Here is a 144,179-nt window from a genome sequence, read left to right on the forward strand (position 1 = left end):
GAGTGAAGTGTATTTGATAAATACACTTCAATAAATGTGATTGGGATGAATAGAAAGTGGGTTATTTTGCGATGAACTCTAATCTTACATTTTGCTAAATCTGCCCCTTAGTGTTAAAAAAAATAATTTCACTGGGATCCTTCCAGAATTGCCACTTCAGATTTCAGTGAATGTGACCCTTTGTGGCATATCTGGATAGATTTTTATACGTTTTCAAACCATGAAACGAACAGCTTGGCAAAAACAAATCATTAAAATTAGTAACATTTTACATTTACTGAAATGTTTCAGTCAGACAGAGATATGTAAATCATACAGCCTATTGCAGTATTCATACTTCATCTCTATTACCCCTTATACATTTATCATGTATTTTATCATTCCAAAAGCACCTTGCTAAAGGTATCAGTCATAAGTGGGTAAGTCTGGAAACTAGATATGGCATCAAGGCATTGCCATCATCACTGATTGTTATCTATTACCTTAAATGTAGATCTACATCTCTTTTTTCAGAAATAAAGTAGGTATCCTCAGAGAATGAGCTCCATGATCAATCTTCCAGAGAACTATTGGGGTTATGGTTCGGGCAGACAATTTCATGACGTTCTAAAAGTTTTGCATAATATTTTCATTTGACATGAAAGGTGTGTTTGAAAGTATATAACATTTTTTATTAAATTTGTATTCTTATTTATAGTGTCTTGAACACAACAACTACAAAAAAAGTCAATGTTGCTGTTATATCATAGAGTAAACAATCCAAGCCAAGTGTCGAGATAAATATAGTTTAGTCTGTGTTAAGGAATGTGTCACTAAAATCCCAAACCCCATCGTCTGAACAAAAAAAAACAAAACAAAAAGCGCCAAGCTAAAGTGAGATTTTGGATATTCTCTGTCACCTTTTTTACATATGTAGGGGTTTGCTAAAATAGGCCCCACAGGATGGATTCCCCTAGGATAGGCGGGAGGGTAATGGTTAAGGTACAATGGGTATAGCCTGGTATATCTATAGTTAATGGGGAGGACCCCTGTAGTTCGGGTTATGGCCACAGGGTGGTGCATAGGCCCATATAAGGGAAACAGCCATGTGCTGTGAGCCATCTTAGTTTGGGAGTCTCTAGAGAGAGGAGCTCCCCTGTTAGTTGAGATAGTAGCTTCTCTATGTTAGATCACTCTAGGAGTGAGATGGAGGGAGTGGTAGGTAAGAATGGGCCGCCATTGCCCCTCCAGGAGTGTAGAGGGATTAAGATCCCACCAGCATTACATCAGCTGGGAGTTTAGGGCACACAGTGTGTAGGTAAGGGAGAGATAGTCTCCAAGAGAAAGGAGGACCCTGCTAAAGAGTTCCTGGGTGTAGTACCGGGGGTGAGTCTTTGTGGAGGGTCTGCCTGGTGTGTAGTACCGGGGAGAGCCCTAAGAGAGGGTCTCCTGGCGTGTAGTACCGGGGGGACCTCCTAGATTAGATCATTCTGGCGTGAGTACCCTGGGTACCTTTGAGAGAGGTTCTTTGTGTTATGATGTAACCTGTGGATGTGCCCTGACTGTCTGATAGGGATGTAGTGAACCTAAAAAAAAAGTTTGCGAACGCGTTCGCGAACTTACGCAAAAAAACGTGAATATTCGCGAACTTTGCGAACCCCATAGACTTCCATGGGAAGGCAAACTTTAAAACCTAGAAAAGCCATTTCTGGCCAGAAAACTGATTTTAAATTTGTTTAAAGGGTGCCACGACCTGGACAGGGGCATGCAGGAGGGGGATCAAGGGCAAAAATTTCTCTAAAAAATACTTTGTTGAAAAAGCGTTGCGTAAAAACAGGCAGACCTAGCGGAAATACGCAGCGGTTTTTGCTATTTCGCGCTATTGGCACCGCAAAAAAACACGGCGAACCCAAATTGCGAACATACGTGGAAAGTTTGCAAACTTGCGCGTTCGCAAACACCCGATGTTCACGCGGATTAGTTCGCCGGTGAACAGTTCGCTACATCTCTACTGTCTGATGATACACTCCTGGAGAGGTCTGCCCAATAAAGATCAATCTGTTCATTGCAATCTGCTGTATTCCGTGTGTGTGTACCCAGGACCACTACAAGCTGGTAAGGAGTTACCCCAGGGAGGGGCAAATCAGCCTGAAGCCAGTGGATCCCATTGAGGGGTAAATACACTACATCAAGTCCCAGGGTTAGAGTTGTAGTTCTCCCATAGCAGAGCCCTGGGTGGAGGCACGCCATTTATCAGGGAAATCCCTGCCCCCCATAGTAAGCGGGGCTCAGGACTCCTGGAAGCGCCAACCAGTGAAATATCAGCAGGTAGTGCCACAACCGTCTATAAAGTGGGCTACACATAATTCCTTCCTTCAATTGGGTAGAGGACTGATTTTTCAAAATAGAAGAAGAATCAAAATTCTTCAGCTGTAACTCCAAGCAGAATCAACATAGCATCTTACCCTTTGTAAGCACTGCAGATCTTCCTTAGGTTCAATACATATACCTCCTTTTCTGTAAACCTCATATATTACTATCACTATCTGTCTCCTCAGCGCCTAATGGCCTTGCTTTTGCCCTGAGGAAAGAATAATAAATCATTTAAAATTTATGGCACAACATACAGAAATACTTTCATGAATATTTATAATTAAAAAATACATTGTTGCTGTTTTTTTTTTTTTTACTGTTCAGCAGCCAGGGTGGAGGCATAAATGATCCATGAAGTTACTCATTTGACATTACCTACTCAATTGAATAGAAAAATTAATGAATCAGAAGCATGGAGACTATCCACCATGCTACATACAGTATATATTTTAACTGCCCCTATGTATGCTACATGCATTTTTGAATGCCCCTAACTTAAATCACTAGAAATAGTAAGAAGGGGAGGCTCAGTAGCTACCTTAATGCTCCTTAGCTAATCATTTATTCTTTTATATACCTTTATGAAAATATATTTAAAAGTTAATTATGTGCATATACTCTGTTTGATTTGTAAAAACTAGGGCCACACTAAATAGGGGGAAGTAAGTTGGAAATCCATTAGTGTAAGCCTGCTAAATCCTATTCCCTATATGGGGTATGTATAGCAGAGATCACCAACAGCTACAGTGGCTTGCAAAAGTATTCGGCCCCCTTGAACTTTTCCACATTTTGTCACATTACAGCCACAAACATGAATCAATTTTATTGGAATTCCACGTGAAAGACCAATACAAAGTGGTGTACATGTGAGAAGTGGAATGAAAATCATACATGATTCCAAACATTTTTTACAAATAAATAACTGCAAAGTGGGGTGTGCGTAATTATTCAGCCCCCTTTGGTCTGAGTGTAGTCAGTTGCCCATAGACATTGCCTGATGAGTGCTAATGACTAAATAGAGTGCACCCGTGTGTAATCTAATGTCAGTACAAATACAGCTGCTCTGTGACGGCCTCAGAGGTTGTCTAAGAGAATATTGGGAGCAACAACACCATGAAGTCCAAAGAACACACCAGACAGGTCAGGGTCAGGTCTCAAGTTATTGAGAAATTTAAAGCAGGCTTAGGCTACAAAAAGATTTCCAAAGCCTTGAACATCCCACGGAGCACTGTTCAAGTGATCATTCAGAAATGGAAGGAGTATGGCACAACTGTTAACCTACCAAGACAAGGTTGTCCACCTAAACTCACAGGCCGAACAAGGAGAGCGCTGATCAGAAATGCAGCCAAGAGGCCCATGGTGACTCTGGACAAGCTGCAGAGATCTACAGCTCAGGTGGGGGAATCTGTCCATAGGACAACTATTAGTCGTGCACTGCACAAAGTTGGCCTTTATGGAAGAGTGACAAGAAGAAAGCCATTGTTAACAGAAAACCATAAGAAGTCCCGTTTGCAGTTTGCCACAAGCCATGTGGGGGATACAGCAAACATGTGGAAGAAGGTGCTCTGGTCACATGAAACCAAAATGGAACTTTTTGGCCAAAATGCAAAACGCTATCTGTGTCACCCGAGCACTGACTCTTATCAACTGCATGCAGGCAGGTTTCGCCAGCGGCATCCCCCCCATCTCCTACTGACTACATGCGTGTCACCCGAGCGCTGTCTCTTGTGGACTTCATGCAGGCAGGTCGCGCCGCCGGCATCAACCTCCCTCCCCCGTGTCTCTCCTACCAATGTGCACGTCGCCTGCATGTCACTCTCTGTCCTATGTCGCGCCTCCGGACGCTGTCCCGAGCTCTCACAATCCTACCGAATTTACTAGTACCAGCGCATCAGTTGCAGGCACGTCACGCGCACGCAGAGGGAGGGGGGTAATCAGGCGTGACGTGCCTGCAACTGATGCGCCGGTACTAGTAAGTTCGGTAGGACTGTGAGAGCTCGGGACAGCATCTGGAGGCGCGACAGAGAGTGACATGCAGGCGACGTGCACATTGGTAGGAGAGACACGGGGGAGGGAGGTTGATGCCTGTGTGCAGTTGTTTGATTTCGAGTGCTTGGGCGACGCAGGGGGGGCTCTGGGGGGTTGCCGGCGGCTCAACGTGTCTGCATCCCGCCTGTAACTGATGCGCTGGTACTAGTTGACTCGAGTATAAGCCGAGGATTCCTTTTTTAGCACATTTTGAGTGCTGGAAAACTCGGCTTATACTCGAGTATATACGGTATGTCAGTTTAAACAGTCTTTTTTTTAACATAAGCCTAGCTGAATAGTTAGGAATAGCTGAAAAGAAGGGTATATTTTCCCTTCTTTTTACGGTATCAGGTCTAGTCTATTAGTGCCAATAGAGGTCTTGCTGTATTTGATGTAAATGTTTTTATATATTTGTATTTTTAATAAAGTGCACATATAATTAGCGGTACACTCCCCCTTTATAGTTAGCAGAACCACCTGTGTTGTCAATGCAAATAAATAATTCTGCATCCATTTGTGCCATCCTTAGTTGATGTTCCCCGCTATCTGATTCCAATAGTGCAACCCATTTGTTTCTCATAATGATATTCCATTTAAAATCACGTGCCCCATAGCTAATATATATACAATAATAATAATGACAGTATTTGAAACATCAGTTCTCTCCATTTCAGTTGCTGCTTCCTTACAGTACTACAGTAGTAGTGAAACTGGCACAGAAGGTTTGGGCACTGGTCCGTGAGCATACTTAATGCAGAAAAACAGAAACGTATAATTAGTTTACAATACTTTAGTAGGTGAATACTTTAATTGGTAAATTCTTTTATCTGAGCCTACAATTACTAGTATCCCCCAGCATCAAATACTTTCCAAGGTACATTACATTCTAGCATTTGGACCATGACTTATCTTGTTAAACCTTCACTGATCATATGCATGTAAGTGAGAAATACAACATACAACAACTGAAGATTAGGCAATTTAGGAGGTGGATCTGCTTACAAACCATAATGATAAAAAAAACAGAGCCAGAAATGAAAATATTAGTGAAACCAGTGTGCTCTCCCCCAAAACATATGATCCATTCAATCTGGCCCAGCACACTCATGTACTCATGTAACCAAGCCATTTAAAGACTTTTATCTATCTACAACATACCCACATATAAAAAATATCCAGTCTGATACACACCAATAGAAACACTATGAGAAAAAAGTGATAACCTATTGTATTATTACATCTCCAGTAAAAAGGCCATGACTACATTAACTTAGAGATGAGCACAGGAGACCACAGCAACCCCACCATAAGGGCAAGTTTGGAGTGTGGCACACAATAGGGCATATGCACCAGAAAGAACTCTGTTTGCCAATACACTAACCCAAAAATGAAATGGCCCACATATATTATTATACATTAGGAATTTTAAAAGTTTACTGGTTTTTGATCTGCACGTAGGAATGGAGGCAGTCATGCAGAGATGTAGGCTCACTTTGCATAGCAGAAAACAGATAAACAATTTAGAATGCCTGTCTGGTATCCATTAAAGCCTGTGAGATTTCCTAGAATACTTTCACCCAAACAGTGGCCACATATTCCAGCTCAGATCATTTAGTTCTCTCTTGTTCATTACTGAAATCATCTAAGGAAATTTTAGTACATTTATAGATCCCTCTGGGATGCATCCAGCTGTTAGGTATGTCTCATAGGAAATATGGCTTGATGCTGCCCTGTCTGTTTTAATTCTCTTAATTCAAGGATGACAAAGAAGAAGGTAAAAAGGAACTGAAAAGGCACATATGTAAAATTTATGCATTAAGTGCAGTTCTAAGTGCACTTTCCTTATCCCACAGTTGTTTGGCCACTACTGTACCTGTATCATTTTAATCAGCCAAAAGAAAATAGAATTGAAGGGTTCTATATGTCCAGCTCAGTGACATAGTTTATGTAGACTGTAAGCAAAGGTAAAATGTTAAATTGTGCATTGCATATTTGTTCAGTAGCAATGTAACAACAATAGTTGGCTTTTGAAGTTAATAAATTGAGAGGTTAATACATTGAGAAAAAAAATTATACATATATATCTTGTTAGAAGCATAATGTTCTGTATATTAAAACTGGGTATGTCTACTATTTTATTACTAACGCTAGGGGAACATTTGTTTTTTTTCTGGTCTTTTGTTTTTTTTCCCAGGCATCGGATTGAGAGTATTACTTTTCCTATTGATAATGCTAAAAGCTTCTTTGATCTCGACTGACTGGAAGACATTTGACTGGAACACTGTTACATTACTTAGTCAGTATTCACAGCAGTAGAAATCCTATAGTCTAAATCTTCTTTGTGCATTTCTGTACCTGCCTTTAATTGTCTGACATCTAACTATATGGAATGCAATGTCTTTAAAGCAAGAAAAAAATGAAATACAAATACATATAGTATGCTCATGGCCTTGACAATGCGATCCTTATCATCCTATATCGTCTGTACAAATCATCAGTTAATCTTTAAAAATATTTGCTTAGTTAAGTACTGGCTTTAAGTTTGAGCATAATCATAACAACATTGACCCTCATTGATCATCATAACATTAATACAAGAACATTAGACAAGCCTTATTGCAGGAAATTCTACTGTTTTAAAAATATAGAGACCAATATACTTATCTTGCTCTGTCCCATGACAATGTTGGCCAAAGAGCCAGAGTGGCTTCTGATATAGTTAAAGTGTTTGACACAGTAGAGCGGCCATATCTCTGGAAAGTTTTAGAGTGTGAAATTAGAACTTTGGTTAGTTCATTTTGTATTTATCTCTTTGTCACATTATTTACAAATACAGACAAATCCACTACCTATTTTGCAAAAATTCTGTTTCTTTGAAACAGATGCCAACCCCCCCCCCCAAAGAAGTCTATCATTTAAAGAATAAAACATATACCCATAAACATTGCAGGTTTCTATAAATATATTGCATATTTAGAGGACTGATATAAAATAGTTACCCCTTTTCCCAGGCAGTCCCCAAAAGTTTAGACAGCTAAGGGGGTCCTTAGTGATGAGGCTAATAAGTTCTTGTTCCTGTGTTAACATATTCTCTTGGCAGTCCAAAAACTGGCCAGCAGATGTCCCTGTATAAAAACTAAAGCACACGTGCTCCACTTCACCCCCAGCCTTTCCCACTTTGCTGCTTACTAGCTGTGAAAAATGTCCTTGCGTTTCATAGTGATATGCACGACCATTTATTTTTTCACAGTAAGTAAGCAGAGTGGGAGCAGTGGTGGCTGGGAAAGTGGAGCGGCGGTGGTTCCTTGAGTCGGGTACCTGGTGGGCCTTGGCTCACATGGGCACAGGCAGTCTGACTTTGTCCACAACACCCTGCCTCCAATATATGCAAGGGCCAGCTCCTGATGATAGTCACATGTATAATTTACTGGTAAAGTAAATAGTCTCTGGAGCAGTAAGTACCTTACACCTCAAACTGTCATAAACCCAGTTTAGCTAAATAAACCATTGTCAGAAAAATATTTTTTAGCAGCATGTGCTATTGGTTACTCTTAAATAGAAAATTGCCATTTTTTGTACTAACGGCCACCCCCTGGGATCATACGATTCACTGGGCACACACAAACCAAGGACGCACATACATGTTAGGTCACATCAGCCAATTAAAAGGAAAAAATCTGTCTATTACTCCCACACTTTTTCCAGTTACTTCCTGTCATATGTAGCACACAGACCATCACTAAATGGTGACTCAAGGACAACAATGTAAAAGGGCAATATTTACCAATATGTGGTTAAATTCTTTAATAGGTCACTTATAAGGGTATAAATTATTTTGGTTATAGGGGCAGGAAGATCACCATGGTCTCCTCAGCTCAGAGAAAATGATAATGAGATTGCGTTGTGTTTCATACAGTTGTTATCATGATGCTCAGTTTTGGTTTATCTGTTGCTTTTTTTGGGAAGGGGCCGCACCAAATCTGACATAAATCTGGTGTTTATGTGAGACCTGTTTCATTTCTATACCTTTATATTGGGATTCTTCACCTTGATTCTATACCTGCCTTAATTTAACTCATGTATGTTTATATTTCATTAGCCCTAGAATGCTTATCAGTTTGTATAAGGTATTTAATCTGATTTATTGTATTCCAATTGAGGATTTTTTGGGTCCTTTCACAAAGGGTATAAAGTCATTAAGTGTAGAAAGGCATTTTTTATTACATATGGGTGTTAGTATTCTGGGGTTTTTTGTTTTTTGCCTTGCAATAGATTTGCAATTATATAATCATTATAAAAATAGCATTTAAATGAATAAATGAATTTAGGTAACAGATATGTAATTGATGCTGATGCAATATTTAAAAAAACGTAAAAGTTCTTCATTATAGTTCATAATAACTTATGGGAGCAAGGAAAAGCAAAAAGATTTCTTTTCTGAAAATGTAAATGAATATTTGGTGACATCTTGTGGTAGTTATGTAGCATTGCACCTTTTAGCATTTTAAAACAAATTACATGCTCATATAAAAATAAAGAGAATTTCTGCATACATTCAAAACAAGGAGTCTAATCTACAGCAATTAATTGTAAATGTAGTTATAGGGTTATTTATCAACACACAATATGCACTTGGGCATTAACCCATAGCAGCTAGCTTAACTTAGCACTCAGCATAGAGACATTCATGTTTGAGTTACGTACCATGTGTATTTTGTGTATCAGTTCATTCTGCACAATGTGCTCCATGCAGATAGATACTTGCTTGTTTGAAAATCCGTGTTTCTGTTGAGCTAGGTTGATGTGTGTCACTTCCAGCTTCATAACATATAAAATAACCAAGCATATTGACTCTAGTGGCTTTAAAGTTTTTTGAAACCACAAAAAAACTCTACTTATATATTAAAAAAAATGAATGAATAATTTAAAATGCAGAACGAAAAAGAAAAGAACAGGAAAACCTTGAATTTTGTGTTTTCAAAAAATTGAATCAGCATCTTGCTGTAATACGCAACCTCTTTTAGCTACCATGTTCTACTAATAGCACAGAAACATGTGTCTGGACAGGCAACATTATTAAACAGGAACAAAAACTAGGTGCTGACAATTAAGATAATTATATAGATAATGTCACTGAGCTAGTGGTGGCCTAATATAGATATAGACCACAAAGGAGAAGGTTTAAAATGATATGTAAGATAATAAGATCTGTAGCATAATCAACAAAATGGAGTTTATGCTCCTAGAAAGCACTGCACTATGTCATACATCAAAAGTAAGGTGCCTGGAGAGGGCCAAATAATGGTGATGCCTGAATGTACCGGTTTACCAGCATTTAGCATTTGCTAATTGCTAGCCATTAGCAAATTTTGCATATTATTTCTTTAATAATCCCTCTCCAATTTTTTTCTTGGTGCAGTTCATACCCTCAACTGTCCCGCTTTTCGCGGGACAGTCCCAGTTTTTATAGCGCATCCCGCTGTGTTGGATAGTTCAATGAATGTCCCGCATTTCCAACACGGCGGGATGTGCTGGCTGGAGCTGGGCGCTCCGGCTTCGTCTGCTGCTTTACTTCTTATGCCACGTCATTACGCACGGGGGGCAACCTTATAAAAGGGCTTGTCACCGCCACATAAAAAGCGAAGCAGCAGAAGAAGCCGGAGCGCTATGGGGGGTACCTGTGTATGGGGGCATTATGCATGGGGGTATGGTCTATGGGGGCATTGTGTATGGGGGTACTTTCTATGGGGGCACTGTGTATGTGGGCTACTGTCTATGGGGTCGATTGGGGGCACTGTCTATGGGGGGTACTGCCTATGGGGGCACTGTGTATGGGGAATACAGTTTATGGGGGCACTGTGTATGGGGGGTACTGTCTATTGGGCCATTGGGAGCACTGTGTATGGGGGTACTGTGTATGGGGACACTGTGTATGGGGGCACTGTGTATGGGGGGTACTGTGTATGGGGAGAGCAAAACTGGTACATAGTTATAACTCACTTATAACTGACTGCCTTCTCTCTATATTTGTATTTTATATGTAGGAGTTGCTATATTGTTTTCCTTAGGTAGTACAGTATGAGGGTATAGCACATTTGCATCTGATCCCGCGATTTCAACTATATAAAAGGAATATTTTTTAAATGGGGTGTGGTAATTGGGGCCTGGCCACAAAAGTGGGCGTGGCCAAAATTGCCGCGCTGCACACGCCAAATCTTTTTGTCCCTCTTTTCATTTTTTAAATGTTGGGAGGTATGATATGTAGACATTGAAATGCTGCTGTTAAGGGTATTAGATATGCCATTATTACTATGAAAGATTTTGGTACAAAGAAAGAAACTGACTCTGGGGCCGATTTATCAAAATTAAATTTTGCGGTTTTTTTCCACAATTAGAAAAAAAGGTGAAGAAAGGCAAACTAAAATATACTAGAGAATATTCTTAACAACTACAAATAGCTGGTATTTATTAAAGAAAAAATCCTTAAAAGTTGCCAGTAAAAGTTAGGCATGTAAAAGCTGGTGAGGTTCAATAGAAGTAAATGAGAATTGTTTAAAAAAATGTAATTGTAATTATTTATTTTCTCAGTTTATTTAAACATTCAAGTTTTTTAGCCTTATTGAAAATGAATGGAACAATGAGATTCTTTCAGCATGTGCAGAAATGCATGCAGCAATATTCTATCACATTTGTTTCTTAAATAAGATAGTATTCAAGAAGAAAAGTAGCACAAATGTTGTTGCAGTTATTTTCTTATGTGCTCATTTTTTTTTCACTAACTTGAATTTTGATAAATCTGCCCCTATATACAGTGGCTTGCAAAAGTATTCGGCCCCCTTGAACTTTTCCACATTTTGTCACATTACAGCCACAAACATGAATCAATTTTATTGGAATTCCACGTGAAAGACCAATACAAAGTGGTGTACATGTGAGAAGTGGAACGAAAATCATACATGATTCCAAACATTTTTTACAATTAACTAACTGCAAAGTGGGGTGTGCGTAATTATTCAGCCCCCTTTGGTCTGAGTGCAGTCAGTTGCCCATAGACATTGCCTGATGAGTGCTAATGACTAAATAGAGTGCACCTGTGTGTAATCTAATGTCAGTACAAATACAGCTGCTCTGTGACGGCCTCAGAGGTTGTCTAAGAGAATATTGGGAGCAACAACACCATGAAGTCCAAAGAACACACCAGACAGGTCAGGGATAAAGTTATTGAGAAATTTAAAGCAGGCTTAGGCTACAAAAAGATTTCCAAAGCCTTGAACATCCCACGGAGCACTGTTCAAGCGATCATTCAGAAATGGAAGGAGTATGGCACAACTGTAAACATATCAAGACAAGGCCGTCCACCTAAACTCACAGGCCGAACAAGGAGAGCGCTGATCAGAAATGCAGCCAAGAGGACCATGGTGACTCTGGACAAGCTGCTTTTTGGCCAAAATGCAAAACGCTATGTGTGGCAGAAAACTAACACTGCAAATCACTCTGAACACACCATCCCCACTGTCAAATATGGTGGTGGCAGCATCATGCTCTGGGGGGGCTTCTCTTCAGCAGGGACAGGGAAGCTGGTCAGAGTTGATGGTAAGATGGATGGAGCCAAATGCAGGGCAATCTTGGAAGAAAACCTCTTGGAGTCTGCAAAAGACTTGAGACTGGGGCGGAGGTTCACCTTCCAGCAGGACAACGACCCTAAACATAAAGCCAGGGCAACAATGGAATGGTTTAAAACAAAACATATCCATGTGTTAGAATGGCCCAGTCAAAGTCCAGATCTAAATCCAATGGAGAATCTGTGGCAAGATCTGAAAACTGCTGTTCACAAACGCTGTCCATCTAATCTGACTGAGCTGGAGCTGTTTTGCAAAGAAGAATGGGCAAGGATTTCAGTCTCTAGATGTGCAAAGCTGGTAGAGACATAACCTAAAAGCCTGGCAGCTGTAATTGCAGCAAAAGGTGGTTCTACAAAGTATTGACTCAGGGGGCTAAATAATTACGCACACCCCACTTTGCAGTTATTTATTTGTAAAAAATGTTTGGAATCATGTATGATTTTCGTTCCACTTCTCACGTGTACACCACTTTGTATTGGTCTTTCACGTGGAATTCCAATAAAATTGATTCATGTTTGTGGCTGTAATGTGACAAAATGTGGAAAAGTTCAAGGGGGCCAAATACTTTTGCAAGCCACTGTATATCACAAAGACATGGGGTGGGAGGTTGCATGCCTTCCTAGTGAATTGTTTAGTCAGTTTTACTGTAAGATTGTACAAAGCTATTAAATTGTATTGAGCATATTCTTACTTAAGGTGGCCATACACAGTAAGATTTGCTCGTTTGGCGAGGTCGCTAAATGATTATGCCAATCAAGATCTGGCCAATTTTAGGCCAGATATCAGTCAGGTAGGACCGCTGGGTCATGTAGTAGTGATGTGTGGGTCAAAAAAATTTGACCTGCACCCAACCCGTACCCTCTCTGTAGCTGCCCGCACCCGGTCTGCTATTTATAGACCCATGCCCGACCCGTCTCTGATGATGGAGGGGTGGGGCAGGCACATGTCTATAAACAGACGCTGTTGGAGGCAGAAGAGGGACACAGGTAGGTCGCAGACAGGGAGGGCAGCAGGAAGAGCTCAGCCCACATCGTATCGGGCTAAACCATTCCCGTGGGTTTCAGCCAGTCTGCACATTTTGGGGGGAAAATCTTTTATCAAAACATTAAAATGAGTTTTTCATGGTTTCAGAAACCAATAGAAACACTAAAATCAGAATGTTGAGAAATGGGTCTCTAAGGGCCAGATTTACTAACGTTTATATATAATATTTTTTTTGCAAATTATACTTTTCAGCGCTAAAAATTATATATTTTACTAATTACTAAAAACACATTTTTTGTAAAAAGCATGAAAAACGCTAATACAAAAGTAAGCCTTGTAAAAGCTGGGGAGGTCATGTAAAAGGCAATGGAATCTGTCCTAGGGAAATTGTGACAATGTGGTTTTAGAAGTATTTATGATTTTTTTTTGTTTGTAAGTGCATGAAAATTCTTACAAAAAGGATTTTGAGTTTTTCATATTCTTTTTGCGTTGTTTGGTTCATGCTTTTTATATGCATAATTTACACAAAGTGTACTTGTACATATGTGGTCTTAGGATGTGGGAAGTAGTGATGAGTGACATTTTTTTCGCCAGGTTTTGCTCAAGTCAAAAGGATTGAGCAATCATAAATCTGCCCCTAACTCTCACATCATACCTAAAACCATAACACACCCCACAATATCATATTGTGGTGGAATTTATACCCATAAATTCCATAGTATTTTGCACTGAAAAAAAGTTGCTGCGTATTGGAAAAAGTCGCTCAGAAAACCCACAAAAGTGCACGCATGGATGACAGTGAACACTGGAACTATCACCAGCCTTGATGTTGCGGTAATTCCGAGATTCCCTAAGTGGTCTGTGTCTAAAGCCGCAACTGATTCGTACCATGTGAATTGGATGCTAACTTTATTATAAATGCTGTGTGCTGGAATTGAACAAATTCATTATGCATGCAATCCTTTGCTTCTGTATTGTTGTATCTTGTACATGTTGTGGAATAGAGATGTAGCGAACTGTTCGCCGGAGAACTAATTCGCACGAAAATCGGGTGTTCGCAAGTTCGCGAACTTTTAGCGAAGTTCGCAATTTTGGGTTCGCCTTAGCTGGAGCCAAATTTTGACCTCTCACCCCAGAGCCAGCAGATACATGGCAGCCAATCAGGCAGCTCTCCCTCCTGGACCACCCCCGGACCACTCCCTTCCATATATAAACCGAAGCCCAGCAGCCATTTTACATTCTGCCTGTGTGTGCTTGATGAGTTAGCATAGGGAGAGAGCTGTGCAGGGATTTGAGGGACAGTTTAGGTAGCTTTGCTGACTAGTAATCTACTTTCTACTGCTCTGTATGTAGCTGCTGTGGGCAGCTGTCCTGCTGATCTCATCTGCTGTAACCCAATAGTCCTTGTAAGGACTGCTTTTATTTTCTGATTACTGTTACTCTAGTCTTCTTTTCATTGTGTACTGCAGCTCCGTCTGTGTGTGTTGGAGACAGGTGTGCTGCTCATAGTAGTGCACTAAGCACCAACCACACATTCACATCATTTTTTTTATTTGTGTTTTTTTACTTTGCTACTGTAATTTATAGAGCCCAGTGCTATTAGTCTAGCTGTGTTGGGGACTGGTGTGCTGCTCCTAGTAGTTCACCCCCAGCACCAACCAGAGATCACTTTTTTTTATTATTATTTTTTTTTTTTAATTTAAGTTACTGTTCTTTAACGTGTCCAGTGCTGTTTGCTGTTATTCATAGTAGTGCACCAAACACGTTACACATAGTAGTGACATTGCATTGCAATAAAATCACCTGAGCGATGTTTTTCCACCAGCAATAATATATTCCGTATCCACTACTGCGGCGTTTTGTCTTTGCGTGTGAACCGGCTGTAACCTTTACACGACTTGATTGGCATTTAGACGCCGGAAGTTTTAAAGCAGTTTATTACACAAGTTTAGAAATGTAGTGTGATTTCTGCCCTTTACAGCACAAAACGCAACGCTGTGTTAACAATGTATTTTTCAGAGAAATTTTTGCCCTTGATCCCCCTCCTGCATGCCCCTGTCCAGGTCGTGGCACCCTTTAAACAACTTTAAAATCAGTTTTCTGGCCAGAAATGGCTTTTCTAGGTTTTAAAGTTCGCCTTCCCATTGAAGTCTATGGGGTTCGCAAAGTTCGCAAAAGTTCGCACTTTTTGGCAGAAGTTCGCGAACGGGTTCGCGAACTTTTTTTGTGAGGTTCGCTACATCTCTATTGTGGAAGCCACAAACTAGCAGGCACATACAATGATGCTGGAATCCTGCACTTTGCACTCGCTCCATAAACGAGGCCCCAGTTACGGTTGTCATTTTTCTAAACAGCCTGTGCTAACTTTTGTCTTCATTTGTTAGAATGAGCACATTGATGTTTTGCCACCAGGAAGCTAGCTTTGCCTTTTACTGTTTGTATAAGGGAGACCAGTTTGTTTTTCTAGCTCTGTTGAGGCTCTGGGTGACTTACTGTATACGTGTTATTTAGATTGGTTCTGAAACCATCAATCCTTTTAACTGAGATACAAAGTGCATCAGCAAGCCTTTTAAGTTAAATTTATATTCTTCTTACTGCTGTGCAACATCAGCTACTAAATGCAAAAAAATGAAAAATAAAAATATATTCAATTCTGCTGTGAGTGTTATGACTGTGTGAATAATGCGTGTAATCCATTACTGATGGAGAAGCCTTCATCAGTTTCAAAGAAAGCAACTGTTTTGATTTTACTGATGGTTTTGTATGGGTGAGAGAGAAGAATTTCCCTACAATCATTTGCCATAATCACTGCCCATTATTATTGTTCCTTCTGTGAAAAATAGATAGTGAGGTTTTACCATTAATAAAGTATGTCTATGAAGATTCTCATTCATCCAGGTCATGATATACAGTATCTAGTAGAATTAAGTCTAAAACAACTGGACTTTTTCTGAGTTTTTCTTGAAAACCACCCACCCACACAGACCAGTACTTGCTGTTTGATTCCCACCACCCTTTGGAACATAAACTGGGTGTAATTAGGACTCTACATCATCGGGCTGAAACTGTGGCATCCAATGCAGAGGCCAAGGAGAAAGAATATAAACATCTAAAAGGAGCTCTGAAAACTTGTGGGTACCCAGACTGGGCCTTCATCAAAACCAAATCAAAGACCAACAGAAAGACCAGACCTACAAACAGAAGGGAGGAACACAGCAGGCGAAACAACATAGTCATTCCATATGTTGCTGGAACATCAGAAAAACTTAGGAGAATTTTCAACAAACATCGCATTCCTGTGTTTTTCAAACCCAGCAACACCCTGAGACAGAAGCTGGTGCACCCGAAAGACCCAACACCCAAGCACATGAAAAGTAATGTGGTCTATGCTGTCCAGTGTAGTGAAGAGTGCTCAGACTTATACATTGGGGAGACAAAACAACCTCTCTGTAAGAGAATGGCCCAACATAGGCGGGCAAACTCCTCAGGACAAGACTCAGCGGTCTATCTACACCTCAAAGAAAAAGGTCACTCTTTTGAGGACAGTAACGTGCATATTTTGGACCGAGAGGACAGATGGTTTGAAAGAGGTGTGAAAGAGGCCATTTATGCCAACCTGGAAAAACCATCCCTGAACAGAGGAGGGGGCCTGAGACACCGCTTGTCACCAACATACAATGGCGCGTTGACATCCTTACCCCGGCAGTTTCACAACAGTTCACACTTCCAGTCATGTACTTTGAAGGATTAACACCTTCATCAATGAGAATCTTGGTACCATTGTGATTGGATCATACCTTCTTACACCTGTCAGTTTCAGCTAACACCTAACTGAACAAGTTCAATGGAACCATTGTGATTGGATGTCTGTGACTCTACTACCATCAAGAGTTTAAATACCGGGGAATTCCCTACCAGTCATTTGAACTGAAGAAGCCACTCGGATGAGTGGTGAAACGTTTTCAAGAAAAACTCAGAAAAAAGTCCAGTTGTTTTAGACTTAATTCTACTAGATACCATTAATAAAGCTTTTTGAAAATTTTAATCCGCTGTCCCGGAGTCCGATGAGTGCATGCTGGTGTTGTTCCATTTTTGGATTTTGAGATCTTGTCTCTCTTTGCTGCTGGTCTGGGGCATCGTACCGAAGAGGAAGCGGTGAGTGAATATTTCAACCTTTCATAACTGTGTGTGGTATATTAACTGTAACAAAACGGAGAGTGAAAACTAACTGAGCGAGATACAACATTGTTTGGTGAGCGTACAATCTGTTATAAGTAATTGTTAGTTCATCACTGTGTTTTTTTAGTAAGAATGACTGTGAACCTCCAGATTAGAGATGTAGCGAACCTCGCAAAAAAAGTGCGAACGTTCGCGAACTTTGCGAACCCCATAGACTTCAATGGGAAGGCGAACTTTAAAACCTAGAAAAGCCATTTCTGGCCAGAAAACTGATTTTAAAGTTGTTTAAAGGGTGCCACGACCTGGACAGTGACATGCTGGAGGGGGATCAAGGGCAAAAATGTCTCTGAAAAATACGTTTTTGACACAGCGTTGCGTTTTGTGCTGTAAAGGGCACAAATCACACTACATTCCTAAACTTGTGTAATAAACTGCTTTAAAACGTCCGGCGTCTACATGCCAATCAAGTCGTGTAAAGGTTAGGGCCGGTTCACACGCAAAGACAAAACGCCGCGTTTACTGCAACAAAAAAAACGCAAAAAGCTTTAATGATACCGTCAAGTGAGCGAATAATAGTTTTTACTAGTTGCTTGTCACCTCCAGGATGTTCGTCCTGTCGGTGGGAATATTTCTGTAGTGGTGTGTTTAGCAGTCACCGTGCTTGTGCGCACGTGCACGGTCAGGCAGAGGCAATTCAATGTCAGTGAAGTGAACCAAAAAACACTGATTCTGCAGTGCGGGCCCAGTTTTGGACTACTTTATTGATCACCTGCGGTGACCATAAAAGATACAATTTTGCCGCTGTTGCAGAACCCTGAAAAATCAGGCATGTGTACATTCCTGAAAAATTATGTTTTTTTTGGCGCAGCCACTGAAGCACAGAGGCCAGAAAAACTCAGGATTTACCTGTTCAAAAAGGAGGACGCTAAAGGACAGCTGTGTGTGGAGTCATGCGGCGTGCAGAGAAGGTCAGCTGCATGGGGAGTCAGAACAAGTCTTCCGGCGTGCAGTAACCCTCTGAGATCCATGCCTCAAACCAGTAGGATTTGCACCCTAGTTTGTACGGTGGTGGAAGAGGACGCTAAAGGACAGCTGTGAGTGGTGTCAAGCGACTTGCAGAGAAGGACAGCTGCATGGGCAGTCAGAACAAGTCTTCCAGCGTGCAGTAACCCTCTGAGATCCATGCCTCAAACCAGTAGGATTTGCACCCTAGTTTGCACGGTGGAGGGGGAGGACGCTAAAGGACAGCTGTAAGTGGTGTCAAGCGACTTGCAGAGAAGGACAGCTGCATGGGCAGTCAGAACAAAGTCTTCCGGTGTGCAGTAACCCTCCGAGATCCATGCCTCATTCATTTTAATAAAGGTCAGGTAATCCACACTTTTGGGACCTAGGCGAGTTCTCTTCTCAGTTACAATCCCTCCTGCTGCACTGAAGGTCTTTTCTGAGAGGACACTTGAGGCGGGGCAAGACAAGAGGTTTATGGCAAATTGTGACAGCTCTGGCCACAGATCAAGCCTGCGCACCCAGTAGTCCAGGGGTTCATCGCTCCTCAGAGTGTCGATATCTGCAGTTAATGCCAGGTAGTCCGCTACCTGCCGGTCGAGGCGTTCTCTGAGGGTGGATCCAGAAGGGTTCTGGCGCTGCCTTGGACTGAAAAAACTTTGCATGTCTGATGTTACAGAGTGGCCAAAGTGCATTGTCCTTGCAGGTGTGCTCGTGGGAGGATTACCGGCCGCCCTGCCCCTGGAATGTGGAGTGACATCACCCTTAAAAGCATTGTACAACATGTTTTGCAGGCTGGTTTGGAAATGCAGCATCCTTTCGGACTTGTGGTACGTTGGTAACATTTCTGCCACTTTATGCTTGTAACGAGGGTCTAGTAGCGTTGCCACCCAGTACAGGTCCTTCTCCTTAAGCCTCTTGATACGGGGTCCTTCAACAGGCATGACAGCATGAAAGACCCCATTCTCACAAGGTTGGATGCAGAGGTATCCATCTCCCCTTCCTCGTTATCAAGGACTACGTCCTCATCCACCACCGTCTCCTCCCCCCAGCCACGTACAAGACCAGGGCTCCCCAAAAGGTGACCACAAGCCCCCCGGGAAGCCTGCTCCTGTTGGTCTTCCGCCTCCACAAAGCCACCTTCCTCCTCTGACTCCACTTCTGACAGCTCTCCCTGCGTTGCAGCAGGTGCCTGGGAACGTTCTGGTGATTCCGCCCAGAAATCATGCTCTTCCTGCTCCTGGTCACGCTGGTCTACGGCCTCATCTGTCACTTGTCGCACGGCACGCTCCAGGAAGAACACAAAGGGTACTAGGTCGCTGATGGTGCCTTCAGTGCGACTAACCATATTTGTGACCTCGTCAAAAGGGCGCATGAGCCTGCAGACATCACGCATAAGCACCCAGTAATGGGGGAAAAAAATCCCCAGCTCTGCCGATCCAGTCCTACCACCCAGTTCAAATAGATATTCGTTAATGGCTCTTTGTTGTTGCAGCAGACGTTCAAACATGAGGAGCGTTGAATTCCAGCGAGTCTGGCTGTCACAAATTAAACGCCTGACTGGCAAGTTGTGCCGTTGCTGAATGTCAGCAAGGCGTGCCATGGCTGTGTAGGAACGTCTGAAATGGCCAGACACCTTCCTGGACTGCCTGAGAATGTCCTGCAATCCTGGGTACTTTGAGACAAACCGTTGGACTATTAAATTTAGAACATGTGCCATGCAGGGCACATGTGTTAAATTGCCCAGTCTAAGTGCTGCCAACAGATTGCTTCCGTTGTCACACACCACTTTTCCAATTTTCAGTTGGTGTGAGGTCAGCCACCGATCGGCCTGTGAGTGCAGAGATGACAGGAGTGCAGATCCAGTATGGTTTTTGCTTTCCAGGCACGTCATGCCCAAGACAGCATGACAACGGCGTACCTGGCACGTCGATTAGCCTATGGGAAGCTGGGGGTGCACAGGTGTGGAGGAGGACACAGCAGCAGAGGAGGAAGAAGCCGAGGAAGAAGCCAAGTTAGAAGACGAGTTAGAAGACGACTTAGAAGACGAGTTAGAGAGCAAAGGAGGAGTAGAGGTGGTGGCAGATCCGCATGCAACCCGTGGCGGTGACACCAACTCCACTGTTGTTGAACCACGCATTCCCTGCTTCCCAGCCATAACCAGATTCACCCAGTGGGCAGTGTAGGTGTCATACCTGCCCTGACCATGCTTGGAGGACCATGTGTCAGTAGTCATATGGACCTTTGCCCCAACACTAAATGACAGAGATTCGGTGACTTGGCTCTGCACATGCTGGTACAGGTGTGGTATTCCCTTCTGGGAAAAAAAATTGCGGCTGGGTACCTTCCACTGCGGTGTCCCAATTGCTACAAATTTGTGGAAGGCCTCAGAGTCCACCAGCTGGTATGGTAAAAGCTGGCGGGCTAAGAGCGCAGACAAGCCAGCTGTCAGACGCCGGGCAAGGGGGTGACTTGGAGGCATTGGCTTTTTACGCTCAAACATGGCCCTCAAAGAAACTTGGCTGGGGGCAGATGAGCAAGAACTTGTGGTCAAGGTGGAAGGCGGAGTGGAGGGTGGTTGAGACGGGTCAAGGACAGCAGAGGTAGAGCAGTAAGATGCTGGACCAGAAGGAGGGTGGCTTTGAGTTTGGCTGCTGCCTTTGAGGTGTTGCTCCCATATTGCTTTGTGTTTGGCGTTCATGTGCCTTCGCATAGCAGTTGTACCTATGTGGGTGTTGGGCTTCCCAAGACTCAGTTTCTGACTGCACTCATTGCAAATTACAGCGCTTTTGTCAGAGGCACAAACATTAAAAAAATGCCACACTGCTGAGCCTTTTGATGCGGGCTTTCTAGCGGTAACAGTAGAAGCTGGCGGGTGCGTTGGCTGGCTGACCACAGGTGCCGATTCATGTTGTTGCCCTACTGTTCCCCGCGAGCTGTCCCTGCTTCTTCTAAGTCTTATTCTCCTCCTGCCTCTCTGACTCTCCGTCTCTCCATCTGAACTATTCTCCTCTTGCTCTCTTCTTGTGGGCACCCACAAAACATCAATCTCCTCATCTTCATTCTCCTCAGATGCATCAATTTCTTCTGACAGCTCACAGAAGGCAGCAGCAGCGGGGACCTCATCACACCTTATGTCCATCTCTGTTGTGTTGCCTGCCTGAGTTATATCTGGTGTAACATCCTCATCTCCTATATATATTATTGCTGGTGGAAAACCGTCACTCAGGTGATGTTTCTGGACACGGAATTATTATTGTTATTTAGACAAATTGTTATTTAGACAAAAAATACAGAGCAGTAGAAAGTAGATTACTAGCCAGAAATCCTACTTAAACTCTGCCTCACATCAATGCACAGCTCCTATCCCCACACAAATACAGAGCAGTAGAAAGTAGATTACTATCCAGAAATCCTACTTAAACTCTGCCTCACATTAATGCACAGCTCCTATCCCCACACAAATACAGAGCAGTAGAAAGTAGATTACTAGCCAGAAAACCTACTTAAACTCTGCCTCACATCAATGCACAGCTCCTATCCCCACACAAATACAGAGCAGTAGAAAGAAGATTACTAGCCAGAAATCCTACTTAAACTCTGCCTCACATCAATGCACAGCTCCTATCCCCACACAAATACAGAGCAATAGAAAGTAGATTACTATCCAGAAATCCTACTTAAACTCTGCCTCACATCAATGCACAGCTCCTATCCCCACACAAATACAGAGCAGTAGAAAGTAGATTACTATCCAGAAATCCTACGTAAACTCTGCCTCACATCAATGCACAGCTCCTATCCCCACACAAATACAGAGCAATAGAAAGTAGATTACTATCCAGAAATCCTACTTAAACTCTGCCTCACATCAATGCACAGCTCCTATCCCCACACAAATACAGAGCAGTAGAAAGTAGATTACTATCCAGAAATCCTACGTAAACTCTGCCTCACATCAATGCACAGCTCCTATCCCCACACAAATACAGAGCAATAGAAAGTAGATTACTATCCAGAAATCCTACTTAAACTCTGCCTCACATCAATGCACAGCTCCTATCCCCACACAAATACAGAGCAGTAGAAAGTAGATTACTATCCAGAAATCCTACGTAAACTCTGCCTCACATCAATGCACAGCTCCTATCCCCACACAAATACAGAGCAATAGAAAGTAGATTACTATCCAGAAATCCTACTTAAACTCTGCCTCACATCAATGCACAGCTCCTATCCCCACACAAATACAGAGCAGTAGAAAGTAGATTACTAGCCAGAAATCCTACTTAAACTCTCCCTCAAATCAATACACAGCTCCTCTCCCTACACTATCTCTTCAAGCACACACAGGCAGAATGTAAAATGGCTGCTGGGCTTCGGTTTATATATGGAAGGGAGTGGTCCAAGGGGGGGGGGGGGGTGGCCCAGGAGGGAGAGCTGCCTGATTGGCTGACATGTATCTGCTGGTCTGGGGTGAGAGGTCAAAATTTGGCGCCAGCTAAGGCGAACCCAAATGGCGAACATCGGCAAAAGTTCGCGAATTTGCGGACTTGCGAACACCCGATGTTCGCGCGAATTAGTTCGCCAGCGAACAGTTCGCTACATCCCTACTCCAGATAACTAGAGTAATGTGAAAAAAAGATAGTCCAAAATATATTTTATTCATGATTGACAGCTGTATCTTTCCTGTTTCATATTAAGCTTACCCAAGTTGTGTTGATTACATTTGAGATATTTCCATTGTATGGTAAATGAGTTCTGTCTATGTACTGTAAGTTGGGTTAAGAGTTAGGAAAGGTATGAATGTAAATTTAACAAAGGTTTTAAAAGAAACCACCACAATATGATATTGTGGGGTGTGTTATGGTTTTAGGTATGATGTGAGAGTTAGGGGCAGATTTATGATTGCTTAATCCTTTTGACTTGAGCAGTCATAAAGGAAACCCTGCATTAGTCAAAGATACAAAGCCATCCAACCCCTTCTTGAAGCTATATAATGTATCAGCCAGCATAACCGATTCAAGGAGAGAATTCCACAACTTCACAGCTCTCACTGTAAAAAACCCTTTCTGAATATTTAGATGGAACCTCTTTTCTTCTAATCAGAATGGGTGACCTTGTGTTAGTTTGAAGGACCTACTGGTAAATAAAGCAACTTGGCCAGTCTTTCTTCATAACTGAGACTTTCCATAACCTTTTACCAGCTTACTTTTCACAAAATCTGAAGTTATATCTAGAATGGTTGAACATTCAAAAAGAAATAACTTTAATAATTATGCCTGGAGCTCTATACTTAAAGGGATTCTGTCATGGGAAAACATGTTTTAAAATCATAGGTTAATAGTGCTCCAACAAAAGAATCCAGCATTGAAATCCTTTTTTCAAAAGAGCAGATATTAATATAATATTTTATATTTCATTTTGAAATTTGAGAATAGCATTTAATAGTAAAAAGCCAAATCCATTTCATGACTCCTCCAGTTACATGGGAGTAGAAGAAACAATAGGTTACCTGAAAGCAGTTCTAATGTGTATCTCTGGCTCCTTCTGAAAGCTCAGAATCAGGCACAATACACTTCGCCTAGATGGCGCCTACACTCCAATGTTACAACTTAAATAAAATATTTATTGATTCAAAAATAACATTTTAAATGAATTATTTGCAATGTGAACATTGTAGAAAGCTTCCCAACTGTATGAAGCCAAGGATCATAGAAATAGAGATATGGTAGAATTCTCATTGGAATGGAAGGTCCTCTTGCATCAATTGGACCACTGGTCCTGGGGGACTTGGGAAAATGTTATTGTGCAGTGTTTCTTAAATAAGTTAGGTCCCAACAACCTTTCATAATATGCTGGAGAAATTTTTTTTATTTTAATTCTTTATTAAAAAACATTGTGCTAAAATTCTGCTACCAGTTGTGCAGTATTTTCTCAAATATGGTGACATGGCAGCGTGGACTATAGTACTACTAGTGCAATATCCTATGTGCGTGCTCCAGACCTCCTAGCCCCTTGTATTTTAAAACCAAAAGTTAGTTCCTGCGGCACTAGAAAGGATTTTTCAGCCTGCCTGTATTATGCCTCAGCACGATTTGTTCCTGTAAGTGCTGCGAGGCAACATCCAAGTCAGCCATAGATTTTTTAAGAACCATAGATAACTGACTTCAAGTTTTAGGAGATCTCGGGCTAGGAGATGTGGAGCACTCATGTAGCATCTTGCAGAGGACATCTCTATATTGCCCTATTTGAGAAGTAGCATTTTATCCCAGTATTTTTGAATAAAACATTAGAAATAGTTAACTTTGTGCAACATAGAAGTAAAGTTTAGGGAACTACAATGCATCTATATACTTAAAATTATTGAGTGTTACTGTTCCTTTAATACTCTGTATAAGCAACAGCACTGACTGTGTTTGTAATATTGTTCAATTTAAGTAAATAAATTAAGATCTATATGTTGTCAAAAATATTATGAAGTACAAAATAGTTAGAAGCAAATGAAAAAGATATCGAAGTTATTGCACATCTACTCACAGATCAAATATGAAAACTATTGGCTTTATTTTTTAATTCCTTACATAAATTTCAGTTTTCAAAATATTCTTAATGAATATTGAAAGGGAAAATAATTTAAAAAGCATCATCACATATTTCACAACAAAACAATCACAATTCAAGCACATATATTAAATATTATCATTTCTTTTTGTTGTTTTTTAAAAATATACCCAAGCTATTTTCATAATAACATAACATTTCTGAAGTGGAAAATAAATGACTGAACCTATCCTCCAATACAGTTATGCGCATATGAATAATACTCTTCAGATATAGTTGTGCCAAAGGTTGGATAATAGAAAATAGTTACCCATTCTGCTGCTTTAAAACATATTATTGTGCTTTATGTAAAAGCATAAGTCAGTAAAATAATATTGGTATGGGATTTCTTATCTGGAAACCCGTTATCCAGAAAGCTTTTTTTCTTATATTACACTTATTAACTAAGTTTTTTTTCCCCCAAAACCCTGAGTGAGTTCCTTAACCCACATGGGCTTTCCTTTATGATCAATCAAAAATCTGTCCCCCATGTACATTTATTAGTGATGAGCAATTCTGTCCCATTTTGCTACACTGAAAAATTCACAAAGCTGCTAAAAAATTCATGAAACGGCAACCAATACACCATAAAATGTTATCGGACGGTGTCTTTTGTTTATTCCTCTACATCTGGCAGTCAATATATTTCAATGAGAAGAAAAAGTCTTTCAGAACCCCATCAGATTTTATCTTGCCGGATGCATACACAGCATGAAGCATTCCCTTCCGACAGGAGTGTCACATCAGATGGCAAATATTCCATGTAGTTTGAACATAAGGTTTTTTTATCAGTCTCATTAGATTCTGACCCAACTACATACAACTAGAAGGATGTGTAGGAATGTGTTCTGTCAGTCCAGTACCATCTTACAAAATCTCCTGTGTAGTTAGGCTCTAACATTAACTGACTACGCCAGCATAAATATGTCAGCCCTCTCATAGAGGAACATGGGGATCTCATAGGTAAAATAAAGAATTGTACATTCTTTTCATTGTGGCAAAATTATAAAGTGTATGCAAAGATATATAGATTTAAAGATAAAAAGTTTTAATTCCAAGTGCCAGGATCTGTCTTAACAGACAAAAATGAGTTGCAAGAGTCTATAGATGTAGAATATATTATTTTAAACTAGGTTGTCTAAGGCTTGCAGTTTTCTGCCAGAAACTCAATTCATTTCAAAGAAGCAACTAAACGATATTTGTTTTATTACTGCACGCTCCATCTGAATCAAAGTTAATGATTTCAATTACATGCCATTAATTGTGCACTATTATTACATGAATAATCCACTATAAGATTTAAACAGTTTGACTCCTAGAATACATCTTTCATTTTGTTTCTCAGTTAACTTGAGCTTGGTGCAAGAGATCATTATTATCCCTATTTTATTCTACAATCAATTGTAATTCATTTTGGTGGACTTGTCACAATTATTACATTGCTTAACTTTTCACATTTGGTGATCAAAAGTACACACTATATACTGGGTCATTAGGAATATACAGTCACATATATATCAAAGACAAAATATACAAATTAAATAATACTGCACAAGCAGGACACGTTTTTTGAAAAAAAAAACAAAACTTTAAGTAAACAATTCTTAAACACTAACAAAACCTTTCATTTGAAAATACTTTTCACATGTTGTACATTATTAACTGTTTCATGCCTTAGGTAAAGGCACATTAAAATGGTACACCTATTCTAAAGGAAAGATAAGAGTTAGGAAAAGTCAGTAAAGCATTTGAAGCTGATGGATACCTCTTGGCAACATTTTTATAGGATTTTTTTTAAATTAGAGCAATTAAGAGACTGATTTACCAATTTTTGAGTTCACATCTTAAAATTGCAAGGACAAGTAACACGCTAATGTAGACTGCCTTTCATTTTCAATGCAGCTGTAAAATTACTCTTTTAATAAGCTAAAAAAAAAAAAATATCCACTTTCTTGAAACTTAACATACAATTCTTTAAAGACTTGGCAAAAAAAGCTAACTTTTGAATTTAAATTTTTTAATTTCCTCATATCTTGGAAAATTCTTGAATATTGCTAAATCTGCCCTTAAGTGTTTGTTGACATTTTAGTAATATTCTTTGATTATTTTTTTCAAATAAAATGTCAACCATACTAAAGTGAGCCTAGTGATTTTCATTAAACCACTTGTGCACTGTTCTGAACATGGTGCTTTTTCCAAATTACACATTGGCCACAGGCTTTCAGCATTACTACTATGTAACTATATTTTACTAAATGCTAGATATACTATAGATTTATATTTTTTATATGACAATTTGAAGCACTTCGTTCCTCGCAGAGCAACCGCTTGTTTGCGCCCCCCCCAAAACGACTGCTGTTTCCAGCCTTAAACCTTTCTGCCTTGCTGCCCCTTACATTTGGAATGCCCTCCCTGATTTCCTCCGGAGAGAATCCTCCCTCAGTCTTTTTAAAACTAAACTTAAAGACTACCTTTTGGAGCACTTGCCCAGCACCTGACCAGGGAACTAGCACTTATATTATATTGTCACCCACTGTGACCTACAGCACTTATATTTGCCTGCTTGTGTCTGTAAGTTACCCTCCCATATAGATTGTAAGCTCTATGGGGCAGGGACCTCCATCCTCTTGTGTCTTTGACTCTTACTTATTGCAACTGTTTCTTGTATTTATTGTTATACTTTGTTTTTATTTATTATTATCTTAATAACCCCCTGTTTGTATTAATGTATTATACTGTACAGCACTGCGTACATAAGTAGCGCTTTATAAATAAAGATATACATACATACATACATACACTTATAGGATTATGCAATAAAAGGTACTGAGTTTGCCAAATAGCAGCAACCTATAGCAACCAATCAGAAGGCAGAATTTATTGTTCATCTTTTTTAAAGCAAACATCTTATTGGTTGCTATGGGTTACTGCTCCTGGGCAAAAGAAATAGCTTTTATTATATAAGAGGGTTACAGTTTTAAGCATTTAAATCTGTGTCATAATTTAGAAAAATTAACTTCACATTTAGAACTGTTGTTTTCTTTCCAAATCGAGCCACTAGTTCCAACAGTTAAGTAACTGAGAGATTAAAAGGATATTTTAAAAATTTAACTATATTCTTTGCAAATGGAAGTGTTTATGGGAAAAATTTCAGATTTTTTGCCTTAAAAAACTTGAATTGTGGTTAAAATTAGAATTTTGGCACCATTGCTGGAAAGCGTTTTATTAACAAAAAATACCTGCAGCTATATTTATTTTTTATGTTAGAAAGCAAAACTTTACCACAATAACCCCAATGGGTGTAGAGTCTAGAGATGAGTGAATTTTTTCAACAGGCTTGGATTGGGCATGAGAAAAAAATGTCCATTGACATTGCATTTGGGGTGAGCACAAAACTCCCTTGACTTCAATGCATTTGGAGCGAGAAAAAACTCCTGCTGACTTTAATCCTTTTGGCATGAATTTGATGCATTTTGCATAGAAAAAAAAATGTTGCTTTTTTTTAATTTCCTGGTTAAGCAAAATGGAACAGATTCGATCATCACTAGTATATACAACATGTCTAGAACATGCTAGACATCATAACAAGTACTTTAAAACAAGGGAGACCTCGCCTTCAAATAAAATGTTTTTACATGTACTGGATAGAAATAAACATAATGTCAAATTCATTCTTTTTATTTTTGATATTACTGGTCTTTTTTCCTAATCCCTCATTCCCTTATTGGTTTGTACAAACAAAGAAACTCATACATATCGTGCTTAGCAAGCACATTCAATTTTGCATCTTCAATTATCTATTTTCCTGAATGCATTTTATATATAACACTTCACTGAAGGCTGTTTTAATTGTGGAGACAACAGAAAAATCTTCAGGCACATTGTACGCTTTGATGTGCATTTCTGCTTCGTATGATACAGCAAGCATCCTTGGGAAGGCATTCTTATTGCCCAACATATGGTTTGAAAAGCAATACATTTCCTCAAGGTAACAGATTCAGTGAATAACCACATAGCACCAATTTCAGTTTTCAATATTCAGAACACATTTTATGACAATATTCATAATATTTAAAAACAAAAATGGCAAAATTCAACTCTATACACACTATTATCCATTAAAATTACAAATTCTTAATCCAATATTTTACATGAAATTAACAGGTAGATTAGGTTAAAAACAAAACTCCTTATCCACAGTGTTTTTTTTCACAGTGTTGTATTTTAACTTTTAGTGGATATAGAAATGGGTAATGGGTAAAGTGTTAAAAGGTAATAAGAGGTAGAATGAACCTGAAACATATTAATGAATACTATCAGAAAATAATACAGTTTAAAAAGTGAAGATGTCTTGTGGCCTATACATATGGCATACACTAAGGTGCACATTTACTACGCAATTTTGAGATAAAGTTGGATATTTTTCTCACTTCTAGATAATTTAAGATTTATGAACGGGTTGAACTTGAACTTGATTTTTTTGTTATCGTGTTATCGGGTACCATTGAGTCTTATAGAATAGTAAAGGAATAGAACACTTCAGACTTTTCAGTTTCACCCAGTTACAAGGTGAAGTTAATCTCCTCATTGTTTTCTATTTCATCCAGTTTCATGTGAAACTTAAACACATTATTGTTTTCCAAGAATGAGTGCAAATGCTCCTAAAATGGCTGCTGGAGCAATTCCTGTTTGGAAATTCCTGTTCATGGAAATGAACATCTGTTTAAACTTGAATTTTAACAAGTCTTTTACATTTACAATACATTTACGAATGTAAACTCTAAATTTTGTATGAACAATTCAAGCATTATCGTGACATTTTATAAATACAAAAATGATGGATTTAAATTTGAATTTATACCATGTCGAGTTTATGCCCCTAAATATGTCTCTGTACCATTAAACATTTTTCTGTTGGGACTTAAAGCTAAATAAAATTTGATATAATTGATATACCTGTATACATACTCAGAGTCATCCTCAGTATGTTTATATCAATTTACAACAAACTTCTGTTTTTAGTGGTTTTTGAGATATTAGCTGTTTTAAGCTTCCATTACCAACATATCTCTTTGAAGATCAGATTGACAGTGATCCTATGGGGCTCATTTATTTATTTTAGGGATTATGTTTTGCCATGATTGTATGAATTCTGTTTTTTGCATCAGAAAAAATAATAGTATCAACACTTGATGAAACACTCAAACTGATGAAATGTAAATTTTAGAAATCATAGTGAAAAAAAAATGGACCAAAAATACAAATAATTCACAATTGAGAAAATTAATAAATCAGCCCTTAACAGTCTATACACTTTCTGTAGTGGGCTAGTGGCAAACCCTGCAATTGCTGATTCTGCGTCTTCTTAGAGAGAGCTATGGAACTAAAAGCCTGGCATTTGAAATCTAAAACTGTTAATATTTTAGAAGGTGCTGAAATTAGGAAATCAACTTAAAATGCAAAAGTGCTCAGAGAAGCACTTCAAATAAGTTCACATCAATCAATATTTGGGGTTTACATCCCTTTAAAACAGCATATTCAAGACATTTGAACCAAATTTTGCTTTTGTTTTATATAAAAACTAGCACATTCAGAAACACAAATATTGTTAAATATTGCATGACAGAAATAGTAAAATATAAACAGAATTGTCCCCACACCATCTGCCATTGGCATTTTAGCTTTTATTAAAAGGTTTGTCCATCAGGGAAATATACCAGTTGACATTCAACTGATAATATCTTTCATTCTTCCAAAAGGAAGGAATATTGATTTACTGGTTCATTGGCTCAGTAGTCCAAATGCTAATACTTTTAATAATTAGCCATTCAATTTGATTTTTAGTTACAAGAATCCGAATACAGTCAATATTAAATAGGACTTTTCGATCTATGTTTTCCATTTCAAAGTTCCCATTTTTAAAGTCTCCTAATCTGAGATAAGTTGTGCATTTTTTTCCTTTTTTATTTCCAACTAATCTTTCTCCAACCTCTAATGTACCATGATGCAAAATATCATTTTGACGATCTTCTGTTCCAGTGCAGACTTTTATTTTATTTATTTTGATAGGTTTTTCAAATACAATATGATAAAAGTCACCACTTGAAGGTGATTTGGCCCAGAAATATTCTTCCGTGCTACTATATGCCTTAATAGGTTCATAGTTTTCAAATACATTCATATTTGTGTTTAGGTTTGCTGATGGATTATCTGGTATTTCAAATGCATCTTCTTCAAAATCGTCATCTTTCAGTTTATTTTCTGCCCCCTTGTATGATGAGTAGTATCCCATATGCTGGAAGAGAGATGGCTTAAAACGGATTGCGTCCTTTTGAGCCAGAAGGCCTCTAAAATGGATTAATAACCAATCGCAAGGCATTTCCTGGTAAAACATGAGCAAAAAATGGGCTAGCCGTGGTAAGTCATGAGAGTGATATAGCTTTCCAATGTATCCAAGTTTGGAAAATTCCAAAGTAACCCAATTGGATCCTTTTCGTGAAGTAATAACCTTCTTAATTGTTGTCAAAAAGTTTCTGGAACATCTTACATCATCTTCAAGCATCACATAATAGTCTGAAAGATTAGCGCAAAAGTTCAAAAGAAATGCATAGTCCACATTTTGTTTAGATCTGAATTTGACACGGTCATCAGGATCATTGTAATTTCTTTTTAAACCCTCTAACATGGGGTAAAATTCCACAGGGGTGTGGATAATAGTCAGTTTACCAGCAATAATGTGATGGGAAAATTTTCGAGATATATCTTGAACAATATTTTCACACCAAGTGGAATCAAACTCTGCAAGGTGAACAACTACCATGATCTCTTTTAGTTCTTCATAGCTTGACTGCTCAAATATGGATTTAATTGTTTCAAGTAAATAATTTCCCTTTTTCCTTTTAACTGAAGACAGTCCAATTGTAAGATATCCTATAAAAATACATTAGATATTGAAAAGTTAAAGAGCATTCTAGCATTATCACAAATGTATCAAATTTATCTTTTTGTTATTATTTTCCTAAGGGAAAAGACACACAAAGCTACTAGTAGAAGCATTGTCACGGTTACAAAAATAGACAACGCTGATAATGCTGATAATTTACTGATAAGTGTCTCTATGTGTGTTTTAGCAGAGGCAATTCTCAGTATTGTCTATGGCAGGGCATTTAGTTGCCATGACAAGTAGCTGCTACTAAGTAGCTCCGTGCGTCTTCTCCCTAAGATGGGTAAGAACAAAAAACATATCTGTGCACAGGTAATCTAATTATCTGACTTGCAAAAAACAAACATTGAGTAGCTTCTAATTCACATTCTGCCCTGATTAACTCAAGAAAAAAACTCAGAGAACTTTGCCCTCATGACTTTAAATAAAGTTAAAAACACGACAATATTCAAATCAGCAGGTAGCATTTACAGTTTAAAATCTTTTTGGTCTTACTGGTCACTATGGGTTACTACCTCTGGGCAAAGTTTGTGACTTAATTTAAAATTTGTGTGAAAACTATATAACCCTGTTAAATGTATATAATACAGGTAAAATTACTTATTAAAAGACATACTTTTTCTGGATAATGGCATCCCAGCTAAAATACGATATGTTACATTTATGGAAGATGACAAATTAGATAAGTTCTTAATTGAATGACTATATCGGTCTGAACCCAACTGATGAGTAGATGTGTCTCTAAGATGCTTATCTTCTTCCTAGAAAATAAATGAAAAAAATACAAACTTAGTAGATTGCATGTAAAAATTATAAACATTCGGAAAGGATTTTTTACAGTGAGAGCTGTGAAGTTCTGGAATTCCCTCCCCGAATCAGTCGTGCTGGCTGATACATTATATAACTTTAAGAAGGGGCTGGATGGATTCTTAGCAAGTGAGGGAATACAGGGTTATGGGAGATAGCTCTTAGTACTAGTTGATCCAGGGACTGGTCCGATTGCCATCTTGGAGTCAGGAAGGAATTTTTTCCTCTCTGTGGCAAATTAGAGAGGCTTCAGATGGGGTTTTTTGCCTTAGGCAGGTTAAATATAGGCATTATGGTTGAATATGATGAACATACGTCTTTTTTCAACCTAACTTACTATGTTATGTTAAACGAATAAACACATACTTTCACACCTCCCAACTGTCTCACGTTTTGCAGAACGGTCCTGATTTTCAGTTGCCTGGTCACAGTCCCATATCTCTTGTCAAATGTCTCGCAGCATTGCCAAATTCACAGTTATTAGCTTGTAAGAGATGAGACTATTACTACTTTCTAAGTGCTAACAATAATCTAACCTTTTCAGAACTATGGCGACCTTGAGACTTTGCAGAGAGTAACCTATGCGCTTCATCAAATATGATGTGGAAAGGGGGTGTGTTTTAACAAATAGACATGAGAATAAAGGAGGCATTATTGGGCATGGTTTTCAGTGGTGCATGAATGTCCTACTTTACATTTTTTAAATGTTCAGGGGTATGTACTATACATTACTCTGGTCTTCTCGCTCATCAGGGAGGTATAAGGGTCTGAACTAGCAACCACCAGGTTTTTGGCTGCTGGAAAATTCTCTCATTACCTTTTACCAGACTTTTCCATCTCATCTTAGCAGCCTTCCTGGTCAGAAACAGTTTTATCCTATCCAATACCTCCCACATCTCTTCTTGGCCTGAGCATTAGCTTCTATAGCACTGTAACTTGCCCCTAGCTCTTCCTTCTCTCTTGCTCTCCACCCTCTTGCCTGTTCTTGTTCCAGTTCCAGTCCTTTACCAATTCTGCTTGGTCCTATTCTTGTCCTGAGTCTGTCCTGTCTTGCTCCTGCCTGTTTCTGTCTCTATGCCTGCTCTGTCCTGGCTCTGCCTATTTCTGTCTCTATGCCCACTCCTGTGTATTCTTTTCCTGACTGTTAGCTGCCCCTTAACTGTTCATTGCCCTTACAGGAGAAAATAAATACAGTTTATCTTCTACCTCCAGCACCTCCCTAGCATTAGTTATATTCTTAAAAACATTTTTAGAAAAAGACCATAAAGTTTCACCTTTTGACCAAACAATTACTACCAAACACATTGTGGTTTGTCGAAATTTTTAGCACTGTGGAACCTGCCATTCCAACATCACCCAGCAAGGAATTCCACAACCTCACTGTAAAAAATGATTTGTGCTGTTTCAAGCCAATATTCTGTTCCTCAAGTCTATAGGAGGGGACTCTTGTCCTTTTTATGTGAAGAAAGATCCCTTGCTATTTGTCTATAATGTCCTCTAATGTACTTGTAAAGGGTAATCATATCCCCTCACAAGTGCCTGTTCTCCAGAGAAAACATCTCCAAACTTGATAGTCTTTCCTCATAGTTTAACTCTTCCACCCCCTTCACCAGTTTAATTGCAAATCTTTGCGCTCTCTCCAGCTCATTAATATCCCTCTTAAGGACTGGAGCCCAAAACTGCACTGTATACTCATGGTGAGGCCTTACCATGTCTTTGTTACTTTTCAGTGACTTACCAGAACATATTCATCTTCAATGTACAGATTCATAAACAGCAGGCATATGATTAAAACTCCCAGGACTGGTATTGCCGAACGTTTTCGAAAACATCTCATTTTATTAAGGTGTCTGAATATAGTAGTTCTAAGCAGAGATGCATATAGTTTGTGAAGACTTTCACTGGTAATAACTATTTTTTTCACAAGACTTGTTTCATTCTGCAAAATAAAAGCAAAAACAAAGGTAAAACAACAATAGCTAAAATATATCACTTTTTGGTATATGTCAAAAACAAACTAAAGTTGTAATTTAAATAAGTAAATTCATTTGTATATGTGATTTCACATTTAGCTTTTTAAAGGGGGCAATTTAAAAAAATCTTGTATTGTTGACCTTTGTACAGTAAAAAAAAAGTTGCCAAATAAATTACAGGTATGGAATGCCTTATCCAGAGGTCATCTGACTTAATTATAATTTAAAAAAAAACAATTATAATGTCTAGAAATGTTTTTTTCCCTGTAATAATAGAACAGTACCTTGTACTTGTTGTATTTGGTGGAATATAAGCTGTAAAAATCAATCTTGGTGGCAAAACAATCCTAATTGGTTTATTTAAGGTTTAAATGTTTTTTAGGTTAAGGTATGGTGATCCAAATAACATAATAATGCCTCACCTGGTAAACCCCTGGTCCAAAGAATTACAGATTTTATATCCCATACTTTCATTGAACAGTGAATATATGTTTAGTAGTGCTTAAAGACACAAGGTGGCAGTATATGAATTAAAAAAAAAAACATAATATTGCATCCTCAGTCAAAATGGTTTTATTTTTTTTCTTAATTTTTGCTACTGTTGGTGAGACATTTATTAACTAAACACTCACCATGACACTAGCATATTAACGCTGAACAAATGAATTATAAATAACATGTAAATGGCATAATTCCAAGGGACATTTGTGCCAAAATAAAAGATTTGTATGCTTTATATAAAGGAACTTAATACATTTACGGACACTTGAATAATCATGTAAAACATTCCTCATTTTTGGACCATTAAGTTAATACTGAAATAAAAAATGTAGATCTCTAATTTTGCCTTCCATCAGACCCAGTTTGTGGTAGTTCCAGGATCGAAGGAGCCAACATGAAAAAAATTGAAAGCCCTGAACAAAATGTAAAAATGGGTTAATGCACCCAACTTACTCTGTCCTATTTTTGCAGTGGGGTAGGGGATACATGTACTTTAATTCATAAAGTGCCCACATTTACACCCTATGCAAAGAGGTTAGAGATCAGTCAGACGCCTACTTCGCTGTACTCTTGACAGGCCCCGTGTGTGAGAGAAAAGGTAAAGAATTTTTTTTATTGACCCTACACTGAGCAATGGTGGGTTAAGTACTCTAAGCAGGAGTCATACGTTTACCTCACAATCCCCATTGCTTTAGTGCAGTGCCCTCAAACAAATCACCTATGGCCCTGTCTAAGATAGTCAATAAAGACATTTTATCAGGGGTGAGTGAGTTAAATGCCCTGAGAGGTATTGATAAAACAACTATACCATCATAAAAAGGGGGTCAATTCAGTGCATACCAATGTGTATATATATATATATATATATATATATATATTCTGTTACTATATATATATATATACTGTTTTTATCTTAACATCTTAACAACCATGCCCTGTAAACCTTTTGTAGTTCATTAAACAATAAGTAGTAGCATTAAATCCTTTTAAAATATATCAAAGTCTGAAAAGAAAAAAAAAAGGTAAATTATTAAGGCACAGAGACCACTTAACTTTTTATAGAAACATTGCTCAAATACTACCCTACACAACAAGAACATAAAACTAATACATTTAGCACATTTCTGAAGGTAATGGAGGGGCTGCCAACACTTTTATTAAGCCATTTTACATTTCTGACAAAAGATTAATCATATAATTTGTCTACTTCCACTTACAAGCCACATGGAGTTTAAAAGATGTGTACATAAAAACAGTGGGCAATTCACCAGATTTCTACTCTGGGTCTTTTTCTGTATTTTAATAGCTTTTTTTAAAATTAATTCCTTTATTGATCAAGACAGTGTAGCTGAGTACTCAAAGGCAAACTTTGATGAAAAACTCATTTTAGAAATAGATTAATAATGTGGCCAGTAAAAACCAATTTTCTCACATTTAATCTCCTAATCTATTTTACATTATTTCCCTGGGGTATGCTGGACTTCACAGATACACGACTCTGTGCAAATAATCAATTATGCTGGAAGAAGCTTGTGAAGGTGTTGCTTGATATATGGAAAACTTCAAGCTTTTCAGAAAAAAGACAGTGATTTTTTTTTAATACAAGGGAAACTTGCCCTATGCATTTGAATATTTTTCCAAAGCATAAAAATGATATTACCATGACTTGGACAGCACATTCTTGCTAAGTTTAAAGTATTATGTAAGGCCTTCTATAGAATCTGAGTAATCAGATTCAATATTTCTAATTAATTTCTGAATTCTACTAAAGTACACACTACATAGGAAAAGGGTCCTATTTGCAGTAATAAGTACAGCAATGATTTACAGTATCTTTTAATTCTTGACACATATTGTAGAATTTGATGTACTGATGTAGATTTTCCTCCACAATTACATGTCAAATTCTAGCAGTGTTAGGAAGTTTTAAGACATGACTTAATTGGCTAATCACAACAGTTCAGGGTGATGGGATATATGTAGCCTGTAATGGCTTCTCTAAAATATGTGAAACAGTAGAGATTGTTCTAAGTAAAGTTATATATTATTATAGTCTATATAACTCGATATTAGTGAACCATAGTTAAAGAAGGATATTTTAGGTGAGTTGTTTGCTTTGTATCCTGATATATGAACATAGAGTTGTTGCTTCCCCTTACAAGTATCTTTTCCATCTAATATCCTTTTCTTAATAAAAAAAAATGCCTGAGTAAAATGTACAAAATTATCATGTTTGGAACAAAGTTAAAATGATAAGAAGGCCGGTATTTTTTTCTCCAGAAAACGTGGCAACCATATATTCCATAGGCGTAAGTTAAAACAACTAAAAACCAAAATTTTGTTTTACATTAACTGATAGTATCACCTTATAACAGGGGTCCCAACCTTTCTTACTCGTGAGCCACAGTCAAATGTAAAAAGACTTGGAGAGCAACACAGGCATCATAAAAGTTCGTGGAGGTGCCAAATAAGGGCTACAGTTGGCTATTAGGAGCCTCTATGCACAATTTCAGCTTACTGAGGCTTTATTTGGTAGTAAATCATGTTTTTATTCGACCATAACTTGCCACCAAGTCAAAAATAACTACCTTGTTTGGGGGCACTGAGAGCAACATCCAAGGGGTTTAGTGAGCAACATGTTGCCCCTGAGCCACTGGTTGGGGATCACTGCTTTATAACATATATAATGTATGTGAGTGTATAAGTGAATGTGTGCTCCCCGTCTACACTAGCTTTTAACTGTTTGGCACCCATAAATGTAGTGATATAATTATCACTACATTTATGGGTGCCAAACAGTTAAAAGCTAGTGTAGATGGGGCATTGGGATTAGCAAAGGGTTGTGGGGGAGGAGTGAAGGGGACATATAGTTTATCAGATAACGAGCTTCCGTTGTTCCATGGGAAACTAATATTTGCCTTAGCTCTAACTCTCCGTTAGCTAATGTAAACATCAGAGGGAGAAGTAGTAACCTCCGCTGCATGCTGGCTAATGTGTGAAGCTTGTAGGGTAAATTAGGGGAGCTGCAAGCTATTGCATGTATTGAAAATTATGATTTAATTGGCATCACTGAGTCCTGGTGAGATGAAAAATGCAACTGGGCCATGAATTTAAATGGTTACACACTTTTTAGGAGGGACAGAGCGATTTGACAAAATTGGAAAGCTGGGCAGCAAACTGGAAAATGAGATTCAATGTGGACAAGTGCAAAGTTATGCATTTTGGTAGAAATAACATAAACGCGAACTATCTACTGAATGGTAGTGTGTTGGGGGGGAACAAGCATAGTATCCAAGGCTATTGTGATACTAATATCTACAGTCAGTATTAATGTTTGTATATATAGTTGATGTATGTGAGTGTATAGCTAGGTCAGTATAGGATGTGTGTGCTGGGTTTACTTGGAAGGGTTAAACTTGATGGACTCTTTTTTCAACCCTATGTAACTATGTAAAAGGACTTCAACCTCCACCCCTGAAAGCAGCATTTACTGAACTCCTGGTTATTACTTTTTAGACAATGTTGCAAATGCAAATATCCTCCAGCAAAACAGGTCTGTCAGTCTGCTGCCTTGTGTTACATTGTTTCAAATGTCAGAGCCACCAGGGCAGAGAATAGGAAAGGACAGACAAACACTACTTCTAATAGCAATTGTATATTCAAATAAGTAAAAAAAACATTTTGTAATTTTGCAAATTTGTAATTAATGTATATTGCATAGTTGCTTAGAATTATGTTTTCTTTTATTAGTCAAAAAGGTATATTTTGGGTTGACTTGTCCTTTAACTACATATACTACTACTGTCTGTAACTAATCATAAGTTACTTATGATTAGAATAATCTTTAACTGATAAGAACAATTTCACTTGTGTCTGTCAGCTTAAAGGTTATTAAAATTTCAGGTTATCCTCCTCCAACATCTTGACTTAAATACATTATACATGTTTGCTAAGAGCCTAGTGCTTTTCTTGCCTGAAAATTGAAGCTGTAAGTCTTATCAACAGCTTTGCATGCTTGTGTCCTAGAGTCCTCACAGGTTGCATGTGCAGTAGCTCTCAACAAGTTCAAACCTCATCACCTTTAGATGTTCATATTCCTAAGGGAATGTTCCTGCTGTCTTACAGTCCCTGCAATAAATGGAATTACTTCTCTTTTACCCTCCCCTCACATTCTGAATTCATTTTTCATATGTGCAACATATATTTAGATTGTAAGCTCTATGCGGCAGGGATCTCCATCCTCTTGTCTCTTTGATTCTTGATAACTTATTGCAACTGTACCTTGTATTTATTTGTATTTATTGTTATAGCTTGTGTTTATCTATTATTTTAATAACCCCCTGTTGTATTCATCTATTATTGTATTGTACAGCACTGCATACATAAGCAGCACTTTATAAATAAAGATATACTGTATATACTCGGGTATAAGCCTAGTTTTTCAGCACCCAAAATGTGCTAAAAAAGTCACCCTCGGCTTATACTCAAGTCTGGTGCCATGGGTCCCTCCAGACTAGCCTACAACAAAGACCTTCCTCGCACACCCTTAACTCTCCAAGATGAATTGAACGCCCGGTGCTCACTGCTAGAGGGATCGGCACCCTCCCAAAGTCCAGAATTGTCAAGTAATGCAATGGCACTCAGGGCTACAAACGGGACAAGCCCTTAAATTCAAGCTTTATTGCGGTAGTTCAAAATAACCCCTTTATCAAGCTTGATAAAGGGGTTATTTTGCCCCGAAATGTTGCACTGCAGCAATAAAGCTTGAATTTAAGGGCTTCTCCCGTTTGTAGCCCTGAGTGCCATTGCATTACTTGACAATTCCCTCCAGACTAGCACCTTCTGTCATTTGTGTGCAAATTAGGCCAACCACAACCATACCCTCCAGTGCCCTGGCCCACTCCCAAATTCATCTACCATCCTCACCTGTCCCATTCTGCACTATACATTACATACATTACATATATATTCTATATAAAGCTTAGTTTTGAAGGATTTTAACTCTTTGTGTTATAGCGTGGTTGCTGATTGAGCTAAGGGGGGTAGTACTCTTAAGGCATCCTTGTTGATACCATATTGTTTTTGTTGACCTTCTTCTCCACTTACAGAGCTAGTTTACTGTTTTTCTTTGTAAAAAATATTTAGAAACATTTGCCCCACTGATGCCTCATTTAATGTACTTTTATTGGTATTTATTTTGATTATTGAAATTTAGCAGTAGCTGCTGCATTTCCCACTCTAGGCTTATACTCGAGTCAATAAGTTTTTCCAGTTTTCTTAGGTAAAATTAGGTACCTCGGCTTATATTCAGGTTGGCTTATACTCGAGTATATAGGGTACATACATACATACAATTGCAGTAGGATGTATGTTAAAAAACACATATGAATACTGCAATATATGCTCTTATACATAAAGAACTTGGATAGTATTGTGAGTTTTTTTTAAGGTGTTTAGCAGCAGGTAAATTATTGTGTTTGATCCCTGAGTGAACTAGTTTTTCAGCATTAGGCTTTTTACAATCTCCTTCTGCCTCGGGTGCCCATAGCAAAAACCTAGACTGTACATTCTATGGGTTGGGGTTTGCTGTGCCTGAAACATTCTGTGTCTAGGCTGTTTCTAAGTACTAAAGTATGATACAAAGAAAGCAAAAGTACAATTGTCAATCTCATTCATGTGCTTAGAAAGAAAATACAAAGGTATATTAATGCCTCTTTTTCATGACTTATTATATGCTCAATCCATGCAAAAGCCTTTTGGTTCCAGCAAGCTGAAACATTATTTTGTACGGAGATTAATATTATGCTGCATGTACTTATGTTTCCTGTTGATGCTATTGCATACATTCTCACAGCAGTAGATGTAATAAAGAAAACGTTTTGACAATAATAATGTTACTAAGCTGAGATTGGAAATTGCTCTTCATTATTTTTTATGGCAGTGAGAAACATTATTCCTCAAAATCATACTATGCATTACATTGTTTTTAAACATACTGCAGTTCATAGATTAATCCACTAACAGCGGTTAAAGTACGTGCTGCACTGATGTACACTGGAAGCAAAACAAATCATCCTACATTTCCATATTAAGATAATACTAAGAACGAACATACAAATCAGGAAACAGCAGCAATATTTTCTGGAAGCAAGTAGTTTTTTTAGCAAGGTTTTCATCTTATTATTGTCAACAATTTTTTTAAATTGCCAACATTTTGTACAGCACTATTTAAACTGGTACAAAAGCCTACGAGCTGACTGGGCTAAAATTTCTACACTTTCTGCAAAGAACCAGCTATAGCAGCCATAATTAGAGCAACTCTGACATTGTACAGATCTGTATTCCATAGCTATCCCTTGTGGCTCCGTAGCTTTGTGATTCTGGTTGGCCTTCCCTATGGTACAATTGGGACAGTGAATGCTGAATGTGTCTTGGGCTGCTCAAGGTGCTCAAACAGCATGAATGTGTAACTGTAATGCAATAAGCAGCTTTATGGACATGGACCTTCAATACCAGTGGGAAATTTAAAGCATGCATATCCCTGTTACTGCTTAAAAACTCCAAAAAAATTACCATAGTGTGTGTGAATGTAATAGGGATGTTAGATTGTAAGCAAATATGTATATGTATAATCTCTGTAAAGTGCTAAATAGATAAAATAAACATCATGATCCCAGGGTCATTATGGTGGAACTCCCACTGGGATTTATAGGCAAAGACAGTCTTTATAGGCATATAGGGTATTATCACTATTTAGGAAAAATACCTATAGATCATAATAAGTATGAATGTGCATAGCGTAAAAATCTGTGGTACCATGAAATTACAAAGAGGTTTTCTGAGATGTTGACAACACAACTCCTGCTAAACCAGCATTATTGAACAATATAATAATATAATTACTGGTGACAGCTGAATGTAGAAAGATGTTAATGCGGCAGAATTGTATGTGTAAAAAGTTATCACAGGGCAGTACTGATGAGTGTGTCCTTGCACATACAGTACATTGCTCTCTGTCTAGTCAAAAATATATATATAGATTGTATGGTGGAATTTAAAGTTATTAGACCTCAGCAAAATCTTTGGAGCTCTCATTCATTACACTGGAAGATGATTTGTTTTGAAAGGACACCTATATTTCCTGTTTCCACTGTAACTGCTAAGTCTTCTTACCCAGTTTGTATGTGCCTGCTGGGATTGGAACTCCGTGTTGGTTCATGGATGTGCTAAATTAATAAACACTAAATTTAAACATATTTTGACATGTGTATGTCAAGAAAAAAGATATTGGTGTTTTTAAAGATTGTCTGCAAAGCTCAAAAGAAAAGTAGGTTACAGCTAGCCAAATCATTAATGTACAACACTCTGCCTTTATCAAACACAGTTTAAATTGTATCCATGGCCAACGTTTGAGCTCTGTTGTGCAACTTAATGCTTCCTGTTATTTTTGGCCATGAAATATTTTACAAAAACATAGGCGGAAAGCATCTCCTTGGTTGTCTTCTTACTCCTAAACAGCAACGATAGTGTATTGTGTTATAGAAGCACATGTTCATTAACTGAGTTAATTATCAATAACTGGTATACAAACTGAAAATATTCACATTGATTCTACATAGAAAGAAAGATTGCTTTTGTTGAAATAGATATTTGTGACACAGATTTATACATTTCAAGTCAATGTACAACATTTCCCACTTGTCTCCTATATCTTATTTTTAGCCGCAATCTATGTTCATATCTGATCTCATGTTTGAAATTCCCTGTGATGTTTTTTACTGGCTTCCCTTGTGCTGCTCGCTTGCCCTCTAAGAATAAATCTTTCCATTCCCTTACCATCGCAGTCTTTTAAATTATACAGTAGGGAGTTTTGCTGAACAGGAAGTGATGAATGGGAATAAAGTTTATGTTCTCCCAAGAAACAGCAGATGTAATGTAGGAATATCTTAATGTGCTTTAAACTTTTGCTCCTGTATCTGAGAGTGAGAAAGCTAGAAAGCAATGTGTCTAATAAAAGGTCATGCAGGCAATCCAGATAAAAAGCATTTAATTATAGAGGTCGACTTAATTACTACAGAGATTTTTTATTTGCTTAGAAATCTATTGGACACATTTATAGCATATGGAAGATATGGCATATGGTAAAAATAAATATGGCCTTGATAGTATAGGCTGAAAAATTTTAGTTGTTTAGCCAAACCAGTCTCTTGTCATGTTCATAAAGGTGTCACTACAATTACTGCTACTACTAGTTAACAATTTCAAACTTAATTGTTGTGTATTTCTAAACTTTTGGGAGTGGGAGTAGCCTAGAAGGGGGCCCTTTGGAAAGTGTAGCTTAGGGGCCTCACATCTCATTAATCTGCCACTACACTGCCATTTGTGATTTCTTTTCCAGGATTCAGTCTGACTACTGCCAGTCTAAACCTCGGTCTACATATGTTTTCCTGCGAGCAAGACATTTTCTTATAAATAGCACATATATAAGGTTGACTCATTAAAATAAACTACAAAAGGTAAGCATCAATCCAGCAATGTAAAGGCTCATTCATATTGCCACTCACCACCTGCGTTTGAATTCTAAATCTCTCAGTAAGACGAAGACATCCATACTTAAGAAAACCGTTCCTTAACTGGATTAATTCTGTGACCAGGGGTGTCCCTGCCCCAGGTCTGTAGCTAAGGGAGACACAGACATGTTTTTTAAGCTGCACATGAAAGGACCACCATGATTAGCAATTAAAATTGATCAATCTTTATTAACACATCTGCTAAAACACAGTCGGAGGTCTGACGCGTTTTGTGACTGTAAAGTTAGGAAATACGCCGGACCTCAGACTGTGTTTTAGCAGCTGTGTTTATAAAGATTGATCGATTTTAAATGCTAATCCTTGCAGTCCTTGCCAGTGTTGTTTCACTTAGACACTCACCTGCTCCACGCTAACATCTTCAGCATCGGAGTGGGTCCAGAGCGGCCTACATCACTAGTACAGAGAGTGCTTTTGCTCCCTCTGCACTTGCAAAGTTGAATTTCTGTTTGAATAAAATGGAAATTTAGCTCTTAAAGTTACCAGAGGCAGCTGGTAACTGGTTGCTCACTGCTGCCTAAGTTGCAGGAGCGGCCCTAGTCCTTGCATCTACTTGGAGTGTGCTGCTGCAGCTTGAAAGGGTTGTTTTCCTGCCCAGGGACAACTACTGTGTATCTCACCTTCCTCTCAAGAATTTTCTCTTGCACACATTCCTGTAGCAACTTAGGATCGCAATCTTATCTTTCCCTTAATAAATCTGGCAATGGTTTTACGCGATAGGTGTGTTTTTTATATTTATTTTTGGGCATGTCAAGGGACATTGGAATTGGGCATCAATGTTAGCAATGTAAAGTGGTCCCTTAAAACAAATGAGTAACTTTATTTGGGTCAATATTTATCTGGTATGAATCAAAGCAAAACACTTTATAAACATTCATGCACCAAAAAATCCAGTTAATTCTTATTTTATAAGATGCTAATCACACAGTTGGATTGATTTGAAATATGATGTAATCCTAATCAACACTAATTCATTCTATTTCCTAACTTTCCTAAGCATTCACACTCAGAATGCTTCAAGTGGCAGCTTGCAAATGTAGTTCATTACATGCTTTCAACCTGCTCACTCTTGTAATATTGGCCAGGAATGTGAAAAAGAAGAAAACAAGGCTCTTTTTCTTTCGTATGGGAACAATGTTTCTATTCCATTTAACAATCACATAAAACAGCTTTATCGTTATTTTTACAGACAGTCCCTGTTTGAATTTGATTGCAAAAAAAGCTTTTTAAACAAATGCAACATGAAAAAGTATTATTTATATAGAGTCATTTGCAATGAGAGCTTTGGGTTGGAAGTCTATGTTCCAACTGTCTTGTTTCACATTAAGGGTGTTCATAGACTCCATTCTAGACAGCAATTAATTTAAATCTCTGATTAATAACCTTTTGCAACAAAATAATTCATGGTGTAATTGGTGAAATGATATACAACACATTTCAACCACTACTGAGCTTGTTCTAATTTTCATTCATATAAAAAACACTTTTTTAAACATATAGAAGAATAGTTGAAGGCAAGGTATGCTTTATGAGGAGTAATTTCAACTGGAAGTTATAAAGAAATGCAGGCCAACACTTTCCATGAAGTTTGCTTATTAATCTGTAATATGAAGCCCACAGGTAGACTTGGGGGCTGATTTACTAACCCACGAATCCGACCCGAATTGGAAAAGTTCCGACTTGAAAACGAACATTTTGCGACTTTTTCGTATTTTTTGCGATTTTTTCGGCGTCTTTACGAATTTTTCGTTACCAATACGATTTTTGCGTAAAAACACGAGTTTTTCATAGCCATTACAAAAGTTGCGTAAAATCGCCCGATTTTTCCGTAGCGTTAAAACTTACGCGAAAAGTTGCGCCTTTTTCGTAGCATTAAAACTTAAAAGGTGCGAAGTTTCGCGTAAGTTTTAACGCTACGAAAAAAGCGCAACTTTTTGCGCAAGTTTTAACGCTACGAAAAATCGCCAGATTTTACGCAACTTTCGTAATGGCTACGAAAAACACGCGTTTTTACGCAAAAATCGTATTGGTAACGAAAAATTCGTAAAGACGCCAAAAAAATCGCAAAAAAATACGAAAAAATCGCAAAATACCGATCATTACGAAAAAAAACGCAATCGGACTCATTTCGACCCGTTCGTGGGTTAGTAAATGTGCCCCTTGGAGTCATAAGAATCATGTGGACAAAGCAAGTTGATCTTTACATAAATTTATGTAAGTGATCTTTCCAAGAGCTAGACAACACTGATTTTTTTGCAGCATTCTATTGCTTTTCCCTTCAGTAGCCTAATTTCAAATGTAAATGACTGATAAAAGATATTCATAAAGGTAGCAATTTTCCACTTGACATTTGACTGCTTCTTTATAGACATCCTTAGTCAGTAGATATAATTTAATCTGTCATCAGATAAGATGACATGCAACAAGGTCAATAACATTATATGAAGTGAAGTAGCAATCAAATAAGAGTAATTTTAAAATGAAAGGGTGAATAGATTTCATTACATTAGCGCTTCATAGAAAATTTCCAAGACAAACTGCAGTAATCACTATTTAGTCTTTTAACAGTAGTTGTTTAATTCAAGATTGTCAAAAGATCTAAGTTCTTTTCAAATGAAAAAAGCAATGTTTGTGTCAAAACTGCACCTAAACACAGGCAAACATTTAGGGGCACATTTACTTACCCACGAACGGGCCGAATGTGTCCGAATGCGTTTTTTTAGTAATGATTGGTATTTTGCGATTTTTCGGAAAATTGTCGCGACTTTTTCGTTGCCATTCCGAATGTTGCACAAAATCTGGGGATTTTTTCGTAGCGTTAAAACTTGTGCGAAAAGTCGCGCCTTTTTCGTAGCCATTCCGAAAGTTGCCCAAAATGTTGCGATTTTTTCGTAGCCTTAAAACTTGCACGAAAAGGCGCGCCTTTTTCGCAGCTTTCGCGCCGAGTACGAAACATTCGGATTCATTCAAGCTTCAGTATTGTGACTTTTCTTGGGCCAGGTTGGAGCTGCAGGGTGCCATTGAGTCCTATGGGAGGCTTCCAAAATCATGCTAAGTCTGAAAGTTTCACCCGCCACTTACGAGCGCTCAATACGAAAAAGTCGCGACAAGATACGAGCGAATCGTAATGGCTACGGAAAACTCGCTTTTTTCGCGCAAGTCGTAATGGCTACGAAAAACTCGCGTTTTTTCGTGCAAATCGTATTGGTAACGAAAAAGTCGCGACAATTTCCGAAAAGTCGTAAAAAGGCGCCGAAAAAATCGCAAAAAATATGAAAAAGTCGCAAAATGTTAGTTTTCCAATCGGAATTTTTCCAATTCGGATTCAAATTCGTGTCTTAGTAAATCAGCCCCTTACAGTAGATCTGTCCTGTTTTTTAATCTAGATAGGTGAGGTGGTATATGGCAGAATAGGCAATATCTGTCAGGAGCGCTATGGTTAGGAGTTAAAGGGAAACGAAAGTCAAAGTCACTTGGGGGTGCCAAAATGTTAGGCACCCCCAAGTGACTTTAACCGCTTACCTCGTACCCCGGGCTGGTGCCCCTGTTAGGAGAAAACAGCACCAGCCCGGGGCACCTGGAGCGCAGCGCTTCCGTCTTCCTGGCTTCCTTTTCCTGAGTGCCAGCGGTGGGCGCATGCGCAGTAGAGTGAAAAGCCGACTTTAACATTTAAGTTCGGCTTTTCACTCTACTGCGCATGCGCGCGCAGCGAATCAGGAAAAGGAAGCGCCGGCAGCTACCCCGGGCTGGTGCTGTTCCTTCCTCACAGGGGCACCAGCCCGGGGTAAAAGGTAGGCGGTCAAAGTCACTTGGGGGTGCCTAACATTTTGGCACCCCCAAGTGACTTTGACTTTATTTTTCCTTTAAAGATGGTGGCACTCATGGCTGCAATGTCACGCTGCATAGTACAAGCCACTGCCACGTTGTGCTTGGCTTGAAAATTCTAAATAAATGGATGCTGAGGACCGGGGCTTAATGCTCGAATATAGGACTTTGCTTGTCATTTCTTGGGTGTGCTCTATGACCTTCTTGGACTGTTATTGCGGTTTCTGACCCTTTTGCCTGATTCTGACTTTGCTGTTTCCTGCCTTACCAACCAGTTCCTGGAAATCAACTTTGAGAATCAAAGTAGGAGTCAAATTAAATGCATCAGTATAACTAATCCAGTTTTGCCCTATTTGTATATCTCAAAAATATAAATGTTGTTTCTAACTTACATTAAGGAGACAACAACATTTTTTTAAAGTTATGAATAAGTGATGAGAGAATCTGTCCCGTTTCGAAACTGCTGAAAATTACTTTTTTGACGCAACTGCAACTTTTTGTCACTCAACTAATTTTTGTTGCAGTGAACTTTTGCTCCAGCTTTATGTAAAAAATCAGCCAAGGCAAAGTGCAGAGTTTCACTGCGAATCCACGCCTGCCGAAAAAAGTCACTCATCACTAGTATCAACAACATTTTAAATATTAATTTTATATTTCCACATGGTGTTACTTTTAGTGATGGGTGAAATGTTTATCCAGGCATGGATTCCCGGCGAATTTCCGCGTTTGTTTCGCGAAACGGATGAAAAAATTTGCCGCAGAAAAATTTGGTGCACGTCCAAATAGTTGTGCGTCAAAAATAGTTCAAAAGAATAGCCACGCGACAAAACAATAGCTGCAGGTGACAAAAGAATAGCCGCGCGACAAAAGAATAGCCGGGGTCCACAAAAGAATAGCCGTGCGTCATAAGAATAGTCGCGGGCGGCAAAATCATTTTTTGATGTGCGACATTTTCGCGGTTTCGCAAATATTTTGAAAGATACGAGAATTTTACGGCGAAGCAGAACGGGACAGATTCGCTCATCACTATTTAGGGCTTATCTTGATAAAGGGTAGCTTGTATCTGAAGCAGTGCTGCTATAAGGAGTAGTGTTATTTGTGTCTTGGAGAAATAATGTCCCGAAGGTGGTCAGATATTTTGCCCATTATTTCATGAAAATGCTTTTTTTTTTAGTTTTTTCATCTCTTTTCTTATATATATATATATATATATATATATATATATATATATATATATATATACAGTATATATATATATATATATATATATAAATAAAACTACATTATAATCCATACTGTACATGCACATTTTAATTCATAGTAATGCCATAAATATTAATGACTGATCAAACCACAAGTTGCCTGTTTTAAGCCATAAAATATTAATTTGATTGCTTCGGTACAGTATAGACATGAAGGCAAAAATCTTTCATTTAGTAAGCAGGTTAAAGGTACATTAGTATTCATGCCTTTAAGGGAAAAAGCATCAAGTAAAAAGATCAGAACCTCTTTCTTTTGCAGGAAGGAGATTGATCGATTTGAATCCCGGGGCACTGAGCTATTCTGATTAACGATCATTCCCTTTACTTCACAAATGTAAAATTATTTCTAAAATTGATTCTCTTCCAGAAAAGTGTTGGGCACTTGAACTTTCATTTTACTTGACAGAATGGTTCTTGTTTATGTTATTTAGCACTTTTAAAAATCACCTAACACTATTAGATTTGTATTGTTTTCCTGCCTATAAATATACTAGTAATTCTTTTTAACATTAGCAGGATTTAGGGAATTTCTGAAACTGTAATTCACCTTCCTTATAGAGAACATCCTACTGTATAAATATATTTAAATGAAGGTTTCCCATTTACTTCACATTTTAAAAAATAAAACATATTGACATAAAGTAATCCACATAATACTACATAAATCTATGTGTTTATTCACACGGTGATGCCATAGTAGTTACACTAATAAATATTTATTGTGTATAAAATCCTGTTCATGAATGTGAAATAAATAGCATACTTCATGGCCATTCTGTGAAGAAAAGGAGAACATCCATTGTTCTGTTTATGTGTTTAAAGAGAAGAGAACTTTTATTATGTAGCAGGATGCAATATTAGAAAACTGAATAAAGCAATGACAGAAAATAAATGCTGTTTTAACCCTTGTAAAACATGAAATAAAATTCCAATTGCAAAATATGATGGTAATTTGAATATGTGTCATTTATGGTCCCTATATTAAAATGGAAGGGGGTTGGCAAATAAATCAAATGATATAGGGTTTCATGGGACCAACACACTTACTGACAGCAAATCATAGATTCTCTTGGCCCTATATATATATAATGGCAGCATTTAAGCAATTGCATGGTTTAAAGGGGATGTTCACCATTATATTATATACATTTTATTACTTCATTGCAGGTGGAAAAGCACTTTGGGGAGATTTGTCGTCCGCTGAAGCGCAAAATTTAACCGCGGGAGACAAATCTCCCCATGTGCCATTAGCCTTATATAGATTGGCCTACTTTAGCAACTCTTCAGTTGCTCTTCATTAGTTATTTTATATGTACTCTGGCAGTCAAAAAGACAGATTATAAGGGTACAGTTTTCTTATTACTCTTTTTAATTGCTTATCTGTTATTTCTCTCGCAGTCCTAATGATCTTCCATTATGACATCTAAATTATTAGCTAGGTGCTTGGGTAATTAAGCCTTAGCAACCAGATAGCAGCTACAATTCCAAGCCTGAATTGTCTAAATTGAAATATTTCAAATGTCAATTAATTGTAAATGGAATACTGCTGTTTACATACCAAAAGTTCACTCTAAGGTGTACTAACCCTTTAAGCAAAGATAGCATAGAACTAAATCAGTAAATGTAACCTTCAGATTTTTTTGCTATGTGTTGCTGTGCACATATTAATACATGCAACCCCTACTGTTCTACAAAGAAGCTGATTCACTTATAAAAAGCAGCCCCCCACACAGGATGTATTTACTAAATATATAAAAAAACATTTATGTCATATACTATTTAAAACTAAACAATCACTGAAGGTCAGTGAGGTAAGATTTATTGTATGAAGAAAATATTGAAGGGACAGTTGACTGTAGGATAGTCTTGAATTATGCTGTTGTATTACTGTTAAAAGGCAAGTACTATAAGTTAACCATTATGTTCTAGATTCTAGAGTGCAGTAAGTGCAGATAAATAGAAAAATATACAGCATTGCGTAAGAGTTGTAAGTAATACAGGTATTGGACCCCTTATCCGGAAACCCGTTATCCAGAAAGCTCCGAATAACGGAAAGCCCATCACTCATAGACTCCATTATAAGCAAATAATTCAGAATTTTAAAACTGATTTCCTTTTTTTATGTAGAAATAAAACAGAACCTTGTAATTGATCCGAACTAAGATATAAATAATCCTTATGGGATGCAAAACAATCCTATTGGGTTTAATTAATGTTTTATTAATTTTTTAGTAGACTTAAGGTATGGAGATCCAAGTTATGGAAAGACCATAATGGGTCCTATACCTGTACTATTAATACTACATTTTGTGCCTAGAACCAATGAAGCAGACATCATTAAAGCAGCTTTGTTATGTAGTTGCGCCAGAGACCTGAAGGTGAGTAAGAAGAGTCCAAATATTAAAAAATGTTTTGCTACCGGCAAATCAGCTTTTCTTTCCCTCCTTTCTAAATGGATGATCTATGATTCCCAATTCATTCGTTTAGTAACAGTATCACCACCAAGGGAGTGTAATGATAAAAAGAGCAATTAAACCTAGCCCTTTAGTCTTGCTAAAGCAAGGATACTAGCACCATATTCACCTTCTTACCTAATAACTTATGGCTAAAATGTAAAGATGTGTAAAGATTTAATTACCTGTAACATGATGTTGTGATATTTTAATGTGAACAATGTATCCAATGTAATTATCTAATATTTGTCAAAGGTGATTGCGATGAATAATACCATCTGAAAGGAATATGGCATACATCTGACAAGGGAGACAGTAATACAATTATAGTATCTAAAACAGTACAGTTGGCATTTAGACAATTGGGAATAATTTAAAGTGGTAGCTGTATATGAAAATGTAGAAAGATGAATTGTAAAACTTGATTAAGGAGACACAATATATTCTCATTCTTCCCCTCCACCATTCGTATTTTTGCAAATTGCCCTTCAAATTTTTGTAGTAAAGAACAGTCTCAGACAATATCCAGTTTTAACAGCTTGAAAAAAAAATGAAAAAGTCTGATTAGTATAACAATGAGGTTTGAAATGGACCTTACTCTTTTTTTTTAACCTTATGGAATAGCTTGCAACTGTTTTTGCACATCTATTGTCATGAAAGGCACCCCTCTAGTTGATTATGGGAGCCATTGTACAGTGTGGTGCATTGTCTCTAACAAAGAATAATGCTGCCATCTATCTTGGCACAAATTGCATGTCACAATTTGAAACAAAATATTCATTATGTTGGTGCCAATAATGCTGAAACAATACAAATAGTTTCTTGTAAATTAAGGAAAGAGCTTGGAATGTAATATCATTTTATCAGTTGTTTAGAGGAAAAGTGCAAAGTTTAAATTTTATATTAATAACAGAAGAATATCTCAATACAATTCAACATGTTAGTGTAGAAAGTCTTTTCATGGAGAGAATACTGAAGCTGTACAATTCTCCCTCTGATGCATTTATTGTAACTTAAGGTAACTTAAATAGGGGCTGCATTCCTTTTAAGCAAGTAAAGATAATTACAAAGTTCCTGGTGTTGGCACATACGATAAAATTTTGATTGCTTTTAGGAATGTTGAAGTCAGGAAGGAAATGTTTCCACCTTTTACAAAGTGTTTTTGAAGGTATACTGCAACAGCCCATCACAAACTACACATGCTATAGTGAGTTCATTAAGGATTGGTTTAACTGCTATACAAATACATGACTTAATTAATATATACTGCATATACTGTAGGTATACCTTATCTAGAAATTTATTATCTACAAAGCTCCATATTATGCAAAGGCAAGTCCATTTTATGCAAAAAAAAGTATTTGCCTTTTTCTTGTAATAGTAAACCAGAACCCAGACAAAGTATGATGATCCAAATTTAGCCAGGATCCCTTATCTAGAAAACCCCAGGTCACAAGCATTCCAGATATTAGATCCTTAACTTGTACATCAATATTTATATTTGTTTCCCTTATGAGACACTCCTAAGTGAGAGATGCAGAACTGAATTATAGTAGTGTGTGTAGTGTAGTGTAGTATATATAAAAAATGTAACCCATTCTAAACAATGTATTAATTTTTATCGGTTTTAGGCAGTGATATACTGTAAAGTGTGTCTGGTTAGTTGATTGCTTGTGTGTTCTATTTTGTTCTGACACAGTATGATCAAACAACATTTCTCAGGGACCATCCTCTACAAGGATGTAATGGCTCTGCATATCTCAAGGCTCCTTATCATGTGCTATTTAATGTTCAACCCCTTAAGGACCTATCTATACACTCACAGATATAAACTACATATAAAATATAATAATATAATAAACTAATTGTACATCCTAAGATCACTATAGCCTTGGATACTATGCTTGTTTAATAACTCATCCAAGTCCCTCTTAAAGGCATTAACAGATTCTGCCATCATAACATCACTAGGAAGGGCATTCACCAACCTAACTGCCCGGCCGTGACAAACCACCTACACTGCTTCAAATAAAAGTTAATTTCCTCAAGTCTAAGGTCTAAGGGGCCCATTTATCAAAGTCCGGATTTCGGACATTTAAAAGTACGATAGAAAAAATTCGGATTAAATCCGTTTCTGATGTGTGGTCCTTGAAGTAATTTTCGTATCTGAATGATCGTAAATGGCACTAAAAACTTTCTGATTTTGATCCTTTAGTGCATGATTTTGGAAGACTCCCATAGGACTCAATGGCACTCAATGCAGCTTCAACATGGCCAAAGAAAAGTCACAATACCGAAGCTTGAATGAATTCCTAAACTTTCATACTCGTTGCGACAAATACGATTTTGTCGCACAAATTGTCGCAAAGTATGAAAAAGTAGCGGAAATTAAGGGAAAAAACACAGAAAATGTGCACTATTCTAAAACTTAGAAAAAATACAAATATTTCCCATTCGGACCCAATCGTACTTTGATAAATGTGCCCCTTAGTCTTTTATCTTTTCAAAGGGAAAAAAGATCCCTGCTATAGGTTTATAATGTCTTCAAATGTATGTATTTGTAAAGAGTAATTATGTCTCCTGACAAGCACCTTTTCTCCTCAAACATGTTCTCATATTTTTATTCTTGCATTCTTTTTATCAGTCTAGCTGCATATCTCTGCACTCTCTCCAGCTCATTTAAATCCTTTGTAAGGAATGGAGCCAAAACTGCACTGCATATTTAAGGTGAGGCCTTATCAGAGGTCTATAAAGAGACAAAATCATGACTTCATCCCTTAAAATGAATGCCACTTTTTATGCAAGACAGTACTTAATTTGCTTTAGTAGCCACTACCTAGAGTTACACAGCTTGTTATCCACAAAAATCCACAAATTCTTCTAAATTAAGTCCTAACACCTAACACCATTAAGGGGCTGATTTACTAATCCCCGAATCCGAATGGGAAAAATTTGGATTGGAAAACGAACTTTTTGCGTTTTTTACGTATTTCTTGTGACGTTTTCGTAGCCGTTACGACTTGCGCGAATTGTCGCGACTTTTTCATAGCCAGTACGACTTTCGCGAATTGTCGCGACTTTTTCATCGCAAAATACCGATCATTACGAAAAAACGCATTCGGACGCTTTTCGGATGTTCGTGAATTAGTAAATGTGCCCCTTAGTGTATAACTAGCATTTATGTAATTTCAAATAAAGCGCATAACAGTAAACCTCATTTGCCAGCCTGTCTCTTGTTTTTTTTCATATTACCAAAAATCATTAATTTGGACATGGAATGAAGTTAATTTTTTCAGAGACCATCAACATCAATGTGGGAGAAGGGCATACACTTTTTTTGGTTTATATAACATAGGTCCCTCTTAATCACAATGGCCCATCAATCTGCCTGTTTAGATTTCAGCATTACATAGGGTAGAAGTAAATGCAAAATAACATGTTTTCCCCAAAATGAAATGCCTTCTCTGGTAAATAAATATATTGTTTCATAGTATAGTAGGAGTAAACAGAACATTGTGGCAAAGGACAAAATAGCTGCTTTTTCCTTTCTGTCTTCAAAATTGTAATTCTCCATGATCACTGTATCCTTTCCCAGTAAAGGGTTCTACAGATTGCAGTTATTTCAGTTGCTTCTTTCTAATATCAAAAAGTAAATTGCTCAACTTATACCAACCACCTCATGAAGCATCAGGGGCAAGCTGCTTACCCCACTGCCAGGGGTACGTTATACTTCAAAAAGGATTATGCTGCAGCATTCTGAAGTGGTGAAAACAAGTGTTATTTGTGACAAAAACTAAGCAACATTTCGGGCACCTGTCCTTTATTAAGATTCTTTCTAATATGTTTCTGACATGCTGCTTGCACCACAGTACAGTTCTTGCTCTCTATTGTATTATTTTTACTCTATGATGAAGTGAACCAATCAAGAAGCTTGTCAGAGGAGTTAAAATCCAGGGGCTTTGGAGTGCATTAAACTTTTAATTTCCATTCATACTAGAAAAGGCACTTAACGCAAATAGCCACACATCTAAAGTGAATTAAAGGGGACTCTCACATGAAATTAAGTTAAATAGCAATCCACTATGAGCATGCAATCAACTTTTTTCTTCTAAGAAAGGAAAGGGATCAGACAGGTTATAAGAGCAATATTATTATGCTCCAGTAGGTGTAATTCAACTGTAGAGTCAATTAGCAACATAGCAAAATAATGTATACCTTGGGTGAGAAATCGATACTCCCTATTACCGACTGCCTTTGTTTTAACTGTTAAAACACTATGTTGCCCCCTTTTTACAGATAACTCTAAAAACACAAGGCAAAATCAATTTATCTTGGTCTGTAAACTGTATTATTATAGCATTATACATCTCATTTGCAGTTTTACTCTCAAGTATTTTTTTGGCAATACATTTTATTTTCACAAGTTGCATATTATCTGTTGCATTAGTTAACATTTTTCTCTTACAGGAAGTTACGTGCAATATTACATTTCTGGCACTCACAGTTGAAAGAACATTTATGTTTGACACAATACACTGTGGGAACCCTGGAATTACTGTCATGTTCAAGGAAGTGGTAGCTCCAGAGTTAACTTGAACCAATAGGCACACATATGTGTGATTCATCAGAAGAGACAATGACACTTGGTTCAAATAAACAGGAGTGCAAGGAGCATGGCTAGACACTAGTAACTAATGAAAAAAGTCAATACCTGCAACAAATGCATCTATTTTAGCACAGCCGCACTTTGTGGCTATGTTTGCAATTCACACATCCAATTCTAAAAAGGAAAAAAAAATTGTTCTTAACATACTATATAATGTACTACAAAATTAGTATTTACAGTAGTTTGAAAAGTGTTGCTGCTTCTTAACCAATATTTAGTGGAACTAATACCCGTGCCAGCATTTATTCATATGTGTCAAAAATTGATGTTGCCATACTGTATTCAGTTCTACTATCATTTTTGTTTAATCTTCACTATGTTTATCAGTTCCTAAGTTATTTACATAATAGGTTTTATCTATGCAAACAACATCCAGGACCCCTACCTGGAAACTAATAGTAGCAGCATAATTAATATTAATTGTATCAGAGCACAGGCAGAACTTTACATTACAGTTAAATGTCTTGGGCAATTTATATTTTAAGTAAGTTTCACTGTGCGTATTACCTCAACAGTGGTATGTTTGGCAATAACAGCTCAATGAACTAGCACCAAGTTGAAGGCCATGTAATGGAAAATGGATATGGCTGTTGTACCTGTGTATTATAGTTAAGGTATAAGCTACAGACGGGAGTATTTACCATGCATGCCAAGTCCAGTGCCTAGGGCCGCAGCTTCAGGGGATGGTCGTTGGGTGCCTATAGGGTAAATAACACTTGAACAAATAACAACATATTTCAGTGAAATAAACAAACCATATATTGGCTCAAAATTAAACAAACAATTCAAAAATAAGCAGTAAACATACTATACCAAACAATGGATAGGTGCATCCCAGTGCCTCATGGTACCCACTCTCATAATGCGTTTCGCACCATTGGATGCTTTACCAGAGGAGGACACATTAGGAGAGTGGGTACCATGAGGCACTGGGATGCACCTATCCATTGTTTGGTATAGTATGTTTACTGCTTATTTTTGAATTGTTTGTTTAATTTTGAGCCAATAAATGGTTTGTTTATTTCACTGAAATATGCTGTTATTTGTTCATATATTGATTCAGGACCTATCAGTGGGATATAACTTATAGATTCTCTTTCTTAATCTAATCTACTATTATAATAAATAACACTTGACATCAATTTCATCAATGCCATTGTGCATGTGCCCATGAGCACGCAGAGGTATGGTGCCTAGGGTGGCACCAAATAAAATACAGTCCTGGCTAAACATGAAACCAACCTCAGTGCAGTGTCTAACATCAGAAGAAAAATTATAGTAGTTTGAGCAAAAGGTTCTACAGGTTGGCATAAATCTGTCTCTAACATAGAAAAAAGGTATAACCATATGAAACCGAATAGGATAAATTGTAAGGTCATTATACTATCATTTAAAGATATATATGAAATACCTATAAAAACTTTTTAAATATTTTTTGTAAAATTTTCAACAATAGGACCACTGGGAGAGAATCCAATATCTAGGTCATATGAAAAAAGTTTAGCATAAAAAAACAATAAAAACTAATAAATATCAATCTTATGAACAAAACAAAATAAATCCCGTTTGACAAGTTTTACAAAAGCTGCTTGGTAGAGAGCTTCTGTCTCCCTTTTTTGTTCATAGACGTGTCCCCTCTAGCATGAATCTCCAGATAATTACATTTGCAAAATAATAAAACCCATAGCCCTTTTTTAAATTATTTCTAAACATTGCACGTTTTAGGAAGAACCCGTCTCATGCAGTTGCTAAGTTCTATTTATTGGAGTGAAAATAAAAAGAAATACCTTTGGGCAGTCTTTGTGATGAACAAAACAGATGTGCCACAGGCACCATCCATCTGAATTAAATCTGTCAGGCACTCTGCTTCAAAGTACTGGATATTGCAGAATTCACTTCCACTGCTCTCACTGCTGTTTAAATTGCCCCAAATCTGTTTTGGTTCTGAACCATACAGCTTATTATTTTTACCAGTTAAAAAATACAATTTAAAAAAAAAGACAAATTCTTATGTATAAGTTCTACAAATGTCTTACCAAAACCAAAGTAATATTATAACACCTGATGTTGTGCTTGGGATTTTAGTCATACAGAAAAGCATGGTTAGAAGTTTGTAGGTGATGAACAAATTTTAGGGACCTGTGTCTGGAATCTGATAGCCAGAGGAAAGTAATAGAAAAAGAATTTAGACATGTATGTATGTATAACTTTATATATAAAGTGCCACAAGGGTACACAGCGCTGTACAGTCTTACAATATTCAAAATTACACACAGGGAGGACAAGTGTTATAAAAATTCAATAAATAAGTATAACTATACAGGGACTAAATGCCATGTGGTATGAGACACAGTAGGAAGGAGGTCCCTGCCCCGTAGAGCTTACAATCTAAGTAAGTAAGACATAAATTTAACACACTGATTAATCATTATCAAAGGCCAAAAATCCAGAACTATGAACATAACAAAATATAGAAAAAAATGTACATCATTACTGGACCATAAATTATTAGCCTTGGAGGCCCATTTATCAACATTTCAATATCTAATTTTCATGGTGTTAGAGGTTTTTGAAACCACAAATAAACTCATTTCTCTAAAACCACAAATGCCTAGTGATTTATTAAAACAGTCTTTTTAAAAAAGCACGAATGAAAAAAAAAATGTAGAAAAACGCAAATGTTTTTGTTTTGTTGCTCAAATCAAAGAACAGTAAAAAAACTGAAAACCTCTAAAACAATGAAGGTAAGGAAAAATAGCCAAGTGAAGAACAGCTGGCATTGACGTCTACATGATCTTGACAAAAAAACTTGAATTGTGGAAAAAAATATGACCATATAATTGTTATACTCATCCTTCACTGTTCTATTGAAAAACTATTTTAACATTTCTTAAAGGAAAAGTAACACTAAAAAATTTTAACTAAAAAATCTATTCTACCCTCCCCCAATAATTGCCCTATCCTGAAAACCATTTGTTATTTTGAATGCTTTAGAAGAAAATACCTGTTAAACTCGGCTTCCTGTCATTTGAACAAAGGCGATACGGCGATGCTGGGGAAAGTATCAGGAGATGCATGAACGGCGATCGATTGATCCAGCCTAGCCTGACTCCTTCCTATACAGAAGTCAGACTAGGCTCGATCAATCGATCACCACATAGTTCATGCATCTCCTGATACTTTCCCCGGCATCGCCGTATCCCCTTTGTTCAAATGACAGGAAGCCAAGTTTTTTACAGGTATGTTCTACTAAAGCATTCAAAATAACAAATGGTTTTCAGGATAGGGCAATTATTGGGGGAGGGTAGAATAGATTTTTTAGTTAAAATTTTTAGTGTTACTTTTCCTTTAAGATTTTGTGTCTCTGTGTAATGTGTAGGCTTTTACTGTCTTTGTATTACTTAGCAGGGTCGATGTTGATGGCAGACTTTGATACTACATATGTATGTTCATAATAGAAAAGAATAGAATCTTGTTTAAAACATCTTTAAGTATATATGTATATGTAATAAATGCAACTGTAGCAATGTGCTTAGCTTCTAATGTTTTTACACTACGTGAATAAGAAAGAAACTGTTTCCACTTATCCTTACATAGAAATAAGCCACATTCTTGAACAGTGGTAATGTGAAGGCAAAATATAGATAATGGTACAGCACCATGGAACGTGCATTGAAACACTCTGTAAATTTATTGCAGCATTTCCCAAGCGCAGACTAAAAATGTTAATCTACATTGTCTTCTTACTGGAGAAAATCTAGAGTGTCCAACTGCAAATGTTTCCATATAAGAAATAGAATAAATGAAGACTTATAGCTGAAATCAATATACCACTTAGCCCACTAAACCCTTTTCAGATTAAACCAGTTGATATTATTCCCCAAGGAATGCAGACAAACTAATTATACATATCAAAATATAACAAGATACCACTTAATGGAGAAATGAAAAGAAAACCTTTCTACTTTACCATAGGCTGATCATCATCATGTCTGGCATATAATCAACATGGAGAATAGCACAGTTCTCTTGAATAGTTTTACAAACTGTGCAAGAAAACCCAGTTACCTTTCATCAGGCTAAATTGGTGCACTCTCCAGGGAACATTTATCTTTGATAACTGAATACTGAGAACCAACAAGCCATTCTTTCAAATCCATTCATACAATGAAAATGATTAAGACTCCTCATACTAATAACTAACTTCTCTATCTTGAAATTACCCAGAATACCTTAGCTTGTAAAGAGTTCCATTGAGTGCCCTTTGTGTCTTTTTTCATCTCTCACGTAACATAAGCATCTCACTGCATTTTTTTTAAACATTTTCCATCATAAGCAGGGAATGGAGAAGATGTCATTTTGTTTGGCATCTGATACAATCCCCCATTTTAGTAACAAATGTATATCATAAGGAGTTTCAAATTATTATTTTCTTCTTTTTATACATTAGTTAAATAGAATTGGAAGAAATAATATATGTGTGACATTTACATTCTAAAAAGTTTTTTCTTTTTGCTTTTACCGTACCGATAAAAAATATATATCAGCAGAAATCGTTTACAAAAGAAAAGCTATGTGACTGTTATACTTGGAAATATTCTATACAAAGAAGCCAATTTTTTTCTTATGCTTTAATTGCTTTTTTTAATTCTCTGAAACATTAGCTCATATGTCCTAATAAAGAGAATGCAAGGGGAAATTCAGGTAATAGTTAATTAGAAGTAAAAAATTTTTATAAAATCAAACTCGACCATTAAAAAATTACCCCCTTAATTTATGGTAGAGAAGTAAAACAAAAAACAACTAATATATATATGTTATCTTTGTTTTACATACCTCATGGCTATGTAATTCTCTCTTTATATAGTACTAAAGAGCACTCAATTAATCTTCATCTAAGTAATACATTTTTTATTAATGCATATAAAGGTGTTGTTTGCCTTTGAATTAACTTGTAGTATGTCTCAGATAGGCATATTTTTTAAATGAGCGCATGAAAAATAAATAGGAGAGAGCCTGTATAGAAAGATGAGTAATTAAAAATAACTGTAACAATAAGATTTTGAGCAATAGGGGATAGGTTGCTGGGGGAACTGACTCAATTGACTTAATGATTCATATTTTTTTAAGCAAAAAAGTTGTGATATTTGTTTTTAGCCATTTATGCATCAACAAATCTGAAAGTAAAAATAGGCCATCTAAAAGCTGTTACATAGGGCTGAAAAAAGACCATCAAGTTCAACCCTTCCAAGTAAACCCAGCACACACAACCTATACTTACCTATCTATACACTCACATACATAAACTATACATACAAACATTAATACTAACTGTAGATTATTGTATCACAATAGCCTTGGATATTCTGCCTGTTCAAGAACTCATCCAGGCCCCTCTTAAAGGCATTAACAGAATCTGCCATTACAACATCACTAGGAAGGACATTCCACAGCCTCACTGCCCTCACCATGAAAAACCACCTACGCTGCTTCAAATGGAAGCTCCATACTTTTATCTAAATGGGGTGGTCTTTGGTGCACTGATTGTTTTACTGTCCCTCTTCAGTTGGCTAATCTTTCTTTGCTTCGTGGTTTTAGAGGTTTTCTGATTTTTTTTATCTTAAAGGTTAACCTACCACTGTAAGGTGCAATAAAATTGAACCTATACTGCAAAGCCCAATTCTACATTTTTGGCTCTTGATACATATGTTTGCCAATGACATTGCCTTTATGGTATTATACAGTACCTGTCTTTTCCCATCTAGTTCTTCTTCCTCCTAGTTCTTTTCTCTGTACCCCTTTTTTTTCTTAGCCCCTCTTTTGTTTCTTTTCTAGGGCCAAAAGGAGTTCTAATTACGTTTAAAAAATCAGTAGTCTTCAAGAACATGCTTGCTGAAGTTAATTTTTTTTTTTTTTTAAAAAGTAAACAGCAACATATTCTATTCTTTTACTGTAAAGGGTATATTTTATGTGTTAATTAACAGGCTTCTACTCCTACATATGGAACCAATTCTAACAGAAAAGGTTTTCACAATCCAACAGCTGGTTGATCAAAAATATTGTAATGAATTTTGTCAGGTATATATTTATAAACATAAGGTTTAGAGCTGGAAACACAAAGAAATTATTGAGGAGATAATATCTGCAAGGATAAACTACCTTGAAAATTGCATGCACCAGGTTTACACTTCTAAAGATCATAGCTTTAATATATAAATCTAAGTCCATAATTTCCCATCTTATTACTTCCCTGATACATTCTAATCAGCCTCCAAGAACGTGATCTGTAATCTGTATTCAAGGATAGAAGTTCATGGAAGAAGATACACTTATCTCCTTTATTAAATTCTTCATATATGCTAATCATTGAGAGTGTTTGTCCCTTTGAAAAAGCCCAAGGGTGTAGCATTATATCTACCTAATTTAAATACCAATAAAATAGATGAGTTATATACTTGGAATAATTATAAGCATGGGGTAAGATTATTAAACTGGAAAGCATTTACCTATAATGATACATACATAATATGTGGAAAATGGGCACATTAACATTCAATTATTTTCAAGATTGTCAGTGAAACTCTCAATATGTAATATTAAAGAAAAGGTAAACTTTTATGAAGTAGAAAAGTTCAGAAGGTAAATATATATGTGTGTGTATAAAAAAATACTTATAGTCATTATAAATTATATGTATGTATGTATGTATATCTTTATTTATAAAGCGCCACAAGGGTACGCAGCGCTGTACAACCTTACAGTATACAAAATTACACACAGGGAGGACAAGTGTCCTTATACAATAAATAAGTATAAATACACAGGGAATAAGTGCCATGTGGTATGAGACACAGTAGGAAGGAGGTCTCTGCCCCGTAGAGCTTACAATCTAAGTGGTTGGGTAACATACAGGCACAAATTGGAAGGTAAGAGTGCACCCAGTATGGGCATTTGCAGGACTAGGGAAAATAGTGTTTTAGTGCTCCAGAAGGTAACAGCTGAGCTTTTTCTTGAAGAGAGTGTGTGAGTTTTCCCTACGGAGGGATTCAGGGATAGAATTCCAGAGGTAAGGAGCAGCGAGATAGAAAGGTTTTAGACGAGACTTCCTGCCTATGATTAAGTGCATATGTGCACGAAACGCGTTAGGCGTTTTATGTTTTTAAATGGATAAATAAAGATCAAGTTTTAAAAGAACATCCTGCTGTCCGGAGTGCTTGGCGTTACCTTTTTCAAAGTTGAGAAAGCGCAGTGGGTGTGGATGGTGTAAAAAGCCAAAGGCTCTGAGAGGAGCAGAGGAACGTGCAGAGATACCAGTGAAGAAATGTAGTGAGGAGCAGAGGAGTGAAGGGCTTTGAATGTCAGCAGAAGGATTTTGTAAGCTATCCTTTGCTTAACAGGCAACCATGCTAGAGAGCTTAAGTGAGACTGAGCAGGTTCCCTCTTAGGAGAGAGCAGGAGGATCCTGGCAGCAGAGTTTAAGACTGATTGCAGGGGAGAGAGGTGGGAGTCTGGGAGGCCGGTTAGTAGGAGATTGCAGTAAACTAAGCCGGAAAGGATAAGGGCATGGATTAGTGTTTTAGCTGTTACTTGTGAAAGAAAAGGGCGTATCTTGGCAATATTGTGAAGGAAAAAGCGGCAGGTTTGGGCAGTGTTATTAATATGGTTAGAGAAGGAGAGGGACTGGTCAAAGACGACCCCAAGGCAGCGTCAATAGTAATGGTGAAAGGAGGGGAAGGGCTAGGTTTGGGCGGGAAGGCCATGAGCTCAGGTTTAGCTAGGTTAAGTTTGAGGTGGCGTTGGTTCATACAGGAGGAGATAGCCAGGAGGCAGTTGGCAATCCGGGTTTTAACATCAGAGATTAGTGCAGGGATGTCTAAATATATCTGGATGTCATCTGCATATAAGTGATATTTAAGACCAAAAGAAGAAATAAGGTCTCCTAGAGAGAGAGTGTACAGGGAGAACAGCAGGGGACCAAGCACAGAGCCCTGAGGCACCCCCACACTAAGCGGAACCGGGGTGGAGGATTTGTTAGCAAGAGCGACAGAGAAGGAGCGGTTAGAGAGATAGGAAGAGAACCAGGATGCAGCTTGATCCCAGAGAATAGAGAATTTGCATAAGGACAGAATAGTCGACAGTATCAAAAGCAGAGGAAAGGTCAAGGAGAATGAGACTGAGTAGCGTCCCTTGGCCTTGGCAGTCTGGAGATCATTTGCCACAGAATAAAATAAAACAGAATAAAATGAATTGATTAATTACATTATTTAATCATACATTAATTAATAAATTATATAATAATAATAATCTTGTGTCCTGAAGACGGCTTGAGTCTAAATCAAATTAAACACCATTTTTTCACTTCATACAAGTCCTGTGAGTGCGGTGTGTTTGGGCTTACTAATTATGTTATGTTAACCATGCACCCAGGCAGTACCTGGAGTTTTGTGTGCATATATATATATATATATATATATATAATCAGGTTGGGATCTATTATCCCAAAAGCTCGGAACCTGGGGTTTTCCAGATAAGGAGTCTTTAGATCACCATACCATAAGTTTGCTAATTAGCATTTATACATAAAAATAAATCAATAAATAAACCCAACAGGATTGCTTTCCCACCATTATGGATTCATGCAACTTAGTTGGAATCAACTACAAGGTACTATTTTATTGTTACAGAGAAAAGGAAACTATTTTTAAAAAAAATGTGGATTTTTTGTTTACAATGGGAGATGGCCTTCATGTAATTTGGAGCTTTCTGGATAACAGGTTTTCAGATAATGGAACCCATACCTGTATATGTTTGCATGACAAAAAAAAATAATTTGTTGATATGTCAAGACTGCACTTCACTTACACATTGCTTTGAACAGTTTCAATATAAAAATACAAAATTGGCAAAAGATATTCACACATAATTGTGCAGAGAAAGATATTGTCAAAGCTAATAGATCTGTAAGACACAGGTAATGCCCCTTGAATACTTCGAGAGAAAGATTGTGCCATAGCAGGAAAAATGTACCAACTCAGGAAAGCAGTTATGCTATTAATACTGTCAGTTGTACTGTGTCCATGTAAAGACAGCCAAGTTGCTTTCTATGACCTAGCTACTCTCACATTAAAGCTTCAGTTCAATGCTTTTTGAGAGACAAGCGTTCTGATCCTTAGTGTCTAATATCGAATCCAATATCTTTGCCAAGCAAGATAGGACTGCTGTTTTTTGACAGAAAGGGAATAGAAACAGCCACTCTTGTACAAGAAAATACACTTCCTCAATCAACCACAAAGGTGACTATTAAGTAAATATTTATTCTCTAAACAGTATACTAGTTTACACAATATTTAAGATTTTGTTTTAGGTACATTGTAAATATTTTAATTCTGAACATAGAATCCCCTTAAACCTCTGTGTGGCACAACATCAACCATGCAATCTTTTATACTGGATATCTCTAAAAACAAAGAAATCTTCTGTGCTCAGTCTCTAACCACACCGTAGCACTGTTCATCTGATAGGAGCATTCTTGTGCTGGCACTTGGTCTAACCTACATCCTAGAGTTCACCAGCAGCTGGAAACTGTAAAAAGCCATTAACGTGTACACAAAAAGACGATTGTCAGCACACTGCTTTAGCATTTGTAAATAATTCTTACAAAACTGGGCGGTATGTACCACACCTAGGGCAAAATCTCATATGCCATGTTAGGGCACCTCATATTCCATTATACATTAGACCTACATTGCCTATTAGTATTCAAAATCTGTAGTGCATTTCAAATTATTAGCCCTTGAGCAAACAGTATGATTAATTATTAAGAACATGGTGCACTTACTCTTAACTCAGGAGCTTTTAAAGCCCACCTAATAGGAAGCAATATTAGGCTACAATATGTACACAAAACATCCATAGCTCTGTTGGATTTCTAAATATACTACACTACATAACTAGTTGCAATTTGCAGATGTTCCAGCTTTGCTTGTTGGTAGCGTATTCCTGATCATTCACTGGTGTCAGTGCTACACTAATATACAATAGCATCCAACACAGAGGAAGGAGTTAGTCAGTCAGCCAATATTTATTTTATCAGTAACATCACACTACACTACATGAGAAAGGGCTAAGCCCAACACATGTATGGGGGTCATTTACTAAGCAGCATCAGTGGTACATGCAGCCCTGTCCTTCCCACCTACCAGCAGTAACAGCACCTTGATGCAGCCTGTGCCTAATTTGTGCACCTAGACAAAAAGGAGTAGAGAGACTTCCAGCAGTCTATCTAGCATTAAAAGCAAGGTGGAAAGTGCATAAACACGGTCCACTGTGTAAATGACCCCTGAAGTCTAATATTACTACAAAAGAAAATATTCCCGATGACTGAATCACTGCATCATACTGACCAACTCCTTCTTCTAAACTGCATAGCCACAGCAGTAGCCAATAAGAATTGGAGAAAACTGACATCGGCTTCAGTAAGGATGGTTTTAAAAGGGATTAGACATCAAAACTGGAAGAAGCCTAGAAGTTATGTGAGTGTGACAGAGAAAACACATTCCTGAGCATTTCAGGATCCTATCTGCAGTAGAACAAGCAGCACACAAGCTCTCTTATCAGGAAATCTGAATGTCATCTAACTGTTGGGTTTGAAACTATCGAGAAATGTTAGAGTAAATCTACTATTACTATTTCATTGAATACATATTGTTTGCTGTTACATTACAAGCAAAGTATAACCTTCTATATTATTCTGAAATTGTATTTGCCTCTCAATTTTTCTCATGCTCTTCTCACTAGCAAAACTCTCAAGCAACCCTGCCCTTTTAAATCCATAATATCTGTGCTGCAGGGCTTAGTAATTAGTTCAGACACACACTGCACAGTTACATAGAAAAAAAGCAAAGTCTGCATCTGAGTTAAGTTGTCATTTAAATAAGGTATTTAACAAATGAAACATTTTTTGATCAATGCTCAGTTCATAACCCAGACAGGCTTCGTAACCTACAAAGTCAAAAAATAATTACTTGGCTGTTTAACGAGCAAGTAAATCAAGGAAACTGGAATCTAACAAATTGATATCATGCCTTTTTCAAGTCTTATAATACGCTAATAGATTTATATAATTGTTACTATTTTTTGTAATTCTTCAAACTAAAAACCTAAAGGTTTTTTTTTATTAAAGGCCTCCCATATTATTAGTAAAAGATATAAATATAAGGCTTTTGAGTGGCAGGAATCGAGAAAGGCTTTTTTTTGCTCCTTTTAACCTATCTCATCCTAAACGTAATATTTTTTTCCATTTGTTTGCTCTCTCAGTGCTACTTCCATGTTGTAATATCTTGCACCTAGGAGATCTAAAAATATTAAAACAAATGGTGTACGTATTTGGATTTATGATGCTGAATTGTTAGACCATATCTGTGCTAATAAACCAGTGGTTTGAATGTATAGCTGGCCACAGGGACCTAGAGAAGCAACTTGCCCATGGGGGAAGATTATTCATTTCTGGTTTTAAGAAAGTGCTATGTATTTAGCATGAGGTACAGGTATATGAATACCTTTTGTTTTCATTTTTAATTAACTGGTGTAACTAAATGGCTAATTGGGTTGGATTATCATTACATTAGAGGAAAAAGGTGTAGCTATAATAAACAGTTTAGAACTAAGAGCAGAACTGCTTGAGTCCTGTAGCTGCTCATAAGAACATAGAGATGACTGTGTTCACCTATACTATATACAGTACATGAGAAGCAGGAGGCACCTGTTTGTCCCCCCCTCATGCCCTTGACACATCCCCTAACTTGCATGTCAATTAGATGTGCAATTTAGGGAGTAGGAGAAGGTGCAGGCTTCAACAGGGTACTGGAGGTTGTCCTACAACCTTTGATGCTGTGCTTTGCACCGTGTGCTGCATGTATAGGTGCTAGAGGCAAAGTGCAGCCTTCCCAAGGGTTCTTGTTAAAAGAGAACTAAGGGGCATGCTTTTGTGCCCCTTAGTACTATAGCAATTGCTCCTGTGGGATGTAAATCATTTCTAATTTTAGGTGCCCAACTATTGTATAGTTCCGCTATTATATAGTCAGGTGATTGGCCTTGAAGTACTTTGTACTTCATAAAAGCTTTATTGTGCTTTATTGCGTCATATCTATGGTTCTGGACTACTATTCTCATAATGCTTTAACCAATGGTAAGATTCTGGATTATTGTGGGAACATTAGTCAAACAACATATGGGTGGAAGAATAATACTGAACCCAATGAAAATTACAAAGAGAGCAAGATGATGTACTGCTGAAATAATGCCAAGCTTAATTTAAGCCTTGAACATTATTATAGAGCAGCAATACAAAGGACTGAAAAGATAAGAAGCCAATTTTGTCACCTTGTAAGAGATATATATTTTAATTTTGTTTTGTAATGTGCAAGGGATAATGTATTTTTATATAAAGTAATAAAACAAAAGCCTATGTTTGACTCCTGTATAGGCTTCCTATAGGAAAGAGTACTTTTATTTTAATGTGTAAATCAGAAAGCCATCTTGAAAGTAGTGGGAAAAGTGACTTCCTTGTAATTACTGTGATTTTTGGTTTAACCACCAGGTGGCACTTTTTGGAAAGGGAATGCCCCATTATGTGAATCCAGGTAACCTGATGTAGGCCACCTCAGAGAGATAACTAGCAGAATTAGTTTGATCAGACAGAAGCAGGGTAGATTTGCTGGAGCTCACTGCTCCAGTGGTAGGGTAGAGAGAGATAAGCAGCTGAAGGAAGGAAGAGAGGGACCAGTGTCTCAGCGTTACCTTGCCCAGTTAGGGACCCAGTTCAATTAGTCACCTCAAATGCAAGTCTGACCCCTCTGCTGAAAGTCTGGAAGAAGGTAGTGTGTCCCTGGCAGTTAAAGAAGAGCAGGGAATTAGACAGGGAGCTGGGGCCCAGTGATCTGGGAAACCCTAATTATCAATTGTTTGTATTGGGAGAGGATTTGTGTAACATGTATTAACACTGAACTGAACAAGTTCCTCAGAACTGTTGCTGTGGTGTCTGTTTCTGGGCCATGTTTCCTAGGGAGAACACGGGATAGTATGTACCAATCTGTAGGAGTAGAAAAGCGTGAGATCGATAAGGTTTTCAGTGACCTTTACTTGTGTTAATACAACGTAAGCTGCATGGGAAGCCATGCCCAAGAAAAGTTTTGTTAACAGTAGAATAATATTAAATTAAATATGCTGAATATACTGTATGTTATATATATATATATGTTATATATATGTTTGAATTTTTTTGCCCACTGCCTTTAATGGTGATTCCTTTAACTTATATAAACTTATATAAAATGCATATATAAATTCTACACTAAGAATAAGGTCAAAGAGAAAGCCCTAAAAAATGATGATAGCAGCTGAGGTGCCTTTCCCACCTTTCCCAAGACTTTATTATCTTCCATCTTGGGTGGGAGTATTATATAGTACAATAAGGACAGGTATTCATTAGAAACTGAAGTTAAAGTAAAGTAATGTGTTTTTTTCATTAAGCAAAATAAATGCTTATTTTTTTGGTGGGGGCTATAAAGCATTATTGTTTTTCTGCAGAACGCAAGCTGCAATTATTATGACCTAATGCATATTGCCTATGCAAAGATTTTTAAGTGGAAAATTATCCAAACTCTTTCTATTGAATGCTGCTGTGGATATTTAATTGTTGTATACATAATGGTGGTGCTATGTACAAAACATCAACGAATGGGACACTACTGTCATTATAATTCTTTCAAATGATCTCTCCCACTGAGTAAAAAAAGAGATTGTGGAATGCTACTTTACCAATGTTTTCAAGCCTAATGTTGAACACAGTGCAAATACATTATACACAAAAACTTCCTGGAGTGGCTGATCTTCGGGTTATACATTTGGGTAGTCGCTGCCTTATTATGCATTCACATGAGTTTAATTAATTCATTTCTGTTCAGCAAAGTCAAGCTAGACAAACACAGTCTGTTGACTGACTAAGTCAAATCCTGAGGGAACTACCCTCAGCAAGCTAGTGAATTTTATCAGAGATTATCAAAGCCACTGTCAAGGAAATGTGAACTTGTAGTTTCTTCTTTCTGAGGAGACCATGCTATGCATACATATCACAGATGGAGGAGAATAATTAACCTCTGTGCCTAAAGAAAAAGTAACAATGATACATTTGCAGGAATAAAATCTCAAAAGTTTGGCTCTGAGCTGCTACGTGCATTTCTAATTCATATAAACAAATGTAGAAATGTAGTACACAAAAATGTAAAATAGCATTTCTCCTGCTATTTTCTTATTTTGTGTACAGTGATTTTGGTATATATATATATTTATATATGTTTATATATATATGTTGCATGTTTGTCACACAAAATGTTTCTGATCATCAAACACATTTAACTATTAGTCAAAGATAACACAAGTAAACACAAAATGCAGTTTTTATTATTTAGGGAGAAAAAAAATCCAAACCTACATGGCCCTGTGTGAAAAAGTAATTGCCCCCTGAACCTAATAACTGGTTGGGCCACCCTTAGCAGTAATAACTGCAATCAAGCGTTTGCGATAACTTGCAACGAGTCTTTTACAGCGCTCTGGAGGAATTTTGGCCCACTCATCTTTGCAGAATTGTTGTAATTCAGCTTTATTTGAGGGTTTTCTAGCATGAACCGCCTTTTTAAGGTCATGCCACAACATCTCAATAGGATTCAGGTCAGGACTTTGACTAGGCCACTTCAAAGTCTTCATTTTGTTTTTCTTCAGCCATTCAGAGGTGGATTTGCTGGTGTGTTTTGGGTCATTGTCCTGCTGCAGCACCCAAGATCGCTTCAGCTTGAGTTGACGAACAGATGGCCGGACATTCTCCTTCAGGATTTTTTGGTAGACAGTAGAATTCATGGTTCCATCTATCACAGCAAGCCTTCCAGGTCCTGAAGCAGCAAAACAACCCCAGACCATCACACTACCGCCACCATATTTTACTGTTGGTATGATGTTCTTTTTCTGAAATGCTGTGTTACTTTTACGCCAGATGTAACGGGACACGCACCTTCCAAAAAGTTCAACTTTTGTCTCGTCGGTCCACAAGATATTTTCCCAAAAGTCTTGGCAATCATTGAGATGTTTTTTAGCAAAATTGAGACGAGCCATAATGTTCTTTTTGCTTAAAAGTGGTTTGCGCCTTGGAAATCTGCCATGCAGGCCGTTTTTGCCCAGTCTCTTTCTTATGGTGGAGTCGTGAACACTGACCTTAATTGAGGCAAGTGAGGCCGGCAGTTCTTTAGATGTTGTCCTGGGGTCTTTTGTGGCCTCTCGGATGAGTTGTCTCTGCGCTCTTGGGGTAATTTTGGTCGGCCGGCCACTCCTGGGAAGGTTCACCACTGTTCCATGGTTTTGCCATTTGTGGATAATGGCTCTCACTGTGGTTCGCTGGAGTCCCAAAGCTTTAGAAATGGCTTTATAACCTTTACCAGACTGATAGATCTCAATTACTCATTTGTTCCTGAATTTCTTTGGATCTTGGCATGATGTCTAGCTTTTGAGGTGCTTTTGGTCTACTTCTCTGTGTCAGGTAGCTCCTATTTAAGTGATTTCTTGATTGAAACAGGTGTGGCAGTAATCAGGCCTGGGGGTGACTACACAAATTGATATTGAAATTGAAAATTGAAATTGATAAACCACAGTTAAGTTATTTTTTAACAAGGGGGGCAATCACTTTTTCACACAGGGCCATGTAGATTTGGAGTTTTTTTTCTCCCTTAATAACGTAAACCTTCATTTAAAAACTGCATTTTGTGTTCAATTATGTTATCTTTGACTAATAGTTAACGGTTTTTGATGAGCAGAAACATTTAAGTGTGACAAACATGCAAAAGAATAAGAAATCAGGAAGGGGGCAAATAGTGTTTCACACCACTGTATGTATATGGATGTTTCACTATATTTAGTTTATATCTAGTATTTTGACCAAAAGGAATTGAGATTCCATCATGAGGTCAAGAGGTTCATACTATGGAGATGAGTGTGAGGGGAAAAAGGCTGCATTGAAACAAGCAATTGTAGAAGCAAAATGCACTCACCCAACAACAACAAAAGGCTGATGCAAGGTGGGCATTGTTCTAATGTACACGCTTTTAGGGTCTAACCCCTTGCTCAGTTAACCATTACATGAGATATTTGAAAATGGAGATATCCTATTGTTTGGTTTGAGTGTAGTAAGAGTATTTTAATTAAAAAGTATATTGACTGTTTATCTTACATTTACTCAAGTCACTGACTATAAACTTTTTGTAGCCCAAGGGGACCCGCTGGCTACTTTCTCTCTGTGTTTTAGCTTGGGATCAAAGGGTCTATCCACTATATACTGAAAGTTCTTAATTTTTGTCCTCAAAGAACCTCAAATGCTAGAGTATGTTTTGCGTTGTTATGTGCTTGATTTCCTAACAAAGCACTTTACTTTGGCATTGTAAGAACAAGCTATTAGTTTTCTTCTTTCTGTAATTCTGGGGGGATTATGTTTACTTTTCCAATTTTATGAACTAATTTAGGAAATATGGAAGAATGCTTCACCACAATAAACATATTTTAACTCAAAGAAAAATGCTTTTAGTTCCTAGATCCACACAGATTAAGCTATATTCGATGATGCACATTTATGAAATTACATCTTTTTTTATCTTATGATAATGGAATAATTACATTTTGTATATTATGTGTTATGATATAGTGCATCAAATAAAAATATAACATATTTTATGTTTCAGAACCTTTCATCGTTCTTTGCATAAATACCCAGAGTAGCAGATTATGCTTGTATTAAATTGTGCTACGTAGACAGTTGTTTTTGTTGTTATTTTTCTGACACCAATGAATAATTTATATATACGAATCCTTATTTGGAAAACACCTGGTCCTAAACATTCTGGATAATAGGTCCTATACATTTACTTACAAAAGCAGCCCTATCAATGAAAAATGATCAAAATTACCTATAGGGAACATTTTCCCTGATTTGAAATTGGATTTCAGTGTATTTTATTCTTCTTTTTGTTTTAATGTTAAGAAGAACACATTAATTTAAAAGAATATGCATGAAGTCTATGTCATGACAATGACCCTATATATTTTTAATTGCAAAGCTAAAATTCCAGTTGTAAAACATTGCTCATAGACTCCAAAGGCCTCTCAAAAGTTGCTGTGGAATGAAAAAAAGTCAGAGCGAAAAAAACGCAGCTGAGCAACGTAGCTACTCGAGACTTTTATTCATTGCTTTTTATCACAGCTACACTGTAAGTAGCCTGCATTGAGCAGGGTTTTATATCTATATTAAACGTTTTTACACTATTTTTGCCTCCTCTCTTGCTCTACATACATTGAGGTATCTCACCCCCCTCCAATCAATCTGGGACCTATATGCTCTGGTTCAGGGTGTTCTGGTGAGCATTTATTATATCTCTTTCACTACAGAGTTGGGTCAACACGTTTTAACCAGTACATTACTAAGCACGTGTGGTGTTGAGATCATTCATTACCACATTGATCTTTCTGAGGCTCATCTAAAGGGGAGCTGACACCAAGAGGAAGCAGCATGTGACTACGGTCTTCAGTATATTGAACATTCAATTCATACACGGACTTCACACCAAGAAGCGCTGGGTTTTGAGTGTGTTTTTTCACTCTTAGATGACACAGAGCGAAAAAACGCCTATTGTTTTTTTGCAAATTTTCACCATTTTCTGGCAAAGTGAAATAGGATAAATTTGGTAATTACTAGTTCTGGTCCGTCCTGTGATCATCAGATTTTTTTTTTTTGTAACTTATAGTTTTTTATTTTTGTTCAGCTTATGCTGAGAGGTAAGTGCTAAGTATTATCAAAAAAAAAGGAAAAAAAAATGAAAAGAAAGAGAAAATAGGAACATATAAATCTAAGAAACCAACCATTGGATGCATGATAAGGCCTTACATAAGTACATAAGTGAGAAATAAAGAAAGGAGAAGGGGGGGATGGGAAAAGGCAAGTCATCTCAGTAATGGTCATGGCGGTCTGGGTGCAGGGGAAAATAGGGTGATCAAGAGGCCAGGCCTCGAAGTTCCCATAATGTCCAGACATTCATATATTGAGTAGTTTTATTTTGGAGTACTGCTATCCCATGTTTGAATATCCTGTGGGTGTTAGTTCTTTTTATTTAATTTCGGTTAAGCTTGGTTGGTTTGTAGTTTTCCATTTAGAAGCTATAGTTAGCCGTGCAGCTGTAAGGATATGGTTGGCTAAGGTCTGGCCACTTCTGCATAGGTTTGAGAGGGGTTTTCCTAAGAGAAAAGTAGGAAGGTCTGCTGGTATCTGTCGAGAGAAGATCCCGCTGATAAGATTGGCTACATTTATTGGATTACTGGGCTTTCCCAGAATATGTGTAGAAGGGTTCCTTGTGCTCCACAGTTCCTCCAGCAACTTGATGGGCAGGTGGGGAAGAGCCTGTGTAACTTGTCTGTGGTGTGATACCAGAACATTATGATTTTGTATGTGTTCTTTTTGTCTGACACATGTAACCATCCTCAGATGTAAGTCGTTATAGTTTATATAAATAAGCTGCTGTGTAGCCATGGGGGCAGCCATTAAAGTTGGAAAAAAGGAGAAAAGGCACAGGTTACATAGCAGATAACAGATAAGTTCTGTAGAATACAATAGTGTTTATCTGTTATCTCCTATGTGCCTGTGCCTTTTCTCCTTTGAATGGTTGCCCCCGTGGCTAAACAGCAGCTTTGTTTATTTACATTTCTGGGGCAAACACATCAGTTATACCAGTGCAGGGCAGCAGTATATTTTATTCTTATTACTTTTATACACTTTCATTTTTTGGTTTACTGTTCCTTTAAGAGCCAGAGTCTCAGATGCCGTGGGGTGAGTAAGTTTGGCCCAGGCGGAGTATGGTTGCACAAAGTGGTGAAATTGAAAATATTCAAATTACCTGAGCTTTGTCTGCGGAACTTTGTCTTGTAGTGTCCTAAACGGGATTATTGTATGTGATCATCAGATTTTTATGTCCTGGGGGGGGACATAGGGATGATTTTTAATGAACTGTCCCTTTAAACCAAACACCTGCTTGTTAGCTATGGGAAGCTGCATTTGTATTATGGTAATTTAGCTAAAGTCATGTGGCACAAGCTACTTTATTCTGAATCATGACTTGGCAAGCATATATATACTGTATATATAATTTCTTTACATCAACCAAGGGCAGTTATTATAGCATTCAGCTTTAATTATTTCCACCAAAGATATTATTGCTCTCACACATCCTACCTCTTACAGCTAATGTGCAAAGTGAAAATAGGATAGGCATAAAACTTGTCCTTTAACTGTCATTCAGTATTTAAACTGCTTGAATATGGAGTGTAGTTGTAATATCCAGCTTTTATTATATATGATTCAGAAATACATTGTTCAGGGTCACATTTCTTCCAAATGTTAGCCTTCAGAATAATCTTTCTACAGGTAAACTAACCTTTCCATAGTAACAGGAATATTTTTGTAGTATGCGTAATGGTTTTTTTTAGAACGACTGAATGAGTAATAAGAAAACAACTTTGCTATAGGACTTAATTAAAAGGTTTAATCTACAAATTGGCAGATGTAATTCCATTTGCTTAAAACGATAATGACCAAAACCCTAAAATCACAGATGGTAGTAATTTAATGATTGCAGAAATTCTTTAATTGGCAAATAGCCTCACTTCCTGATAATTAAGTATTGGTTTGTGATCATGATTCAGCTTGTCGACCCATTTTAATAATAGTTTATATATTTATGGTTTTCCTTTTCAAAATAATTCTTATAGGTATATCCCTTGTTGTAGATACGGGTGTGTTTATTTACAAACAACACAGCATATATTACAAAATGTGACCATTTTACTTTGAAATTTGCTTTGACTCAACTTTAAGCCATCTGTTGCTTAAACACAATAATAGTAGCAGATTGCATATATAACACTGAATTATAAAAATGTAAGGTAAAATGATCAACTCATACTGATTTCATTGTATTTTAAAGAAGTATCTTCTTATGGAAGGATTGAAAATAAGATGGAAAATTGGCTTTTGTACCAGTTATATACCTTGTGTTAAAGGAGAAGAAAAGGTGCAATCACAGTGGGGTGCCAAATGTTAGGCACCCCCCTGTAATGGTAATCACTTACCTGATACCCCGGGCCAGTGTCCCTGGCAACACTGGCCCTGGGTACTTGGGCACAAGCTATCCACTTCCTTCTGTCTTCTTTCCTTGCAAGCCTGGAGCCGACACATATGCAGTACAGTGAAAGCGTTGGTTTTTTTTGTTAAAATTTAGCTTTTCACTGCACATGCGCAAGCAACGCGAAGACAGAAGAAGGAAGATTACTCGCCCACAGGTACCTGGGGCCGGTGCAGTTTTCTCCTAACAGGAGCACTGGCCCAGGGTTGAGTAAAACTTACCAAACAAAATAATACTCCAAAATTGTGGTTAATGTGAGTTCCATTTCCAAAGGTGTTAATACAAACCTGTTAAAAATGTATAACTGCATAAATGTGTTTCAAATATGGGCAGTTAAGTTATACAGTTAATGGTTTATCTATGCAATATATGATGATACAAATAAAATGATTGTGGACATTCCATAATGGCTACTAACATAAAGTGACTGCTTTGTGCACTTTAAACACAAGAGTTCTTGAAAAATTAACTAACATATTACTGAACCCACAGTGCATTCTAATCTGTTTAATATGCTTGCTCTTAAAGTGGCGCATAATGTGACTGACCAATAGATATTAAAAGACACCTGAGGGGAAGCAGCCTTAGTTATACAGTATAAGGAATTGTGAATTTTAAAATGTAGTATTATTGCAATATGCCTAATATATACAAATATAATTTATAGTCGCCATAGCCTACCTTTATTCACCAGTGTGGCAATATATATTTTCTACTATTGTGATCCATAACTGCAAAGACAGCACATAAATAGTTAGTAGGTGTTAAAGGCAAGCTGGCCGGCTGTGTCATGAATGTGACAGATTGTTATATGGTTCCATAAATCAATATTAAGGGGGAGAACAATATTCTGTTTGATGGTCTGGTTAAGCAACAGAGGCCTCTTTATCAGATACTGTAGCATTAAAGAATGTCCTGCACAGCTGTAAATTAACATTTTAATGATGATTCTATTAAATATTTAACTCCTTCTGTTTTTTGAAAATACAGACGAGTAACTAAGTTATAAATACAATATTTTGGCTTTGATCCCAAATAGCAATCCATGCAGTAAAGTTGGCCTAAGTTATCCTGGCACAGTGCTAAAAAAATATAAAACATTTAATATATTTATTATCACTCAGAGTAAACACTCCATTGCATTCTCTATAAAAGCACATAAAAAGGTGCAAATGCTTGAAGAAATGAATCACTCACATTGGGCTTTTGCAATAAAATGTACCTATAAATCTAATTTCCCTGGATACTACAGCCAATACATATTAATATTTATTTGTCTTTCATCTCATTTCCATTCCTAGTGCCATAGTGACATACTAAATAAAAAGTACATTTTCACTCACATACTAAATAAAAGGACATTACACTTTGCAAATTCTTAGCACTTGCCATGCCAGAAACATACCACAAAGAGGAAGACAATATAATATATAACAAAGGAAGAAATCAAGAAGTAGGTCAATGCCAGGTTTCAGGGTTCCTCGGTTCCTCTGAAGGAGATCGCTTACAAAATAAAAAGAAGAGCAACAATATAGAGTCAACAGTGATCCAAGCTGTTGTGCAAAAGCAATCTAAATCATTCACTTGAGCAGGCACAAACCGAGAGATTATTTTTAGACAAGGTATCATTAAATGCCAAAGTATAGTGATAATTTGGCCTTGGTGTCATTGCTGCAGAATTCACAGCATGTTTTCTTTGGTTTTGGATGTGAAAACAAACAGGGTATTTATTTCACAATAAAATTACTAATTTACTTGACATAAAATCTGATAGAAATGTCTGTGTGTGCAATCAGCATATTATATATATATATATATAGAAAAAGGCTGAGGCACACACTTATAGGGATAACAACCTGGGTGCAAATCAGATAAACAATGTAAATATGTAAAAAATGCTGATGCACACCAGGAAAATTTTATCAAAAAAAAGATACTTAGTTTATTTAGATCAAATAAACTAAGTATCTTTTTTTTGATAAAATTTTCCTGGTGTGCATCAGCATTTTTTTACACACATATATATATATATATATATATATATATCAAAATAAAACAGCCAAAAGGGACCGAAACGTCGGTTGTACATGCAATTATAATACAGAAGAGATTTTTTGAAATACAAAGACCCTTGGTGCTGGCTGTTTTATTTTGATATTTATGTGATATCCCGTGCACAGGGGCAGCTGCAGAGCAGCAGATTTTGGAGTGTGGTGCTGTCGTGTGGACTGTTTTATATATATATATATATATATATATATATATATATATATATATATATATATATATATATATATTGTTCATCACTATATATTAGTGATGAACAAATTCAACCCGTCTTGCTTTGCTGAAAAATGTGTGAAGAATTTGCAAACTGCATTGAAGTCAATGGGCTTGTTTTCGAGGCTACTGCCTGCATTTTTATGTATGTGTAATAAATAAATAAAATATTGGTTTCTTGAATGGAAATATACATTTCTTAAAGTAAGTGTAACCTTGAAAAATATTAGGACTTATCTTTTTCTTCCAGCATTATGCAAAACAAATTTATTAGGCTGGCCCCCCACCCCATGTTTTGTTTTATGAGAACCCTGTAGCCTCTTTATTTGTTATTTGACATTGAATTTGGTTAAGATTAACATTTCTTTTTCTGTACCATTAGAGTAATGGCACATGGGGCATTTCGTTGCCTTATCTTTGTTTTAAAGATAATTGGAATTACTACCAGAAAAAAAACAGTTTACTTGTATAATTGGGCAAAATTGCCCAAGGAGGCTTTATCATGAAGAGTCATTATCACATGGTAATTCAAGTAAACTGGCAGGGTTTCCATTAGCTTATTATAATAATTGGAATAATGTAATTTGTTTTTCCCCACCCTCAACAAAAAGCAGAACAATTCATTGCAGATCAATAGATGAAATCTGGTTGGTAGGAAAAATGCTTAATTAGCCACTGATTACTTAGGCAAATGCTTGCCTTATACATTTCATTCTATCATGGTCTTAATAATAGGTTCCTTGAAATTCAAGACATTAACTCACCTCAAGCTACCTGTAGAACTTCAAACCGATTAAATTAATTAAAACAGAATAATCCTTTCTAGAAGGCTAAAGATGGAACAAGGAAGGTAAGGATCAATTAACCTTTCAGATAAAAGATTATTTCAATATCTGTAATATCTTTCCAAGAATAAAATATGAAGTCTAAAGCTGTTAATTATTTCTTTAATGCTCCCTCCCAAAATCAGGTAGTATTTTTTTCATTTTATAATGAAAGCTGAATGGTAATTATGTTTTATCCATCTATGACTTTCTAAATATTGTTTCAATTTGCAAAAAAAGATATTTTTGAAGACCATATGAAGTGTTTCCAGGGAAGCAGGGAGTGTTGTGTAAAAGACATGTGACAAATTGGTAGAGATACATTGTGTTCTAGGGGGAAAAGAGCCTGGAAGAGTTATTTTTAGAAAAAATGTTTCACTTTAATGTTGATGGTCTAATTTAGATGAAAAAAAGTGAGGGCTGAATGACTGTGTAATCAGAGCTCAAACAAACATAGTTTTTCTTGCTACCTATTCCAGAATTTAAATATCTAGCATTACACTAGACATTTTAATATACATTTCTTATTTCAAGGACATGTTTATAATATCCAGGTCTGAAAAATAATCAAAGATGTGTATGTGCTATGAAGTTACAGAAACATTTAGAGGTTTAAGTTTCTAAAAGTCTCAAACAGTTAATAACCAGGCCTAGTTTTTGATAACACCTTGTTTAGGAAGGGTAGCAGTCAGTGGCATAATTATAATAATGCAGAAGCCATGGTCTGGGATGCCCTGATATCTGGGCCCCACCCTGTGGCGTCTGCCATACAGAAGTCCTTCCTCCCCAACTCCTATCCTATTGCTGTCTATAAAACTAGCAGAGTGGGCCTGTAGGAAGGGGGCAGGGTTATGGGTTGCTGTCAGGAGGTTTTTTTGGTGGGGGCAGCACTATCAAATTGCACCACTGACAGTAGTAGCACACCATTAAACCGTGGCGCACCTAATATAGGCAGTACAATCCTGCAAAAGGAGCCTAAATGTGTTCAGTATTGAAACATGTTTCGGGCACAACCGCCTTTCTCAAGTCACTGTTGGATCAAGAGATTAGGTAAATCAATATTTTCCCAACACTTTGGTTCTCTGGTTTGTGAGTCCCAGGGAGACCTTTGCGACACCAAATGGAGGCAATACTGCATGCAGGGTGAGGCACAATTCTTTGTTCTCCTAGAATACAGGGCAATGTGCAAAAAATTTTACTTTTTAACCTTGTCTTAGGGGTATATTTATCATGCTGTGTAAAAAGTAAAACATTAGCAGTGATGTTGCTCATAGCAGTCAATCAGATGCTTTGCTTTGATTTTCTAATTGTTGAAATCTTATTGCTGATTGCTTGCCCTGGGCAACATCACCGATTCACTCCACTTTTTACACAGCGTGATAAATATACCCCTTAGTATTAATTTATGAGGCACCATGTATATTCTTTTTGTTGCATCAATGAAAATACCCAAATCAATATATATATCAGTACATAGTATTAGAATAAATGTACCAACACAAGTATATTTTATCATAATAATGCAGAGAAGTTTTACTATAGTCTGTTTTGTGTCTCCTTCTAGCAGTGTGATCAGAATACATATATTTGTGTATTGTTCTAATTTTTTATTTTTACATATTCTCTTATATTTCATCTATGCATATTTACAGTATCATGTATAACTCCTAGGGGGGCTATTCAACAAGGGAAAAAGTAGAAAATTGTATTTCTTCACCTGGAAATTGCTTTTTCCTGCAATTTCACACATCCCTTTTATATAAAAAAATAAAAACATTTTACAAAGAAATGTTTTTCCTTATGGCACAACATGTTTTGGATTTCATTTTACTATTAACTCTATTCACATGTATATGTTTTTATTGTGTACTTTTTTTCAGGAACAAAAGGAATACTAAGGAAAAGGAATACTTTTTTTTAGTAATTAAGATAAAATACATAAGAGCCATAAATAATCCTGTAAATGATATCCTAATAAACAGTGCTTAGTGATGTCATCAGTTATAATTGGTGCTTAGTGAAGTCATTTCTGTCACATGACTCACTAAAACTTGTGTATTATAATAAATAAAGTTCCCTCTTTTGAAAAGTATGAGGATATAAGTCACGAAGCAAGCAAAAATATTGGCATGACAGGGCTGTTTAAGTGGGATAAACCCAGCTAGTTTATTAAGAGCAAACCATGTAATGTTTTCCACTTAAACAATCCTATCCTGCCAATATTTTTGCTTGTTTCGGAGTGGAGGGTGCTGATCCCTCATGAAATAGTGTGCACCAGGCGGAACATATGTGGCAAGGCCAGGGTGTGCTCGTAATTGTTATAGGTGATATTAGAAGAGTTCCATGACCTATATAATTGTAGTTTTATATAATCATGGAACTCTTCTCTACCTCTACTTTATTCACTATTAGTGATGAGCTAATCTGTCCTGTTTCGCTCCCCTGAAAAATCACAAAACAGCAAACATTTTGCTCATCACTATTCACTATATAATGTAATATAATGTAATATAATGCACTTGTTAACGTTTTTCAGAAAGACTACTATTGTTTATATAAATAAGCTGCAGTGTAGCCATGGAGGTAGCCAGTCAAGCTGAAAAAAGGAGAAAATGCATAGGTTACAAAGCAGATAAACTCTGTAGAATACAATGGTGTTTTACAGAGCTTATCCATTATCTGCTAGGTAACCTGTGCCATTTAGCCCTATTTTAGTTTGAATAGCTGCCCCCTTAGCTACACAGCCACTACACTATGGGGGACATTTACTAATCCATGAACGCTCCGAGGGTATTTTCGGTTACTTTTTTGTATTTTTCACGACTTTTTTGTACTTTGAGACAAAATCGCATTGTCGCGTCAAGTACGAAAGTTTCGGATTCATTCAAGCTTCGTTATCATGACTTTCCTTGGGCAAAGTTGGAGCTGCACAGTGGGATTCCTGTGGGAGGCTTCCAAAATCATGCACAGAAGGATCAAAGTCGGAAAGGTTTTCCTGCATTTTACGATCGTTCGCTACAAAAATTTAGTGACTTTCGGATCGCCAATACGATATTATCGTGACTAATATGATTTTTTCGTAAGCATATTCGTGATATTTGCGATCTTAAGAAATTATCGTATCCAATCCTAATTTATCCCATTCGAGATTCGAACTCGTGTTTTCATGAATGTGCCCCTATATATGTCATATCCAATGGAAAGAAATGTATTATTAAAAATAAAAACATTCCTGAAAAGTTAAAAAAAAATTGCCCCGTGAAAAAAATTTCAAGTTCTTAAATCTGTTGGAAAACTACATTATATACAATGGAAAAAGCTACTGATTTTAGTATATGCACATTTTAATCAGGTTAGAATAAATTGTGTGAATAAAATTCAAATGTTTCCAGTGACATTGGGAGAAAGACAGAGAAAGGGAAAAACAACTGTTTGCAGACTTTGAAAAATAATCCTGTTGTGATCCTTTGAAGCACTAGGCAGAAGGGTGACTTTTAAGACTAACATTCTTCTTTATGTTTAGTTCAAGAACATATCCACTGAAAGTGGGCTTAATATGTAAGTTACAAAATAGAAATGTATACTCTAGCATACATCTAGTTGTAGTAATTGCTGAGATCATTTGGAAAATCAGAAGCACTTTCATGCATGTTCCTGGGCTGTCCTTGTAGCTGGATTCTCTAGAAGTGTAACAGATTTTTTTTTGCATTATTATTTTTTATTATTATTATTATTATTATTATTATTATTATTATTCAGTCAATACCTATGTATGTGTAAGTGAGGAATGCACATGAAGAAGCTTCCAACAAAAAGCCCAGAAGTATTAAATATATGTTATTTAATGCACTAATGCAAAAATATTCTATCACTGGTGTTTAGGCTCATATACCTCACCTCTCCATGGAAGAAACAAATGTTTGTGATAGAGATAAAACCCCCAGATACCACAAAGCAATGACTGAGATACCCCATGGTGCAGGGGATCTTCTAATACTTAGAAATCTTTTGTTTAATAAAAGTGGCATTTTCGGATGGGTGCTCTGTAAAGCTTTTTTCTATTCTGCATTGCCAGAAATGTTTTTTTTTTCTTAGACACAAATATTGTCTGCTTGTGATACTCGCATAGGGTATAAGAATTAGAACAGAAGCTTAAAGGATAGCTAAGGCAGTGGGTTGCATAGTTATGAGGCAATTAGTGGAAAGGGGTAAGACACAGGAGATCTCTGGAGGCATGGTAGATGGATATAAAAGAGCCCTGAGCAGATCAGAAGTGATTAACTTAAGTGATGTAGGTGATGAAACAGATATTAAATGATGGGTTATTGAAGTTAACAGACTATAACTTGTTAAATTATAAAAAAAAACACTATGGAATTATCTATCAAATAGCAAATTTACTTACTAACTTTACTGAAAAGTAAATAATATATTTTTCCATTTTTACTGAAATCCTATTACAGGTCATTCTTCTGCTTTTGCCTACCTGAATATGTGTGCTGGGATCAGCACTCACACAATGGATTGCATTGAAATCCAAAAGTATGCATTTTTGCATTATACTCCACTGGATGCACTGAGTTGGGCCAGGCTAAGTAGTAGTTATAACAAGGCAATGCTACTAAACCCAGAGCCCCCAACACTCTCATTCCCCAGATGCTGTGAACTGACACCCTTCACCACCACCACTACCCCCCCCCAAACCCACCTTCAAGCACAAACCTTTCTCCGCTCTTGCAACTGCTTGCACATTTACTTATACAAGTCCTTGGGAAGTATGCCCTTTCTCTCTAGTGCCTATGCTGCCTACCCCTTGTTCCCGCCCTGTCACAGACGGGCTCATCCTGTGCCTATCAAAAAACATGCATTCAGGCAGTGGAAACTTAAAAGTTACAAATCACAGAAAATTTCACTAAACCAAAACTGTTCTTCATAGATAAAAAGACTCCCATGTTGGCAATTTCTTCTAAATAAGTCTGCAACATTTTCCTTAATATAGATATTCTTTCTTCTTGTTGCACAGGCCAGCAATTATTTTTAGCCATATTAATTTTTAGGGTTTAGTTCTCCTTTAATTCCAGAAAACAATGCCTATAAATCAGGGCACATCACAAAATATGTTGTAGGTTTTATAAAAAAAATTGCATTCTAAGCTTGGTAAGTATAAGAAATATAGTCACAAATGAGCAACATCATTAGCCAGTACACACTAGACAGGAACAGGCAAAGTGGCACATAGTGCCATGCAAAAAACATTTGTCTATATTCCTAAAACATATGGGCTAACTAACACTAGCATTACACTGCAACAATGTGGCTACCCATTGCAACAAATCAGATCCTTGCACTGATCTTACTTAGAGTTTACTGATCAAAACTAGTTGCTTATTGGTTCCTTTGTGGAACTGCACTGGTATAAGTTAATACCTGTGTTAGCCAATGAGCCATAGGGTCTGTTTGACTCTTGACAGAAAACAAGGCATCACAAATTTTTTGCCGCGCAACATTTTTGCCATTTCGCGAATCTTACGAAAGATTCGCAAAATGGCGAAAATGTCACGCGGCAAAAAAAATTGTCACGCGACTATTCTTTTGATGGACGACTATACTTTTGACGCCCGCGACTATACTTTTGACTCATGACTATTCTTCTGACGCCTGCAACTGTTCTTGCGACAATTTTTGGACGTGCGACTATTCTCTTGACGCCCAATACTACTCTTGCGACAATTCTTGGACATGCGGCGAATCCATTCCTGGCTAAACATTTCGCCCATTACTAACCATAACCACTGGTTATCAAGCAGGCCATGAGATGAGTGCTGATCTCATTGACTGCTCCAGCTTCTCAAAGAGACCAATACAACTGCATTTTGAATGCTTACAGTGTAATATAATAAATGGTCTTAAAAACAAACATCTGATTGGTTGCTATGGGTTACTAGATATGGGCAAACAAAAGACTTTTCATTACATTACCTCATTAATGTGCATGTGTAAAAGCCATGTTACATATGATTATTAAATACAGTTCTTACAGATTTTTTAAAATAATCAGACTAATCCTGAACCTGAATGGATTTATAGCAATGGATAAAACACCTATAAGACGTGGATTTATGCACATGCCCATCCATTTTGTGGACAGCACACACAACAAATTGTGGTGTGCACAAAGAATTTTGTGTGAAAGCACTAGTTGTGAGTCCCCTACTCTCTATGCACACAGAAAATATAATATCTGCACACACCAGAAAAGATGATAGAGTGAACATTGATAAGGAAGCAATAATTATGTGCCTGTCCATATTTTTTTTTTAATATATTTTTTACATATGAATAGAAAAACAGTTGTCAGCAAAAATAACAAGATGAATCACAACAAAAGGAGCAGTTAATTAAATGTCAGTCTGTTTACTTAATGTGTGATTCATTATTGATAAAGTCAGTGATGCTCTAAGTAGGTTAACATTTACATATGTGAAAGTCTTTTGCTACATCTGATAATGACAGCAACTTGTATGCACAGCAACAGGTCAAACCATACTGTAGTTCCCAGTATGAGTTGGTATGAACCATCTGCAGGTGGGTGATTAATAATCCCTCTGAATCCACTGACCTTTAGATCACAGCTATTAATGACCTTACATTTCCTGTAGATAGATTGAAGAGCTTTGCAAACATATTGTACATGTTTAAGGAACTGGAGTATGGTAGTGATTCCCAAATAAAGGGGCTTGTCCCAATAGGGACCAGTTAGCAAAGATTTACCCATATGCTGAGTAACACCAATAGATGGTTCCATTGATGGTGAATTGGTATGGAATAGGTGAATTCACTAATGGGGAATAGATAACAGACAAAGTCATAGTCCTGTACACAGGTCAGGGCAGCAGGCAGAGTCCAGTATACAGGTCCGAGGTCAGTGCAAGCAGAGGCAGAACCTGGTATACAGGATATCGCTCAGAACCAGGAACCAGGCAAGGAAAGGAAAGCCCTGGAGCTATAAGCGCAGGGGCTGCATGACAAGGGATCCGAATAACCAGCAGCCAGATTACACTGGTTTATGTTGGCAGAACTAGGTTCAACTGTTATTAGGTGAGAAGAAAAGAGTTAAGGCAGGAGAAAGCCAGCCTGGGGGGCGAAGAAAATGAGAGGGATGTGATGTCAGAAAAAGAGGGCACTCACTTCCGTATCTTCTGAGCAGGTAGAAACATCCCACCCACATTCCCCCTTTTTGCATATTTTGCAAAATGTCAGGAATTTCTCTTCTTTTTGTTTTAATAATTGGCACTAGCTTCGGGTTGGGTTTTTTGCCTTTCTCTGGATCAAAACAGTGGATATATGATAATATATTTTAATTTTTACTTGTCACAGCAGCAGTAGGACTTTGCCAGAGTACTGCACAGGTCATTTTAGCAGAGGGAGAAAGGAGGTTCTCTCCTGTGACTGCACGGTGGATTGATAGATACACACGCTACTACTGCTTGTGCTAGGTGACAGCCTGCTTGGATTTCCTATCATCGAGACACTGCAGATCCAGGACCGGCAGCAGGGCTGCTGAACTTGGTTGGTAATGCAGCTCCTGCTGGTAGCAGAGTTTGGGGCCATCCTCTCTGTAGGTAGAGGCAGTCTAATACTCATTCAAGTCTTCAGCGAGGAACGGCAGAGCATATTAGCAACCTCTTATGGAATTATGGCTTTAGAATATTGCCTTGGGTTAGGCTGGCAAGGTCCTATTTATTTGATAAAATGTGAATAAATGCTGTGGCCATTTTCTCCATCTCTGTCTCCTGGTGTTTCATTAAGGTATGTAACAAGGGGGTTCAGTGGGGTGCCTCAAGGTGAAGGGTCAATTGAGGAGTCCCCTTGTCAAGCACAGACCAGACAGGTAACTCAGAATCCAGACAGAGGACTCAGGAACATGCAGGGACCACAGCATAACATAAACATTTCTGGAAATCAGAATCAGGCAGGATAATGACCAAGTGCAAGTGCTAGGAAGAAGCAAGTTTATAAAAACCCTTAATTGATACCTAACTGGCATCTGGCCTTAATGAAATTGGAAAGGAAGTGTGAAGGAAGAAGAGGTAGAGAACATTTCCAAAAGCTACTAGTGGATCAACAGAATACTGACATTCCAGATTATCACACAGTCCAGGATTCAAATTTGAACAGATTCTGACAATGATCAAGACTGCCAATTTAAGGATAGGATAGGGTAGGCTCACACAGCAAATATCCTTAGTAAAACTAGACATGTACTGTATGCTTTATTGAAAGTATAACAATGCTAAGATGATATGAAAAACATCTAACATGCCTCCATTCATCTTCCCTTTCATGATTAAAATAGCCACTATGCCACATGTTTAACCAAAGACTGCAGGGGAGCTTTATACTGTAGTCAAGCTGGATGACAGCTCACTGTTTATCATAGATTTACATTTTTCTCCAGAATGGGCCCATGCTTCTTTCTCCTGCCATCAGTATGTATGTAAATATATATTTATATATTCAAATACAAGTGCACTCGCCCATTAAATTCAACCCATAGACATAAAGGTTTCTACTGTGCTGGCCCTCTGTGAACTCTTCAACACAGTATCCATTTGCCAAGTGTATACAGAGGCATAAAAAATCCATCCCATGGTCTGTCAATTACTCATGCAAACCAAGTGAATAATGTGCATTACATTTACACACCACTTATTTCAAACACTATTTACGGAAATAATCAAATACTTCATTTTTCATTTTTAATACACATGAATCAGATCAGTTAGTCAGAAGAGTGCTGCGCTTTTGTGTATGTGCATGTGTGTTTTTTGTCCTGGATTATTTTCCATGGTTAACAGAATATACTGTGGACTTTTCCTTTCAAAATACCCACCCCTTTTAACAAAAATGTAGAATGAAATGAATTCTTCTTACACAGAAACTGAGAATCCGTTCAGATCATCACAGATACTGATTAGATGCCTTTGCATTCAGTGATGCTTGGGTGTGAGGGGACTGTCATATAGCAGAGAATGAGAAACCCGCATGTGCTCTTAAGCAAAGGGAAGATTGAGGTACAGCCTGCAGCAATGAACTTGTCTGAAATGCAAAGTATAAAAAGCCTTAAACAGTGGATTAGATATTGAGGCAGAGCATAATGATGTTATGCAGCAAGCCCAAGTAGACAACTGATCTTAGTTTTATAGGGAAGGAGCTCCAGATGAATAGGGCAAATAAATGAATCCTAACATTTGTATCTGACAGTGAACAGGAAAAACAATAACAGGATTTTTTACGGTTCCTCATTATCTCCTTAGAACAGCTTCAATCCCACTCCCCCACCCCCGTTCCCATCCTATACATCTCTCTGCCTTGCTCATTTTCTTCATGATGAAACAACATTTCTTGATAAGTACAATACATGTCTTAAGGGTTAGCACATGAATTTTCCTGTTAAGAATTGAAATAGAAAATTGCTTCAGCAATTGACTTGTTTTCCCATTTTTTTGACCACGCTGAACTGACAGGTGGCAGTATTGTGGCACAGATGCATCTATATTAATCTGCAGCCCAAATTTACAATAACATAAAGCTATTTTCAATGCTTATTATTGTAATATTTGAAAGAATTGTTTTCCATTGCATTTTGCCTCTGCTATTTAATGAGGCAGTAAAATAATGCATTTGGGTTTTAACTAGCCTTTATTATTGTTTATAACAAAATAATTCCTCAATTAAGTATAACTATAACAAGGCATTAATTAATGAAAGCATTTAAAATCTATTTACTGAACAAATTCAGCATAATGTCTATGTGAAATCCCACATGCGCACACCAGATAACCCTTACCTTATGGGTATTCTGTAATGCCCTGGTTTCCAACAAGGGGCTTTGAATTGGAACTTGATTTTACATATTTTTGGCAAACCTGTGGTACTAACACCTCATTGTTGACAACAATTATATATATATATTTTCTATATGTGTGAAAATAATGACTATATATATCAAAGTCTTTAGAATAAGGTATGCCTTTATTAGCTGCTCTTAAAAGCTTACTTATGTGTCATTATACCTCTTGCGTAATAAGTTCAGTATGGTCTCACCACTTTTTACTATTATTTTTTACTCCAATAGGCAGTGTTGGCATGTAAACTTACTTATTAGTATGGTACCAACATCTCATTGTTTTGTAACATTTATATATTTACAAAGGTTTGAACTATGTCTTATGTATTCACTTTCTACTTATTTATATTTGAAATTAATTAATTGTACAAATTTTAAGCATGCTGCATTCTGTATTGTGAATAATATGTGCCCTGGTAAATACCACTAGGTACCCCTTAGTCAGCTTTCACAATTTATATACATTATAAATTTATATTTATATAATATAAATCCTGGACGGTACAGACATTTCAGGCCCCAACCGACCTTTTTTCAAGCTCCTCTTTTATCTATTTATTCAGAGCATTAGGACTTTTCAAGTATGAGTTACCTACTTATACGATGAGGTGGGTGATCTGAACTGTTGGACTGCAGAATCAATTCAAACCCAACTTGAAAAATCTTTTGTGCTGAGAAATATATATTGGATATATATCCCCTACTGAAAAATATAAGGAGTTATAGGTTATGGAATTCCAAGATGACATCTAATATACCTATATTTTACAACAGGGGGTGCATTATTTATGATACACAAGTTTCAATGAGTCATGTAACAGAAATGACATCACTAAGCACCAATTATAACTGATGACATCACTAAGCACTGTTTCTAAGGATATCATTTACAGGATATTCAAGACTCTTGTGCATTATAAGGATATAAAATACAGGATATTCATAGATCTTCTGACCAAATAAAGGAACAATGTGAAAGTCTGAGTTGAATTTTGTACTCCAAGGTGACATATTAGTGATATCACTAAGCGCCATGATATACAGAGGTTACCACGGCTGTAGTTATCATTACACTTCCTGTCTAAAAGATTAAATAAAGAACTGACTATTGCAGTTTTAGTTTTACTGTGTTTGTTAAGTTGTTCTACTGGATGTTTCCTACTTTCAGGTATCAGAATTAGTTAATCCCTCTAGATATAATTTATATACTCTTTTTACATGTATATTTTAGCATCTCAGTCATTGGGGGACACATTATACATTATTATCCATTAAGAGAGAGTTAACAGCATTAGCAGTTCAGAGTCAAAAAAACAGTTGATTAATTTAAAAAAGATACTGTAGTAAAAGCTTTTAGAGCCCGCAGACACTGCATGCAGAGCATTTTTAATACACTTTTACATTTTTCAACTTTTATTATGTCTAATATTTAACAGAATAGAAACAGACAAAGAAATTAAAATGTATATGGGAAGGCAGTACTGGAAGTGAGTGACTAGAAAATCTGTGTAGTCAGAGCTGTTCTGTGAAGTTAAATCTACAGTATAGGCCAATGGAATGTGTAAAAACTGTAAAAAGTAAAGAATTGCCTAATCATATCAGGGAAGATGTACATAGGGGGCTATTTATTACATTGAGAATATAGAACTCACCGTGGTCTGCCAGAGCAAAATTCCACCACTCTCTATTTACTTCCATGTCATTTTAGAGACATATTTACCACCCTCTGTTCCTAAATGCAACACATTCTTTGTAGCATATTCCAGCATTATTGTGGAGGGGGTGCAACAGCCAAAGCATGCAAACGGAGCCCTGCACTTATTACCTAGTGTTAGAAACCGAGATCCCTTGCATTAGTGTGGGTTGTGCATTACATCTTGCATCTTATGCACTTAAGGAAGCACAGCTGGCTAATTTGTGTGCAGTGCTAAAATAGATGAAATATTGGCAAGCATATTTGTGTGTGGTATTTTAATGGGTGCAATTATGTAGCCATTTTTGCACCTTAGTACAATGAACTTTAACACCTTCAGTATACTAGCTCCAAAGAGAGTAGATCTGATGTTATTTAATATTTGTGTATGGGCTTGTGTGTATATATAAAATGTTACTTTCAATAATCAAAGTAAGTACTACAACAGCTATAGGGTGCAGCCACCCACCAATATGTTACTCCTAAAAGCTCAGTTCTATCAGCTACATTTTCAGTTCCCATACAGTAGCTGCATTTTACTCAACTTGTGCAGCGTCTGCTTTTCTAAACACACCACTGCAGAGTCCTGCTTATTTTAGTGCAACATGATGCTATTAGTTAGCTTAAAACAAGCTACCAATTCTTGCTATCCACATACACAGAGAACACAATAGTTGTACATTTTTACATATACACACTAATACTGTGATTAAATTGTTTATATAAGTGTTGCACTATACAGAAGCAGACATCTACATTAAGTAGCTTTGTGAATCCAATTATTTGACAAAAATGTAATGGCAAATTATGCAGATTTGGCAGTACAGTATGTTCATACCATGCATTCTGCTTTACAAAGCTAAGTGGTTCAACATGCAAAGACTAGTAACGACCATAATGAACAAATGAAGTGTATGACATGTTCATGTGTGTTAAGAAGTTTCTTTGTTTCAAAAATTCATCCAAAATTCACCGACTTTTATTGTTGGTTATATGAAAAACAGACCAGACCTACCAGAATGTATCTATGTGTCCTATAATCTGCAGTCTAACAGTTATTTTTGCTCCACAATCATGTTCACAACAAGCTTAAATATTATTACATTTTTTTTGTAATGTTTACTTATTAAAACTTGAATTAAAAAAACAAATCACTTACATTTTGCCTAGGACATCTCCCGTTGACATGAACTTGAAAGCTTTTAGATGATGTTTTACACTTTTTTCAAAGTTTTTGCGATTAATAAATATCAAGCATTCCAGTTTGGAAATTGAAATGGAAAAAAATTGAATTCAAATTTAGCCCCGTTGAGTGTTTTTATAGTGGTCAGTGGTTCTCCAAAAGTAGGTAGAACATGTAACATTCATAAGATAAATCTCATCTTATTTAATTGCTCTGATTAAGGGGGAAGATACGCAGAGCTACTAGTAACAGCTACAATGCTGATCATTTACTGATAATTATATCTACATGTGTTTTAGCAAAGGCAATTCTCAGTATTGTCTATGGCAGGGTATTTTCTGGCATTTAGTAGCTGTGACAAGAAGCAGCTACTACGTAGCTCCTTGTGTCTTCATCTTTAGGCTGCACTTAGTTTTCATGTGTATACACTTAAAAAAGAACACAAGCCTCCTTACATCCCCCAGGCCGTGCCGCTGGCCTTCTTCCATGCTCCCAAACCACAATGCTGGGGACTCACCGAATAGCAGCTATAACTTTTTTTCTGGCTGAAAAGTGCAAAATGGTACAGAGGTGATGGCGGAGCCATTTTATACTGACTCGTGTACTCTTCACTGTAATGATTGCCACAGGAGCATGTGTTGTTAAAGCCAATATTGACCTGGCTGCAACTGCTCCTCCCCCTTGTTGGCATTCTCAGTGAAGAGGACCTGAAGTATCACCTGCCGAGTCTACTGTGCTACTCTACACCTTTTCAGGCAGGAGCAGCAATAGCTGCTATTTGGTGAGTCTCTGGTGTTGCCGTTCAGGAGAGGGGAGGGAAACCTGTGGAGAGGACCTGGGACTTTCAGCAGGCTTTTGTTCTCCTTTAAATAATATTAACAGAAAGTAATGATTCTGATGCTAGGGAAAAGAATGAACTGAGCATACAGTACCGTGTTTCATACAAAGCAAACAAAAGGAACATACTGAACAAGTGTCAGGAATTGTATTGTACGAATATGTGACACGCATAGTGAGAAATAAATGGGGCAGATATAAAGCGGTTTTAATGAATTAAAACATGTAAAATGTAATCAATAGCACGATGGGAAGGCTACATTTACCAGCTGCTTTCTGCCATGATCTGTTTTTTATTGATCAATGAGCTAATCTGGCCAAAATTATATTGTTTCTTCATGTTTGTTTGACTTTGTGAGGAAATTTAGTTTACAGTGTTATCAATGGGTATTTTTTTTTCTTTTTGATACTCCAGAAATGTATTCTAATATCAGGCTGCATTATCAGCATATGTGATCAATAAAATCATCAAATTTTAGACACTTTGATCTAAATGTATTTGTATGCAAAATGTATTGCATTTTCCCCATCCCCTAACATACATCTAGCAGCATACAAAAATCAATGCAATAATCAATGCATAGTAAATCATACTAAAATAAATCTTCTTTTACCACAGAATGCACTCCAAGCACCACGCAGGAAACAATAGCTACTAAATTACACAGCATCAGTTCTTTTGGTGCCAGAATACTTAGTGAGCATTGCATGGGAGTCAATAAAATAAGGTAATCAATGTAAATCATACCACTTTAGGTACTGTCTGTTTTTTTCACAGTAAGGCACCCAATCTTTTGTACTATTCATCTGTCACATTATAAGGTAATGTATGGGTGTTTGCAAGAAAGTACATTTGCCATATTCAGCAATATGAGATATTAAAAAAAGTCAGTTGACACTGTAATCGCATTCATTTGTAAGAGTTTGTCTGGTATCATTTTTCACTGATTGAAGCATGCGGATCATCTTGCGTTTTTTCCAAGCCACAAAGGGCATTGACTTTTTGTTAGGAAATTGCAAGTACTTAATAACACCAACTAATAAATAAGCAAATAGGTATTTGACTCATGGGAGAGAAGATAATGAAACTGCACTGATGTCAATTACACCATTCTTTTCCCATGAATAATATTACAAGAAAGGGATGTTGCTGGACTGTTTACCCTTTCTATGTACTGAATAGAATCTAAAAGATTTTTCAGTGTAAACCTTTGTCTTTGTACACAGAATTTAGTGTAGCCATCAGCTCAACACCAAGGGGCGTTATCTCAAAGTAACATGAAAACTTCCAGTTGGTGTTTTATATCATTTACAAACAACATATACAGCATTTTACTTTATAAAATCTCAATAACTAAAGGGGCTCCGAGGCTACACTAGGGTGTGTAAACCCCTGACACCTTAAGGGTTAATACACAGCATTTGCAAATATATCACGTAGCACGTACAAGGAATGCATCTAGGACTAGGGTAGCTAAAGAGTGGAGCAAACAAATATTCTGTAAGTGATTGAAAAAGACATTTAGAAAGCAAAATTGCTTCAGCTTCTAGAAAACAATCAATGTTCCCACTATGGTTAATGTAGGTCTCAATCTCCCAAGCACTTCCTAGAATGAGCCTAGTTAAAATGCCATCACTCCATCTAAAAAGTTAAGATGCCATTAACCCTTTCAGGGATACAGCCAAACCTCTGCTAGAATAATGATATCCTGATGCTATCTGTTAAACTAAAAATGCAAACATTTACTCAAGTAGCAGAGAGTTTAAACAATTCCTGTTTCCTCTGGGAAGCAAAGCACTAGCTGTTTTTTATTGTTGTGCAGTGTCATTTCTGACAAACAATTATATCCCAGGTTCTTTTAACTCAAATTATTTAAACATAAGATTGACAGTAAGCTGCTCATTTCAAGTCCTATATTCTGATCCTGAGAAGTTACACTGATTATTGAATTCCTCATGTAGAATCCAGTGCACTCATTCAGTCAATTACATCTCTTATTACATCTGATTTATCAGTGTCAATATCACTGTTTAATCTCTGAAATCCACATCAGCTCAGAAGCCTTAATATTGGATTTTTTTCAGCTCCTTTGAAATTCAGGGGTTTGAAAGGCCATTTAAAGAGAGGTGGACAGATACAAATTTTGCAGCGAAAGCTCATAAATAATAGAACATCGGGATGCGTGCAGAATTTACAGTACATACTATATAATAATTTCTAAAAGCAGTATAATCTCAATGTGATTTTTTTCCATTCAACACATCCCACCATATACTTTACAGCTTTTGTGCATTTAGCTACAATTCCTGGCAGTGTAAACAAAGCAACCACAACTTATAGGTGAACTCAAATAACCCATCAATTAGCAACAATCCGAAAGGCACTCGTTCATTGCTCCAGCAACTGAAGGGCAGCATAACATGCCCATGGTACTCATTGTTTCTATTAATTTCACAACCCTGTTTCATTCCTTTAAAGGTGAATTCATAGTAAGAGTAAATATATACTGCTGGTTAAATACTAGACATCACCTGTTCCTGCTCTGTATTTTATCCTTATAAGAGTAAAATGAAAATACTACCATGCAGATACAGTCAGTTTAAATCACTCAGCAGTGATAACTGCAAAACGCAGTTTCTTAGTCCTCCGATATACTACAGCAAAAGGCTGTGCCAGCATTTTCCTATGCATGTTATACATCAGCTTCAATATCTATGAGAGAAAAAAAAGGCTCTCTTACCATACATACAGAAGAGCTATTCGTTCAGCTAGATCCAATACTGTTGTATCCAAACCGGCAGCATGAGTGATCCTTGGGCCTCACACAAAAGCAAGATAATTGGCTCTCAATGAAGAGATGTAAACATCCATCATAATAGCACTGGTGCTGAGGCTGAAAGCTACCTCAGCTTTTCTATGCACTCTGTGAGATGATGTCACAAGCATCATCTCATTGTACTCTCATTGGCTTTTGCTACCTGGAATCATATCTTAACCCTAAGCGTGCAGCAGCAGCAACAGCAGAGCTGTGTTTGCAGGACTGGGACCCAGCTGTAAAAGTAATGAATGAAATGATGCACATTTTAAACAGCAAATGGCTAGATATGCATAAAATAGCTTTAATAACATCTACAAATAGGCATCAAGTTACATTTTAGCATGATTTTATGGAAATAGCCATGTTATAAAATGAAGATACAAGGAGAGTTTTTTTACTGACTAGTATTCTCAATTAAAACATTAGTACTATATATATATATATGTATGTATATCTTTATTTATAATGCAATACTTATGTACGCAGCTATGTACAGTACAATATACAAACAGGGGGTTATTAAGATAATACTAGATAAATACAAAGTATAACAATAAATACAAATAAATACAAGATACAGTTGCAATAAGAATTAAAGACACAAGAGGATGGCGGTACCTCCATCCTATACATATATATATGCTATATCTAACAGGTATGAGATCCATTATCTGGAAACCCATTATCCAGAAAGTTCCAGAAAATGACAGGAATCTCGAATAGACTCCATTAGAAGAAAATAATTCTAATTTTTAAAATCATTTTCTTTTTCTCTGTAACAATAAAACAGTACCTTGTACTTGATCCTAACTAAGATATAAGTAATGCTTATTGGAGGCAAAACAATCTTACTGGGTTTATTTAACAGTTACATGATTTTGTATTAGACTTAAAGGAGAAGAAAAAGGTTTAATCACTGGAGTTGCCAAAATGTTAGGCACCCCCCTCCAGTGATCGTAATTACTTACCTGATACCCCAGGCTGGTGCCCCTCAATGTGAGTGATCCTCTTCCTCCTGTCTTCTTTCTTCGCAATCCCCCAGCCCACGAATGCGCAGTACAGTGAAAAGCTGTCATGAAGACAGAAGAAGGAAGAGGATCACTTATTTGCAGGTACCCCAGGCCGCTGCAGGTTTTTGCTAACAGGAGCACTGACCCAGGGTATCAGGTAAGTGATTACAATCACTGGGCCTAACATTTTGGCACCCCCCCTCCCCCCAATGAATTAAGCTTTTTCTTCTCCTTTAAGGTATGGAGATCTGAATTATGGAAAGATCCCTTATCTGTAAAACCCCAGGTTCTAAACATTCTGGTTAACGGGTCCAATAACTGTAATATATTTTGCTGTTTAATGCAATTCTGAAAAATGAAAAAAATCTATACGGACAGGGTCTAACAAATTGTTTTTATATTCAGGCAAACTTTATTTATCACCATAGACATTATTTCCTTTCACTTCGTATAGTTTTTGAGAAATGCATTGATGTGGTCATTCTTATTAAATATCATTCTGAATTAACTTGAATTCATAATAGTAATTTGATATGGTAGTTCACCTTTAAATCCATTTTTAGTATGTTGCAGACTGTAGCACTTTGAAAGTGGTCTTATTTTTTGCAGACTGTGGAGACTTATTCTCTCCCTTCTGACCTTACCCTGATGTACCCAGTTGACACAATAAAACACACTGACACCATTATGTGGGTGGAGTTTGGCCACAGCTTTATTATGAATCCAAACATCACAATAGTCCTTGCCATGTATTTCAAACTTTACCAAAATCTTAATGAACGTTATAGCTGTTTTATAATGAATGGCGGCCAATGCGAACGCAGTGGGCATGTGGAAACCATCAAACAACACCAGAGATTAAATGGCCAAGGACTATCACCCGCCACTAGCTGTGACAAACAAAATAAGAGGATATATATATATATATTTTTTTTTTTTTTTTGGAATAAACAGTGCCTGAAAAGAAAATTTATATCATATAGCTGAAAGAAAATACAGAATTACAGAACACCAGATAAATGTGCTTAAATAGGGAGGGGGGAGGGAGATACTGCTCCGTAATGCTGCAGGAGAGGAAAGATGCTGAGCGGGAAGCTGACAGGCAGGCGAAGGGGAGGGGTGAGTGAAGGGGCTGTACTTCCCTGAATGGATGTACCTTAACCCCTTATAAGCCCAGAGGGAATAGATATTTCAGCGCTTTCCATTTCTTGTGGGGGGATGGGCAAATCTGTCCCTTTTTGCTTTGTTGAAAAATTCATGAAAGAGCAAAAATTTGTAGCTTTTTTTTTGCAGCCATTGGAGTCTATAGGTGAACCCTGGCAAAAAATGTTGTTTATCACTACATGTGGCGATACCAATGGATTCAGACGGCGACACAGGGCACAGTCATGGCACTTAGATTATCAAGTGCACTTTGGGCAGGATACTGTTAAAGATACACACAGGGAGCCTATTCAGAGAAAGGGCAATACAACAGAGGCAATTGGGAAGTGTACAGTCAATGAAGCCAGAAACATGGAATCGGGAGAAAAAGATCAAGGATTAGAAATTTCTGACAGGCCTTCTCCCTAGCGAAATTATGTTGGCCAGATGATCATCAGAAATTACACCAGAACAACTGTTCCAGATTTGAGATGAGGTGCACATTCAGCTGCAGTTGTGTTCATTTGGCGAAGCAGATGCAATTGTGGTAGGCACAGAGGAATTGCTTTAAAGAGATTCTGTCATGCACCATTTTTATGGTGCACTTATTATTTCTAAATTACACTGTTTACATAGCAAATAGTTCACTACCATTTAAAATGTTATTCTTGAACCAACAAATGTATTTTTTTTCAATTGCAATATTGGTGTGTAGGCGCCATCTCAGTGCATTGTGCCTAAGTCTGAGCTTTCAGAAAGAGCCAGCGCTACACATTAGAACTGCTTTCAAATAACATTTTGTTTCTCCTACTCCCATGTAACTGGGGGAGTCCTAAGCCGGACTTGGATTTCTTACTATTGAGTGCTATTCTGATATCTACTGGGAGCTGCTATCTTGCTCCCTTCCCATTGTTCTGCTGATTGACTGCTTGGGGGAAAGAGAGGGGGGTGATATCACTCCAACTTGCAGCTCAGCAGTAAAGTGTGACTTAAGTGTTTTTTGAAAATGGATTTATAATACAATATTCTGCTGGAGAAGCTCTATTACCTGATGTGTTTTGAAAAAAACATGTTTTCCCATTACAGTATTCCTTTAAGAACATTGCTGCTTTGTGAAGTGCTCGAAATTGTACTTTGCTTACTGCATTTTTGTATGTACATGTGCCCTATAAAGTTCAGCAGTAGTGATGAGCAAATCTGTCCCGTTTCGCTTTGGCAGAAAAATTTGCGAATCTTTCAAAACATTCTGGAAATGGTGAAAAATTCACAAAACGGGGAAAATGTCGCGCATCGGAAAAAAATTGTCGCCCGCGGCTATTCTTTTGTCACCCGTGGCTATTCTTTTGTCGTCCGCGGCTATTCTTTTGTCGAGCGACTATTCTTTTGATGCCCGCAACAATTTTTGGACGTGCGGCAAATTTTTCCCCAGCAAATTTTTTATCATCCGTTTCGCGAAACAATCCGCCAATGGCAAAATGCGGAAATTCGCCGCAAATCCATGCCTGGCGAAACATTTCGCCCATCACTATTCAGTCAGACTGGGGTACCCAGGGGCCGCCACCAATCCCATTCCACCCCCTGCAGTTACAACTCCTGCACTGCTGCTTACATACTGTGAAACACTAAAGATAAACATGCGTTCCACTTTAGTTGAGGTCAAATTGGGGCACCCAGGGCCTGCCAGGTTCCCAACTCAAGGGTCCACCGCCACTTCCCGCTCCACCCCCCAATCACAGCCACTCTGGCTCCTGCGCTGCCTGCTTACAGTGAAAAAATAAAGATGTCTGTGTGTTCCGCTTTGGAACACAAGGCTGTCTTTATTTTTTTCACAGCAAGTAAGTAGCAGAGCAGAATGCAGGCAGGTGGCAGGTGGCAGGGCCCCAGAGGGTTGGGGCCCACCAGGTTTTTACCCAGTAGCCCGGTGGGCCAGTCTGACCATGAACGTAGGTACAGCCTTGTAAAAGTGCATGTGTTCGGTGAATGTTCATTGGGCATCATTGCATCCTCTACATTTTTGTGCTAAGATATATATCCAGCATGTTCCTGGCAGATTGTATAGTCAGTGTCAGGTGAGGGCCAAGCTGACCGAGCGCCCTAGCGGCTAGATCATTGCCCCCACCACGTAATTACAAGCGGTGGGGGCAATGGCTAAAGTGAGTGGGCTAGGAGTAGGCAGGAGAGGCTGCCTAGGGCGCCCCCCAATCGTTGCGCCCTAGGCAGCTGCCTCTTCTGCCTACCCCTAGTTCCGGCCCTGCTCAGTGTCTTATAATTATAGTGTTATATTGTACTGCCGTATATTTATTGGCATGTGCCCTTTGTTACAGTCCAGCAGTGTTAAGGTTGCACTAGCCGAAAAAGGGATATTTTGCCCATACTGTATTTCACACTGCTGTGGTTAATTAACAATTAGGTTAGCATTTACCCACACATAAAAAATATGCAAACCTACACAAATTTTCCCAAGTTTATTAATCACCTTGCATTACACCATGGACTACTATATTTAAAAAAAAAACACTAGAGGGAATAGAACAATTACTCTTAATATTCAAATCCTTTCCATGTTTCTCCAAGGTTGAATATAAGGTTGTAATCCCATTTATGATATTAAATAAACTCACCCGTCCTTTCCATAAATATATAAATATATTTCTCAATCCATATGCAACTTGTAGCTCATAGAAATAAACACACTACTCTATTAGTGACACATGGTGATATGTGTGATGCACGCATATATGAAGATATTTGGCTCTTCCTACTACATTATTATATTATTCAAATATATGTCTATAAGCTACAGATTAAATAGTAGTGATATGTTACTTAAAGAAAAAAGTAGAGGGGGTTTAAAAGTATGTTTTTAGAGTATGTTGCTGAATATGAAAACCCAATGGTAAACCCCACTGGGGCACAGTTTAGGCAGTGCAAGAATGCGGAATGCATACAGGCAACTGCCCATATCCTCTGCATGGAGTGACACACACCACAGGAAGATAATGGTCAGAACTGCGTTTGCTGGGTATAGACAGAGAGAAGCCTAGTTACTTTATTATTTTTTTCAATACGTTTTAATGAATTTTGAGGAAGAACATCAGATTTTTAACCTTGCAGAAATTCAGAAAGGATTTGAATAATAACATTAAATGTTTTATTTCCTCTATTGTTTATTAAATACAGTAGTGGTCCTTGGTGTAATGTATTGTGTTTAATACATTTTCATAACTCTGAATATTTATTATGTGTGGGTAAGTGCTAATGTAATTGTTAATAATTTGGTGCTTTATTTGTATAATCTAGGTAGGGAAAGCCACTTCTTAAAAATAGAGGTTGAAATAAAAAAAAAAACAGTGCAGATATTGTAATATTTACACTTTTGTGGTTTGTGATATAGGTAGATATTGACTTACATTTCTATATTTATTGACCATGCTATACTGCAAATTATAGGGGTCATTTACATGACTGGAGAAGAGCAGGTTACCTGTTTAAAGTCAGACATCTTATATATAGGTTGCTATGGGTTACTGCTTGAGGGGGGATGGATAGTGTCAAAGCCAGAGGATTATCTGCAAAGGTTCAGCCAGGCACATACATTGCTACATCTTAGAATTAGTAAAGTTGCACTCCACATTTAATAAAAGCTAGTAGAGCTTAATTTTACACCACTCAGGGCAGGATGCAAAATGCAGGAGACAAGTACAAACTTGTAGCACCCTAACTTGCACTTCATTTAGATGCACAAGTTAGGGATCATCAACGTGGGCAAGCCAGATACTGCAGGCTCTGTATTTACCACCTTCCTTTACAGCAGGGCTGTGTTTAGCCCCCAGAGCTGCACATTTACTCTCCCTGTCACAAGTGCAATCTTGTTCCCCTTGGTGCTTTAAGATTTGTGGCAGGGAATTTAAATTACCCCTAGTGTCTACCCTTTAAATAAAAGCTGTGAGACACTTTATAACCAAGGTCTGGTTTTAGTTTTCATAATATCAATGTGATAAATTCCGTGTGATTCTACTAATCTACTAGTGTAATCTTACTTTATCTGTCAGTATTTGTTTGTTTGTTTGTTTTTGGCTTATCCTATAGCGACCCCTAAGAAATCTAATATATTTATATATATATATATAGCAAGACAGTGAGCCGCACACACCAGGACTTTGCAGAAAAAAATAACAAGTTTATTTTAAGAAAAGAAATCCAACGTTTCGAACACTAACTGTGCTCTTCCTCAGGGAAAAAAACCAAAAGACTGTGTTAACCCACCCCCTCTAAAAACCCACCACAACAAAAAGGGCGCCAAAAAGAATGGTGGTAACCATGGCAACCCAAATAAACAAACTGTGCCCATACACATAGTGACAGACAAGTGGTGAGCAAATGTAACAAGCAAAATCATAACATATAGTAGATAATTGCAGAACAGAAATCAGAGTAGCTTAAAAATGTAGCAACATAGTTAGCAACAGTAACAGTGATCAGAAATCAGAGTAGCTTAAAAATGTAGCAACATAGTTAGCAACAGTAACAGTGATCAACTGAAAGTACATACTATGCGGCGCTTGAACATCAGGAAATAGGCAAAGGGGAAGACATCAAAGAGCAGAACTGTAGGACAGGGTAGCAAGTTGGGGAACTGCAGTCACAGAGTATAACCAGAAACAGCAAAAGTATTAATAAGGGAGAGAGCATTTACCCCATATATATATATGATGTAATAAAATGAATTATTGCATGTTATTGACTCATGTCTAAACAATGTTTCATAATTGTGTTTCACACTGCCAATTTACCCTCCTTAGCAGGTTACGAAAGTATTTGATGGAGATCTACCAAGCTTGCACCCAGCCCAATTTTCTGCCAGGAATGAATTATCAGAATGTGACATATTAGCTAGGTACATAACAGAGGAAAAGCACAAAGGCTTACAAAGAAGAAAAAGAGAAAACTGATTTTCATTTATATATACTCCACATTTAAATTGAAAAGAATAAATGAAAAGTGAATATTTTATTAGTGAATATTTTATCAGTTTTTTAACCTAAGATGTTCTTACTTAGATTAAAATCATGACCTTTATTATGGCATTCTATTTGAATTTTTATCTTTCTTTAGCCTCCATTATTAACCCAAGTCCCTCCTCCTTCCAAACATTGCTATACTTTCTCCCTTACTTAAACTATATTTCAAATTTAAACACCCTCATCTGATACGTATAGATTTCTCTCTCTCTGTTCATTGTCCATGCTGAAATGATTCAGCCATTTTGAAAAATAATTCCCCAAATACTTTTTCCATGCAAGGAAGCCCAGAAGCTATAAACGCAGGGGCTGCATGACAAGGGATCCAAATGACCAGCAGCCAGATTATACTGGTTTATGTTTAAAAATTGGCAGAATCAGATGCACAGGTAGAAAAATCCCACCTTCACCTCTTTTTTGCATATTTTAAAAAATGCCAGGATATTCTCTTCTTTATGCTCTCATATTATCTATTAATAACAGAATGGGAATGTTTTCCTGTATGCACTGTTATATTGTGGTTTCGGTAACACTATACAGTATGAATGTGAAAGTCTGCATGGTATTATTTATGTTAAATGAAAGTCAAATCCTTGATCCAGGGAATTTTCCAATTGCCATGGGGGTCAGGAAGCAATTTTTTCCCTCTTGAGGCATAATTGGCACAGGCTTCAGCCTGGATTTTTTGCCTTCCTCTGGATCAAAACAGTGGCTATATGGTAGTGTATTTTAAGTTGTATCAGTCACAGCAGTGGTAGGACCTTGCCAGAGTACTGCACAGGAATTTTTAGAAGAGGGGGAAAGGAGCTTCTCTCCTTTGACTGCACAGTGGGTTGATTGATACAGATGCTACTACTGCTTGTGCTAGGTGGCAACCTGCTTGGATTTCCTACCATTGAGGCACTGCAGACTCAGGACTGGCAGCAGGGCTGCTGAATTTCTCTCATGGTGGGAGATGCAGCTCCTGCTGGTAGCAGAGTTTGAGGCCGTCCTCTCTGTAGGTAGAGGTAGTCTAATACTCAGTGGTGGATATAATGACATAGTGCTGATCTCAAGTCTTCAGTAAGGAACAGCAGAGCATAGTAGCAATCTCTTATGGAATTCTGGCTTTGAATATTGCCTCGGGATGAGGCTGGCAAGGTCCTATTTATTTGATAAAATGTGAATAAATGCTGTGGCCTCTTTTTACCCATTTCTGGTTCCTGGTATTTCATTAAGATGTGTAACAATGGGGTTCAGAGGGATGGTTGAAAGCGAAGGGCAATTGAGGAGTCCCCTTGTCATGTGATTTGCATTGGGCAGTAAGGGTCTGGACTGGTGATAGTGCTTTGCATTGCTGCTAAAAATATCAGACCAATATGGGCGGTCTGCATTTGGGAGTCCAATCAGCATACTGTCCTGGCTGTGCTTTAAAACCAAGCGGATGAGTTTCAGTCTTAAGGGTATTCCATGTAAATGAAAATTTTAGGAGCAATCCTGGATTTCCATCACAGAATTCCTTCTGCTTTGCATACAAATGAGGATGTCTCTCCTTATACAAAATGCTTTCCTAGTGGATCCACTTCCCTGGCACTACGTTCTCTGACTGCAAAATGTTGCATTGCCCTAATGAGTCCCAATAAGGGCATCACTGGTTTGCATTCTCGAATCTTATCAACATTCTACCCTGGCTGTGCGTTAAAATCAATCAGTGTGTGAGATTCATTCTATAGGGTATTCCATGTAAGTTTTAGAAACGATCCTGGGATTTCTAGCCAGAATTTCGTCTGCTTTGCATAAGAATAAGGAAGTCTCTCTTCAACCATAAATATTTCTGACAGCCAGGAAATTTGCATCATTTTGAAAATACAGATATACTGTAGATTAAAATGCTGGGAATCCTTCTAGAAAGATTCTTATATTTGTAGAATACAGCGCACTGGCATTAATATGCATACAGTTTTACAGCCAATTGCCATTAACTGTGTACACTTATATATGGTAATGTGGCTTTACACTTATGGGGCATATTTATTATTGTGTGTAATCCAACATCACGGTGATGTTGCCCATAGCAACCAGATATTTGCTTATGTTTTCTAACTTGTAGGTGACCATTAAATTCTAATTGCTGATTGTTTGCTATGGGCAACAACACCAGTGATAGTTACATATAGTTGCATAGTTACATAGTTACATAGGGTTGAAAAAAGTCCATCAAGTTCAACCCATCCAAGTAAACCCAACCCACACAACCCACACCTACCAATCTATACATAGTTACATAGTTACATAGGGTTGAAAAAAGACCAGCTGTTGGATTAAACACTGTATAATTTTACCCCACCTATATATTGCCTATTACGTAATTTACACAGTGCCACGCATCGCCATAATTGCAATAATATCTGTGTAGACTGCAGTAAAGTGTGATTATATATATATATATAGCAACAAATTTGTATATGCAGTTTGTTCAACACAGCAGAATAGAACCTACAACCATAAGGATTAAGACAGATATGTGTGACTTCATGCATAGCATTATTAGTTACAAAACTTAAATAGGAGGAAGGCAACTGCATAAAAAGCTATGAGGACTGTAGTGTAGATACATCTGGGGACATAAGAGGTTTTGACTCCTTTATAGTAAAAATGTATAGGAGTTCATAATATTATTAGTAAGAGAATCATATACAGTTGCATAAACCATTAAAACATGTTGAAGGATTTCATGAACTCCTTTTTCTTACTATAACTATATGTTACATAAACCTCAGGTATTACAATATATTGGCATGCATTATTATTATGATGACATGTATCTATAGCAACCAATGCCAGCCAGCAGCAACCAAGGCAGCAAAATATTACAGTGTATTCTTGTTGCTGCCAGGCTAATATTTTACCACCCTGGCAAGTATAATGTTAACTCAATGCCAATGTTATTATTAGAGCAGAAATAAGATTTTTTTTTTTTACACACGTGGCAACCCTGTCCTCTATTAATAGCGAAGAGGAGAGCTTAATTCTACCTCTTCAAATCATTGTTTAGGGTCTCATCTAATGTAATAGCACAATTTTGTTCGCAATTCAGAAAAATGAACTACAATCTCAATTAGAAAGATATGCTAGTCAAGTTGGAATTGTTTCCATTGACAAAAGGGCACTTAAGCGGTTTATGATCTCTGTGTATAAATAAAGAAAAAAGACAATTTATAAAATGACTTGTTTTTATTCCAGAGGGAACAAGAACAAAAAAAAGAGGCTTTTTTTTTTATTTTCACGTGCAGAAAGAGCTTTTTACACCTCTTATAATATTAAGAGGTGACTACAATATGGTTTAAAGTGGACCTGTCACCCAGACATAAAAAGCTGTATAATAAAAGCCCTTTTCAAATTAAACATGTAACCCAAAGTCATTGTTTTATTAACACATCTTTACCCATTATATAAGCATTTAAAAGTCCTATCTGTCAATCATATATTGCCTGACCCGCCTCTATGCCTTAGGCATAGGGGTGGGGCAGACAGTTACTTTCACTTTCAATTCAGAACTTCTTAGAAGTCACTGCACTCCTCACTTTCCCCCTCCCTTCTCACCATCTAATTTTGTAACCAGTGCATGGATATGGGTATCAGGTCCCCCAATACTGGCACAGAAACAAGATTTTAGCAGGATGCAAAGCTTGCCTTAATAACAGTGTCCACAAAATGGAGCCTGCCTGTTTTCTGCTATTGTGAATTCCAGTGCTGAAGGAAATACATTTAAAATAATTTATATAGTGTAACTGAAGTTTATTTTGCTTGACAAACACAATAGAAAAAAAAATTGTACTTATTTCTTAGGGTGACAGGTCCCCTTTAATACTTGCAAAAGTAACAGACCAAAATTAAAGTTTAATTGTATAGGTACCGTACATCCAATGGTCACAAGGTGCTCTTTTCCTTTATAATAACAGTTTCCCTTGTTGAGGTGAAAGTTCAACCACCAATAGAAATAATAGCTTCTTGATACTGCTCTAATTAATTATTTAATTTCTATGTATATATTTCTGATAGAGAAATCCAATGTCCAGGAAGCTCTGAATTAAAGAAAGGCCCATTTTAAGCAAATAATTCTATTTTCTATTTGTCTTTAATTATTTTAATTATTTAATTCCAATGGATTTATTTTTTAATAGACTTAAGGTATGGAGATCCTTTTCTGGAAAATCCCAGGTCCCAAGCATTTTGGATAAGAAATCTCATTTTAGATTTTTACATTGCTTATCAATATACTTATAATTAGGTCACCAAGGCATGGATCTGACTTATTACATGATCTGATATACTATTGTTATGTCATTATGAATAGATAATAATGATTCAGTGGGTTCCAGAGGGTGGAGTTCCAACAACGCAAAGTTCCTTCAAAATCAGAATTAGCTAAAAGTTCTAGTCATGCAGAATCATGAAAAAAAGACATATGTAAAACAAACAGTACATATATGTATATATATATATATATATATATATATATATATATATATACATTAACATAGTAAAATAGTAAGTTAGGTTGAAAAAAGACGCGTTCAACCATAATGCCTAACTTCTAGTTGATCCAGAGGAAGGCAAAAAACCCCATCTGAAGCCTCTCTAATTTGCCGCAGAGGGGAAAAAATTCCTTCCTGACTCCAAGATGGCAATCGGACCGTCCCTGGATCAACTTGTACTAAGAGCTACAGTATCTCCCATAACCCTGTATTCCCTCACTTGCTAAGAAGCCACCCAACCCCTTCTTAAAGCTATATAATGTATCAGCCAGCACAACTGATTCGGGGAGGCAATTCCACAACTTCACAGCTCTCACAGTAAAAAATCCTTTCCCAATATTTAAAAAGAACCTCCTTTCTTCTAAACGGAGTTGGTGCCCTCGTGTACGTTGGAAGGACCTACTGGTAAATAAAGCATTAAAGAGGTTATTATTAGTGATGAGCGAATCTGTCCCGTTTCACTTCGTCGAAAAATTCGCGAATCTTTCAAAAGATTTGCGAAACGGCGGAAAATTTGTGAAACGGCAAAAATGTTGCATGTAAAAAAAAAATTGTCGCCCGCGGCTATTCTTTCGTCGTGTGGCTATTCTTTTGTCTCCTGCTGCTATTATTTTGTCGCCCGCAACTATTATTTTGACGCGGGCGACAATTTTTGGACGTGCGGCGAATTTTTCTGCGGCAAAGTTTTTCATCTGTTTCTCGAAACAATCCGCCAATGGCGAAATGCGGAAATTCGCTGCAAATCCATGACTGCCGAAACATTTTGCCCATCACTAGTTATTATACGATCACCTTTTATATTTATATATAGTTATCATGTCACCTCTTAAGCGCCTCTTCTCCAGTGTAAACAGACCCAACTTGGCCAGTCTTTCTTCATAACTGAAACTTTCCATACCCTTTATAAAAGAAGTAGTCATTCAGCCCATATCAAGCATTTAATGATACAAAACCTATTACGCTTTATACCAAAAGGGAAATCTATTTTAGTTGCAGATAGTAGATATTTATTTAACACATCCATAACATCTTATTCCAAAACATCTTGATTATTTGGCCAAGTCCTGCAAATATAATTGACTGAATGCTGAACTAAATCCTGGATTTAGTGCATCCCTAATCACTATAAGTATCAAGGATAATTTTTGTGCTTATGCAAATGCATGTGTACAGACACAAATTGTGTTTTTTTTACCCAGAGTTCAGTGTTTTTTCCCCATTATGCCAGCATAATTGCAGCCTTGAGAGGAAATTTGATCTGATGCAACTGCAGCACAGTGCTCTAAAACATGCACAATTGCCCATGTGATTTACAGTACAGTTAGTTGGCAGACTTGCTCATAGAATCCAGCATATAATTTTCAGCACTCTGCATTCAAATTATGTCTGTGCATGAGTCTTTTCGGCACAAGTCCACTGCACATATTGATGCAGGTCTAAGTGGAAAAACCCTTGAATTAGTGCCAGCTTGAATGTGGCAGTAGTTCCTGGCTTTCCCTGCATCGATATGTGTACTTGCAAGTGATTCGTTCATACTACTGCATCCATTTTTCCTCCACCACATGTGCAGATGCAGACGTAAATAAGTCCTATGGAGTTTCTTTCCTTTGGAGGGAATAATAGATTATCAGTAAATTTTTTGAGTGTTCCCTCTTAGTTTTTAGTTGGCTAATCTTTTTAGTGACACATTCTCCTGGCATTTATTTCTACAACAAAATGTTCAAAACAAACTTTATGGATTTGTCTGAATGAGTAATTTCTACAACAAAATGTTCAAAACAAACTTTATGGATTTGTCTGAATGAGTAATTCACCTATCCCCTACTTTTGCACCAGTTCCTCCAGTTACTGCATGTTATCAAGGAGAAATGAGGTGAATTGCTTGCCAGACATTGTCAGAAGTCAGTGGTTTAATTATAATTATTTCTAGTCTGCTTTTATAAGAATAAGGGTGCAGTTATGTGTGACTATACTGATATAATTTGCTTTTTTAAGTCACTATCTCTTGTAGCTTCCCATCAAAAAGACTTTCTTTTTCTTATCTTTAAGGATTATGTTTGCATAACATTTACTCCAGTTTGTTGTATTAGACAGTCTCCTGGGTACCATTTTCAATGTAGCACTTCTTCCCTGTTTGCTTAATAAGCCTATCCTGCCAACCATAAACATGCACCAATTCGGTTCAATACCCCTTAAAGATCAATAACATATACACATTTTCTAGCCTACTATTGAACATGGTGCTGTTTAAAATTGACTTCGATGGCCACAATTCATGTTTTTTCAATAAACACTTCTTAGAAGTACCCAATTGTGGCACATATAGGATTATGATAAATCTCAGCACTTATCTGGATTTTGTCATTTGACTTGAACATAAACTATTGAGCTTACAGTTGGATGACATGAAGAAATAGTCTGCTTGTGTATTCTTAGACCTCATTACTCTGTTGTACAGAACCAGTTCTACTCTACATAGCCATCCCCATATTATTTTAAAATTTATACAGTGTGCAATAATTTATCTGCAAAAAAGACAACTGATCCATGTGCTTGAGCTATGTTTTTTTTATTGAGGCAGTTTATTGAACACAAATAGACACATAATATAAAATACTTATATACAGTATATTTTATGGGAAAACTAGGTAACGTTTATTCTACTACATGGCGGATAATCAAGAGCAATGTTAGAGAATTTTGAAATGATTATGACAGGGAAATTGTGAAAGTGTTTTTCTTAAGTATGGGGTTGGATGTTGGAATAGTTCAACAATAATTCAATTAAATTGTAAAAGTCAATTTATTTAATCATTTAATAACTTGCAATTATTTTTCATTATTTACATTAATGGTAATAGTGCTAGAAGTATATATACTGTATATATATATATATATATATATATATACACACATACACGCACACACAAATATATGTACATTTTGTAATGCTGATATTTAACTGGGCTGGCTATATGACCTTTTCCTCCTTCATAAAGCAGTCTTTTTATAAACTGTGTGTGATGTGCATTCAGTTAAGGCATATGTCACACAGGGGCATAACTGCTACTTGTATCCAGCTATAAATAGGTTCAGTGTTTTCCTGTGGGTGCATAATGGAATATTTGGTTAACACATGAAAATAATTTTTGAATCAAATAAGCATTCAACTTAACTGTTTTGAAATGCTATGAAACTATATTAAACACTCTAGTAATGCAGTTAAAAAAAAGAGAGAAAGAATGAATGTTTGGGTGTGTATGTGATATGAATAAGTACAACAAAGAAAATGATAACATCTAAAAAGCCATCAAATTCAAATATCAGGAAGCACATAGTTTGTGTGTCTGGTAAAGGTTGCTTGGCAACACAATCGCTTCCAATTTCTCTGCTGTGTATGTGTCCATGACCAGAATGCTATTTATCTTCATTATAACTAAGTAATTTATGTTGTCAACTCTCCTGTGACCATTGGGTGTCTCTTAGCTATGCATTTATTGCTTAAGTGGGTAGTAGAGCAGCAGTAAACCACTCCATTAGGATCATGTCCTAAAACTCTAAATATAGTTGAAAATGCATCTTTTATTAATTTATATCCACAAAGGGATGCTACAGTGAATGAAAATCATTTTAGAGGCAAAAAAAAAAAGATGAGCTAAAAAAGAGAGAAGGAAAGAGGGTCTTTTTTATTCATTTCACTCTGTTATCATAAATGATTTAATATGATGGATGCTTTTTAATATGAATGATGTTTAATGGTAAATTCCAGCATCACAGAGCCCCTTGAAAACCAAAATTAGCTTAAAAGACCTAGACATGCAGAATTATGAAAAAATAAAGACATAGATAAAACAAATAGTACATGATAAGTGTATTTCTTATTAAAATGTCTATATATGGAAACCGAGCAGGGAAATGAAGACATGAAATACATGGAATAGGGCATATATAATAATGGGGTTTAAAATGAGCAGTGGAGTGATACTCAACTGATGTGTGTTAAGCTTCAAATAAATAAGAGGTGGAAATATACATTTGCTGCATATGAGTATTTAAATCTACACATCAGGTATATAGTATCTAGTAGAATTAGGTCTAGCAGTATCACAAAAAATAGCTTAGTTGCTATCTTGTGGCAGCAGCACGTATTTGCACAATGATGAAGGAATTACATTAAAACATTTTCACTATCTTCCCACCCACTCAGCAAGGACAAAAGAACCATATCTTAAAGGATTAGGGGGATAAAGCAATGAATCTGAGGGAGACTGTGAATACTTTGGTTGCATTTTATGCCTCTCTATACAGCATCAAGCTAGATACAACAATGCACCAACCTACAATGAAGCCTTCATAAAGCTAACAAGCTGTACATTACAGCAAAATATGGAGAGGCACTAAATGCAACCCTATAGGTACAACAGAAATAGTAGATGCCATTAACAACACCAGAAAAGGTGCTTGGTCAGATTAGTTATACCTATTATCAGAACACAAACTTCCAAAAGGAAAATAAGACCAAAACTATTTCAATCAAATGTTACAAAGATACAATTTTATAAAGAGATCTAAAGGACAACAATAGCCACAATTCTAAAACCAGGGTATAGGGCAAAACTCTGCTTACTGAGCAGTTCCTTGAAAGTACAAAAGAGCCCCTTAATATAGAACCTAATCAGAGGGAGCAGAAACAAAGATTATTGTATATGCTATGCCTATGCTTGTTCTTATATTGAAAGTGCATTATTATTATTTTAAATAAATGTATTTCGTTACTGAGGTTAACAAGTATTAACTATATTGTGAGTAGGTGGCACCATTGTGAATTGTTCAGCCTTCATTTTATTTTATTTGATGATTTTCATTCTCATTGACATCTCCATTTTTCATTAGCAATATTTTATCAAACCACTTGCTATCAGGTTATGGAACTCTGTTTTCTATTGAACTGTCTGATATATGAGCATTGATTTATCAATTCATTGTTATATCTATATGTCTTAAAATTGGTGATTACTTTATTGATTTTCTGTGAGCTTGCATTTACTGGAAGTTTTTTCTCTCCCATTTTGCACCCCTAGGATATATTTACTGAGACAAAGAATGTTATCACATTTGTTTTGGCCGACAGCCTGATAAGTCAGATGTGACAAGTAAAGAGGAGCTGCAGCACTTCTGACTTCTTCATCTACTAATGCACAGGCAGGGAGAATCAGCAGATGAATTTTTCATTTTGAACATGTCAACCAATATGTGTGACTATTTTAACAGATGAAGTTTACCTGTTCACTGATAAAATACCTTTTCTTCCTACTCACAAGAACTAGTAAATTTGGAAAATAAAAGCACTTTCAGCTTCTTTTTGTGCACAAAAAACATAAATATCTTGTTTCAAACAATAAGAAATAAATATATTTAGCACAAGCTAATTCAATGAATTTTCAATGAATTATGTTGAATAAGGCAGTATTCTGAACACTGTAAGAGGTGATTGATAAAAGTTCTAAATTGTTTTATTGGATAAAGAGAGAAACTCGCTATACTGAATGTGTCTACTACACCATAGGATTTCATAAAGAAATAGAGAGTATTTTTGTGCCTAAAGACATTAGTGACTTTGTTTCCGTAATAGGTAGATGTGGTGTGCTTTGCACTTTAACCCTTTAACCCAGATTGACTGATGCATCCAACATATTTCCCCATGTATAGCCACCTTAGACACAACAATGTTTTTTTAATTAAAAGAATAGTGAACATAAAATTTCAGCATAAATTCAAGTTTGCTTATTTTGGCTGATTGCTGTCTTCCAAACTATGTTCTGTGTGCACTGACAGGCAGAGCAATCGTCTAACAGGGCACATTTAGAGCATATTTCAGTGCAAAATGTATTCTTCCGCATTTGTAAACCAAAATCTGCTCCTTTTGTGCCCTGACAGATGTATTTTGCACCTTTAAGTGCACACACAGCAGATGACAGTGAATCAGCCTTAGCCAGGATCATCAGAAGCAGAAATGTAAAAAGGGGAGTGACAATAAAGAAAGCAGAACATAAAAGGGGTTGTTTACCTAGACCCTGGACTGAAGCTCGAGAGCACTAAGAGTACAAAGAGGTGCAGAACTACATCCCTCAGAGTTTAAGCAAAGAGCACTTCCATCTGGGCTCTGGCTGGACCTCTTGCCACATAAAATAGTCTCAAGGTTCAGAGTGCAGCACTGGTGAGCACTAGGCAGCCCTTTCCTTACATAATACCATAGGACAGGCGCTAAGTACAGGAACCCGTATTAGCCTTCATCCACCAGCACTACCTAATATGTGCATCTCAATGAGGGACGGAGCATGCCTCCACTGCATGAAAAACAGCACGGTCAAAAGCAGGCAGTACTGTACTCATTGCTGTAATTGAGAGAACATGGGTCTCTGTGTTCTATTTTGAGGGGCAGTGACCCTGGACAACTTATCTAAATATAGGACAGGGTGCAAAGTACAATAAATTTGGTAGATTGCGCCCAATGTTTTGCACCCTGTATGTAGTAAATAACCCTAAGCTTTCATTATTCGCTAAGATATTTTTCTCTCATGTTCATACCTAAATTCCTCCCAACCTGCTTAACATAATATACTAAATAGACGTAGTGCAGAATCTTACTATAAATCATACCATTAAAAACATGTTTTCCCAATATAAAATCCAGATATCCAACCTTAAATGCCCCAGAACAATGCAGTTACCACAAGGCAAGAGAAAACTGTCCTGCTAACCAAAAAACATATGAAGCAAACTATGAAAACTTATTAGTACAAACAGAAGCAGATTTTAGGAAACCATTACTTCCTTATATCTCACAAAGCAGCCAAAACAAACTTTTCGTATTATTAAAATGTGTTTTGCAATTAAGCTACCAGCAACCTAAGAGACTTACAATTGAATATACTATACTGTAAGAAAATTTGCCTTGGCAAACGTTAATCTTAGAATCAGCACATTACAAATGTATACTTGGAAATAATGCTTGACACTCCCCAATATGGAGAAATTCTACCATGCAGCCATTATAGACTAAATAAAGCACTGGAATCTCATTGATGATAGCAAACACTGGTTTTAAATAGAGCAAGTGGAATTAAGACCCATTAAACCACAGCAACTCATGTGGAATTGGATTTTCTCTGGAAAATAATCTTCTATGCAGCAGCGAGGCAACTAATTGCAAGAGATAGGAAGAACATGGAGAAGAGCAAAGTCTCCCTCAAGGGCTAATTTAATACATGTATTGGACTAGTAACCTCATGCATAAACATGTGTCAAGACTCTTAGATGCAAGTTTGGAATTGTGGATAAAATGACTGAAGACACATAAGCCTGCTGCCATCGAACAAAACACTTGACAATGACCATTACTTGTACGGCCTACTTTTTCTGCCTTCCATAAGATTAACAGGATCTCCCAAACTAGAAAAACACCCACCCTCTTCCCACTCCCCTCCTTTCTTTTGCCCTTTCTACTTTCTCATGCCTGGGTTTATGGTAAGGCCACAAAGGTATGGTCCTAGAGCAGCAAGGTTTTAGGGTGGCATGCCACTCCTCTACCTACTGGCATGGAGAATGTAGCTGTACTGGGTGGTCAGGAGACTTGACAAATGTTTTAATCAGCCAGCCACCCAGTGTACATTGCAGCTCTGTTGTCCCTTTTTAGCTGTGTGGAGGTTAACAGGAGTGGGGGGTAGGTTTCTGATGAATGAGCCAAGGTGGTAATATGTGTGGGGGAAAGAGAGCTCAGCTGGTTTCCATCAAAAGTCCAAGGAGCATGATTTAAAAATCTGCCCTGGGCACTTGAGTGTTTTCCAGCTTTATATGGCATGTAGCATGTGGTAAGGACTTACCTCATATTCCTGTGAAAGTAGAAAATCTAAGAAGTAGCAGCCTTATAGTTTAGCCTTATAGCTTTAAATGTTATCAGTACTGAGATTAACTGGCCCCCTGCATTGTTCACACCTCAGATTCAGGCTGTAAACCCCTGTATTATTATGCACACCAGCCCTATGCTGCCTGTGTGTTCCATACTTTGCCTGCCCTCTGCTGCCTGTGTGTGCCATACTCTGCCTGCCCTATGCTGCCTATGTGTGCCATACTCTGCCTGCCCTCTGCTGCCTGTGTGTGCCATACTCTGTCTTCCCCTATGCTGCCTACAGCCCTATGAGTCCTACAGCTTTTAAACAAATTTAAAATTTGCCCAGTCAGATATGTTAAATAAGTAAGTGTAGAGGTCCACACAACAGTACTGTGGATCTCACATGGGGCAACTGAGAACTATTCTTACGGTTTGGTAGAAAACCAACTGTAAACTGGTACAGGTATGGGATCTATTATCTGGAAACCCATTATAGTGGATCACAATTATACATAAAGTCCAGTTTAACCAAAAAAATCATATTGCTAAAGTTTTCTTTTTCTCTGTAATAGTAAAACAATGTCCATTGTCCATGGATTGCACTAGTGAGAAAAAAAGTAACTTATTAAACTGGGATGCATGAAACAATAAGTGTTAGTGGAAATATTTAACTACATACTAAAAATAGCAAACGTATGAATAATTTCTTCTTAATTTCATAGGTAGCCAAGGTAAAGTTAGGCCCTGTGGAGGAAAATAAGTCATTATTAGAAACAAATACCGTGTGTGCAACAATATACTTTATTTAAAGAGTACTTATCCTTTCTGGCTATATAGACAGCTTTTCTCTGTATTCTGTATGTTAAGAGCATGCAAATCTATGTCAGTTAACAAATGTTAAGAATGTAAAATGTAGCATTAAAAAAACCTTCTAAAGTTTGACAGAAACTTTAGTTTGAAAATCTAATTAAGCCTCTGAAAATACAATTACTTTCAAATTACAGTTTCTTCATTGTAATTAAAACATGTCATTCGCTTTGTCATTTTATCATATAAAATTGCAAATGATAATCAAGCTGCTCTACTCTTCCATTAAATTAAATAGCTCAAACAATATTACATAACTACACTTCACATTTCTAGCAGCCCAATCACTTCAATTGACTCTAAGTGTTTATTTATTTATTTTAATAAGCCCAAGTTAACAAAAGTTAATATCAGCAGCAGAATATCTACTGCAAGGTTCTGATTCTGAGGGCATTGCTGAATTCCTTAACTTGTGTTAGTATTGAAAAATTGATATTAGAAAATTATTTTCTATACCTAGAAAATAATCCAAATTATACACTTTCTTTAATTGTATTTGCTTATTCCTTGTATTCTTATGGGGCTATTTTTTAAGCTGAATAAAAAAGTGGCATTACAATACAGTTTACATTGCTATTTTAACACCACGGGAAATGTTGTAAAAATGTGATGCTTGGTGTAAAATTCTGTTGTAACAACATTTAGAGGATGTAAGTATAAGGGGGAGTAATGAGTTACCTATGTAGCTGTAAAAGTTGTAAGGGTAATACCCAGTCTATTAAAGTGAAGTGACCCTATAGTCATTTTCCTTTTGACTCTATTCCTAAAGAAGGGGCTGGGTTTTGCCAGGAGGTGCCCATATAGAAAAACACAAACCTTTATTGTAGGCAGGATGTCTTAATGAAAAATGAAGAACTCATTAAGAGCAATTTTGCAGCCTTACAGCTTTTAGAGTAATTACAAATCAGCACTGCATATTGCTTGGGAGTGAATTTTTCTCTAATTGACAGGATCTGCTCAAGGCTGTTTGGATGACACATGCACCCCAATTTGTACATAATGTTACTAATTGTTAGATAGATTAGGAAAAATGCTTTGTCTGGGCCACACCACTGTCAGGGCCATATTTTTATATGGACACCTAAGGGCCTGTGCCTATATAACTGATTATATTTTTTAAAGAAAAAGAAAAATCACCCTAGCCGCCACAGAATACTTTCTGCATAAATCCAGCAGTGAAGCTAGGGAGTGAGGGGTATCAGGCTTGTTGGGGGCAAACCAGAAATGTTGCATACCGACAGTCAATTTCGTAGGCTGGAGGCACTGTAAGGTCCTGTCCAGTGTTACTTTGGTCTGCTGCTGGGGATGATTATCCTGCTAAAAGATGAACTTGTGGATGTTTACAGTTTACCAGAAACTGCACACAATCATACTACCTCCACTGACTTCACTGTAGGCATGGGTCAACCATTATTAAGAGCTATACATAAAACTGGCCTGTTAGGGAAGATGGTTAAAAAAAACATTACCTAAAAAGATCCATGTGAAAGAACATCAGGAGCTTGCCAGAGTGACCCACTGTGTTGTGGGAAAAGGTTTTGTGGTAACAAACCCATAAAAGACTTACTCAGTAACACATTAACTAAATACTGTGATCAGAGCAAATTCAACTTGGCTTTTTTTAGCAGATGATCTTGATTGAGTCATTTTACTTTTCCCACTGGTCTGGATTTGGGCCAGGACACATATTCTGTCACAAAAAGCCAGCTCTGAAATGAAATGAAAGGGGCACTAGCACAAAGAAGCGTTTGTCCCAAAAATATATGGGTTTATACATGGATTTAGCTGTAATTTGTTGTAGTTCAGATACGTGCATATTCAAATTTTTATTAGTAGTAAAACACAGCCAATATCCTGTGTATCTTTTTCTGTATTCTCATTATGCAGGGGTTAGCTGCGACTGACCATAAGCAGAATTTCTTTTATAAGATGTGTGTGCTGCATTCAGATACTGTGCATAGCTGTAGAAAACTGTGTAGGTCAGGGGTTGAAATATCTACTGGGTTTTTTTTCCTGTTCCATGCCACAGCCTGGAATTTCCTGTCTTAGCCATTAAAATCTATAGAGAAGTATCCCATGTTCCTGCTTGCAGCAATTGAAAGATCAAGACCTGCCTTCTGTAACTTGAAGCCAGTCTTTTTTTATTGTATTTTGCAGTTAAGAGGATTTTTTCCTCATTCAAGTTAAAAGAAGCAGTGCTATGTGTTTATGTTTTTTTGCAAAGAAATAAGTTGCTCAGAAATTGTTCTCATATTTACGTTTCACTACAGTATAAACTAAGAATGTGTCATGAAATATTCCTGACATATACAATCAAAAGTAATTTAAATTTAAAAAACCTTCAATACTAATAATGCTTATTTGACTGACACAAATATTTTTCATTACATTTTGTTCAAGGCAGTCCAATAATCCCACACCCACTTGCACTCCTAATAAAATAATAAAATGTTGGCAGAATATATGGCATTAGATGAAATTAGCCACATCATTTAAAGCATGCAAACCAGACCTAATATTTCAGATGAATCATATTATGAAATACCAAGTAAAACAATATTTACACATGCAAGTGTAACATGGAAATCTATTCAAAACAAACAAAATAAAATAGCATCATCTGTCTACCCCAATATTACAATTTCATGTGGGGCAAATCTCATATAAAGTTTATACCAATATGAGGCACTACTCCTACATTACTTGGCACTAAAGATTATACTACCACATTTATGTGGAAAAAAAAAAGATTTCAGTTTTCAAAAAGCAACAATTATATAAACATTATACATATTAATATATATTTTGAGATAGACCCACAGTTTTCGAATTGTGAACCACACTAATATCTTTTGTTTATGAGAAATGTCATGCTGCTTATGATTTTTCTCTAAGATAGTGTACCTGCAGATTTAGAAATTTGAATCTGAGTTTTCAGGATTTTCACAGCAAAAGAATTACAAATTCTAATTTGAGTTTCTGGAAAACTCAAATATTCAAGATTAATTAAGCACAAAAAATGAAACTTCAATAAACATTTGTTATTTGAAAGCTGGCAAATTCATGTAGAAACCAGTGAGAGTTGCAATTTCAAAATTCAAGCTGTTTTTTTGCGATTTTTTCAAAATTTGGCAGAAATGAATAATTTCATGTTTTATGTTTTAAAGCAATCAAGTTTTCAGAAGTTTGGGTTTTTTTTACATAAGTGCACGTTCAAGATTTTTGAGTTTTGGAGTTTGAAAATTAAAATTTTAATAAACCTGATTCATAATTTACACTTGTGTGGAATCCTATAATTTAAATATCATTTCCATGTAGTTTTCATTGATTGGGAAAGAGTATCTAACTGAACTTTTATTTTATTACTGAATGGAAAACTAAAATGTCAGATACTATGAGATTTTACTGTGACGGGCACTTTAAAAATAGTGAGAAAGTGTGTTCCTATTGCATTATGTATATCGTTATGTAATAGAATCGGATGTACACTCATGCATCTTATATTTATATATGTGAAAAAAGCGTTAAAAACTGAAAAGGAAAACTATACCCTCAGAATGAATACTTAACCAACAGATAGTTTATATTAAAGAATCTCGCCAAACTGGAATATACTGTATATACAGTATATCAGTAAATATTGCCCTCTCTCAGAGATCACATGACCAGAAATAATGTAGCTCTAACTGTAACAACAAGAAGGTGGGACCAATGGCACATAAAACTAAAAAAAAAAGTAGAAAAGGGTGTGCAGACAATAAAAAGAAAGGTAAAAAGTGAAAAACACAACTACTGTAAAGAACAGAGCAAAATAGGACTGTCAAGGCGGGTTAATAAAAGAATATGAGAAAGTATAGAATAAAATGATTAACTGAAAGTCTTGTTCTTCCATTTTTGTAGACAGTGGCATAGAAGTGGCATAGTTGATAACTGGCCTATTGCATGGAAAAAGTTGAAAAGTACAGGTATGGGACATGAAATCCAGAATGCTCGGGACCCAGGGTATTCCGGATAAGGGATCTTTCCGTAATTTGGATCTCCATAGCTTAACTCTGCTAAAAATCATTTTAAATATTGAATAAACCCAATAGGCTTTTTTTTGCCTCCAATAATGATTAATTACATCTTAGTTGGGATCAAGTACAAGGTTCTGTTTTATAGTTACAGAGAAAAAGGAAATCATTTTTAAAAATTAGAATTATTTGCTTATAATGGAGTCTATGGGAGATGGCTTTTCCGTAATTCGGAACTCTTTGGATAACGGGTTTCCAGATAAGGGATCCCATACCTGTACTGCCGAAGACAACAAAAGCGAAGAAAAAAAACATCTCCCTCTCAGTTAACACAATGTTTTTAACACAAAGCAGCATTTTCCCATAATTCAGGCATCATTGGAGTCATCTTTCATTGCTGTCGTCATAGCTGTTGACCAACTGCAATGTGCCTACCATGTCCAATTCACCAAATGGTGTGATTTCAGGTGTTCGGATTGGGAGTGATTTGTGCGTCCTATTCTTGTGGCACAAATGAAGTGTGGCAATTGATGCAGGGGACCTAGTTGGGAGGTGATGGTAGCTCCAGGATTCTCCTGGATCAATAGGTACAGCAGCACTCAATTCTGAATGGAAGGAAGGAATGAAACACATTTTGACACAACTACCTTTAATGAAAGGGGTATCACGCACAACTGACTGTGGAGAAAAGGGTGAGTGCCAAAACTGCACTTGCAGATGTACATGAGCCAATGACCTTTTTCATGCCCTGTTTGGACAAGTGCATTCTAACTATATGCATACACATTTACTCTACATAGGCTTTTTTCAATTTGTAGCACGTTCTAGATTATTACATTTATGAAAAAAATACACAAGGAAGCACATTAGGACCTAAAGCGATAATCATTGTGTTCAAGGCCACAAATTAAGAAATATTGATTGAAAGGCAAACCATTTGCTATGACCTAATGACTGGTGAAATTAAGTAAACAACGAATATGTTCAGCTGCAGTAATTTTAATGTCACCCAACTGATCTTAACTGCTGTTTTATATTTATGGGAAAACAGATATAAAAGGGGTATTAAAGTATTTCTTTTACTATTTCTTTCATTGTTGTCAGGCATGTTTATCACATTATTGATTCTTAAAAGAAACTTCAAAATGATTCAAAGCAAGTAATAATTACTTTTTTTGTACTTTGTTTTCGGAAAAAAATACAACATCTTGGGGAAATTCCTAAAGCAGAAGCCGCCTTCTTACCTGTTCTTCCCTTTGGTACACTTAAGAAATAAATTGAGTATTGTGAGACTTTTAATTACTATTTAAAATGAATAGTAACAGTCTAGAGAGATAGCATGAAGCACAAGTATACACAAGAAAAGCACAGGGAAGCGCTGGATAGGCTGTTCTGCTTTTTTACTTTGTCTACAGAAACAAAAATCAGTATGACCAAGTAGGCTTCTCATATACAGTATACTTCCATTCTCTCCCTCTAATGGGTACTTTATCTGTTGATTATCATTTAAGTTAGAAATGAACTTAAAACTGTATCTCTGAATAAATTGAATCTAGAACAAATTATAATGTAAATATAAGTGATAAGCAAATTTTTTAATAGACATGGATTTGCAGTGAAATTACGTGTTTCACTGTCCACCATTTTTTTCAAGAACCCATGGCAAAATTTGAATGTGAAAATTTTCACCATGAGAAAAAACGCTGCCTGACAGTGTATTTTGTGTATCGAGTGCTGCCGGGTGCACGTCCTTCCAGCAGTGCGTTCTTCAAGAAGTGGCACCCATAGGTCTCCCAATCACTTTGCGCTTCAGTGCTAATTTCAAAATGAAAGGATGCTTAGTACAAAGGTTCAACGCCTGATTATAGGTTCTACTTCTGTGTGTTCCTGGGGGCGCTTTCCTGATTGATTTCTGGTGTCAACCCTTCTGCTTTGATTGCTGACTACGTTTGAATGCTGCCTGCCTAGAACTTTTGCCTGGATACGACTAGGAACTCTCTTGACCCCTTGATTACTACAGCACGGACTATCTAATACCTAATCTGTGCATCAGCTTCCTCCTCGGTTTCGACTCCTTGTTGCTATCAGTAAGGCCTGACAGTATAATCGGGCCATTGACCAAGACTGGCAAAGATTTAATGCGACATGCTGATTCGCATGAAGTCCAGCAGGCTTGCATAAGTCTCCTGGATGCCAACCGCTACTTCAGTGCCCAGAAGCCCCCCAGCCGCTGTAGCTTCTCCACCCCTTGTGGCAACAGCCGAGGAACTGTGCATTCCGCCACCTCCATGCTACAACAGGGATCCTCTGACCTGTAGGGGCTTTGTCAACCAGTGCCTCATCCAATTCAAATTACAGCCATCTCATTTTGCTTCTGAATGTGCCAAGGTCAGTTACATTATCTCCATGCTGGAAGGTAAAGTGCTGGAATGGGCATCCTCTCTCTGGGAAAATAACTCTTCCCTTATCAACAATGCCACAACCTTCCTTCAGACCTTCTGAACTCTCTTTGATGCCCCTTGCTGCATGGTGCTGACCACCTGGGACAAGGAAGCATACGTGGTGGCCTATTGGCAGGGGTTGTCTGATAAGTTAAAAGATGACCTTGTCTCTAGAGAGCTTCCTGAGGAGCTGAAGGATTTGATTGCCCTCAGCATTAAGATTGAAACCTGCCTCAGTGAGTGCCAAGCTGAGAAAAGGCATGGCAAAAGGTTTCTGCCTGTCCTGGCACTATGATTCCAAAGACCTCTCCTCCAGATTCCCACACCTTGGCCCCTTTTCACCTTCTCAGAAGAACCAACACAGATCAGAATGGCACATATCTCTAAACAATAGAAACAGTGGAGACGTTCTGTCGGCCTGTGCTTGTACTGTGGCGGCAAGGCTCATTATGCCTTCCTGCAAGCGGTAAAGCCTGATGCAGCTAAAACTTTTTGAGACAGATTTTTTCCTCTCTATTATAGAGCATTACATATTTGGAAAACCTGTATTTACTATGCTAGTACTTTTTATTTGTAAATATTTTTGCCAATTAAAGCTCAAAGGACTCATGCATACCAATACCTTTAATTTCATTGGTAATGAATAAGATATGCAAAATTATACAGATAGGTTAGGTAAACTTTATTTACTTATACCTGGGGAAGTGTGACTAATATCTTTATAATAGTAATCATTTCATTGGTATGAATCTGCTTCTGAAGAGCTGAATACTGAGATGCTACCGGATGCGCATGGGAGCAAGGCTTAGATAGACGGAGTGGCTGGAGCGGCTTTATGTTTAAAGTACTTATGCAGTTACTAATTGTTAATAGAATTAACTTTGAGGGTCAGTTAGGGAAATTCTTGTCTAATGCTGAACTTTGGGTTTAAAAAATCAGCAATCTACAATTAGGTATATATTGTAAACACTTACGTGTGAACTAAACATGTGGACTTAAAAAATATGTTTTAATGAATAAAATAAAGTATGTATTTTAATATGATCTTAATAAAAACAAAATATAATGGAATTCATAATCTGGACAGAATGTTGAAGGCAATTCTCATAAGATATTCTTTATCACAAATGTATTCAGTAATACATTTATAATAGGAACTGTGCTATTTCTGCCTCATTAACAGGTATTATCATATAACACTGTGTAAATAGAGATATATCATTAGCATATTACATATTAACTTTGATTATTATGCACTGTGCATGTGTATCAACCCCAGTGTTAGCTCACAAGCCTCAGTAAGCACTTCAGTTTACCGTCAGAAAGATCTAAAATACTTTTTTTCATGGAAAAACTTTAGATTTACTTGCAGATGCAGATGTACTCATAATACATTGCCTATAAAATATATTTTGCATTGTATTTATAAACATATAAATATAATACACATACATATATTTATATTATATTTTTATTTCATGTATATATTTTTAAATTCACATTTTAGATTGAAATACAGGAAATCAGGTTATGGATTTGATTTACTAATGGTTGTTATGGAAGGATCAAATCCAATCAATTCACAATGTTTAGTGGTATTTAGTTCTGCAATGATAAAACCATAAAAGTTATAATCAGTTTGACATAGGCCAATTGAATTTTATCCATGGAAAAGCAGATTCAGTCAATATTGATACTGATCAACTTGAAACTTTAAAATGTTAACTGGCCATAGCTTTGGGATTTGACCCAAACAAGTGGTTATTTTGGCTGGCTCGATTATATATCCCACAGACTTAGACAATGACAGTTATCAATACTGTGACAGTTATCGTATTCTGTGAATACACACACACACACAGTATTGGACATACTACTACGAAAAAGTTGCGTCGATTTACGAAAAAATCGCAAAATACCGATCATTACGAAAAAAACGCATTCGGACGCCTTCGGACCGTTCGTGGATTAGTAAATCAGCCCCTTAGAGTGCTTTAGTGCTAATAATTAAAGAGTATAACATGCAAATACATTAATCATATATAACATACTGTAAATGTGTAGTCTATAGAGGAGGAGTTGGCCTAAAGGTTAAGTAATCGGCTTTTGATGTAGGATCTTGGGTCAATTCCCTGTGGCAATTCTTGTGACCTTGGAAAATGTCACTGAATCTCTTGGTGTCCCAGTATACTGTACTTAGTGCACCTGTAATGGCTGCCTTGCTTGCTGTAAACGTCTTTGAGTTCCATGGGAGAAAAGTGCTATATAAATGATATCCTTACCCCTTTTTTAATGTAACTATCCAAACAAGCAATCGTGCTAAGAGCATATTAGTTATCTGTTATACTAGCAACGGGGTGAATAGAAAAGCAAAATGAGAAAAGTAGAGAATAGAAGCATGTTGCAATAATAATATGAACACAAATATAGAAATGTATATATACAGGTATGGGATCCCTTATCTGGAAACCCGTTATTCAGAAAGCTCCGAATTACGGAAATCCTGTCTCCCATAAACTCAATTTTAGTCAAATAATTCAGAATTTTAAAAACTATTTCCTTTTTCTTTGTAGAAATAAAACAGTACCTTGTAATTGATCCCAACTTAGATAGAAATAATCCTTATTGGATGCAAAACAATCCTATTGGGTTTAATTAATGTTTTATTGATTTTTTAGTAGACTTAGGGGCCCATTTACTTACTCACGAACGGGCCGAATGCGTCCGATTGCGTTTTTTTCGTAATGATCGGTATTTTGCGATTTTTTCGGAAAATTATCGTGACTTTTTCGTTACCAATACGATTTTTGCGGAAAAACGCGAGTTTTTCGTAGCCATTCAGAAAGTTGCGATTTTTTCGTAGCGTTAAACTTGCGCAAAAAGTTGCGATTTTTTCGTAGTGTTAAAACTTGCGCAAAACGTTGCGCCTTTTAAGTTTTAACGCTATGAAAAAAGCGCAACTTTTCGCGCAAGTTTTACCGCTACGAAAAAATCGCAACTTTCGGAATGGCTACGAAAAACTCGCGTTTTTTCGCACAAATCGTATTGGTAACGAAAAAGTCGCGATAATTTCCGAAAAGTCGCAAAAAATACGAAAAAGTCGCAAAATGTTCGTTTTCCAATCGGAATTTTTCCAATTCTGATTCGAATTCGTGGGTTAGTAAATCAGCCCCTTAAGGTATGGAGATCCAAATTACGGAAAGATCCCTTATCCGGAATACCCTTGGTCCCGAGCATTCTGAATAAAGGGTCCTATACCTGTATATATATATATATATATATATATATATATATATATATATATATAGATAAGTAAAAGATGTCGGCACTATTAGGATTTCCAAAATAAGGCAAAAAAATAAAGCTTTTTTTCAAATGCAAGCGGTGAGTTTTATTGTTTTCAACGTTTCAGTCCTTTACTAGGACTTTTGTCAGGACTGAAACGTTGGAAACAATAAAACTCACCGCTTGCATTTGAAAAAAAGCTTTATTTTTTTGCCTTATTTTGGAAATCCTAAGAGTGCCGACATCTTTTACTTATCTGCAGATTTTCTAGCTCTGGCACCTAGGTTTATAGTCATTGTATGGTGTGCCTCCCACTCTGGACTGTATATATATATATATGTATATGTATGTAGGAATTACTTTCGTTTTGAAAACACATACTATTTACAGATCTCTGGTACGGCAATGGGTAGTGCACTCGCACCATCATATGCCAACCTTTACATGCAGGACTTCGAGTCCGAATACATTTTTCCCCTACTAGGTAAACAGATTCTAACGTATTTCCGCTATATTGATGATCTGTTTATGATCTGGGTTGATGGGGAAGAAAACATGCTCAGCTTCCACAGGGGACTGAATGACCTCAATAACCCAATTAAACTTACCCTCAATTACCATTATGACAATGTGGACTTCTTAGATCTTAACATTTTCAAAACAGACACAGGTCTGGGAACAAGACTGTTTAGAAAACCTACAGACCGCAATTCTATCTTACACGCTGCTAGCCACCACCCCCCTGCTACTATCAGGGGTATCCCCTTCTCCCAGTTCCTACGGGTTATTAGGAATAATAGCTCTCCTGACACAGCCAGAATACAATTAAGTGAAATGTATGATAGATTCCTAGAACGGGGTTACACAAAGAACCAATTGGATCCACAGCTTCAGAAAGCGCTACTTCACACACAAGAGGGGCTATTACAAAAGACTACTAAGAACAAAACTCTGTCTACCCCTCTGATCTTCACAACAACATACAACTCCACATCGCCGCAATTGTCAAGAAGTATCCACAACAATTGGCCAATGATTAGCCAAGACGAGACTCTGTCACTTTGTCAAGCTAAAACACCAATGATGGGATATAGAAGAAACAGCAGTTTGCGCAATCTCCTGGTCAAAACTGACTTTAAGGATAAATCCACTCCTCCTCTGAACTGGCTATCCTCACAGAAGAAATTGGGGTGCTATAAATGTCCCGATTGTGTCACATGCAGATGCCTGTTGACAGGTCCTAATTTTCCTCACCCACATACGGGTAAACGCTTTAAAATCAACCATAGACTAACATGTACCTCGGACTATGTGATTTACATCATCTCCTGCCCCTGTGGTTTTTATTATGTGGGCAAAACCATTACTACACTACGGGAACGCATAGGGAACCATCGTTCAGCTATAAGCAGGGCCCTCAAAGAAGGGAAGGCGGACCAACCTGTGGCCAGACATTTTCTCAAAATGAAGCATTCTCTCCCCACCTTTAGATGTATGGCAATCGACTTCCAACCCCCCCTCGTACGGGGGGGCAACAGAGATCAAGCCCTCCTACAAAGGGAATCCAGATGGATTCATAAACTCGACTGTGTGACCCCTAGGGGCCTCAATGAGGCTCTGCCACTGGGCTGTTTTATTTAGACACTATCTAGCCCGAAACTTTTCTACTCATGCTTTATACAGACTGACTATCCCACCAATATGGGCCCCATAAACATTTATTCTTGGCATTACCCGTTCCCTCAGACCCACTGTACCTTTGCCACTACGTATTGGACTTATGGGGCAATTGGCGACACGCATCCGCAGCGCTGCCCCTGCGTGTCAATATATACCTATATAAAACCATGCTCTGATGTACTGGGTTTGAGTCTAAAGTGACAATATGTATCCATATCTTTGCTAATAACTTGATACTATGTATCCTTGAACGTACCTACACTCTCCCTGTAATCTTTTTACACTTTCCCTGTTTTCTCCAAACCCCTCTGATTTTGGTGCTCATTTGCCTGGTGATCACTGGTATGTGGCCTCTATTTGTGCATATTTCAACCCGGGTAGCAGGTGTACCCGGTGCCTGTACATATGGCTGGGGTAGCAGGTGTGTCCCAACCAACTTTCTGTGCTGATACGAGTACCATGCTCTGGATGAGAAACCCGCTCCAAAGTGTGCCTTTATTCTTGTTGGCTAGCCCCGCGGGGGGCATATGCATACCCACCACAACCACGGCTCCGTACGTGCTCCTCTAATGTGCCTCTACATACCTTCGCATACCCCGGTGAAAGTTACGGCGCGGCGAGTCGACACCCCTGGCTACAACCAGTGATGTCAGACTATGCCGGCACCGAACATGAAATATTGCGCCCAGGACGGGCAGGGGACTTTGTGAACTAGGTACTACAAGAGTATTAAGGTGAGGCCGCACACACCGATATCGGGTGTGCAAATGTTTCTAGCACCGTTGCTATGGGGCACCCCACGGGGTTACGTGGGTGGGATCTGACGGTTGATGGACAGCGCGGCTCCTGGCAGGTACTCATGCACACACGATTTTTACAAACGCCAATTCCACTCTATTGAATCTCAGGCTCAAGTAATGACACCACACAAGGGTTTGTAAATAGTTTTCTTTTATCTATTTTCTTTTTGTATCACCCGGGTTTGGGTTGTGTATTCTATATGGTTGCCTAGCAACGCGCTTTCTGGCGCCAAAAACTGTTTTTAAACTCGGCTCTGTGCACATACTTGCTTCCCTGACGAAGGTTCCAGTAGGGAACTGAAACGTTGGATCAATAAACCACACGTAATTGCATCGTATATTTGACTCATTCTTTATGAACTTCATTGTGGAAATCCTGTGAGTGCTGACAATTTTTACCTCTATATATATATATGTATATATATATATATATATATATATACAGACAGTGAGCCGCACACACAGGGACCACAGGGACCAGTGGTTTGTCCCTGAGGAAGAGCACAGTTGGTGCTCGAAACGTTGGACCTTTTTTCTTTTCCTTAATAAATTTGTAATTTTTGCAAAGTCCCTGTGTGTGCGGCTCACTGTCTGTATAAATATTTTTCTTGCCAGCACCCTGGGCGTTTGAACTCTTTTAGGGTGTGCTCTATTTGTTTCTGTATGTATATATATATATATATATATATATATATACACATATATAAATCTTAAAATGTATTCTTACAAAATGTATTTAAAAAGAAAATGCATGTCATAAAAAAAATCCTCTCCTAGACTCCATATTAATCAAATAATTCTCTTTAATAATAATAATACAGTACCTTGTACTTGGTCTTAACTAAGCTGCATGGATCCATATTGGTAGTGAAATAATTCTAGAAGATTCAGTGAGGTATGGTGATCCAAATTATGGAAAGACCCCTTATCTGGAAAACCCAAGGTCCTTAGCATTCCAGGTACCTGTATATATTTTTTATATCAGAATTTTAGACCAGTTATTTGTATGGGCAGTATATATGACTGATGGACTCACAAAAAGCAACTTGTAAAAATGTTACATTTAAGTTTAAAATGCTTAAATCCAGATTTCTGGTTTATGTTACAATAGTTAACTACAAAATACCAGTAACAATCTCTAGGAGTATCCAGGGCTGAGGCATTCTGAAGGCTAGTAAGGAGTCACTTCAGCTAGTGTCCTGCATCAGGTTGGGTAACCGCCAACCTCCAAAATATGTTGTATGGGTGTATATATCTACTATCTATATCTTATATATCTATATATACTGGAAATATATTGGTTGCAAAGACACTTGAGATAAACTGTGGGTGCCTGGGTCTGGCACAGGTCTGCCAAAGGATACCCATGTGGACTAACTGGACAACTGAATAAACCAACTTACTGCGTGCATTTCATGTGTGGTAAGGCCCTTAAAAGTAAATTGAACCCATAAAACAATAATATAAATAACTACAAACTACTGCAAAACCTGCTACAAAACTGCTAGGCTTTAGAAGAATGGTTTAGTTCCCAATATATATATATATAGCATTACAAAACATTGGCATGTACAGACCCTAAAAAGTAATTATTGCACAGGGAATTTTTAAGGGTAAAAACAAGTTACAAAATGCAAGAACAATATCTAATGCAATATAATCACTAAAAGCACTCACTGTTAATATGACACATGGCTAAGGAATCCTTTCAATATTTTATTCACAAAACTTTTTAAAGACAGTTTGACATGTGAAATACAATTACTGTTCACTTCTTAAAAATTGGATAACATTGTTTTATAAAATACATCGATAACTGTTAATAAAATGCCCTTGAGGCTTTATTATAGACTCTTGTTTTCATACTTTGCTTGATATAAAATAGTGTAGATGATAATGTTCATATATTTCAGAAAAAAATAAAATTAAAAAATTAGAAAATCAGCGTCTCTGTGTTTGATTAATCAAGTTCCGACAGGTGTGTTAGTGATTCTTCTGGATCATTCTAGATCAGTGCTGTCCAACTGGTGGCCCGCGACCTTCCCTTTGTGTGCCCCCCCCCCCCCCACCTGTCTGGCTGCTTTGATGGCTTAACTTTGTGTAAGCTTTAAATGGTATCAGTACTGAGATTAACTGGCCCCCTGCATGGTTCACACCTTAGATTTGCACGGTAACCCCCCTGTATTGTTTAAACATGTAATCCCCTGTGTTGTTCACACCTTTTAATCCCTACATTGTTCACACCTCTGGCTCAGACTGTAATCACCCACATTGTTCACCTATTCACACGTCAGAACAGTAGAAACCCACAAATAAACCCTGTGGTGGTACTGTAATTAACCTGCAGAGTATGGCAGGTTTTTGCTGTACTACCACCATTAATATGGGTCATGTGATAACATGGGTGTGGTTTGAAGTGGGCGTGGTTAAAAGGGGGAGTGGCTTCTATTATCAGCCCTCCACCATGTAGGCAGGAAAAATTCCGGCCCTCGGTACCACAGAAGTTGGACAGCACTGTTCTAGATCATTATCTAATCGACATCTAATGAAAGCTACCATACCTTAATAAGCTTGATTCTCCAAATAAAACCTTCACATCAAGAAATGTGACTAATATAAGGTCAGCACTCTGGACATCTATATTTAAATGAACCTAAAACTGTTACAAGGATAAATATATACTCAAAAATATCATTTGAATAGTCATTTAAAAATTCAGTGGAGTCCACATTCCAATGCAATGCTTTCCTGTAAAGCATGAATTGAGTTCTTCCCTTTGATGAAAATAATATTAAGTCAAGTGAAACATATTAAAAAAAGAGGATGGGGGTCATCTATTAATAATATGTACAAATAAGTTTGATGCATAACATAAAACTTATTTTTTCTGTAATGCCATGTAGGTGGGTTACATACATGTAGGAATAGTTGGCCAGTTAGTGTTAGTTTTAGCCCTTAGGATTCATTCAAGTACTACTTCCCCCAATCTAATGCAAAAGGGAACACGCTCATTTTGCTCAGGCACTGTAAATTGCTGTTATGAATGCCATGCAGAAATTGGGATACCCATGCTCTGTCGCTTAAATGGCAGGTGCCCTATACTGAATGTGTAAAAATGTGCACCTGACAGCGGTGGAGGCATTTTAAGGCTTGTTTTTTTGTATTTCACTCCTTCTTCATATATAAATGTTATTATTTACCCTTTAGAGGGTGCTAAGTATGGGGTTTATTTAATATTAGACCATATACCAAAATACATGATTACATCTTATGTAATCATGAATATTCAGCCTGGCTGATAATAGTCATTGATAAAGAAATTATTTATATTTTTACATCTCTGCAGTTGCAAAGTCTTGGATTAGTAATGAATGTATAAACCCAAAAATATGAATAATAGCAATACTGTGCAATGAAACACTTTGGTATAACCGTGATCTCCTAAGATTTTAAGTGATAGATTTAACAGCAAAAACTATCGATTTTGTGCAATTTAGGTTAACAATAATAGTCTGGTTCTCTTCTAATCCCTGTAATTTTTTTTCTTTGTCCTTTTATAGCTACGGTAGGCTTCTTTTTGTGTAGCATTTATTCTTTGATCAGATAAACAGACTGGTCTGCTTGATAATTATTTTTGTCCAGGGTCACAGCCTTTTTCTCTGAACTGCTCGTATAATACATGTTTTATATTTTGAGTTTTAATACAATTTTTTTTAATTTCTTACTTCCTTTGGTCTTAAATGCCATTCTTTCAATAAATATCTCTATTTCTCATTTATGTTTTCTTGTGTCTTGTATTACCTTCCATGTCCTAATGAATATTGCCAGCTTTTGTCTCTTTATATGTCATTTTGTTATTTTAACTACATTGCTCTTGCTCATGAAAAACATAAGTAGAAAACTTAATCTTAAAGCTGGTGAGGTCAGATAGAAATCAATGGGAATTGCTCTGATGCAATTATAAAATTGTTATTTGCTTTGAAGTTTTAGAGGTTTTCTGGATTTTATTTCTAATCACACTAAATTTCTTACAAAAACAAGGATTTCAAAGTTTTCATATTTGTATTTTGACTCGTTCTGGGGCTTTATTCATTCTTGATTTTTTTCATTTCATTTCATTTTTAATACATTAATAAACATTTGTGCTTTTTTAACATGTGAGTTTAGTCTTAGTTAAAAAAAAGTCTAAAACTACACTAATATGAATTTTGATAAATAGGTCTCGGGGAGGCTCATTTATCAACATTATCATTTCTTTGGCTTTAGTGGTTTTTAAAACCATGATTAAACTCACTTTCTCTAAAACCATGAATGCCAAGTAATTCATTAAAACAACCTTGAACAATAACATGAACGATAAAAGACATGGAAAACCACAAATTTTTCATGTTTTTCAACAAATTTAGCATCTGAAAAAATTGAAAACCTTTAATACCACAATGAAAAAGAAGATCTTCCAATTGGAAACAGGACAGCTGCCCATTAACTTCTACATGACCTTGACAGGTTTAAATGGCATGGTTTTAGTTTCAGACTTTTCACTGTTTTGATGCATAATAAATGGCAAAATCACATTTTTTCCGATGAAAAAAATATTTTTGCACGTAAAAATATGAATGGTGAAAAAAACCCACAACCTTTAAAAAAGGGGCCTCTTTGTGTGGAATTTAGACACCCTTTCTGTAGTTTCCTATATTTTAGATATTATAGGAGGCCTTTGTGAGTACAGAATATAAATATAAATTTCAATTAGTTATGAGCAAACTTTTATGCCAGGCATGGATTCACTTTGATTTCGCCACCTTTAGCGAAATTTGCAGTGGAATAATTCATCGCACGTCAAAAAATGTCGCGTCACATTGGGCACAGATGCGTCAAAATAGGTGTAGTCGTGACAAAAGATGCAGACAACAAAAAAGTCACGTGACAAACGCATTTCATGGTTTTTTCGTTGAGAATTTTACTGTCATTTTGCAAATTGTTTTTTTTTTTTTTTCGGGACAGATTTGTTCCTCACTAATTTCAATGTATCCTGGCAAGTCCTTTTTCTGATTTTATAAATTATGCAGATTTTTGTGCAGATTTTACTGATACTATGGTGCACGCAGCACAGACACCACTGTGGGGCACAAAATGCTTCACTTATGCTTTCCTCATCTGTATGTTCTTTGTTCACATATTAATATGAATGTATATGGTTGATTTACTAAAATTCTATATGTTGCAATATTAATTTGTGAATTTGTATAAATCGTCATTTTCGCACAAAAAATCAAGTGAGGAAAAATAAAATTTTTGACTTTTTTCCAATGACAGCAAGTTTTCCAGTAATTTAATAATACTTTTTAGAAACAAAAAATGTTCTGTTGTCTGTTCTGAATTGTGCAAGAACATTTATTTGAGACGCCACCACTACTACTACTCTTACACAAAGCAGAATGGCATGCAACTGCTCAAAGCAGTCAAACACATTTGAAAATGCAACACTGGTATCTTCCTCTTGATAGTCAAGAAAGATCTGAAAAATCAAAAACAAAATTTTACTACCCAGTTTCGTCTGTAAAATATCAACCCTGTAATGTTAACTGCCTCAAATGTAGGATAATTTATTTTCAAAAGACAATTATATTATGATTTTTTTGCCTTTACATAAACATGCACAAGCTGCACTGGGAGAAAACACAATTTATAATAAATTGTTCACACATTGCCAAAAAGACGAGTTTCAGTAAGTGCCTCATTATTCTTTAAAATGTTATTCAGTAGTCCTTCTAATGCATAACTTTTAGAAATAATTAATCCCCTAGGAGCTTTCTACTGGGAGAGGCAACGGTAGGCCATCAAGATATGCTAATCATATATCCTATAAACAATGTGTTTGTCAAACAAACGGCTGGAATGTGTTTTTAGCTTCCTACATATTATATCATGGGTTTGTTAAAATACAGCATGCACAAGGTAAATACCAATATATAAAATGAATGTCTTAAAATAATTTAATAACATTTCAGTTACAATTGCGAAATATTTAGTAATTAGTGAATTTTTTGATCATGCATTTCGCCATTGATGATTTTTTTTCATGAAACTGGTGAAAAAATTCACAGAGTGAGGTCACGGTTATGTCAAAGCGAGAGTGAGAGTCGCAGTCATGTCAAAGCGAAGCAGAACAGGACAGATTCACTTATCACTTAAAATATTACTGGAATATGTTATTTTATATTAAAATTTCTTAATGAAAATGTCATTACCGATATTAGTAGAACTAAACGGTGATCTAAACCCAAGTAATTGGAGTAAGTGTATTCATGGTGATTCTAAGTACTGCCATGTACATTCATTTTTAGAGGCTTCTAAGATATATTACAAGTTTTAGACTGCTAATACTAAGGCTTGGCTCAACAGTAAACTGATTATACAGGGAGCGTGTTGTCAGATAAGTAGGGCTAAGTGATAGGAAGTGCATAGACAAGCGCACAGACAAATTTTTTATTTTCCTTAAATGCTAGCTTATGTAAGAAAAAACTCAAACTGAATAGTCAAGTTTGCGATTTTTCATTGAAGTTTCTTCATGGAGTCTAAAAAAACAAAAAACAAAAAAGGTTTAGTAAACTGGGGAAATAAAGACCCAATACCCAATTTTTTTAGCTTCTCATGTTTTTCTTTTAGATACTAGATCACTTTTCAAGGGTTCAGAAAATAATTACACTTTTTTTACATCTGCATTTTTTTGTCTCATTGCCAAATCGATTTTTGATAAATTTGCCTCATAGTAACTTCCCAACCCCTGGCTTCAGATGATCATAAAGAAAAACTATAGTCTCATTAGATACTATTAGCTATTACATAAGTGTGTCATAAGCAAAGTGTTGCAGTTGGCTAAGGAATGAATGCCAATCAGAGCGAGACTTACCTTTGTGATTGCTCACAGTCCCTTGTTTTAACTCACAAGGGAATTTGCAGGTCAGTTTTAGGCCTTACATTTTCTTATATATGAGCAATATTCTAATAACAATTAGAATTGCAAAAGATAAAAAATTCAAGGCTGAGATACTGAATTCCATCTATTTTCTGAAACTTCTGTAACTTCACTTTTTTTTGTTAGTGAGATTGGAGATGTGAAGGCTTTTGTATCAAGTGGGAACTTGAAATTAATTTTATTTTTATTCACATGCTATGGAGTACCCTCTAGACATTGAGAACTTAATTGGAGGCAGCACTCTCCTTCTCCATTGGAAATTAGTGTCAGTTTTTATTTCCAGGTTGTAATACTTTAATACACAAAGTGACCAAATGAATAGAAAGCTATACTTATGCTAAACCCTCAAATCATGGCACACTATCATATCTTAAAGTATAGTATTGCTTGGGAGTATTACAAAATCTCATGGATTTTAGATATACTGTATTTTGTATACAACTTGCATCTCATACATCCCCCCCAAAAATATTCAAATACAATGTATACTTCACAACAGAAATTAACAAACATTTCTTAAAAAGATATTTACAAAAAATGAGAGCTACATATTGTAATTTACATTAAACAGCTCAAGCCGAGAATACCAACATAAAACTAATTATATGTTTAGCAGAAAACTTTACCAAATTGCATCCCAGGAGCAAAAGATCTAATAAGATTCCACTAACCAGCCCTTCAGAGATGCAACGTATTATTCTGCCCAAGGTGCAACTATAATTAAATTGTGTCTGTGCAGAAAAGCTTAAATAAACTCTCCACGGATTGGAAAGAACATCACGTTTCTCTCACAGTGCTATATCCATAAATTATACTTATCAATGTACTTTATATCAGCCTACTTTATACCAACTGTACATCATGTGATAATAAAAAAAATGCAATATTTTAAAAAAGAAAAATTAAATTATTCTTAAAAATAAAAAATCCTCCTGAATGACAAAATTGTATTTAGCTAGTTTGAGTTAAAAAAAACAGCAGTAGTAGCAATTAGGTGCCCAAAGGAAAGGGGTGCCTTTACAAAATATTCAATACCTTATACTGTATAAAAGCTATTCTATTAATAAAGTTCTTTTAACAAGGGAAATGTTTTATTACCATATGTATCTTACTGTGTCAGCCTCATATATTTATTTTTTTTATTTTATGTAGCACCAAGATATTATACATTGCCTTAAAGAAAATATTAATCACCCACAGCAACCCCTGCCTCAGTGGAGTTTATAATCTAATTTTCCCACCACAAGTATAATTGTACTACAGTTAGAGGCAGATTCACTAAAACCCTAAATTTTCTCTCTCTTTTTTTTTAATTTGAATAAACTTATTTCCATGAATGTCTGACATTTATAAAAAAAAAAATCACAACTGAAAAAACATGTGCGGGAAAAAGTTGCAAAAAAGTTTCAATTTGTCGCACAAAAGCCAGTGTCAAATATCCAAAAACCTCTCAAGGTTTGAAGCAAAGAAAGATCTTCCAGTTGTAAGGGGGGTCATCTGCTATTGACAGCTACATGATCTTGAGAAGTTTTAGATTTGTGGCAGTTTTGTCGCATAATAAATCTCAGAAAAGTCGCAACTTCTTTTCAGTGACTTAGCACTACTAAATCCGAACCAATAAAAAAAAATCCAACCATTAGTAAATGGACCCCTTAGTTTCTTCAGAAGCTAGGGTTTTTTTTTTTTAAATTGAAGAAAATAAAAAAAGAACATTTATACAAATTCCACACAAAAACTGTGTTGATCAAAGCCAAGAGCTGTCTACAGGTATGGGATCCATTTTCCGGAAACTGTTATTCAGAAAGCTCCGAATTACGGAAAGGCCATCTCCCATAGACTCCATTTTAATCAAATGATTCAGAATTTTAAAACTGATTTCCTTTTTCTCTGTAATAATAAAACGATATCTTGTAATTGATCCCACCTAAGATATAATAATTATTGGATGCAAAACAATTCTATTGGGTTTAATTAATGTTTTATTGATTTTTTAGTAGACTTAAGGTATGGAGAACCAAATTACAGAAAGACCCTTTATCCGGAATACCCTTGGTCCAGAGCATCCTGCATAATGGATCCTATACCTGTATTAGAAAAGCTAATTCCTTGTGACACTGTACCTCACATTTTTGAAAATAAAGTAAAGAATCTCCCTTTGCAACAGAAAATCATTCATTGTATGATTTTAAATAACTTGACAAACGTAGGAAAGTTTGGAATCCTGGGTTTAATTCAGTTAGGCTATGAATGCAGGATCAGAAGTAGAAATTCAATTAGCATTGATATGGCTTTTTGAAGTCAATAGTCACTTTTCATGAGTTTCCTGTATCACTGTGAATTCTCATCCTCTGAAAGTTCTGCAGTACTGTTAATACAATAGCAACTATGCTTCCAGAATAGAATTTAACTGTGAATCTTTCGGTTTTAAAGTGAAATAGATTTATTTAATACTTCTGTTAGTTCATAGGGTGCAGAGTGATTTTCTTAAAGGTAATTTGACAAGTAAAAGGCTTTTTAGGAGAATATGAAGCAGGCATTGACAGTAATGATGAGCACAATTTTTCGCTTATTATGGGTTAGCCATTAGTGAATATTTTTGCAAAACCACTACAAAATTTTCCCACAGCAAAAGACCCAAAGATCCAAATGTATTGCGTATGAAAAAGATCACTATGAAAAATAGCTCATAGGGGCTGATTCACAAAAGGTCGTTATCACTTAACGCATAGTTCTATGCATTAAAAAATGATGTTTAATTAAGTAACAATTCATCAAAGTTATTTTGCATGCGTTAATAGTCATATTGCATATGCAACAAACTCAGTTATCGCAAAGCACTATGTCCATCGTATTGCGATAATTATCAAATAGAAATAGTCCTAAGGCGTAATTCACAGAAATATTTTAAATGTTAAAAGCATGAAATATTGCGACAATTATTGTGAATATTAACACCTCCTAGGAGCGGGCATTACTAAACAACATTGCGGTTCATGAGCGTTTGTGAAGACAAGATGGAGTTTGCAATCGGATTTTTTCTTGAATGTGAACAAAAGAATCAAGTATGTGATTGCCCTACAGTGATGCATCCTCGAGTTTTCAGGGTAAGATCAACTCTAGATTGATTATCAGAGTTGATTATAACATTTTCATGTTGCTTTGGGCAGGTCCTGGATGCAATACGTTCAGTGTCTGGGAATAATATAAAGTTTCCCATCAATAGAAATGACTGGAACACTGTAAAAAGTTCTATTGTGTCAGTGGCATCCCAAATGTCTAAGGTGCTATGAAACCACACATAAACATATTTCATGCTTTAAAATATTGCTTAAAATATGGCATCCACAAAAAATAATGACAATAATATCGCTTCAGACAAGTGACCTTTTTGTGAATAAATTGTTAATTCTAAAAATATAAGAAGAGATACTATTTTTAAAGTATGCTAAAAATAACACTGCCTTTTTCTGCCGTTTGTGAATCAGCCCCATAGACTCTAATGCAGAAATGTCACACTGAAAAAGTTTGCAGAGGATAAAGTTACTGCAAAAAAAACCACCCATAGACTCCAGTGTATTTTGTGCAGAAAAAATAACCACAAAAAGAAGTTGGCATTGAAAAAACCCCTATTGCCTTCTCTAATTTTCGCGGTAAAAAGCACGATTGCAAAAAAATTCAGAGTAACCACAATAATTTCTCATGTGCAAAAATGTCACAAAGTATATTCGAACGAAAATATCGTAGTTGAGATCCCAAAGTCACAAAATTTTCGGATCCGAGCGATCGTAAACAGCATGAAAAACCTTTCTGGCTTTGAAACTTCAATGAATGATTTTGGAAGCCTTCCACAGGACTCAATGGCACTCTACAGTTCCAACCTGGCCAAAAGATAGTCACGATACCAAAGCTTGAATAAATTCCAAAATGGTCATAGTCCAAAAATTATGACCTTTTCGTGGAAGTTGACAAAAATCACAAAATATTGTGGACATAACAAAAGGTTCTATAAATTAGAAAAAATACGATATGACAGGACATACAGGCCCAGGTAACTTAAAGCCTGATGCATTTCGGACCCTTCCTGGTCCATTTACTCTTGGTAATTTCTCTTATAAAATGAGTATAGGCTGGAAAAAAATTCAAAAGTCTAAGCATTGCATTGGCAAAATAATTGATTTCAAAGTAAAACTCTTGTTTAATGTTACATAAAATGCTGTAGTTTTAGGAAAAAGTCATTAACTTTTAGTAGTATAAATTCACTATTTGTGCTTGCACAGGGAACTACAGTAAGTACTGTTTTACCTTCGTGGCAGAGATGAGTTACTCTTTGTCTGAAAAGCTTGTTTACATTTGCTATAACAATGCAGAAAGATGACTATGGATGAATTTACAATGAATTTCGAGTAAAAAAAGAACTTCTCATGTGCCTGGTATTATAGATAAAGCTACCAATATAATAGGTAAAGCATGTTAACACTATAGCATATTGGAATCAGTGCTGCCAGAGAGAGCTGTTTGCAGATCTAGGGGGTAGATGCATCGAGAGATAACAGAATCTGTAGCAGGAAAACAGAGACGAGAATTCAATAATACAAGGGGAACTGAATCAATATTTGTATTATTTTTATTAATACACATTTACAGTGGTTCTATAATATGACAATAATATAGTGTGTAAGTCATTTGTAACTGCACTAAAAAAAGAGAAAACACAACAGAATATTCAGTAAAGCTACTAATATACCTTTAGTTATCACATTCCATTTTTTCAGGCCTCATTTAAGTGTGTGTATATAGTAAATGAATTTTATGTGCTCTCTATTGTTTTGAGCTGGACTAGCCCATAATTACCTCTCAGTCTCACACAATTTACCCTAAGGATTTGAATTCAAAGATCATTTTGCCATGTACTGTCATTTGGCTTAAGGGAATTTACACATGTTCCTATAATGGTTTCTTTGTCTTATCTTAAACTGAACATTCTCAGTGTGGGAATTAAGATAAGAGATTATTGTAATTATTTAAATGTAGCTTCATAAGAGAAGAGATGTGATTGGGGACCACCTATATGTTGTATGTGAATTGGTTAATAGTGATGAGTGAATCTGTCCCGTTTTGGTTTGTCAAAAAATTTGTGAAACTGTGAAAATTTGTGACTTTTTTTAACAGCATGTTTTTATTGACACGCGCAAGTTTTAGCTGCCTTTTCACAAAAAATTTACCAAAGGCAAAACATGGAAATTTGCTACGAATCCATGCCTGGTGAAAGATTTCACTCATCACTATTTTTTAGGAGTATAGCATGTTTTTCTTCGCTGAAAATACTGAATAAAAATCCAGTTTTACACAGTGACTATAACTATATTTAACTTTGTCTGCAATATTGCTTTTAAACTACCTTTAAACTTTAAAAGAGAAGGAAATGCTAATAAAGAGTTAATCTCAAGCTGCAGGCATACCTTCAGTTCTCTCAATAGTGCCTATAAGTCTCCCCATATTTCTCCCGTTCAGATGATCAGAAGCCTCATAGGAAAAAAAAAAAAACCCACTGAGCTGTGTAAAGAACGTTCCCATAATGCCTCGCTCCTGCAAGACCAAGACCGGTGTACATGCCCAGTTAGTAAGAATATGAGGAAGCTTCCTGCTGATTGGCTCAGATCACACATTCCTAAGGGGGGGGAGTGAGTTCTTGGCATTCTTGAGCGAGGGGGAGCAGGAGAGGGGAGAGAGGAGAGAGCTGCGTGTCTCTAGCACAGGAAAACAAACATACAGGAAACCCTGTATCTTTTGAAAGACAACTCAGTGCAGCGTTTCTGTGAGTGCTTATGGCTGTACTTACATAGACCTTTCTGATAAAGCTTACTTAGTTTTTACCTTTCCTTCTCCTTCAAAAGCAAGTCACAAGCTTGTTCACAGTTCGATCTCAAGTTTGGTCCCAGTTTTATAGATTTTTGGCATAGCACTTCAGAGACTCTTTTCTATTTTACAAGTCAAGTACATCACCCAATTTATAATATATATGACTGCATAATCATTCAAGATTTTGCAGCAAGGACACTCTCCTTAATAAGATATTTGCCTTCACAGCAGCACTGAGTAGGGGAATTAAAATCTACCAGTGCAGGGCAGTAGTACATTATATTTCTCAATCCAGAGCCTATTAATAATAAATCCGCTTCTAAAAATCCCATAGAAATTAATAGAACATTGGCGAGTTTTTATGCGTTAAGCTCTAAACTCACATTGCTTTATAAAAAGTCCCTTCACAATCCAGACAGCATTTAGTTTATAATACGTTAGGTAAGCCCCAACGAGGCAGACTGTCAACCTGTGTATAAGTCCAGACAGACAATCTGCCCATTTGCTTGAAAAACCTTCTAATTGTGTCTGCACCCAGAAACACTGAATCCACTGGGGTACAGGCACACTCAGCCAATATCTACCAACAAACGCAAACTCTCACATTTGTTGGTAGGTATTGGCTGCATGTGCCCACACCCAGGCCAATTCACTGCTTCCAGGGGCAGGCACAATGATAAGGTTTTTGTGTGTACGAGCGTCCCCTAAGGGTAAGGTCACATGGTCACAGCCTGCAGATAAGTGTAGGCTGACAATACGCCCGCAGGCTTAAAAAAACAGTTGTGTACCTGCATCCGGACGGTTTTAACACTTCTGGGTGATGGCACACATAGCTGATATCTGCCAACTAACACAAGACTTGGCAATTGCTGGAGAATACTGGCTATGTATGCCTGCACTCAGGTGGATTCAGTGGTTCTGGGTGCAGGCACAATTAGAAGATTTTTTTTTTTTTCATTTATTTTTTATGCCATTTTAATACAACATAGGTTTTTATTTTGCCCTCTAGTACATTTTTGCGGTGTCTTTCTGAGCAATGTCCATTTTTTCCCATCTTTTATAGAAAATAGAAGTGGATTCAGTAGTTGCATATGCAATTTTTTCATATTTTTGAAGGCCCAGTTCCCTGACAATATGAGGGATAGACATTATCTCGGTTGATTTCCATCTATGAGCTATTAGTTGACGAATTGCATAAATTGTATGAGAAATAGCGTTTAACGGTTTAGGAATGCTTGGGGGTTAAATACCAGTCATAGAGAATTTTCCTGGATTTCCTAGATGCGTGATATATTTAGAAAATGTGTCTTGGGTAAGAACATTTTTTTTCTGATTCTGTTAAGTTGGTATTTAGTAATTAGAAGATTTTTCAAACGTACTGGACTGGAGTCAGTGCTATACAGTAGAGCATCTTCTTTTCTTATGTTCTTATGGACATATAACTGTTTTTTTTCTTTCAAATTAAAGGGTATTATAAAGTAAAAACAAGCTACTGTATACCTTAGGGTTGATTCACTAAAGGTCGATAAGCATTATCGCATACTTTTTTGCATAAAAATTGACGTGGAAAAAAATGCGCAGTTCGCTAAAGTATTATCGTATGCGTTAAGTCGCATATCGCGTGTGTTAAATATCGTGCAACCGAATGCATTAATTTTAATGCATTGCGATAATTGGCGCACAGAAATTATACTAACGCATGATTCACAAACACTTAGGGGCATATTTATTATGCTGTGAAAAAACGGCGAGAAAATTCGCCACACATCGCCAGGCTTCGCCGTGTTTTACGTGTTTTTTTTCCACCGGAACTTAAGGGAAATAATGGCGTAATATCCGGCGTAATATCCGGCGTTCATATGGCGATCTTTTCCATTTATTTTACACAACTTTTTACTCCGTTTTTTTCGGCGAATTAGTTTTACACAGCATAATAAATACGCCCCTAGGATGCGATAAATATCGCATTAGTCTATGCGAAAATTAACACCTACTTGGGGCAGGCGGTAATTATAGAAAAGTACAGTTAATGAGCTTTTGGCAACATAACATGGACTTTGCAGAGTGATTTATTCAAGTATGTGTTGGCCCTAGAGTGATGTAGCCTCCAGTTTGCAGGGAAATGGTCATTTTCAGAACAGTAGTTTTCCGAAAGTAATGGTGTGTATGGCTAATATGACTTGCATTTTTTCGCACACGGTGACAATTTGTGCGTGCTGCATTAATTAACGTGTGTTGCATCAAATACCGCATGAAAATAGTCTTCGCGACTTAAATAACGCAAACAGCATCGCATCTAAATTACCGAAAGTATCCTTTTAGAGAATCCTGTGTTAAGACGCAATAAGACGCAATAAAATTTTTACTGCATGCTATAAATAGTGCTCATTTTAACGCACCTTAGTGAATCAACCCTCTTATGTTTTATACCATACCAAAGTAGCTGCAATATTATGGTGTAAAAATAATATGAACCAATTATGAAAGATTTTCTAAAAATGCATTAAAAAAAATTAACACATATCTCTACAAATCCTGTATTGTAATTTTTCAGGTATAATAAATTGATAAAAATGTTAAGAATTTGCATGTTGATATTTAATATGAAATATACTTATATATACATATATACAGTATCTTTCAGATTTTCCTTCACAAATACAGCCATCAGATCATTTTAAAAAGGCCTGGGGATATAATTGCATATATACCACAGGGTTTCTTAACCAGAAAAGGAAAGTGTGAAATGTTTCTTTTGTTTTTTTCAGAATCATCTTTTTCAAAAACAGATTCTTGTTGAGTTGGACCATTCTGATATATCGAAACAATCACAGTATTTCAAAACTATTTCTGCAGTGATTTATATTTTTCTTTTTTCCTTGTGGGGTTTCCTCTATTTAAAGATAAAAGCTTCTTGTTTTGCTGAATGCATCCAGATTTAGAAAAATCACATCTAATTTCAGCAGCTATTCTCTTGAGTGGCAAGAGTTTAGAAAGTAGCTCTTAGCTTGTTTATTCATTATACTAGTCAGATAAAACCTTTCAGAATACAGAAGCACACTTTACAATTGTTCT

At 36.8% G+C, this 144,179-nt stretch overlaps 1 protein-coding gene across 1 annotated transcript; it reads right to left on the minus strand.

Moving 5' to 3' along the window:
* Positions 1-27,670: 27,670 nt before the first annotated feature.
* On the minus strand, positions 27,671-95,699 carry mgat4c (MGAT4 family member C). The gene is made up of 4 exons (XM_002937066.5): positions 95,521-95,699; positions 34,259-34,459; positions 32,330-32,474; positions 27,671-31,700 (listed from the first exon to the last, which is right to left on the minus strand). Exons 1-4 carry the CDS (start codon positions 95,521-95,523, stop codon positions 30,544-30,546), a joined length of 1,506 nt encoding a protein of 501 aa, XP_002937112.1. The 5' UTR covers positions 95,524-95,699; the 3' UTR covers positions 27,671-30,543.
* Positions 95,700-144,179: the final 48,480 nt, after the last annotated feature.

This window comes from Xenopus tropicalis, chromosome 3, assembly GCF_000004195.4.
Source record: "Xenopus tropicalis strain Nigerian chromosome 3, UCB_Xtro_10.0, whole genome shotgun sequence".
Taxonomy (NCBI): Eukaryota; Metazoa; Chordata; class Amphibia; order Anura; family Pipidae; genus Xenopus; species Xenopus tropicalis.

Coding starts and splice junctions, on each gene's coding strand:
- mgat4c (XM_002937066.5), bottom strand. Junction 32,475..34,258: donor TTGAAGATGAATATGTTCTG/GTAAGTCACTGA, acceptor TTTATTTTCTAG/GAAGAAGATAAGCATCTTAG. Junction 31,701..32,329: donor GATGCCATTATCCAGAAAAA/GTATGTCTTTTA, acceptor GTATTTTTATAG/GATATCTTACAATTGGACTG.